This window comes from Prionailurus bengalensis, chromosome A1, assembly GCF_016509475.1.
Source record: "Prionailurus bengalensis isolate Pbe53 chromosome A1, Fcat_Pben_1.1_paternal_pri, whole genome shotgun sequence".
Lineage (NCBI taxonomy): Eukaryota > Metazoa > Chordata > Mammalia > Carnivora > Felidae > Prionailurus > Prionailurus bengalensis.
Genome location: NC_057343.1, coordinates 159521610 through 159658854, shown reverse-complemented (window position 1 = coordinate 159658854; position 137245 = coordinate 159521610). Strand labels below are relative to the sequence as shown.

General features: G+C 37.5%; 1 protein-coding gene and 2 non-coding genes across 5 annotated transcripts; 1 reads left to right on the top strand and 2 right to left on the bottom strand.

The window, feature by feature from the left end:
- Positions 1 to 22713: 22713 nt before the first annotated feature.
- LOC122496336 lies at positions 22714 to 22820 on the top strand. The gene has a single exon (XR_006300773.1). It is a non-coding gene; the product is annotated as a U6 spliceosomal RNA (small nuclear RNA).
- A 2087-nt stretch (positions 22821 to 24907) lies between these two features.
- LOC122491501 (leucyl and cystinyl aminopeptidase) lies at positions 24908 to 124600 on the bottom strand. 3 transcript variants are annotated; one of them, XR_006299369.1, is made up of 19 exons: positions 123624 to 124600; positions 88375 to 89215; positions 83160 to 83298; positions 81257 to 81388; positions 69487 to 69607; positions 68668 to 68822; positions 66555 to 66668; positions 65022 to 65156; positions 60206 to 60337; positions 58175 to 58335; positions 57840 to 57928; positions 51961 to 52144; positions 50682 to 50838; positions 44277 to 44461; positions 42683 to 42844; positions 40213 to 40353; positions 39482 to 39563; positions 38407 to 38618; positions 24908 to 24990 (listed from the first exon to the last, which is right to left on the bottom strand). XR_006299369.1 is itself a non-coding variant. In XM_043594308.1 (18 exons), exons 1-18 carry the CDS (start codon positions 123640 to 123642, stop codon positions 38487 to 38489), a joined length of 3081 nt encoding a protein of 1026 aa, XP_043450243.1. In that variant the 5' UTR covers positions 123643 to 124600; the 3' UTR covers positions 31373 to 38486. The 3 variants fall into 3 exon arrangements, 2 of the variants coding, with proteins under 2 accessions (XP_043450243.1, XP_043450254.1); XM_043594308.1 differs by lacking the exon at positions 24908 to 24990 and having other exon boundaries at positions 31373 to 38618; XM_043594319.1 differs by lacking the exons at positions 24908 to 24990; positions 123624 to 124600 and adding an exon at positions 122742 to 122932 and having other exon boundaries at positions 31373 to 38618.
- Positions 98562 to 98696, bottom strand: LOC122496764. Its single transcript, XR_006300930.1, has one exon. It is a non-coding gene; the product is annotated as a small nucleolar RNA SNORA13 (small nucleolar RNA).
- Positions 124601 to 137245: the final 12645 nt, after the last annotated feature.

The window sequence follows — 137245 nt, the reverse complement described above, 5'->3', positions numbered from 1 at the left end:
CAAGAACTTAGGGGACTTAGAAGCCAGTGTAAAAATATGTTTCTCTCCTCTGGGAGACATTTTAGCTCAAGAGCTACTGATACAGCCTCAAATCCTCAAGACAATTTCCAAGGAACTGCTGTTGGCTAACAATTGTGCTTTTGAAGTCTGCACACAAGAGAAAGAATTAATTTGCACAAATACAAAAGCTTTATGAGCCTATGGTAAGACGTAAGGAGATAGAATCATCTTTTTAAAATAAATATTCATTGAGCTAGTAAGCATTTTGCTACATGATTTCAAATTGAATCTCATATTTTAATTCTTGCAATATCTCTCTTTTTTAGATTTAAAAAAATGAGGTTTGAGATTTCCATGATTTACCTAAGGTCTCATAGATAATATAAAATAGATCTGGGATTTGGCTTCAAGCCCAGTGTATTCTTCCCATTATAGAACTTTGACATTGTATCAGTCTACACAGGATCTAGACAGTGTGAAGGACCTGGATTTATATCCCAGGCCTTGCACATACTGGCTACATAACTGTGGGTAGTTTGCTTACTCTTTCTAAGGCTCAATTTTTTTAAATATGCAAACTGGAGAGAGGGTCATTATTTTAGGTGTTTGTTTTGTTTTGTTTTGTTTGTTTTTTTTGCAAACCAAATGGGATTCATTTAATGAGATTAATTTTAGGGCAATGAGAATTATGTATGGCATATAATAAGTGCTGGATAAATCATAGCACTTTAAAAAAGTCTTACAGGATCAGCAAGATTATCAGAGCCAAGAAGACTTAACTAACACTGCAGTATAGACCAAGATGTCACATTCCCTTTCCTAGTATCCTTATTTCAGAGTTCCCTATACTTATGTCTTATTACAGATGATGTTATATTAAAATGACCTATTTATGGGGCACCTGGGTAGCTCAGTTGGTCAAGCGTCTACTCCTTGATTTTGGTTCAGGGCAGTCTCATAGTTCATGAGATCAAACCTCGTGTCCATCTCTGCACTGACAGTATGGAGCCTGCTTGGGATTCTCCCTCTCCCTCTCTCTCTCTGCCCCTCCCCAGCTAGTGCATTCCTGCTCTCTCTCTCTCTCACTCTCTCAAAATAAATAAACAAACAACACAAAATAAAATAGCCTATGCATGTGTTTTCCCCTCCAGACTATAGACTCCATCATGTCTTATTCATGTTTGTACCCAGTGGTAACACAGCTTCTAGACCATGGCAGGCACATAGTGCATGTGCATTAACAAATTATAGCACAAAAGAAGAGAATTTTAATGTGAGCAGCACATTGTCCAACAGTGCTGATTAGTAAAAGAACTAGCTCAAGAAAGTCAACCTGTTCCTCTGGGGTCTGGCTGAGAGGGTAGGACCAATGTTATGTTTAATAATCCTTTTTATTCCATGAATAGTTATTGAATAATACAGTACCAGGAACAAAGACAAATCTTATGCTCATGGAGCTCAAAACACTGTGGGAAGCCAAACCTGTACATAGTGACAGTATAGAGGATCATGCTGTGGTGGAGATATAGGGAGGATTCTGTGGGAAAGCAGCAGAGTCAGGTCTAGGAAGAATTAGAGAAGCAAGTTGAGCTGGTGCTGAGTTGAGTCTTGAAGGTTGAGCAGAAACTTTAAGATAGAGTATAGGATGGGGCAGGTTAAGAAAATGTATCACTGGGGGTGCCTGGCTGACTCAGTCAGGAGAGCATGTGACTCTAGATATCAGGGTTGTGAGTTCCAGCCCCATGTTGGGTATAAAGATTACTTAAATAAACTTAAAAAATCAATGGAAACAATGGGCAAAGACATAGAGATAGAGCCTTAGGGAATAACAGATAGACAGATAAACTGGAGCCTTAGGGAATAACAGATATTTCAAGGTTAGGAATCTCTCCTCTACAAAATGTGAGCTCCAAAAGAACAACAATCTTGATCTCCTGTCTATTTCATTGTAAGTATTTAATAGCACATGGTAGATATTCCACAAATAATGATTGAATGGGATAAATAAGTGAATAGAACAGTGAAAATATTTAATATGCCCTGCTAAGCTACAGGAGGATCACTGCTCATATATTGGCTCATGATTTGCTATGGTACTTTTAGTACCACCTATTGACACAAAGAGAATACATACATAAATGTTCTAAGTCAAGCAGAAGCCTACACTCAACACCCAAGTCCTCTGGAGAATATACTTACGTTTGCATAAATCACTTAGTCATCTGGGCCTCCGCTGGGGCTACTATAACAAAATATCACAGACTGCATGGCTTAAACAACAGAAACTTATTTTTTTACAGTTCCGGAGGCTAGGAAGTCCAAGATCAAGGGCCAGTAGATTTGGTTCCTAGTGACAGATCTCTTCTTGGCTTGCAGTTGGCTACCTTCTTGCTGTAGCTTCACATGGCCCCGAGAGGAAGTTCTTGTGTCTCCTTCTCTTCCTTGAGGGGCACTGATCCCATCCTGGGGGTCCATTCCCCATGACCTCATCCAAACCTGATTGCCTCCCCAAAGGTCTCTCCTCATAATACCATCACACTGAAGGTTAGGGTTTCAACATATGGATTTTGAGGAGCTGATAACGGGGCCTTAATCTTCTTGCCTAATGGAGATACTTTATTCCCTTCTTTTTGTAAGTATGGACTAAATTCTATATTTCATATCTCATTTCAGATAGCACATCTTAGGGATAAAAATAACACCACAGTAGCCATCACAATATCATTCTATGACTCTGTCCTTTTCACTTCCCATTTCTTTAAGGAGTTTCCTCAAATTCCTCCCCTATTTAAGATGCCCCCATGGACTATCTCACATGTGCTTGCAGACTTTTTCTTTCTATACCACATGATATTTGCCATTATCATCTTCTCTTGATCATTTGTGCTGTTTGATGTCTTCTGTAGCTGCTGTTATCAAAAGCACTGATGGTCCCACCAAAAACAGTTATGCCATCAGGGTGGCCATGCCTGCCAAAGGCACAACTCTTCGGGCCAGTCGTGGGGAAGTAAGAGCCTGAAGGAGAGAGGCCTGTTCTTGCATCTTCTCAGGTCACAGTGAGGGTGACTTCTTGGCTCCTCATGCCTTCTGGACCCCTTCCTCGTTCACACAATAACCCCAGAGCTGCATTCCACCACTCAGGCTGCAAAGTTGTGCTGACTTGAGCTCTGGCTGCCATAGCAGACATCCAGGAAACAGCTCATCTAATTTTCCCTCAAATTTTATTGAAGTCTTTCTCCAAGAGACAGGCATGAGTCCACTGGTGCCGAGTACTAAGCACCTTTCTCTGCAATACTGGTCTGTTGAGTTTGGACCAAAGTTATGTTCCTAACCCATCTTTCCCACTGGGGAAGACTAAGTTTCCCTCCTGAGTCAGCCAGATTGTGCCTGAATCCTGGGGCAAACCCAGCTTAGGCTCACATAGGGATTCCTGCTACAAGCAGCAGCTCCCTGCAAGCTATGTACATACTTCGTTTGTGCTCTTTCTCTACTCCATTATCCTGGACAAGTAGTTAATACTTGATCACACTTCTTAAATTAAAAACTGGTGGCAGACAGATGCATGGTGTTTATGTGCTGCAGGAAAAAAAAAATGTCTCCTAACAACACTAAATGTTTCACTACAAGCAGCCTGGTTCCCTACTCCTACTTCACGGCTGTGTCTGGATGTTCTCAGTCCTGTATAAAGACATGTTGAATAAGCAGTCATTTTAAGGCTTCCCGTGAAACAAAAAAATAAACCTTACCTGTGGAGGGTGCATGCCCCAGGACATCATAGCAGGCCATGATCTCAAAAGAATGATTGTGAAGACCTTCAGTACATAAAAAATTGAATCTTAAAGACAATGGTGCTCTCTTTCCCATTAGGATCCTTAACAAAGGAACAAGACATGGCATGAGAAATAGTAGAGAAAAAAGAAACTGAGATGATTTTCAACGACCCTTCCCCTTATTCTAGCCCTGCTACTCTCCTGGCTATTTCTTAAACATTCCAGGAATGTTCCCTTCTCAGGGTCTTTGCAATTGCCATTCCTATACCTAGAGTACATTGATGGAAGATACTCCACAAGGCTTCAGTCTTCGTTGCACTGTTTGGCATTCCCTGGCCACCTTTTAAAACAAGAGCTCCCTCCCTGTTCTCTGTTCCCTTACCCTGCTTTATGTTTCTTCACAGCATTTAGTTACCACTTGGCATTATTTGCTTATTTCTCTTATATTGGAGTGTTGGTTGAACAAAGGCAGGAGCTGTGTTTGTTTTATTTACTGCCCTGTCCCTAATATCTGACATGTAGTAGGTGATTAAGAAGTAATGTTTAAGTGAATTATTATCTGAATATAGATTGGGGCACAAGATATTGTTAACCATGAATATGATTAAGTAATATATTTTAAAAGAAATCAGACTTCTACTTCTGGGTATAATGAAGTAGTCTGTGGAAGATTGATGCTCATTCAGAACAACTAGAAAATTAGGTTTTCAAAACCACATATAAACATATTTGAGGGGCATCAGGGAGTTGATGAAGCTAGAAAGGCTGAGATTCCATGAGGGTGGGGGCAGCAGATTATGGAGAGGTGGACAGATACTCTGCTTTTTCCTTTCTGGGGACATACACTGATTTGGGGAATAGACACAAGGCTGAAAACATGGATTTCGTTTGTGTGAAGAGAAGCTTCTGGGGTAAAGAAACCAGCAGAACTCTTTCTAGTTCAGGGGATTGATGCAATGTTAAGAGACTTGGAGGCCACAATCCTGATCAAAAGGGAAGGGTGGAGAGTTGAATCTGAAATATGACCTGCTTTTCCCTCCAAACATCTGCTGAAATCTGAAGATGCTTGAGACAGGCACGGCTGAAGAAATAAAGCAGAATGTCTTCAAGAGTTGAATGGGGTTGGTGATAGTTTTTCCCGAATGAGACAACATGGTTGAGGATTCAGTCTTAAGAGCTGAGGAGACAAGGACTAGGGCAAAGTCCTTGGTGAACATACCAGGCTGTAACAGTGGTTCCCCAACTTTGTTGCATATTAGAATCACCTGGGAATCCTTAAAAAGTACAGATGCTCTGGCCTCCAAACATTTTTATTTAATGGGTATGAGGTGTTACTTGGGTAATCAGTTCTTATTCTATCCACTTGGAAAAAGAACATCAGCTGAAGCATCTAAGATTTTTTTATGCACGTGTCCTGGCTTTAATCTTAAAAAATCACTAGAAATTCCAAGAGACAGGGCTATAGGAGACATGGCCATTGGTATGTGAAGTTTTTACTGTTGTGTGTACCAGAGAGTTTGAATGAAGTATTAAATCCACTGAGGAGTTCAGAGTTCTAAAATTGGTCAAGGTTAATGAGAATGTCACTATCTTAGGCTACCTTACATACACATTACTGTCCAATGAGTATTCCAAAAGATTTTTGCTAATCTTATTAGTAGAAAAGAGGCATGGGTCATAGCAGTGCTTGTTCAGGAGTCCTCAGGTGATATTATTTGCCACTTCCTATTCTTGTCAACCCAGTCCATGAACATGCCATGTCTTGTCCATGTCTTATCAAGACAACTCCAAGTCCTCCAATCTGACTTTATTTATTTATTTATTCATTTAGAGAGACAGTGTGGGCAGGGGAGGGGCAGAGAGAGGGAGACACAGAATCCCAAGCAGGGTCCACACTGTCAGCACAGAGCCCGATGCAGGGCTCAAACCCACAAACCATGAGTTCATGACCTGAGCCAAAATCAAGAGTCAGATGCTTAACTGACTGAGCCATCCAGCCACCCGGCAATGTAATTTTAAAAGACTATTTCTCAGAGGAGAGCTTTAAGATGCTCCGACTGGATAATATAATGAAAGAGAGATTCTTGTTTTCAAGACTTCTAAATCAATGCAATAAGAAATAAGAGATAATGTGGAGAAATTCCAATTATAACGTAATTATTATAGGTGTGACGCTTTATAGCACCATCTCCTTAAAAGCTGAAAGTATGTTTTCCCATTGTGGTTTTTTAATAATAAACACACTGATGTGTAAAGAGAGGAGCACAATATCTCTGGTATGTAAATGATTTCCAGTAACTTGGGCTTATTGGGCAAGTCTCCTGAGATTTCATTCATAAGCAGCGCCCGGAAAGTGACTGACATAGAACAGTTGTTGTTACTGGTAGATTAAGATATAGACTAGTTTCAAAGGAAAAGAACGAGTTTTTCTCACACCCGTCTCTCAAAATAAAGTAACTGAATAGCTTTAAAAATAACAGCAACAAATAATATATCACCAAAAACCAGGCATCAACTGAAACAATAAACTCTACTCTCTCAGTGGGTGGGAGTCAAAACCAACTGTCAGACCCACATATCTGCTTCTTGTCCATTTTTAATTCAATTTTCCCTTCAAATGAATTGTAGTATGGTCTTAGTTGCTCTGAGTAGTGGAGAAGAAAGCCAGAAAAAGCGGCTGCTCCATTCAGATATCAGTACCAAACAACACCCTTGGACAATCTGCCTCTTTTCCTGACTTCACAGTCCTCTTTTCTCAGTTTGCCTCTAAGTCTTACTTCTCAGAAAATATGCTCCTTTTTAGCCACAGGAACCATTCAGCCAAACAAAATATGGGATAAAATACATTCTGGGCTGAATTAAAACCATTAGTCCCTTGAAAAATCACTCAGAGTGAGTGAAAATGAACAGGCATTTAAAAGGTGCAAAAGAGAGATGGTGGTTACCTGGGAACTCGGTTCAACTTTGAAGACTTTTCAATTAAATTACTTAATGAGTTGAAAGAATAGAAGGAACATAGATGAGAAAATGAGTTTGCTTGTTTTTAGTCAGGAACAATTAGAGTAAATGAACCATGGTTTTCAGGGTTGTTATTTTTCATGGGTTCTACTTCAAAATTCCTTCTGGAAATCTAAAAAGTAAAGACTTTCAAGAGCTGTTTTTTCCAAGTGAAGGGCAGCTGAGATATGGAAGAGGGGAAAAAGCATTAGGGAGAGTGAATCCATAAGGTTCTTTGAAGTTGGGTGGGTGAGGAGTATAGAAAATGACCTAACAATGAAAAACAAATATTGTGTTTCCAAATAAGGTTACCATGGAAAGAATACAGCCTAACTCTTATTTTTAATGTGCCTTAGAGTACATTAACATTCTGTTTTGATAAATAATAATAACAATAGTATGATGCAACCTTTAGTTTACAAATTTAATGGGGAAAACTTGGAAGAAGCAATGGATAAAAATGAAAAACACATTCTCCTATTTCTCCTGTTTGTTTTCTTTTTTCTTAAAGGTGGTCTTTCTCCATCCAAAGTGTCATTGTATGAGAAACTCCATCATTTCCCTTTCTGCCTTTCCAACCCAAAGGATGTCAGTCACTATTGTCACCATCATGCCATTCATCTGAAGTCTTTCGCTAACTAGCACAATTTAGTAGGTGTTTGGTATTCCTGAAGGTAGTATGTTTCAATAAAGACACATTCAAGCTACTTCTCCATACTCATTTGAAGCGAAGGCTTGGTAATGAATCTATTATTTAAATTAAGAAACAGTTCTGGGACATTGTTTTAAAACATTGATCTTATTTTAGAAAAAGTGACACATAGCTTGGTTTGTTTTTCTCAGGAAAAATGCTTTCTTTATTTTACAACATGGATATTTGCGTTTATCTTCATCCACAGTTCACTATACTGAAAAAAATAACAGGATGTGTAAAAATGAAAGAGAAAAATAAATAATAACATGTCAAGGTGTTTGCATTTCTTTCCTTTTTTCTTTCTGGAACTTACCAAAACAAACAAACAAACAAACAAAAACAAAAAAAAAAACGCTGCCAGGTCTGATTAGTTCAACATTTGGAGCAAAGAGACATTGTGTGTAATGTCAGCAAAGCCACATCAGCAAGAGACCCCAGGATATAGCTGAAGGGAATGTTTATCAGACAAATGTGTCTCAAAGACTCTTGGTTCTTGGAGGCACCTTTCCCACCCCTTCCTGTTTGCATTCCTCAGAGTCAGGTTTCAGCTAGGGGATGGAAATTAAATAAAGGTGCACTGGGGAAAACATAATTAGTCCTTAAATCGTAGAATCTCAAATTCGTGAAATTTCATTGAAAGTTCAGCTAGAAGTCTTAAAAAAATGCCTCTGGGGCAATCTTTCCAAGTTTTCTCTCAAAAATTTAATGTTAGCATACAGAAGAAGTAATGGTTGCTTAATAATGCCCTTTTGTACCAAGCTAAGAATTTCCCTTAGCTGACGTTTCCACCTGTGGAAGAAAAGGATTCACAGGAACACCTTCACCCAGACCTGTTTCCACGTGATGTTTGCTTTAAGTTTTCCCTCAGAGCATCCAGAGCTTCTCGCAGTTGTTTTTTGCAATGGTTCACATTGGCAAACACATCACTGAACAACACGATGTCAATCTCTGAGCATCCTTGGGTGTCAGTCCCCTTTATATAAGAACCACCCTGTGAAGACGAAGGATTTAATGTGGGTCAAACCTAAACTAACCTTGAGGGAAGCACAAATTTCAAGTTGTAGCATTTTAGGGTCAATTAACATTGTGGAATAGCTTAAATATGTGCAGTTTAACCCCCTTCACCCTGGGGGGGGGGTTGCGGAACAGAAGAAGGAGAAAGCAATCTATCACGGTCTACTGAGAATTTAGGTTCAGCTATGAAAAAGAAAGCATAATTTTCCAAAAAAGCCTGAAAATCCTTACGAAGACAGAGAGCCGCTGGTTCTCAGACTCTTTCTGCCTGAAAGCCACTAGACTGTATGGAACCTACAGGGGCAGGAATCAAATTCACCACTGTGAAGCCTGAAGCTCACACCTAGCAGTTGTCAATGAACAGCTAGACAGGTGCCACCGGCATAAGTGTCCTAGCACAGACCCAACCTGTGAGAGCTAGAACCACAAGTGACTGAGGTTTCTGGGGGATGTTACTTTTCCTTGTTTCTAAATAGATCTTGAATGCTTTTTAATAAGTGTTCTGTAATTATAATTACTGAGAATTTACCTCAAATCTCTCGCTAAATATAATTTTATAAAAGTCAAACTGGAAGGAATTAACCGTACTTTATTGCCTTCTTTAGCACTCCAGGAAAACTTCAGGTTGCAAGGTCCCACAGGAATCTCTTCAGCAGCAAAGAAACCTGTTACCTATGATTTGGTAACCGTCATGTCCCAAATAAGGCAAAAGCAATCTATCAAAGGTAGACTGTGACACACAAATGACACTGTGATTTCACATGAAGTTAGAAAACATTTCAATGCTTGGCTCCAGAGTCATTCTGTATCTGCTAATCATGAAGACTAAAATAGGTGTCTCATGCCCTACCATCTCTACCCCAACTTAACTCTGTTCCTAACACGGTTCTCACTAGTGCAACTAATTTACAAAACCTATTCCCATTAGAAGTTACAGTGACAGGGGCGCCTGGGTGACTCAGTTCGTTGAGCATCCGACTCTTGAATTCGGCTCAGGTCATAATCCCAGAGTTGTGGGATCAAGCTCCATGCTGAGCATGAAGCCTGCTTGGGGATTCTCTTTCTCTCTCTCTCTTTCTCTCTCTCTCTCTGCTCCTCTGCTCCTCCTCAGCTCACATGTGTGCTCCCTCTCTCTCTTTCTCTTCAAAATAAAGAAGAGGAAATTATAGTGACAGAGGAATATGGGAAATGTAGTTTTTAGCCTCTTTAATCTGAGAGTTCTTAATACACTAATGTGTACTGTCACTATTCAAGAATGGACTAAAGGGCACAACAATTCTGCAACTTAATCAATCATTAGCTCCTGTTTTTGGCAAGCATCAGGCAGGACTAGAATAGAACGCTGACTCTTATCTCTGTAGAAGAAAATATATTGTTTCATATTCAGGCATTGCCATAGCTATCTGAAGGAAGAATTTAATCATCCTCATAAGTCATATTTGCTACTGAGTTACATTAAAAATCGTTTTTGCTTTTAAATAAGTTTATGGCTGAAAGATGATTTTATAACAAATATATGTGCATTTGTAGTTTTCTTGACATCATTTCAAAAGATTTATTTTTTTATTTTTTTAATTTTTCTAAGCAATCTTTACACCCACGGAGGGCTCAAACTCATGACCCCGAGATGGAGTCTCACGCTCCAACTAGTGAGGCAGCCAGGCACCCCATGTGTGCATTTTAAAACGAAGGAGTGGAAAAATTATCGGAATAAAATGCCCACAGAACTGCCCTGTATTTTTTTCTCTAAACACGGATGAGAGAGTATTCAGTGACAGTATTAATGGTAAAAATAATAATAACGGGGCAGGGGGGAAATCATACCATCATTGCTATTTGGATTCCTTTCCTGTGTTCAGGACATTTTTCTTCAAGGAAATTTTCTGTGCTCTCTGGACAACTGTTCCTGGACTCAGTGAGTTGTCTTTAAGTTGACAGGGAGCCCATCAGCGCAGCACCTAATTACTTCCACAGGCAGATTGCTCAAGCATGAAACAGGGCCCTGGGGGACAGGCTCACCTCCTTTGCCTGAAATTCCCTTAAGCATTTACAAATATCAGTCAAGTGTAAGCCAATTCTTTGGTCTTGCCAATGTAAAGGCACTTTCATCCCTCGGGCAAAAATTGCCAACCTTAATGGACTCCAGCTGTCGCATGGTTGAGTGCCTGCTCCACCAGCCTGAAGCCTGCCCTGGCATTTCAAAGAGCTCCTTGCGAGCTGTGTCACCCCATGCAGAAGGCAACACTGGCCTTTGAACATGTGGCCTTGCCCGGTTGACGTTCATTGCCTCCATGAGGAAGGAATGGCTTCCTTAGGGCTGTGTGGCCTGGCTCAGATTACCTGGATCACTCGGGAGGCCGGCACCGGAAAGCAATCCTGGATCAACTTGAACAGGACCCCAATTTCAGCCACACATGCAGTGCTCAGATGACCAGAGGCAGGGCGGATATTTTTATCTGCAAATCTCTGTAGCTCTTGGGGACTTTTACACTCCAACATATTATGAGGTGAAAATCCTGTAGACATTTGGGCTGCATAGAGAAATGGCCAGTATTTGATATTCACTGTACAGAAAAAGACGTGTGTGTCTAAGGCAAGAATCTAATTTTATATGTAAATTACATCTAGTCAATCACCAGGACTATCTAGTTGTAATAACAGGGAAACTGACTCTGCTGGTAGAGCATCAGGTGAACAGCAAACTTCACTCCCACCAGACTTAGCTGACGTTGAACCCCAGGTCTCTATAGAGAAATGGCTGAACAGATATTCAGACATTCTTGTATGAGGAAAAAAATCTTTGCTCCAATTTCCTCAATCATTTTAAGTTCCTAAGTGAAAAACATATATGTTAACAAGTTTCAACAAAATGACCCCAAGGTACAGAATTCCAAGTTAAACCATCTATTAAAGGTCTCAAACTGTCAGTCCAGAGGCCATATTCTGCCTACAGAATGTTTGGTTTGGTCTGCACAGTGTTTTCAAAAAGAAAAAACTGAGCCAACACCTAAAAATCAGAAGATAGTACTTTTTTTTTTTTTAAATGGGGACATCGTAGGTGTGTGTTTTGAGCCAGAAGAGATGACAAGACTAACCACATCCTTCACGAGAAGGAAGTGAATAACTGAGTTGCTAGGTTCAACAAATGGAGCATGTGAACTAAACCGAGAAAAGCAGATTAACAGGAGAAGAGGCATTCAAATTTTACTGATGCTAATATATTTTTTTAATGTGCATAGGTCTCTTTACAGAAAAGAAATGAAAATTCAAAGTAGCGGTGAGACTCGGGGGTTTGTATGCCACTTAAAATATAATATGTTGTGGAGAAGTGAGTAGACAGAAGGAAGGGAGTCCGGAGCTTTGAAGGCCAATAAATTGTGGGAAGGTGACTAGGAAATACACAGGGGGAGCTAGTAAGTTCTATTAACTATTAAGGTTTGTTTGGAAACACTCATGTGCCGGCTCTAGGTTATCAGTGATAAAGGCTACTCTCTTCATCTCAGTACAGGAGAGAGAGAGAATTTATGGCTTGCTTTTAGGCAGAAAGGGGGAGAGCAGGGAGTTCTTGTATTTACTGTTTCTCAACTGCCTTGGCTCCAAATAATCAATACACCAAATTGGCATAATTAGGGGTGGCGTATCCTGATCCCCTTCAACAGCAAAGAAATTTTCATAACTTTTGCATTGGAAGGATCAGGAAAAAAAAATCCCTAAGTTTCTGCAGTCACAAAGTGGCCCTCATTCAGGTTTATACAATAAATTCATATTATCACTGAGAATTCATTCAAATATTTTTTTAATGTTTCTTTTTTTACTTTTGAGAGAGACAGAAATAGAGACAGAGCATGAGAAGGGGAGGGGCAGAGAGAAAAAGGAGACACAGAATCTGAAGCAGGCACCAGGCTCTGAGCTGTCAGCACAGAGCCTGACATGGGGCTCAAACCCACGAGTTGAGACATCATGATCTCAGCCAAAGTCAGAGGCTTAACCGACTGACCCACCCTAGCACCCCGAGAATTCATTTTAGAGAGGCCTCTGGCTAGAAAAGGGCTCAAGTGCCTTAAAGAACTCACTAATTCTCTCTGGAATGAACTTTCAACTGGACTTTCTTTTTCAAACACATATAGAACATTCACAAGAATTGAATACACACTCAGGGCACCAGGGTGGCTCTGTTGGTTAAGCATACAACTCTTAGTTTTGGCTGAGGTCATGATCTTGCAGTTCATGAGATTGAACCCCAAGTTGGTACTGTCAGTGCAGAACCCTCTTGGAATTCTCCTCCCCACACCCCCCCCTCTCTCTCTCTCGCTATGTCTCTGTCTCAAAATAAATAAATAATGTTAACAAGAAAGAATTGAATATATACTCAGCTATAGATAAAACTCAGCACATTTCAGACAACTAATGTCCCACAGATTACATTCTCTGGCCACCATGCAACTAAATGAGAAGTCAGTAACAAAACAACTAAAAACACTCCTTGCTTTAAGAAATTTTAAGAACCACATATTTTAAATAAATCATGTATCACAGAAGAAATCATAATGGAAATCAGAACATACTCAGAAATAATCAGTAACAAGAGACTTTATATCAACACTCAAGGGATACATAGCCCCTTGTTTAAGTTTTATCAATTATGCCAAGTTAACAGATTATGTGGGGTTTTTTTTTTTGAAACTTTGATTCTTTTGCTTGAAACATAATATCCAATTTATATACTACTCTAGGGGAAGTTCATCACAAAATGATTACTTTCCAGTGACCTCTCTGTATCCAGAATCAATTATTATTTCCTGAAAAAAATTATATTGATTAAAATTCTTTCATAGACCAGCAACCACAAGTTAGTTTAGAGCACAGACCACAAACATGAGAGGAAAAGGTGTAATATCTTAGTTTTGTGGCTATTTTTGACATGGATAGACCATTACCCGACTCCCACCTGAATTCCTGATGCTGTCCCACTTTTGACTGAAAGCCCATAGAACTGCATGAACTGTGTTGTCTCTTTGAATGACACTTTGGTTTCCCAGCTTCTTCTTCAGATTTGGCTTTGCCAAATTTTACTCCGTCCCTGCCACTCCAAGAGAGGATAGTCTCAAGCCACATCTGGTTTCATCCTCTATCGTTCTCTATTACCTATTCCTGGAAACAACCCCTAAAGCCTTGCACTGAGGGAAAATCAAAATATGGTTTCTATGTTGCGTAAATATACACAGAGAGAAAGAGCCAGGCTTCTCTTTTACCTCTTTTTCTGGCTGTGAAGTGATGTTCTTGTATTTCATGCTTCTCCCGACTAAGGATGGTTCCAAAGTGCCTAGAACACATCCTGCAGGTTTTTGATATTTCTGCAGCCATATGCTTTATATTCCTTTCTTCTAGATTTTCCCAGTTGAGCTTGTGTGTCTCCATGGCTGACCTGTCATGTAAAGACTGAGAAAAGGTCAACACATAACATAGGAATTATAAGAGCTCTTTGAAAGATCTGCTGGACTTGATTTGGCTTCTCACTAAATGCTCCCATTCATGAGCACAGAGATTCTCATTCTGTGTTTTCAAAACATAGCAAAGCCCATTAGTTCTTTTGATATAGATAGAAAACTACTGTAGATTAATGGATTAACCATGAGAACTACAGTGCTGGGAAAAAAAGATATATCTATCTGCTATATAGATAGATAGATAGATAGATAGATAGATAGATAGATATAGATATAGATATAGATATATAGATATATATATCACCAGGTTTTGTTTTATGAAATCTGAAGAATAAAATCCCGGCTCTTTTTATTCTCTCTGGAGGGTTTAGAAAAATCATTTAACCTAATCGGGGCTTTGTTCCCTCATTTGTAAAATGAGGTGGAGGAAGGAGGGAAAGTATATTTATCTACTTCTAAGCTTCCATTAAAAGTAAAAATTCTAGGGGTGCCTGGGTGGCTCAGTCAGTTAAGCAGGCAACTCTTGGTTTCAGCTCAGGTCATGATCTCACAGTTTGTGAGGTATCTCTCTCCCTCTCTCTCTGCCCCTCCCCTGCTTGTGCTCTCTCTCTCTCTCTCAAAAGAAAGAAACTTAAAAAAAAAAAAAAGTAAAAAGTCTAGGATTGTGAGAATCCTGTCACCACATAAGCATTTTGGAAAAATAATTCCAGTAGTAGCAGCTGCCCTGGATACAACACTCATGTCCAGTGAACTCTGCTGAGTGTCCCTAACAGCAGCCCTACGAGACAGATCCTTTATAGCAGGACTGAGACATGCCGCTTTAACTACTTCATCCCACCAGGTGGCCTAGGACCTGGAGTTTTGTTTTAATTTCTACTTTCTTGTTAATTAATCTCCATGAAGAGAATTAATACCCAAAAACAACAAATAAAAAGCAGTGGGTTTTTTTTTTAGAAAAAGTGGGGGGAAACCCCAAGTTTTCCCCTACTTTTTCCCACTTGTACCTTACTGTGATCTTGGAGCTTCTCCCTCAGGACTTCTTGGCCAAATTTTTCATAGTGAACTTTTCCAAAATGCTTCTGTTGAAAGTGATACTTCAGAGCCTTGCAGCTGACAAAATCACTCCCACAGCACTCACAGTTGTAGTATTTGAGAGTCCACATCCTTTCTCAATGAAGTATTAGATCTGGAACCTACTGACCACAAAAACAAAAAGCCTTTGAAAAAAATCTAGTCTCTCATAGTTAACTAGAATACAGGTATTACTTCTAATGTGCTAATGTGTGCTCAATCACATGCATGTTTCCTAAGAAATGTATCCCTCACTAAAATCAAATGCAATATCATGAAAATACCTACTTAGACAAGCTGTTTGTGAGCTTGGGCTTATAAAGATTAAGATGGCTGTAACATCAGTAAAACAAATGCAAAATGTGTATAGGTATATATGCACATTTTTCTAAAAAGAAATTTCAAGTGAATCTGTGACCCAAAAGACATTAGTAACTGCTGGTTTAGATATAAATCTGCTGATTTAGAGTACTCAAGAATTCCCCAGGAGCCATTGTTTCTTCAATTTTTACCACCCCATTAATTCCCATATTTGAAAAAATTATCATGATCTGTACATGTCTTTTGAATCGCTCCCTGGATTTTTAAAAGTAGTTAAAAGCAGATAAAAAGCAGAAGTTTGTACCAAGAGACACAGTCAGGAAGACGTTGGCGATTCCAATCTCCTGTGGGTTTCTCCTGAAACTGTTTATTTTTCTTGTTGCCAAGCAGCTCTGCTTGAATTTGTAAAACTTATCTGAAGCTTAGAGCTCCTTCCTCAGAGGTTAGAATTATGGGATTTGTAGTTACCAGTTTCTTAGCAATCGAATAGATCCAGCTTTTCTAACTGTACTCATAAATTATTTTGCATCTGCTGCTGTAACACATTGCCACAAGTTTTAGTGGCTTAAACACACAAAACTATTGTCTTACAGTTCTGTAAGCCAGAAGTTTGATTTGGTTTCACCAGCTAAAATCAAAGCATTGGTAAGGCTGAATTCCTTTCTTTAGGCTCTAGGTAAGATTCATGTCCTTGTTTGTTGTTGTTGTTGTTTGTTTGTTTGTTTTGTTTTTTTCCCCCAGCTTCTAGAGTCAACCCACAGCCCACACTCCTTGGCTGGTGGCTCTCTTCTTCCATCTTCCAATGCAGCAAAAGCAAGTGGAGTCCTGTTCACATTGCATCTTTCTGATCTGTCTCCCTTTTCCACTGTTTAATGTTTTCTTATTTATTTTTGAGAGAGTGCAAGCAGGGGAGTGACAGAGAGAGGGGGACAGAGAATATGAAGCAGGCTCTGCACTGACATCAGTGAGCCCCAAGCCCAATGTAGTGCTTGACCTCACAAACTATGAGGTCATGACCTGAGTCAAAGTCAGGAGCCCAACTGACTGAGCCACCAGGTGCCATACCTTTTCCACTTTTAAGGACCTTTGTGACTCCATCGGGCCCAACTAGATAACACAGGATAGTCTCCCAATTTTAAAGTTGGCTATTGACAACCTTAATGCTATCTGCAAATTTAATTCTCCTCTGCCATGTAAGGTAACAAATACAAAGTTTCCTAAGATTAGGACATGGACTTCTTTGGGGGAACCATTTTTTGCCTGCAACATTGTACTTCTAAACTTCAAACAGAAATAGAAATGAATTCAAAATGTATCTGTAAAAAATGGAAACGAGGCAAACTGTTTCCTTTCTTTGCAAAAACATCTGTGCTTAAATGGTTCTGGAGCCTTTGTCAGAGAGTGTTGAGCAGTGTGCTTTTCACTGAGGTGCAGTGCAGTTCTCCAACTACAGGTCCTATCTCATTAGCAAGGTGTGAAAACAATTTAGGGGTTGTGACTAAGATTTTAAAAAATCAAAGAAGACAAAAGTAGGGAATATTGAACATAATCAAGGTAAATAATGATTTGTGAAACATCCGTTACAGCTAAACATACACATATCTGTATTGGGTTACAACATAAAATGTATTTTAAAAAATCTAAATTACACGAATTAGTTTATTTCATATCCTCTCATTGGTCAGCAGAAGCTCTATCTCTTGTTTTATTTCCCTTAATTCCCCATCCTCCACTTTCACTTACCTCCTTGTTCCCCCACAGGTAAACATTATAATGTTTTTTGTTATATACATATTTGTTATATGTATATATATATATATAATATATAAAAACATAAACATAAATGTTTTTGTTATATATATACTATATATAATATACATATTATATATAAAAACATAAATGTTTTTGTTATATATATTATATATAATATATGTATATATATAATATATTATATATATAATATATTATATATATATTATATATTATATATATACATATATATATATATATATATATATATATTATCTATACTCTGGTCCATTCCTTTTAATTGCTACAGAATAGCCCATAGTGATATCTGCTATATTTACTATATGTCTTTCTCTGGGTAGAAGTAAAAAACATTTCAAAGTCACTGGTCTAGCGTGAAAATCCACGACTCACTGGAGAAATTTTAGAACCCTGGAAGTTTTCTTCAACCAAGGCACATGTCTAAAATGTCCACTTAGCTTTCCTGTTGCCAGCCATTAAGATCTACGGGTGTCACTGTTCCCAAACTTGGTCCTGCAGGAAGACACTGGTTGGCATATACCATAAACAGGGGAGTGTACACATTGATGCAAAGTTGCGGAATTTTTAAGCTGAAACACCCTTTTCTTGCCCTCTTCCCTGTCCCTTCCATCATTTTAGCAGACAAGTATTTTAAGGATACTTTGGTTGCAAGGAATAGAGACCTACTGAACATAAAATGGAGTTTATTGAAAGGGTTTTGGATATCTTGGAAAATCCAAAAGTGGGAAGTAAACCCAGACCTCAAGGCCGTCTCTGGCCATACCAAATTGCCTAAAACAGGGTGAATGTTCAATAAACTTTGGGCCAATAAATGGATGAATAGGTGGGTAGAGGAAGGAACTGGAAAATCATCAGGAATCATGGCAGCAGTTCTCACTGATTTCACTGACTGACCCTGTACGTCTACATCTCTGCTTTCATATCTCTGCTTCCCTTGTCTATTTCTGCACAAGTGTGTATACGTGCTCTACAATGGTGCCCTTCTAGGGTGACAAACTGCCCAGTTTGCCTGAAACTGGCATATATTAAAACACAGATGTTGCTTCTACTGTGCTAATTTGTGCTTTATCACATGAATGTTTTCTAAGAAATTTATCCCTCACTAAAATAAAAAACAGTATCATGAAAATACCTGTGTTAAAACCAGGGAAGTGTTAAAACCATAGAAGTCTCAGGAAAACCAGAAGGAATTGGTCACTCTACCATTGCAGCAGAGTATGCCTTAAAAATCAGCCTCATAAATCCAGCCAGTCACTGTGAATTAATGAATTGAGTCCCTCCAAGCCCCAATGTTGTGAAGTTTGGAGAATTTGACTGGATCTACCCAAATTGTGATTTGTTTCCTCTATGCCACATGTTCATTCCTAGTCCAATCAACCTTGACTGAGCTACAGTGAAAGGGGTAGAGAGGTACATAACTCAACCATAAGCTTAAGTACCAAGTTCTCTAAGAAAGGCTGTTGAAGCAATGTTGGGCATTTGTAGTTCACAGATATGACGTAGCACATCATTCAGATTCCCAGCACAAGCTGTCCAGGATCAGAAGAGTGAAGGAAAGAAGACAATAGTCGAATTGTTAGGCCTTCTCAATGAGATTTCTCTCCTCCCACGTTTTGCTTAGTATAATGTTTCCAAGCTTTATCTATGTTGTAGCATGTATCATTACGTTTTACAGGTCAGTATTACTCTTTGAATGAATATACTGCTTTCCTTAGTAACCTATGCATTAATTAGTGGACATTTGGGTTGTTTCTGCTTGTTAGCTACTATGAATAATGTTGCTAGGAACATCCACATATTCATCTACAAATTTTTGTATAAACATTGTTTTGAATTCTGGGGCATCTGAAAGTGAAATTGCTGGGCCTTACAGTAACTCTATGTTTAACCCTTTGAGGAACAGCTAAACTGATGTCTATATTTTACATTCCCACCAGTCAATGTACGAGAGTTCCAATTTTTCTATATCCTCACCAACACTTATTATTTTCCATATTTTAGAGTATAACTATCCTCATAAATGTGAAGTGAATATGAAAGAGTTTTGATTTGCATTTAATGATGTTGAGTATCTTTTCATGTGCTTGCTGACTATTTATATATCTTTGGAGAAATGTCTATTCAGAATTTTTCTCCGTCTTTTAAATTTATTATTTTTTTAAGTTTATTTATTTATCTTGAGAGAGAATGTGTGTGTGAGCAGGAGAGAGAGAGAGAGAGAGAGAGAGAGAGAGAGAGAGAGAGAGAATCCCAAGCAGGCTCCATGCTGTTAGCATGGAGCCCCATGAGGGGCTAGAACCCACAAATCATGAGATCATGCCCTGAGCCCAAACCAAGAGTCAAGACAACCAACTGAGCCACCCAGGCACCCCCCTTTACCCACTTTTTAAGTGGGTTGTCTTTTTATTGTTATTATATGAATTCTCTATATATTCTGGATACCAAGCTCTTATCAGATAGATATATGATTTGAAAATATTTTGTGCCATTCTTTGGTGTATCTCTTTATTTTCTTGATAGTGTCCTTTGATGCACAAAAGTTTTAAATTCTGATCAACTCAGATTTATTTTCCCTTTTGTTGCCTGTGCTTCTGGTGTCATATCTTAAAAGCCATTACCTAATTCAAGGTCATGAAGATTTACAGCTGTTTTTCTTCTAAGAGTTTAATACATTTAGTCCTTACATTTAGATCCATTTTAATTAATTGTTGATTTTTGTATATGGTATGAGGTAGTGGTTCAAATTCATTCTTTTACATATGGAGTTCTAGTGGTCCCAGCACTATCTGTTGAAGAGATTATTTTTCCCCATTGAATTGTCTTGGTGCCCTTGTCAAAAACCAACTCACCATAAGTATATAGGTTTATTTCTGGACTCTCAATTCTATCCCATTGATCTATATGTCTCTCATTATGCCTGTACCACACTGTCTTAACTCTTGTCACCTTGTAGAAGGTTTTGAAATTGTGTTGTATGAGTCCTCCAACTTTTTCTTCCTTTCAAGATTGTTTTGGCTATTCTGGGTTCCTTGAGTTTTCATGAAATTTTGGGATCTGGTCATCAGCTCCTACAAAGAAGGCAGCTGGGATTCTGATAGAAATTGTGCTGAATCTCTAAATAAGTTTGAAGAGTATTGACATCACTTGAAAAAAAATTTTTTTAATATTTATTTATTTTTAAGAGACAGAGAGAGAGAGAGACAGAGCATGAGTTGGGGAGGAGAAGAGAGAGAGGGAGACACAGAATCCTAAGCAGGCTCCAGGCTCCAGACTCCAAGCTATCAGCACAGAACCCAGAACAGAGTCTGACTTGGGGCTCGAAGTCACGAACTATTAGATCATGACCTGAGTCAAAGTCAGATGCTTAACCAACTAAGCCACCCAAGTGCCCTGAAGACTATTGACATCTTAACAATTTTAAGTGTTTCAGTGATCCCACGAACATGGGATCTTTCTATTTATTAAGGTCTACTTTAATTTCTTTTAGCAATGTTTTATAGTTTTAAGTGTACAAATCTTGAACTTTTTTGGTTAAATCTATCCCTGAGTCTTTTAACGTTTGGATGCCATTGTATATGAAACTCGTGTCTTAATTTCATTTTTGGCTTATTCATTGTTATTGTTTAGAAACACAACTGACTTTTGTACATTGCTCTTGTCTTCTGTAACCTTTATGTTCATTTCTTAGCTCTAATACATTCTTTTTGGTACTTTAGCATTTTCTATGTATAAGATCATTTCATATACAAATAGAGATAGCTTTAGTTATTCCTTTTCAATCTGGATGCCTTTTATTATTGTTGTGTTTGTTTGTTTTGTTTTATTTTGTTTTTGCCTAATTTCCCCAGCTAGAACCTGCAGTATGATATTGCACAGAAGTAGTGAGAGTAGATATCATTGTCTTGTTCCTGATCGTAGGAGAAAATCTTTCAGTCTTTTACCACTAAATGTGTTATTCATTGATGCCCTTTAGCAGTTCAGGAAGTTCTCCTTTCATCTTACTTTATTGTTTTATCATGAAAGTGTGTTGGTTTTTATCAAGTGTTTCTTTCTGCATCTGGTGAGATGGTCATGTGATTTTTATTTTCTATTCTGTGTTATTGATATGATGTATCACATTAATTTTTGGACGTCAAACCAACCTTGTGTTCCTGGAATAAATTCCACTCGGTCATAATGGATAATACTTTATATATATTGTTGGATTCAGTTTGTGTATTTAGTTGATTTGTGCATCTCTATTTATAAAGGATATTGATTTGTATTTTTCTTTTCTGGTGATATCTTCTGCTTCTACTATTTTGCTAGGGCCAGAAATTATTTCTTATCCAGAGTAGGAAAGGAGAGAAGAGTTATATACGAGGATTTGGGGAACTGAGTAGCACCATCCACTTGAGATGTTATAAGATTTGATCGACCTGTCTCTCTCCACCCCATCCTCAGCCACTGGCTGGCCTGCATAAAGCAAAGGAGAGTCTACCCTGCCCCAGGAATGCTTCTTACTCTCCTAGGAGAGTCTGCACAAGTGGACTACTAGTGTGTATGGAGCATCAATAAGCTTAGGATTCTAAATCATGAAGCACCTGCCTCAAAACATCATGACCTTGAACAAACCCTTGTGAAGAGTGGAGCTACAAAAGGTTACACAGGAGTTACACAGGTCATGTTTGCCAGACTGCCTTCTCCAATAGAAGTCCAATGCCCAATACCTTCAAATACCCATCCTTCTTACTAGTCTTGTCTAAATGTGTCTTCTGTTTTTCTACCAACTATTTGCAGAACTGGTCTGGTAAGGAGTGAGAGGATATTTTCCCAGAGCAGCTGTAGGCTGAGGACCCTGAGCTGAAGTTCTCTTCTGTATACTCAGTATGATGTCCTTTGGAGCCACATTTAATGGCAAACAGTACATCAGCCTCAGTACGGATTGAGCAGGCTGATGGGCTAACCCGGGACAACCATCAGCAAGGCAACCAAGGAACACCTCTGAGGACCACACTCTTGCCTAACCCACAAGAACCTTTATTTCACAGATCCGAGAGAAGACTCCTTGCTTGTAGAGACCTGGCAGCACTTTCCCACCTGTGGGAGGGGGTAGCCTCCACCCAAGTCCATGCACTGCCTCCTCCCAGATGGAATCTGGCTGTCCTGGGAAAGCACCACCTACCAGGGCTCCTGCTGGAGCAAGTCCTACTCAGGACAGCCCAACTCATTTCTTGGCTACCGGAGATTTCTGGGCTACATAAATCAGATAACAGCTTTGGCCACCTTGAAGGCAGGTAGGAAATCCTTAGAGCTAGCTAAGCATCTCTTTCAAACAGAGAAAAGCATTTCCATTTTTGGCCAGTCCTCATGAAACATTTTTTCTTTCATGTCCTCTCACAGGAGCACATTTTCCAGGATTTGTTATGATTGACTCAAATTTCCCTAGTGTCAGTACAACTCAGATTGCTTCCACACAGGCTGCATGGATTCTAAGCCATCTCAGAGCAAACAAGTCTTCTTACCTGCTTTTGTTCATTCCTGGTGAGCACTGGGCAAGGACAGAAGCCACCAGAATTTTTCACCCACTTACTGCTGGCACTGCATCACAAGTTCTAAGACTTCTGCCGTGCTCGCTTGGGCAGCACAGACACTAAAACTGGAACGATACAGAGAAGATTAGCATGGCCCCTGAGCAAAGATAACACACAGACTCGTGAAGCATTCCGTATTTTGTGCAGTTCCTCAGTGAACTGCCACCCTTTGTGGATTAGCACAAAAAACAAGGTTTGGAAAGGTCACTTGGGAGGTCTGCTCCGAATTGAATTAAGCATTCCCTCTAGCAGCTGAGGACCCAGCACACCTGTCAGCTTCTCCTGGCCTTCACCGAATCTTCTGTCCTTGGAGGTGAGAGCTCACCTCAGTGGTCCCCCTGGTATCTCCACGGCCACCCATCACATTACTATTATTAACTAGGTAATCCTGGTAGCTGCATCCAAAAGCTTGTTCTCATTGGTTAAATAAATAAATAAATAAATAAATAAATAAATAAAAGACCTCTGGCAGACTGTTCTTAATTTAAGGTAAGGACCTCAGAGGGGTCAAAGATCAGAACTGCCGCTAGAATTCCTGAGGCTAGATGACACTAACAGAAATACAGGGGGCGCGGTGCCTGTCATCTGAAGCCAAGCAGACAAACAGCACGTCTCCTGTGTGGCGTGTTTAATTAATCATACTCTGTGACTTCACCTGTAAGTTTTCAACGTGCAGGCAGCTACAAGCCCTCTCCCTTTTATTGAACTGTGGTGTAATCGAGACTCCCTGATTTAGAAGTCTATCTTGAAACACTCTCCTTGTTCTCGCCTAGCTACCCTGAGCAACTCAGACAAGGAAGCATTCTCACAACTTAGGCTGAGGTGAGCCAAGCTCATTTATTGCTAATTAGAACTTAAGGGAAACCTGGAGTGAAACTGAAACAGGCAATTAACTTCCAGCCTCTTGTCATTCACTTGGAACACCCTCAGGAATGAATACCTGTGTGGTTCCTCAGTGCGACTCAAGTGTCTTTGGTTCCCAATCAGTGACATGAGGCGGGACGTGTGGGCACTCACGCAGCATCTGGGGACAGGCCTCCATTTTTCACATTGCACCACACACCCACAGGAGCGGAGGGGGAATTCTGGCTGGGGAGCCAGTGTCCCCACCCCCATCCCCACCCCCTTCCACTCCAGGCGCTTGCTGTTTCTGAGGTGGCTGCAGAACTACCTACCTCGTAGCTTAAAACCTCCCAGGGGACACCCTTCACTTCTGTTCCTCATGAACCCAACTGCCCTCAACTATTTACCACCCACCACGCAGCCAGTGTTTATAAAGTCCAGGTGGCATTCTCCCAGCTGCAGCCAGCTGCTCACATTAGAGTCAGGCATCATGTACCCACCTAGCACAAGTCCTGGTGCATAGTGGATGATTACAAATATTTATTGAGTGAATGGGCCATATAAAACATTTGAGAAACATGGCTTGGCTTCCTTCTTCTACCGGTTCAACTTATGGCTGCTTTCTCTCACCCAAAGTCAGGACGTGCTCAGATATTATAAGCCAATTTTCATATCAGCTTAGAAAAACAGGAAGAAATTGGTTGCCAGTCAAAAGAGGGAGATAAAGTTTCTTTTTATGAGAACAATGTGCTTGTTTGAAATAAAGAGTTGATAAGCTGCTTTGAGTAAGGGATAAGATTCCAAGGAGTATGTCCAAATAGCAAAAAGCCACAGACGGGTCCACTAAATCAAGGGACCAGCTGCTAACTGCAGGCCATTAGTTTCCTGGAGCTCCTGACGCACTTGGCCATGTGCATCTGGGTGAGGCAGCCAAAGTGCAATGCCACAGAGGAGAGACATTTCAAGTTCAAGGAGATGTCTAGGAGTAAGAGTGAGCAGTCAGCAAGGTGCACGTGTGTGTATCTGTGTGGCTGTGTGCATGCATGTTTTGGATGATTACAGGAAGTGAAAAGATCCCACAGAAACAACAGGGTAAAGGAGAGGCTCTGGAGAAGAGAAATATCAAGTGATGATGAAGCTGTTCGTTGTGGCATGTGAGAGATTCTCCCCTATAGAATCCTAGGGAAAATCTGCATTGCTCAGTAATGCTTTGGCTATAGTGAGTTTGTGGGAAGGAATCTTAAAGAGGTATTAGGTTCTAAGCCCAGGTTTGCTCAAGGCAGAAAAGAGACCATGGGCATGGATGCAGGGCAGAGGAAGGTCAACTGACATCCAGGTTATTTCCCCCTACCCAATTCCCAATAAAGACTAAATATGTCAAGTGGATGGTTTTAAAACTGTGTTTTAATATTGTCTCTTCCCATGACTGTAAACTTCCTTAAGTTCCTGACCTTCTGGCAACAGGGAGTCTGTAGAAACATAAGAAAGACAGCAGTCAGCACCCACAGTCTAGGATTCTACAGCCCACTCAAGGACAAAAGACCCATCTCAGGCTGACTTCAAAGTACTTTAGGAAAATGGTTCATCCTCATCTTCTACCTGTAGTTGGTGAAGCTATCAACCATTACAGCACTTGGCACCTCACCATTGTTTCAACCACCCCTTCCTCTTCCCTGATAGTTCCCTTGGTGGGGAGAGAAGTCTTTCTGAACCTCCCTGACATTAGCATCTTCCACCTGAGAGAGGTTACTTCCTTGTGCCCACTTAGTTCAAACATACAAAAAAGGGCATATGATAATATACCATATATCTACTCTTTCGAAATCATGGTAGATTGTTCACATTATTGAGTTTAAAGTTAAAATATTAGGATAGGTTTAGCTCCACACTCTATGTTAAAATGAAACACCTCTTTCAACAGAAAATTCTAATATTCTTATTTCCAAGGAAATAGTATCCTGTAGGCATTTGCACATCCTTTGTCTCAAAAGTGACACAAACTTTTTCTAATACAAACACATATACAAATTTAACATATAATGTTATATTTGGGGGTCATAGCTAAGGCAGAGCTTCTGAGTTCCTTTACATTATCAGTAAAATTAGGGAATTAGACTGTATCATATGGAAGTTCTTTCTAGCACTAACAAAGATCTTAACACATTTGGCCAATTTCTCTGCCATGCCCAAAGTTGTACACAATATTTTCTAGGTAGAATGGACACTCGTACATGCTTGTTTTGCATACTGAAGGCAAATACATTATTGAAAGGAAAAAAAGGAGTATTTACAAGCATATATGAAGTACCAGATATATTTCCTATATACCTGTGCCTGATGTTATTACTGCAAAATAGGTGTTATTACCACCATTGCATTTAGTCAATAATCAAGATTTTATTTCATACTTATTTATAATTAACCAAATTCAGTGAGATCTATATAACTTCATGCTTTTTCTAATGTACTACAATAACTCTCAAATTAAATCTGCATATTTAAGGCTTAAATTTACAAAGAGGATTAGACTGAAAGCATTTCCCTAATTTCCTAACTGGCAAGTTATATAACCGTATTCAATTAAAAAACTCATTTCCATCTGTAACTGATGGTGTTAACATCCATACACCCCAGAAAACAGCAGGCAGTTTTAACAATGGCAGTGGTATTTACCATGTCACTGTGATATTTACAGGCATTGTACTAGGTAATTCATAGATATTTTATTTATTTATTTATTTTTTTAAGTTTATTTATTTATTTATTTTGAGAGAGAGAGAGAAATCACAAGCAGGGAAGGGGCAGAGAGAGAGAGAGAGAGAGAGAGAGAGAGAATCTCTCAGCACGGAGCGTGACACAGGGCTCGAACTCCAGAACTGTAAGGTCATGACCTGAGCCGAAACCAAGAGTTGGACCTTAACCCACTGAGCCACCAAGACACCCTATAGATATTTAATGCTAACAACCTCACAAGGTAGTTAGTATCTCTGTTTTATTAATGGAGACAACTGAGGCTAATAGGAATTAAGAGACAAGTGGAAAATCACTGTACCAGGAACCAGTTCCAGTCCTGATTGATGCCAGTCTATGTTCCACAGCATTTCAAATATTTAAATTTCTAGAAATCATTGCCTTTTGCTACCATGTAAAAATACTAACATTCCAAGAATTTTGCTCAAGTTAAAAATCACAAAAGGCTAGGAGGCAAAGTAAATGAAGATATACTCAGCCATAAATACCAGGGCAGCCAATGTACAATCCTGATGAAGAAACCAAGGATCACATGGGCTATGTTCACATAGATGAGCAGCATGAGAAAACATGGAACAAAAGGGCTTCTTGTTTCCCACACTTGGCTTCTATACAAATGGCATGTGAATAAGCAACACGCCGAGTCCCCTTTATAAATAAGCCTTTCCTAAGCTGACATGGCTTCTTGTCTGTCGCTGACTTCTTTGAATCTATTGCCTCCTGGTGCGGCCTGCTCAACAGTTCAACTATGGCAATGTCATCTACTTTAACCACTCTATTTTGTTATTTTACTATGTTACATTACGTTCTTCCTTCAAAAAAAATAAGTGGCATAGTAAGAATAAAAATTTTTAGACGTATAAGCAAAAGTCCTGATTATAATTCAGCTCAGCCAACAATAGAAATCACAATCACATAATCAATTGGATGGCCATCCATAAGAAAAGTAGTAAAAATGAAGAACAAGCAGAAAGCATTGGAAACATATCACTAATTATTGACTATAGAAGGTAGGCTGTGATGATGATTTTAAAGTATGTTTTTGCTCTCTGGTAATAACACTCCTGTATAGCATGTAAGTCAATTGTTCAACTCACAAGTTTTAGGAAGCACTAGATGCTTGAGTGTGTGTGTGTGTGTGTGTGTGTGTGTGTGTTGCAGGAGGTGTGTAGGGCTTTATGGTATGAATTGAAGTAAAGCAAAAAGAAAATATAACCAAATCAAACTCTCCTGTGCATGGATTCTAAAAATGATTTTGAAACATAAAGTTTTTTTAATGTGTATTTATTTTTGAGAGAGAAAGAGAGTGAGTGGGCGAGGGGCAGAGAGAGAGGGAGACAGAGAATCCGAAGCAGTCTCCAGGCTCTGAGTTCTTAGCACAGAGCCCAACACAGGGCCCAATTCCACAAACAGCAAGATCATGATCTGAACCAAAGTCAGACGCTCAACCAACTGAGCCACCCAGTCGCCCCTCTTCTCTACATTTATAATGGGTTTTAGTTCAATTGTTTACTGCAGATATCCATGAATAAAAAAGTATAAAAAATGTAACCAGAAGATTTTGATCAAAATCAAAATTCCTAAGAACATTACCCCAGTACATTACTATTACCTATTGAAGTTTAGTTGACAACACAATACTACATTAGTTTCTGGTGTACAACATAGTGATTGAACAGCTCCATACATATGCTATGCTCACAAGTTTAGCTACCACCTGTCACCCTACATTATTACAATACCATTTACTGTATTCCTTATGCTATATCGCTCATCCCCATGACTTATTCATTCTGTAACTGAAAACCTGTACCTCCCACTCCTCTTCACCCATTTTGCCCATACCCCTACCTCTCTCCCCTCTGGCAACCACCAACCAGTTTGTTCTCTGTGTTTATGGGTGTGTTTTTGCTGTTTTCTAGACTCCACCTATAAGCAAAATCACATGGTATTTCTCAGTCTTATTTCACTTAGCACAATAACCTCTAGGTTATTGTGTGTTACAAATGGCAAGATCTCATTCTTTTTTTATGCCTGAATAACGTTCATACCACAGCTTTATCCATTCATCTATCAATGGGATACTTTGGTTCCTTCCATGTCTTGGCTGTTGCAAATAATGCTGCAATAGAGATAGGGATGGGTATATCTTTTCAAATTAGTGTTTTCATTGTCTTTGGATAAATATCCAGTAGTGGAATTGCTGCATCATATGGTAATTCTATTTTTCATTTTGTGAGGAACCTCCATACTGTTTTCCATAGTGGCTGTATTAATTTACATCCCCAACAGTGCATGAGGGTTCCTTTTTCTCCACATCCTTGTCAACGCTTGGTATTTCCTGGTTTTTTTGATATTAGCCATTCTGACAGGTGAAAGGTGATATCTCACTGTGGTTTTTATTTGCATTTCTCTGATGTTGAGTGACGTTGATCATCTTTTCATGTATCTGTTGGCTAGCTATCGGGTCTTCTTTAGAAAAACGTCTATTCAGGTCTCCTGCCCATTTTAATCAGATTATTTGGTTTTCTAGTGTAGAGTTGTAGAAGTTATTCATATTAACCTCTAAACAGATCACTTGCAAATATCTTCTCCATTCAGTGGGTTGCCTTCACTTTGTTGATTCTCCATTAATGATCACCATAGGAGACTGTAAGAAGGTATGGCTTCAAGGTTTCTTTGTGTCCCCAGAAACAGGTTTTTGGGTAAGGGGATTAAGAGACACTGTATTTGCTCTAAAATGCCCACCTTTAAGCCCTAACAATTACTGGAAGAGAATATTGGTTCTAGTTCTCATATCTGGAAGCCTAAGAAATTCTCAATTCTCAAGATTACTCATGGGGTTAGAACAGAGAAACTCCTTTTGTAGACATGACCAGGAACATAACTATCGCAGTGTCCCTTGATAACAGCTGTGCACTCCCACTCCAATTACATGTGAATCAAAGCAAGGGGTGTCCTTTGAAAACATTTAGTGTCCTTTCACCTTCAGATAGTAAGTGTTCCTTGGTTTCACTGGCATAAGTAGTTACATGTCTCATTCTGATTTAGGTACTGAATTATTACTGTATCAACTGGTACTGGGTGTTTATAGGAAGCAATTCAGTCTAAAAAGTAAATAATTGCCCTACAGTTCATATAACTATTACTGAGCCCCCTGCTCCATGCATCCACTGAAAGTTTTAATCCCCACCCCACCCCATCACAGGAGAAATTTGGCAATGTCTTAAGACATTTTTCGTTGTCACACTGGGGGTGGGGGAAGTTCCATTAGCCCATATTTGCTACTTGCATTAGAGGCCAAGGATGCTGCTAGTCATCATAGAATGCACGGGAGAGCCCCAGATATCAAATAGTGTGAGCCTGAGAAACTTTGAGTTACAGGCAGTAGAGATACTGGGGTACTAGTGGGGTAAAAAACAAACAATGCAATACAGTGAATACAGTCATTACCCTTGTAGAGTATATAATCTGAGAAGATGTACTACTTTATATATGCAATTTATTTATCCAAATAGTCCACACAGTATTTATATTTAAATACTTTATTTTCATTTCACAAAAAAGAAAAAGCAACAGTGTTTGCAATTACACATGCCTTTCAGTCAGTGCTGGTCATATGCAAAACAAGTTATCAGAAGTATAAAGAAAAATAAGCCTTTTCCCTTTACAAGTGACACAACACAATTTGCATATATATTATATTACACATACTGTTTTCAAAATTTTCCACAAAAGACAGGTTATGATACAAATTTAGAATTCCACCCACAAGCTCAGATTCAAAGAAGTGAAGATCTGTATAGGTGTCTAAATACAAAAACGTAATAGTTTTACAAGTTTCCAAATAATTACTTTTCAAAGTGTTTGAAAGAGACTACTACTCTTCATAGCAACGTGAAACACTTGGGTTTAATCAAGACGGCTAGGAGACTAAGTTTGTCTCAGCGTGAGTTTGCTCATTAATGCAAATGCTCCAATTATGCTGTAATTCTCATTTCATATATATATATATATATATATATATATATATATATACACACACACACACACACACACACACACACACGCACACATACATACACAAGTGTATTATTGTACTGATGGTTTATACAGTGCAACTTCTGGAGCATTTCATTCAGCTAATCCATGACCTTTACTTCTTTGAAGTATTTCAAATTAAGAAATGCTCAGAGATATCACTAATGACTACTATGACTAATTTCAAAAAGGTGTCCCTTTCTCTCTTATTTATGATCATAATTACATGTGTCACGAACAAACTTTTATTTTTTTCTACAGCAGCAGGTATAAATAAGCAAAGTACAGGCTAATATTTCAACACTAGGACCTGAGAGTTTGATATGGTAAATGACATCTCTTCGCAAATGTTCTAGGAGTCCTATCTAGCAACGTTTCTAAAAAATATATGTAATAGAACAAAATAATATAGCAAACCTTCAGCATTAGAAACAAAGATTGCTCAGAAGCTTGAAGGAAAAAAAGCAAGAAGGAAAGAAAGGGAGGCAGGGAGGGAATGAGGGATTTTACACATGCATTTTCTTTGATACAGACAAATGTGGAGTCCTAACATTTACCATGTGGTGGATGAAGAGTCAATATGATTCAAGAAAGCGAACACACACGTCTGGATATATGAAATGCATGCAAAAACATAGAGCTGATGAGGCAACACCGGCTTACATGTTTAAGTGTACTTGAGTATAACATCTAATACTGCAGGCACAGGAGAAGGAGAAGGAGGAGGGAGGAGAAGGAGGAGGAGGAGGAGGAGGAGGAGGAGGAGGAGAAGAAGAAGAAGAAGAAGAAGAAGAAGAAGAAGAAGAAGAAGAAGAAGAAAGAACAAGAAGAAAGAACAAGAAGAAAGAACAAGAAGAAAGAACAAGAATGGTCCAGCTAATGGAGAATGGAAGGGAGAGATGCAGCCACACAGAAGAGCTCTGGGTAAGAAAGGACCAACTTGCCTTCCCATAGATGGGTGTTGAAAGACAGGAGGGCTAGCTCCCCAATTCTTAAGGGAATGATTTTTGGGCCCATGTTGTTATTCACTAGAACCATGGCAATAACTCAAAAAGTTCATTCCAAAAGTCAAAATAATTTTTATTGGCTACACAAGAATATGCTATCTATAGAACTGCAAGAGACTTCTGCAGATAAATCAGAATTCCAGCCCCCCAAAGAAGCTACTCTCAAGGGTCTTCAAATGAGTTCTAGGCAGCACTTTTACTGGCTTACCAGTTACTAAAAGATTAATCAGCAATGAACGTTAGACACACTTTTTACTTAGTATGATCCTCTTGCCTTTCTGGAATTTCCACAGTACAGGTCCCGTCTCACCCTTTCCTTCAGTTTGAATCAATGTAAGAAATGCTGACCCTGATTAGCTTTCACAACTCAACCATGTCCAAGTGTCTGCTCCCATCTTATTTGCTGTACATTTGTTAGCCATTAGTTACACCACCCCAATGCCTCTCAAGTCACAGGACAGGGATCTGGTGGGACTTTATTTTTGTTAGATCCATGCACAGCCCTGCAAGGGACTAAGTATTAACGAAAAATAATGAAAAAAAAGAGGGAAGCAGATTAGATATGCGCATAAATATATTTATACTTTTAAAGGCATATTTCCTAGAGAATAAAACAAAATAAGCACAGAACAACAACTATACTAGCCACTGATAAATGAGGAAATATGTGGGGAAGGAAGAAGTGAACTGTCAATTTATGAAACTCAATTTCCTTTAGGTCCCTACATAGATAGCCATGCGAAGAACTAAATACAAAATGAAAGGAAATATATTCATATGTATTAAGAATATTCCCCTGCCGAAAATAGAAACCCCTCCAAAAAGAAAAAAGCCAAGTAAATAAACAATACACAACTATTCTACTCACTATTGCCAACACAGGCAATAAGGGAAAGGGGAGAAGGGGAGATTTGTCATACAGTGATCCTCGATTTTCATTCAGTACCTATACATCCATGCTAAGAGTAGGTACAAAATCAATTAATACGAAAACATTTATATACATTTTTTAAAAGTTTGTACACTATCCTTATCCTTTCCCCACTACCCACCCAAATTATCTCTCCCCCTAAAAAAAACACCCCAAATTATAAAACTATTGCCAATGCAGGCAGTGAGGGAAGGGAAGCAGAGGAGATTTATCATACGTATGGACCTCCGTGTTTCATTATGTACTTACAAGTCCCAGCAAAGGACTGGTTACTAGGTGAAATAACACACAAAATGTAGCAAACATTTATATACATTAAAAAAATTCACACACACACACACACACACACAGACTCCCCCCACCCCCCACCCCTCCAAAAAAAGAAACAAAACATCTATTCTTCTACCACTGCCCAGCAGGCAATGAGGGAAGGGGAGTAGGGGAGATTGTTCATAGAATCAATCGCAACTTTCATGAAGTACCTAAATAGTCATGAGAAGGACGAGATTCAAAACGAAGTGAACACCAAAAAGAGGCAGAAACATTTATATACATTTAAAAAACCACCTATCTTAGCTAATAAGCCCATTCCCCATTAATAACCTCTAAAACAAAAAACAGAAACCAAGTCCTACAATTGTGCACAGGCTATAAGGGAAGGGAGAAAAGGTTTATCATGTCTCCGGATCTGGGCCTCTGCACTACATTTGAGATCTACAAATCCAAACAAACAAACAAACAAACAAACAAACCTGGTTGAATTAAAAGAGCAAGCCACAAAAACAAAAAAAGCAAACAAAAAACATGCAGCAGACATTTATATACACTTTTAAAACCGTAAACCCAGAAATCCCCCACCACCCTGCCAAAAAAAACCCATCTAAACAACTACACCACTAGTCATTGCCCAGATAGGCAACAAGGGAAGGGGCCAAGAGGAGATTTTCTTCATAGAATGAACCTTAATTTTCATCATGTACCTAAATATCCATGGAGACCTAGGTACAAAATGAACTAACAGAAAAAAGGAACAAAACATTCATATACATTGAAAAGAGTATATATCCGCACCCTCTCAAGGGAGGGAGCGGTAGAGTAAAAAATTAATCTAAAACTACTCTAAACTATTGCCCACAGAGGCAATAAGGAAAGGGGACAAGAGGAGATTTTCATACAACCGGACCTCCACGTCTCATTAGGTACCTACACGTCCAAGTAAGGGACGCGGTACAAAATGGAATAACACAATATAGTAACAAACACTGTATATACAGTTTTCAAAAGTATATATCCTGCCCTTTGTCCCTTCCCACACACCAAAACTTCAAAAAAACCGAACTACTTTAAAATTATTGCCTATGTAGATAAAAAGGGAAAGGGAGAAGAGGAGATTGCTATCCATCTAGAACTCCACGGTTCATTAGGAACCTACGGGACCAAGTGAAGGACTGGGTACCCAGTGAAATACTGTAATAAGGAAGTAAAAATGTGTGTGTGTGCGCACACACACACATATATATATACATGTATATATATATTTAAAAGTGTTTACCCCCGAGCCCACAAAAGAACCTCTGAAACTAATTAACTACTCTACTAGCCATTGCCCATGCAGGCAATAAGGGAAGGGGAGAAGAGGAGATTGTTATACATCCGGACCTCCATGGTTCATTGGGTACCTTCCAGTGTGGGCACCCAATGAAATAATACAACTTGGTAGTAAAAACAGGTATATACAACATGTACACATCCCTGTCCCCACCCCCACCCTCCCCCCAAACCCCACTCCAACAACTATTCTACTAGCTATTGCCCACACGGGCAATAAGGGAAGGGTACAAGAGGAGATTGTCATACATCCGGACCTCCACGTCTCATTAGGTACTTTAATGTCCTCTGAGAAGGACAACGTACGAAATGAATTAAGTAATACAAAGTAGTAGCAAACTTATTTATATACATTAAGTACATACCCTACTTCCCATCCCCCCTCAAAAACAAAACAAAACAAAGTATTAGCTACTGCCCAAGGAGGCAATAAGGAAAAGAGAAAAGAGGAAATCTGTCATACTCTGAACTTCAATTTTCATTAAGTATATATGCATACATGCAAAGGGACATATAAAAATGAAATGTAAAAAAGTAGCATAACATATACACACACACACACACACACCTGAAAGAATGATATACAAGCCCGAGCCCCCAAGACTAGATCAAGGCAAGAGCACCCACAGCTACTCTATTAGCTACTGTCCATGCAGGCAATATGGAGAGGGGTAAGTGGGACATGTGTCCTACTTCTGGACCTCCACAGTTCATTAGATATTTACATATCCATGGGAAAGATGAATTAAGTGCAAAATGAAATGACACCCACAAGATAGCAGCAAAAACATCTTGTACACATTTTTAAAAAGAACATACTCTGCTCTCCCCTCAATATCACTATCAACTTCCAAAAAAGAAACATCACATAACTACTCTGTACCTATTGCCCACACAGGCAATTATGGGCAGGTGGAAGAGATTTTTCACAGGACAGAATTTCACTATCAGAAAAAGTTTACCAAGTGAAAGAAAATAAAAACATATCAAAACCACATATGCACATTAAAAAAAAAAGTATATACCCCCAAAAAGGCACTCAAAGAAATCAATTAACTATTTTATTAGCTATTGAACATGTAGGCAATAAGGAAAGGGAGAAGAGGAAATTTATCATACTTTTGGACTGCCACTTTTAATTTAGTACTTACTAATGCAGAGAATGAAGTGCAAAATAAAAGAATGCAAAAAAAAATACAAAGAACCCCAAAAATAAAAAACAAAACAGTACAAATGGGAGTGTCAGAGGGGGGAGAGAAGAAGCTCTTTACAAAAGAGTTAATTCCAATAAAAACGAAATGACAAAGGCAAAGGGGAGAAAAAGAGCTGCATCTTATGTATGAAATTCAGATTTGCAGAGAATTTGAAATTCTCGTTTTGCAGAATCAGCTGAGAAAATGCTGTCCTCGGTGATGGTATGTGTCCTGAGCTGCACAATCCCATGAAACCAACTGGGGTTACGTGAATTCAGCAGTCCAACTGCAGATTATGGGTCCAGGTGCTTTAGTTGCATAGACTCTTAAAATCCAACTCAGTAACAGGCTACCAATAATCCAACAAACTCAGCACGTAACTTTCATTCCTTACTTTGCTATGCTCAGAACGGACTCTGCTCTGTACCCAGTGAGACTGATGCAGCACAATATCCTCTAAGTACCCAGAACTCTGCTGACAGCTCTTGTTCAATGAAATGAAAACATGAATGGCAAAGAGTATTAACATTTAAGTGGAACATGTGCTGGTAAGAAGTTCACAAATAACAGCAACACTTAACTTAAAGAGATCTCTATGTAAAACAAGAAGATGCAGGAAGGCACAAGCCTGGGGTGGAAGCTGACCCCACCTGTAGTTTAATGTATCCAATCTCTTGCTATTAAGGGAACAAACTAGACTCCTTGGATTTCTATTTCCAGATCTCCAAAGCATACGTTTTTCTTCTACAATTCCAGATTTCCAATTTTACCTTTCCTAATAACCTAGTATGATGTGCCCCTTCTATTACATTCATGTAGATTGTCTCTCTGCAATGAACATAATACTTGAAAACCAGCACTTAACTGTCATGGATCTATGTGCTTACATAAACAAGCGTGCTGTGACTGCTGTGCGTCCATCTGTTCGAGCTCTACAAGATGCAGGGGCAAAGATAAGGTTTGGGGTGATATAATCTTCAAAAGCTAGTTATACTTACTATGTAACATGTTCTACTGGTTACTTAACCTTATATTCCTGACTTAGAGATAGTTTTTAGAAGTGCCATAGAGAGATGGGTTAGCTTAACATTACAAATTATGGAATCCTGTGGGAAAATGTGAGGGGAGGGCTGCTAAAACTACAAACAACTGAGGTGAGGCCTATAAATAACACTACAACCAGTATAGATCCAGTATCATGGGAATGAACAGCTTTTGAATACAAAGATAGCAATGGATTACAAGTTACCTCTTTTTTAGCTCATGTTTTGATAAGTATTTAAACATCACCCTCTTCCTACATACTATAAGCGCGCACACACACACACACACACACGCACGCACGCACTCAGGAAAGATGATATAATTCGGTACAGGATTTGCCATATGCAGAGTTAACATACATTACAGTAGCTATGTAAAGATGGGCAGGTAAAACTGAAAAGTCTTAACTGATTTTGAGAAGTAGCAAAATTTAAATTCTGTATCAAAGTGGAATTTAGTAATATAACATATGGTAAAAAACCAGCAACCAAAAAACCCCTCAAAGTTTAGTATGTTTCCCCACTCTAAAAATATAAAAACACACTAACTTCCAATATCAACTAAACTATCATTCATTTCCGGAAGCACAAGACAAATAAAAACCTACAATCACCCCAGTTTCAATAAGACATCTTTTGAGGATTCTGTGATTCTCAGGATATAAGATTTTGTATTCTAAACCAGAGGTAAATGTTTAGAAAAGACTAAATTGGGGGAAAACACACTAGGATTAAAGAAAGCTAGCTTTTGGCTTGCTAGCATTTTAAATCTTGTTATATAAAAATATTTTCATAAAGTAAAATATAATTTTATACACAATCCCACATATTTTTTGCTTTATACCTGCTAAAATAAAAAAAAAAAAGGTGTCCTTTCCCATTGATTCTGTGGAGTGTTTTAAGTGCTTGAAAATGGGTATCTACTCTTTTTACGTACATACAAGATGTTTTCAAACAAAATATAAAGTACTCAAAAATTATTAGGAAGAAAGTCTTTCCCGTAAGAATCAAAGAAACTCCACAATCTAAGTATGAAGTCTGCATAGCTCAAAAAATTCAAGTACAGTATTTCTCCTTTGCAAGGAGTGAAAATGCCACACAGCTGTGGACATCTTCCCTTTTCTTTCTTTCTTTTCTCAGCCGTTCCTTTTAATCAGTTAGTTTGGCCATGATAAAGACAAAACAAAACAAAACCACTGATTTTTCAACTAAAAAAAGGTACTGTTTTTGACAGTAGAAAAAATTCAAAGCCCACCATATTAAATCTGAATCAAATTACTCCTATCCCACATTCTCTTTATTCCTTTAAGGTACTATGGTGAACTTCAAATAAAAATGCTCAATTTTTCAAAGGCCCTATTTTAAAATACGCTTCTACTATGCTTCTAATATACCCTACCATATAACATGAAAATCTACATGAGTATGATTCACAGAGAAAGTGTCTATGATCAGGTAATGTCAAAGGTAACTTAAACAAATTATTTTTAGTAATAGTGATAAAGTCAGGATAAAAGACACCAGTATTAACAAAATGCTTGCCATGTATGTAGACATACTTATTTATAACATAAGGTATATCTATGGCAGGGAGTGGTAAAGGTGTACAGATTTGGAGAATTCATAAATAAAATAATTATAATTAAAGCTAACTCAGTTTGAAACATTCTCCTAAAAGATGAAAAAATAATTATTAAATATTTGGAAATTTTAATCTTTTGTCCTTATTACTTAGTTTTTCAATACAACAAAAATTTAAAAATTCTGTAGCACCTGGCTGTTCTGCAGAAAAAAATATAAGTTATAGATCTTATTTAAACTTTTTTTCAGAAAATAAAGAGTTAATCAAAACCTCAAATCAAAGTAGATCTGCACACCTGAGATCAGTTTTCTAACAGTTATATGATTCATCGACTTCATTACCATAGTATTTGAAGCCAAGTGTTGTACCACATTCAAGTAACATCTATCAATAAGAAGCAACAAATGGCTGACAAACCAGCAGCCTGCAAAGATGATGGCTCCCATGGTAGATCTTTGCTTGTTTCACCATGTCAGTATTTTCCAGATACTGAGAAACAGAACAGAAGGCCAAAACAGATTTTTCCTCCCTATTTCTTTATCTTAAAAGTAGAAAAATTACTTACTGTTTTTGTAGATGTTGGTGCATGTAGGCGAATATAATTTTATAATAAATAACTACATACTTCCCAAAGACAATTCGAAAAAGACAGATGAAAAGTACAGACGGGCCCTGAGCTAACTAGAACTCCTAAGAGTGCAAACAACTCGGCAGCAGTTCTGGCTTCACCTTGGCTTTTTGCAAAAGCAGCGGAGCCCAAGTTAACAAGCTCTCTGAATGGGCGACAAGATGAGGTGCAGGTGTGCATGCTACAGCCACCACGTCAGAGTTTTAAGGTTCTTCTCCATCCATCGGATATTCAACTGAATGACTTCCAAGGCCTCCTGGACGCAACGAAGCCGAAAGGTTGCCTCTGACTGATTTTCAAAGAACGCCTGGACCTGTAAGTTGCATGCAGAAGTATTTCAAAAGAAGAAAAGAAGAGTAAATCAGAGGTAACTCTGAATATCCTTTTCAAATAAGCTTTAACTTAGTCATGGCTATACTGATGTCTTGAAAGGAGTAGAAACAAAAAGTACTTTAATAGTCAAAGTATTTACACCAAGTTTCTGATCAAGTATGGTGAAATCTGAAGTAATGTTAGAAATGAATTCCTCTTACTCCCACAAGGATGGATTTTTCCAATTTAAAATAGGAAAAAAAAAGCCAAGTAATAGTAAATTAAGTAGTCTAAAGTTGGAATTAATGTCCAGTTTTACCCTTGTAATGAAATTTTTTAAAACAATTTTATTACCACTTAAAAAGAAACTTTGTATATGCTGGTTAATTAAAAAAAATTATTTGTGGGGTGCCTGAGTAGCTCAGTCAGTTAAGCGTCTAACTCTTGGTTTTGGCTCAGGTCATGACCTCATGGTTGGTGAGACTGAGCCCTGCTTCGGGCTGGGTGCTGACAATGTGGACCCTGCTTGGTATTCTCTCTCTCCTCTCTCTGCTCCTCCCTTGCTCGTGCACTCTCTCTTTCTCTCAAAATAAATAAAAAAAACTTTATAAAAATTATAAACAATTATTTGTATCAGGAAGGGAATATTGTTGAGAATGGAATCCAAATTCTTTCTCATCAGAATTTTTCCTCATTGTTGAATATTCACCTTTTGAAAGTAATCCCAATGCAGAATCATTAGCGCTGACCACAGTAGACAGAGAGGAGGGACAGGAATTGGCATGAGAAGGTACCACCTAACTTAAACCAAGCAGCCTAAGAGGAAAGGATTACCCGATCTCCCTAACATTTTATACAACCAACCTCAGACAAATGTGCCTTTGTTGAAAACAGGTGTGTTGACCCGGCAACAATACTTTGTATGGTATAGGACCCCAGATGAAACCTGAAGAAACACAAATACAAGAGCAAAAAGAGAGGAAAAAAATGAGGCAGCTGTTGGGAAACAAAGTTCTTGAGTGCAAAGGAAATACTTTACTATAAATTACACAGGCCAAAGGCAAAGTGAAATCCTGCTCCAGGGTAATGAAGCTCAGTGTATTAGGAGTAATCCTACATACACTCACTGTCAGTAGGACGAAAAGCTGGGCAGAAAAAGGCAGGAGTTAAGGATACCCAGATAAATTATTAATCCATTTAATCTATTATTACTTTAAAAGAAATTAAATGCTCCATGTGCTACTGAGGTGGGTGTGAATTCTTAACTGATTCTTTGGCAATGAAGAGGTACTTTTCAAAACACATAACCCAAGAGCTATTCTCAAATAGTCCGCGGCCATGTGAAGCTAAGTGAGGTAAGTGTCAAGCTTGGTTGGGCTTAATTAGCATTCGAATGGAGCACCACCGTTAATGCCTCACGTTATGGAATGACATTTACAAGGGTGGAAATTTCTGGGTGCTTCAGTTCAACTGTCAGTGAAGCATTTTTCCTCTCACAGCAAATCTTAAATCCTGTGAATCAATACAACACTGAGAACATTTTTAAATGCAGAACTGGAGAATACTAAAAATTAGTAGTTATCTGAGACACTTACTTCTGTACAAGCTTATTCCAGTTCTCTTTGACAAAATCCCATGCCAGCAAGTGCCCAGGAAAATGTCGGCCAGCTGTTCTAATGATAAATGACAGCTTCTGTGTTCGGATGATATCTCCACTGAGGCTCTTTTTCATTAACCTGGAGAGCAAAGCAGATTTGGTTCCCAAAATAATTATTCATCATGAAGTGATCACTGAACTTAAAATTAGTACCGGTCTCCTAATGAAGGTTCTGAAGCAGTTTAAAGGATGCAAGTTTTGGGTCAGTCTAAGGTTGATCAATAGACTGAAAATTTGTCATTTTTTTTTAAATAAAGGGAGAACTCACCAATGAGGTAAGGACTTAAATACACTGTCACATAATAATAAACAGTTCTTGATGTAGTAAGCTCATTTATGAAATAAATTCAAGTAGAATTTATTACAACTCTGAAGATTGGATTTTTTTTCTGTTAAAAACCTTATTTGATATGAGTAGATAGGTATATTACTACTTTTTTAAAGTTTATTTTTTGAGAGAGAGAGAGATTGAGAGCACAAGTGGGGAAGGGGCAGAAAGAGAGTGAAAGTATCTCAAGTAGGCTCCACACTGTCAGTGCAGAGCCTAATGTGGGACTCAGACTCATGAACCATAAGATCATGACATGAGCCAAAATCAAGAGTTGGGTGCTTAACCAACTAAGCCACCCAGGCACCTACTCTTAAAAAATTGGGCTGTTTGATGTAAAAAGCAAGATACATTGCAGAATACACTCTTAATATTAATAGCTAACATTTATTGATACTCTGTAAGTACTATATTATGTTCTAAATACTTGACACAAGGCTTGAAATAGGTAATTATTACCTGTCTCCATTTTATAGTAAGAAACTGAGGTTATGTAAAATTGTCATAGTACCGTAGCTGATAAATTCTAAAGCTTGGTACTCAAATGAATGCAGTTCTCATGTATCATGCTATAATACCTGCCTATAGTGGGAAAACACATACTCCCAAGAGAATGCATAATAATTACTTTTTGATTTTTTTTAAATGTTTATTTATTTTTGAGAGAGAGAGAGAGAGAGAGAGACAGAGTGCGAGCTGGGGAGGGGCAGAGAGAGAGGAAGACAAAGAATCTGAAGCAGGCTCCAGGCTCTGAGCTGTCAGAAAAGAGCCCGACATGGGGCTCGAACTCACGAACTGTGAGATCATGACCTGAGCCAAAGTCGGACGCTTAACTGACTAAGCTACCCAGGTGCCCCTGCAGAATTATTTTTAATAGGAGGAAAAACCCAAATGCCCCTCAACATGTGATGGATTAAATAAATTATGACAGAGCCATACTACTGAATACTGTGTAGCCATAAAAACAAATGAAATAAACTTTATGAACTCACAAGGCAAACCTCAAAGACTGTCAAAGAACTAAAAAGAATGTTACAGAGCACTGGGTATAGTATAAACCTATGTTTAAATATGTAAATACCCAGACCAGGACTGACACTGTTAACAGAGAAGAGAGAATAAGGATGTAAGCGAAGGGTCAGATGAGAGACACTTTCACATTTTATTCCATGTTCTTAAGTATTGTTTAAATACTTTATAATGGAAATTTATTAGTAAAACACTACTATTTTAAAACAAAATTACTAATTTATACACAACTTTTCTCTGCTTTCTTGAGTCAGAGGCTGGCTACTACTTTAAAGAAAATGATTATTTACAGTGTATCCTATGGAAAGTGGATCTGGGCAGCTGCTAACTAAGAATATCTCTGGAACACTATTAGGATTTCTCTGAGCAAAGTTATACAAGAGAAGCAATGAGACCCACATGCTTTTCCTTTCCTTCCCGCTGATGACTTTCAAGATACCTTCCTGTTTCTCTCAGTTATTTACAGTGCCTCTACCCTGACACTGATTGCTCTTCCTCCCAGGAAGCCCTACTTATTGCCCTTCTTTCCCCCATGTGAAACAACCATCGCTAGCTTTTCGTCAGCTGAATGTTAAAAAGGAAAGGTCTGACAAATCCACATGAATGTATAACCTGTAAGCTTTCACATGTCACCTTTTACTGAAGTGTCTGCATTTTCAAAATGATGGCCTGGACAGAGCAATGCCTTGACAAAAAATAATAATAATAATAATAATAAAATAAATAAATAAAAAGAAGCACTAATTGTGGAATCAAAGACAACATGCCAGGCAGATCAAAAAGTTTTTAAGCAGAAAGCAGAAGGGGACTGTGATTTCTGGCATCTCCCAATCTCTTTCAGGCGAAGCACTTTCTATCCATCTGTACAGTCCAATCCCTGAGATGAAGCCCAACACATGTGGGCTCCTCCCCACACCTTCCAAGTCAGGTCTGGCCCACAAGTAAAGGTAGAAAACGGGAGATCCCAGAGAAAATGAGCTCCTCAACCTAGAAGCACAATGCTTTTATGCCTTTAGTTTCTATATATCATATTCCTTGGGTGGTTTCATACCAGTAAAGTTTCCGTACATCCTCGGAGCTGGCAAGAGCCTCAAGTATTTTATTCTTTTCTGCTTCAGAGCCTATAGAGACATACTTGCTTAGTAGGAATGACCAGCCTTTCTCAGTTTGTGCTCCGACCTTGAACACAGTAGTCATGACATCAGTAGGTAGGCTGTAAGAGAGGTACATAAATATGAAAAAAAACAAGAAAAAAAAATCCTGAATACAAAGGCAAGGAATTGACTAGTGGTGCTTTTGGAGTCAGAGCAAGTAAGAGTCTTTACAACTAACAGTCAAGAAAATATTTAATTCAGTTGGCTGCTACTTTCCTGGCAGTGTGATTATAGGGAATATCAATCTAATTTAATGCAATAATTATTCACTAAGCATCCACAAAAACCAGGCAGGCAACTGGCTGGATACTGGGGACGGGAAGAAGAATGAGACCCACTCTCTGCCCTGCAGGAACACAGGGACTATTGCAACGTACAGAATGAATAAATGTATTGCCATATAGTGTGGTAAGTTCCATGGTGGAAATACAGCAGCAAGTGTGGGAAGAGTGGTGAGAAGAGGGGAAGAAACACAGTCTTCTGCCTTTATTAAAATCTCAGAGCTGGAAAGGTCATCCAAATCCCCCACCCCAACTTTCATCTGATGCTTGAATCTATTTCCATAGTGCAAAATAAGGAACATGGAGAAAACCAGTCATCATCAAAAACGTTTCTTCTGTTATGTTATATTCCTAAATTAAAACAGACTTGTTTGACAGCTCACACCTATTTGGATGGGTGCTATCAAAAAACAGAAAACAAGTGTTGGTGAGGTTGTGAAGAAATTGGAACTCTTATGCCCTATTTGTGGGAATGTAAACTGGAGTAACCACTATGGAAAACAATACAGCAGTACCTCAAAAAACTAAAAATAGAACTACCATATGATGTAGCAACATCACTTCTAGGTATACATCTCAAAGGACTAAAAGAGTCTTAAAGAGGTATTTACATACCTATGATCATAGCAGCATTATTTGTAAAAGCCAAAAGGTGGAAGCAACTCATGTGTCTATCAATGGAGGAAACAAAATGTGGTATATACACAGAAAGGATTACTCAGCCTTAAAAAAGAAGGAAATTCTAACACGTGCTACAACATAGATGAACCTTGAGGGCACCATGTTAAGTGAAGCAAGCCAGTCACAAAAAGACAAATACTGTACATTTCACTTACATAAGGTATTTAGAAGAGAAAATAGAATGGTGGCTGCCAGGGATTGGGGGTTGGAGAAAATGGAGATTTGTTTTGGTAAAGAGTTCTATTTTGCAAGATGAAAAGTTCTGGAGATTCACTGCTCAGCAATGTGAATATACTTACGCTATGGAACTGCACACTTAGAATATGTTGATAGTAAATGGTATGTTTTATGTATTTTAATACAATTTGAAAAAAAAATTTTGTTTGACAATACAAGTGCATAGAAATCACCTACATTAACACTCGGTTTTATAACATTTATACTCCAGGATGAAAAGATCCTGGTTTCAGTATATGATATTAACTTAAGAAAGAGTAAGAGAGTTCATCGGAGTAGAAGCACATGTCACCTTTGAGTTCCATTAGATGCCACCCAATCATCAAAGAGCTTCATGGCAACAGTGCTGCAGTTCTCTAGGCCGTGGGTGCAAGCAAATTCTAACAGGACTGACCGAAGCTCTCGAGTAGATGGGGTGCCTTCATCAGTCCAAGTTTGCTGTTGGATTTGACTTTGAAGTAACTTAAATACCCTGGCCTAGAGAGAAAAAATGTTAATAGTAATTAGGACAACCAGAAAAAATCAGGACTGCAAGATCTTTTTTCCCCAACATTTACCCAAGGAGAAAAAAGGGGGCATAGTTATTACCCAATAAATATCAAATGACACATGAAGCCTAAGTACAACTGGGGCAAAACCATTCAATAAGAAAGGCTATTCATAGGCTGCTATAGCCAATGGGGACTCTTAATTATATAACATAAAAAAAAAAAGAATTACTTCTATGCGGTAAGGAGAATTTCTTCTGTGTATACTCAGCGAGATTTTTCCTGCCAAAAAGTATCACCTATAGCCACTGCTAGAAGCCAGTTGAAACTTTCTGACCTCGTGACTTTAAATCCATAAACCCATAAAGCAATGTGAGAAAAATGTGCTTCTTTACTGATAAGTACATGTCTAAATGCTTCTGAATCCAATATTAAAGGAATACTTAAAATATCAACTAGCTTGATGATCTAACAAATTAATGTAAACAAAGAGGCAAGAAAATGAGGCCTGCAGGAAAGAAGAGCTGTTTATAGTTATTTCCCCAACCCCCCTCAACTTTTTATTTAAAAAAAATTTTCAGAGCTATAGTAAAGCAACAAGAATAGTATGGTGAACACCTGTATGTTAGATTCATTGGTTTTTAACACTCTTACACCCCAGAAAATAAGTTCAAGTTCTTCACAGAGCATCATATTCTTCCAGAGTACCAGTGTTAATACCTAAAATGAATCCTACTTGGGGAGTTTTAAACTGCTGAGGCCATTTTCTTAGCAGATCTTCCATAAGTAAGTCTCTTGTGGAGCTATGAGAATGAAAAGAAGAATCTGTGCAAGGAGAAGGACTCCACATTTGTGATAACATGTCAACTTACTTTTGCTTGCTTCAAAAGAAATGAAATAGAGAACAGACACCTTGTGGAATGTGTGAGTAACAAAGCCTGTGAGTCATTGCGAGGACATGAAGTGGAAAAATACTTGCCATGCTGACTGATAATCCAAGGAACATAAAAGCAATGCAGGAGATCCTATTGTATACACATGGCTGCATTGGACATGCTGTCTCCCAGTGGCCTTTCTCAATGGCGTGATAGCAAACCATCCCAAATGAATAAAGAATACAAGAAAATTAAAAACTGCTCCTAACTGTCAAGTAGATACAAAGGAAGAATCAGAGGGGGGAAAAAAAGTTACATGCTTGAAATACTATTAAAAAAACTCAGTGGAGAAAAATGTCAATGTTAATAAGAGTTTACTAAAACATAAAGAAACCAGTAGGGAAAAAAAGGTACTTTAAAGCACTGGAAGCAAGGGAACCCTGACTCTAGAAGATGCTAAGGCCAGTTCCTAAGCAGTTACTCCACTGGAATTATAGGGTACAATTTTACTAATTATTTCTGATACCAAATAGTTAAGATGAATTTCTCAAATAGTTGACTTTACATATATTTCAAATGATAACATAATAGAGCAAAAGATTTTATTTTAGAAATAATTCTGTGTTCAGAAAATTCCTGCTGTTTTAGTTTTATAAGTAATCCAGGTTATATTTTTAATATTAATAAACCATATCGCAAGTACTTCAAACCTAGAATCTGTTTTTCCATGGTTCTAAATTATTTTTTTAATTTAAACTCATAAAACAATAGAATCCAATCCCCTGATTTCATAAAATGAAAATGGCAAGTGGGAAGAGAACAAACCAGATGGGTTAGACAAGCTACAAACACAGAGTATGCAATAAAATGCAAGAACAGTAACACAAAATGATTTTAAAAATAAAAAAGACAGGAAAGATGGCGGCGGCATTTATACTATGTACTACATTGTGATTTACTGCTTTAATTTTATACTGATATGCCCAGGGAGTTCTTTCTTGGGTCAAGTGAGCTTCTTAAATGTGAAGTGTCAGCTTTTATTGCAAAAGGTTTATCCCAACAATCCCTCATATGTAAAAGAATGACAGACTTGTAAGTGATGAAACAGGAATATGGCTGGGATCAGATGTTAACATCAGATGTGAACAATTTGACACAATTGAAAAGTGCCTCCAGACTCTATGCACCACCATACCACAGCATACATCACTAAATGTGATTCAGAGGTGTGCGTTATGTAGGCATGTTCAGGCTAAATAACAAAATGACCAATATATTTATACAATGCTCTGGTGACAACATAAAAAATTAGACACCAGTATTAATTACAAATACTGAGGATTGGATCCAAGAACTCAGAAATGTCCGCCATTCTCATCTCCAACTATAGTGTCAGATTTCATATTTTGAGAGTGTTGATGGCATCAGAATGTCCTAAGAATGGAATAACAATTTCAGAGACAGTTTCTCCCTCTTGATGACCTAAAGCTAACCTGACCTTTAACTAACAGTCAAGTGTACGAGATCTACAGCAGTAAAAGGGCCCACAGGCTCACACATATACACTAAGGCTGCGTTTGCCCTCTAAGCATCAGTCCTCTGGACCCCACCCTGAAGTATGTTCTTCATAAACACACGCCTGCCCAGCAAACTGGAAACTATCATCTAGGATGAAGACGCAGAGTTACTCAAGCATGACAGTAAGAAAATATTCAAAATGTCTAACTTCTTAGATTGAGTTTAGCACCTGTGTTCACAGCATAGAGATAGCTTGAGGTAAGTATCAAGTGCTTTCTGACACTAGGCTCTCAGCAGAGTGACTGGAGAGAGGCAGGCGTAAGAATGGCTTCTGCCAACATGAAATTTAACTAGCTGGGCAGCTTCAAGAATATTCTGCTAACTCTTATGGCATATTCACTACCAAACACTATCCTTTAATAGTAAAAAAAAAAAACAAAACAAAAAACAAAAAAAAACCGAGTGGTATGTAGTTATTTATTGCTACCTATAGTGGGTTGAATAGTGTGCCCTCCCCCGACCCCAAAATTCAGGTCTGCCTAGAATCTTTGAATGTAAACTTATCTGGGAATAGGTTTTTGCAGATTTAACCAATTTAAGGTAAGGTCATGCTGAATTATGGTAGGCTCTAATCTAATGACTGGTGCCCTTATAAGAACAGGGAAATTTGGACCCAGAAACAAAGGGAGAATGCCATGTAAAGACAGAGGCGGAAATTACAGTGATGCATCTATAAGCTAAAGAGTGCCAAGGATTGCTGGCAACCACCTGAAGCTAGGAGACAGGCATGGAAGAGATTCTCCCTCAGAAGGAACCAATCTGCTCTCGCAACACCTCAATTTTAGCCTTCTAGCTTCCAGAACTGTGGGAGAATATGTTTTTATTGTTTTAAGACAACAGGTTTTACTAATTTATTATGGCAGCCCGAGGAAACTAAAAAAAACTATCCCAAATGGTGTTGATTTGATATGGCACTAATAACCTCAAAAGTAGTTATAAAAACTCAATAAGAGAAAAATCTTTGTATACAATGAAGCACACTGGTGCTGGACCAACTGGATAGCTGTATCAAAAACATGAATCTTTGTGTCTCACTCACAGCATACACGGAAATCAATTCCAGATGGATCATAGATCTAAACGTGTAAGGTAAAATAATAAAGTCTCCAGAAGAGAACAAAGGAGAATATCCTTGGGTTGGCAGATTTCATACACTAAAATTAAGAATTTATGCTAATCAAAAAGCATAATTAAGAGATTGAAAAAGCAAGCCAGAGGGGGAGAAGATACTTGTAAATGTACAAGAGCAACAAAGGACTCATCTCTTGAATATATAAAGAGCTGTACAAATGAATCAGAAAAAGACAGAATATCCAATGGAAAAAACATCAGAGACTTGGGCATTTAACAAAAGTGTACCTCCAATGGTCATTAAACAAATCAAAAGGAATTCATCTTCACTAGTCATTAGGGAAATACAAACTAAAGCCAAAATTGCAATACCACTATGCTCCCAACCAAATGGCTAAAGGGAGTAAGATTTACTATTAATACGAAGTGTTGGCAAGGATATAGACCCAGAACAGAACTCAAATTCTCATGCATTGCTGACGGAGCACAAAGTGCTATAATGTCGAACAACGATTTGATAGTACAGTATTAACTACGAATATGTTATGACTCAGCAATTTCACTTCCAGACACAGCCCATAGAAGTGCATACAGATATTCACAACAGATATGTATAAGAATATTCATAGTATTGTGATTCATAATAGCTGCAAACTGCGAACAATGCACATGTCCAGCTATGGTTGCTGAAGTGGCTAACAAATGGCCAATTTCTTTGATATACTAACAGGAGAAAGTCGGTGTTGGAGCCCTAAAGAGATCAATATGTTATTTGCATACTTCTTGAAAATTCGTACAAATACTATTAAAAAAGTCATTAACATTTTGCATATAAAAGAAATCTCAAATAGTAAGTTGACAACTTTATTTTCAAGGAACTAGATGTAAGTCCGTCATTTTAAACCTTAAACACATGGTCTACAAGTTTTTCAAACTGTTTTAATTTAAAATCTCAATTAAAAAAAATGATAGGAAAGAAACAGCCTTGATCTTTCCAACAAAAAGGTATCTTTTGAAAGATGACATTGCTAAAATACAAATTAATTTAAAATACAGCAATATAATACAAATGGTGGGCTTGAGAGTGGAACTAATCTGGGTTTGAAGCTCAACTTTAAAATTTACTTGGTAAATGACTTTGGGGAAGTTAAGTAGTCTCCTCATCCCTATAATGGGGGTAGAAATATCTATCTGGCAGGGTGCCTGGGTGGTTCAGTCAGTTAAGCGTCCAACTTCAGCTCAGGTCATGATCTCATGGCTCATGAGTTCGAGCCCAGCGTCAGGCTCTGTGCTGACAGCTTGGACCCTGGAGCCTGCTTGGGAATCTGTGTCTCCTTCTCTCTCTCTGCCCCTCCCCCATTCATGCTGTCTCTCTCAAAAATAAACATTAAAAAATAAAAGAAGTATCTATCTGGCATTGTGTGAAGATTATACAAGGTTATCTACATTAAGCACTAAGCATGGTGTGCAGAATAAAACAAGCACTGAAATGTACCAGTTTCTGGTGTATTTCACTCATTTGCTCAATATTTATTGAGCTGAGTCACATTCTGAAGACTCTGGTTTTTATTAAGGATGGTGATAGATAGCCTTATGATATAGAAGAATGATAAAAATCCTAACAGTTTGAAAAAACCTCAGAAATCATCTAACTTACATATTACAGTTATGGGTAAGGATAGGCATGGCTCTTTTAGGGTCAGATCAGAGACTTGGGAAGAAGGGTACTTTTCAAGCTCCATATGGCCCACCAGCCATGTACTGCCTCCCGTCACTGTGATGAGAGAACTCATAACAGGGGACGTGCAGAACAGTAAGAGGCAGAAAGGAGGTTGTTTCTTTTTTAATAATAAAAAAAAGAGAGAGAGAGAAAAAGAGAAAGAGACAGAGACAGAGACAGAGAGAGAGATGTAATCTAACCCATTCCTTTGACCAGTAAGAACATCAAAACCCTAAAAGAAATTCTCATTTCTATTCTAATACTTTCTTCCTTTTTCTGAGAGATTCCTTTTGTCTGGGCCCTGGCAAACCTGACTGATTCATAAAACAAACCTTATTGTCAGAATGTGCTGATTCAGAGAGCAAGATGAAACAAAGAATTCATCTCTCCTTCCCAAGCTTTTAAAGACTCTGTCAACAGTTTAATATTGAAAGTGTCTAAACTAACAACTGTTAAGATCAAGAAACTGGTTTTAAAAAAGTAAAGCAGTCACCACTACCAAGATTCCTTTAGTGCTCTGCAGATAAATCTATCCACCAGCATCATCATCCATAAGACAGTTATCAGTAAGGACTCCTAAAACAGAATATTCTTCAATACAAACATAACTGTCATTTCATAATGACCACTAGGAAATCAGTGGGGAACACCACATTGCAAAAGGACCCATTTTGAGCATTTATTATATAGAAATAAACTGAGATTTGAAGAGAGTTTTCTTTTCATGTGATCTCATTTTGGCAGCAGTGTCAGAAGGCTGTATTTTGATATTCAAACAATACCATGTCACGCTAAGCCTTTATCAATTCTTCCTGGTAAGCAATGCCATTTTGATTCAAAGTAAAGATTTCACCACTAGTAGAGTGAAGAAAAGGGAACGTGACCGGCTGCCTTTACAGCCTAGAACTGTGAATGACACATTAAAGGCAAGCAACAAAGACAAGTTGGCAATAAGGTAGACTCACCACTACTCTTGAGGCCAGATCCATGTGTCCCAGCTTTTCAAGGAGGTTATAGATGAGGCCTGTCTGGAAGAGGGCTTCAGTGATGGGGGCGGTATAGGTCTCATTTCCAAGGTAATCAATCAAATCAAAGGCCCTTTGAAGAGACACCTTGCCTAGGCTAAAGGGTAAAAGAACAGAAAAGTCAATATGCTGAGAGAAGCAGATGAACTCTATACACATGCTGAGAAACTTCAGGAATAGATGGTGAGTCTTCAAGAACTAAAATGTAAGCTTAAAGTGGCATTCTGTAAAGTTAGACTAAATATTATTATCTTTGATTAAGTTCATGTGTGTGACCCAAGGTTAAAGACACATTTCATGAGAAAGATAAACAATAGCTCAGGTTTTATTCCCTAAGTTACCTATAAATTGCTACTGAGTCATGCTACTGAGACATAAGTCAGTGTCTTAGATGAGAAAAGATGAAGAGTACTAATTTTAATTAATTAATTAATTTATTTATTTATTTCATATATTTACCAGGTGAGAACAAGTGGCATAAAGAGGATCTGAATCAAAAAGAAAATATTTTGTTATTTGTATGGGAATTTGTCAAACTCGTTAAGTCAAGGTCCACTGTGAATTTATGGTGAGTGCATTTTAAAAATTAACCACATAAGAGAAATCATAACAATGATGGCTGAGATGATCAATAGTTACTTCATTAAAAATGAACCAAAAGAAGGTCAAGAGCAGTCCAAAATAATACTTTTGAATATTCTGTGTGTCTCTAGACCCATTAACCGCCTAAGCTGGTACTCTTATTATTTGGAGGATATCTAACACACACGGTCACGACCACACTTGGTTTTGGGATTCTGTAATGCACAGAGTGGTTGGGAGGCAAGCTGTAACCAAATAAGAAGGCCCCAACTCTCAGAGACATCACTCAAACCAGTGGGTAAGAACTAACCAAGCTGCTTGAAAAGAATTCTCTCATGAAATAAAGCAAAGCCTGAACTCCTAGATCAATATATTCAGCAAACATGTGTCCTGGTTGTTAATATTGTAATCTTAACTGTTACTTAACTGTTCAATATGTTGGTAGCTGATGTTTCTATACAGATTGTAACACCAATGAAGGCAAGGATTGTATTTTATATCTTCCCAATCATCCAAAATGAATTATACCTAACAGGCAATATATGCCAGTTCTTTTGAACTGTTTTTCTAAAGTTTTTTTTTCCCCCACAATAACACTTGTTTAAAAATAAACAAACCCAAACCAAGCACACTCTACCCTGCAAGTTCAAAGATGTTGTTGATGAGGTTGGCTCGGTCTTTGTCACTCAGGACATAAGGATTCGTTTTCAACTGTTTGATTAGTGCTTCCCAGTCATCATCTGCATAGTGTACAATATAATAGCCATTCATGTTTGTATTGACTTTGATCCACTGCACTTCTTCTGTAAGATTGATGACACCTAATACAGACCAAAGAATGAGAGAGAGAGAGAAGATAACAGGGGAAGAAAAAGTATTAAATGGACATTTTGTTTGTTTCAAAGTTAATATAGGATGTTTTTACATTTAATTATTCTACTAAGAAACTAAATGTCTGCCTCCCAGTGCAGTTATTTTAATGTTAGCAAAGATCACCATTCATTAACAATTATTTATTTAATGGTGAACTGGACAGATATATCCCTTCTGTCAAAAATCTTACAATTTAATATAGTCAGGCAAGTAGAATATCATATAAATGTTACTGCTAGAAAAAGAAAATATGGTGATATGCACTTTTGGGGCCCCTACCATTACATATATAAATGTTGAGAGAATTCATAGAAATTTATATAGAATGATTTCAATTAATAAGGAGCTATAAAATACAAGATGACAAAAATATATTACTATAAAACCTGACTACAAAATCTATGTAGGAATTTTTAACATCCTTTAAGTTACTAATCAAGAAATGTCCTTTAAAGTTGGCAACAAGGCTTGGATTTAATATAATAGTTAAGGGTATGCTTCTAAGCATCTTAAGATTTACTATTTATTAGAATATAGGTCCATGAACTTACCATTCTGTTTAATGCTAATCCCTCAGTGCCCAGAACACTGCTCTTAGCAGGTACTCAAAAAATACTTGGTGAGTTACTAAATAAGTGAACAAGATAACTATGCCATGGCAAATGTTTTCAAAAGAAATCTACATAGGGTTTGAAAGATGTTTATAAGTTTTCCTCCCAATTTTTTTTTAATTTTATTTAAAGCCAAATTAGTTAACATGTAGGCTAATAATGGTTTCAGGAGTAGTCCTCTTAAAGTAAAGAGTATTAGGGGTGCCTGGGTGGCTCAGCTGGTTGAGTGTCTGACTCTTGATTTCAGTTTAGGTCATGATCCCAGGGGTTGTAGATTCGAGCCCTACATGAGACTCTGTGCTGAGCTCATAGCCTGCTTAAGATTCTCTCTCTGTCCCTCTGCTCCTCCCCACCACCTGCATGGTCTCTCTCAAATAAATAAATAAAGGAGTACTAATTTTAAAAAATTATATAAGAGGAGTAGAGATAAGGAAAATAATCTACAGTCAGCCAGTCTGCCAGGGATAGCATTGTGGGGTATATTTCCTGCCAAGACCTTTCCTATACACATCTTAAATGATGTAATATTTCATACAGTGGATAGATGTGCATTTATTTTTGTACTGCTTTTTTACCTAACAGACTTCAACCACAGCCATTTTTCCATTATCTTCATAAGCAATATTCAAATAACTTCATAAAATTCCATTTAAAAAACCTACCACAGTTTAACCAACCTCCTCTTCGGAAATATTTAGGCTGTCTTAAAATTTTTACTGTCAAAACTGTCATCAACTCTGTATGATGGTTTTTGCACATGAAATGCTTTAGAAATACATTTAAACCCTTTGGTACCTGAAGTCTCAGGGTCTATCAACTTCAAAAGCAAGAATTATTAAAATTTATCAAATTCTCTTAATATTTTAGTACTCCAATTCTGCTGAAACTACAAAGGATTTTTATGATGGGAAAGACTTACATTCTGATCATGTCTTAATATGAAATATCAGATAATCAGTCTTGTTCACTAAAAAATTTCCCATATTGCTGATACAGCAGCAGATGGGAAAGATCAATTACGTTAATAGGATTTATTTCTTTTTGTAGAGCAGAAGGAAGTTCTAAGGAATAATTGTGATGACAAAGTAGCTGCTCCAGGTTGGAGCTATTTTAACAAAATGATGACTAATGAAATTAATTTTATCATTAAGTATGGCAAAAATATTGACATTCTCCAGGTTACAAACACAATTTCCTGTTGAGCTTTTATCAAGAAAGGCCCTTGGGAAGAAGGACTAAAGAGCTCTAAATCTCCCTTTCCCCAAAAATGGAGGCAAGAAATGATAAGTATGGCAATTCTTCCACTGGATGGATGTAGGAAAATACTGAAATACAGTGTATTTTGGCTGATAAGCAATTTGCCATGTTATAAACTTAGCCAATTTGAGACAGTATAGAGGAGAGGGGCAGCTGGGAGTGTACTTGAAATTGTTACTGTCATCTCGATGACAGAATATAAAGCAGTGCAGCCAACAGCATGGAGAGAAGAGCTATCATTTAAAGAATCAACATACTAGTCTCTTTCAGGTCTTCTGAATGATCCAGAATGAAGGACCTTAAAACCACAGGTATCAAAAAATAATAGCTTTGCACACAAGGGAGGTAACTACATCCTGCAGCTCAAAAGTGGATGAGGCTACCCTCATATGTTTTTGATTCATTATAATCATTAACAGATTAAGAGTTCAATTTTCACAGTCCATTGAGTATTAAAAAAGAGTAACTCCAATCTTATATGGCAGAAGCAGATGAAGTAATTTAGTAGTGATTTTAAAAACCATTTGTCAATGAGTTTTGAAAATCAACTACTGTTTTAAACAGAAACACTGAAGCACAGAAACAAAAAACAAGCTTTTACAACAAAGTTGAAAATTTTCCTGTGTAGCTTGCTCCAGAGGGTTAGCATGATACATGCATTTAAACTGCATCCCCTCTTGTTCAAAAGCATTCCTTTCTCCAATACCCTTTTATTCTCCTTTATTTTACTAGGGGGAAACAGGCAAGCTCAAAGGATGGCACATGATAAATACCTTAATTATATGCCCTTCCTTATTATTTTTTTTTCCAAATGCCTTTTATTCAAAGACAATGACATGTCTTTTAGTTTCAGATAAATATTTCTGGCACAGTGATATCATGTTTCAAGTTAGATGTAATATAAAGATTTCCTATAGTTAAAGAGCTTAGGTCTGAGTAAGATATGGATGAGGGAGGGGATAGAGAGGGAAAAGGGGAGAGAGAAAAAGGAAGGGAAGGGAGAGAAAGACACTATTTTAGTGTAATTTCCTCAATATGTGGCCTGAAAAAATGGCCCCTTTCAGACTTTCTTACGCACAACTGTTAATCATTCCAAATTCATGTATGTGGGGAAGAGTGACAAAAATCTTGATTAAATATAAATACCTATATTTGACTGAATGCTATGTACTAAGCCAGCAACCCTGGCCTTACAACACATGGAAATATACTACAGATTTAACAAACTACCACCTTAACACAATGTACTAAAGTCAAAAAATTAGCCTCTAGAGTCACTGTCTCTGCTACATTTCTTTTGAGAATAGAAAACAATTAAGATGCAATTAAAATAAGAGTGCTTGTCACTTGAGCATTAAGAACCAAGAAGACTCAACTGTCCTCAGGGTCAACACAATTTTTTGTGAGGACAGAACATTTTCAGTGTGGGCACTCAGAACTGGAACTGCCAGGAATTAAAACAGCAGCAGCAAGGGAAGTAACAGTTGAGAAGAGAAAGTAACAGACACTGCTTTCATCATCTATTGGCTCAGTTCCAGCTCCAGATTAAACCAATTATATTATAGTACATTTTGTATATTCCCCTTTAGCAAGAATATTTCCAAATGAAGGGAAAAGAAGATATCATTTCATCAGGCTCTAAATGTTCTTTTCCTAAAACTTTTTACAGTGAGATTTGATATTGAGTGACTTCATTACAAACTAAAATTTATTCATTCAAAAAAATTTTGTGTGCCTACTGGGTGCTAAAGTCACAAAAGTGATTCATATAGCCATGATCTCTGCCTTTCTGGAGCTTCCTGGAGCAAGCAATGGGCACATTGAGACCTGAAGGATGAATAGCAATAAATCGAGGAGGTGGAAAGGCAAGAGTGTTCTTCCAGTCAAGAAAACAGATCTGCAAAGGCCCAGAGACAAGAGGCAGTATAGCACGTTTGACTTGCCGAAACCACTTTGGGACAGCAGAAGCACGGAGTGCCAGGTACAGGCTTAGGGAGAAAAGGCTATAGCATGAAAACATGAGCTAGGCTTTGGGGTGTGAATCTCAAAAAGAGTTTAAGAAACACACACAAACTGAGCTAAAAATTATGGGCACATAAAAGCAGATTTCTCATTGTCCTATTATTTCTAATACTACCAAAAAACTTATATACTACTGGGAGGTTTGAAAATTTTCCTTATCGGTCCAAAAATGGAGATGGGATTATTTGTTGTCTCTTAAGTCAGGGTCTATCCTTCCAAGGCCACTTGGAAGTTTTGTTTTCATCAAAGAAGCCTGCCCTTCCTTACACCTCTGGCTGTGATATTAATCAAAGATACAACATTATGAAATGTTCTTAGCATTTCAAATAATGAGACTGGTTTAACACTCCACTCTAGTGAAACTGCAATTCAACTGGCACGCACCTGTATTTCAACTGGCATTACAAATTATTACCACATAACTGAAGGGCAATTTAGAAATGTGTACTAAATCACAAAAGATAACAGTCTTCATTTCTGAGAAGCATTCTTATGAAGAAGTTCATACAATAACAAAACATTTAAGACCCTAAATTTCTACTGAGACATTTTTTTTAAGAGACAAATGGTGAGTCAAGTGTCTAGCAGTAAAGATGAAGTCAAATATATGTGTTAAGTTTTTTGTTTTAAAAAAAGGCAAGATATAAAAATCACTTATACACAATGGTATCAACTAAGTAAAAAATATTTTAAAAATGACTCAAAAGAAGTAATCATGATAATAGTTGTGGCAAGGTGATTTGTTCTCCATTTTCTAGATTTCATGTAATATGGATAATACTGTGTGTGAGGATTTTTTTTTCAATAATAACATTAATAACAAAATGCCGGACATTATTCTAGGTACTTCACATAAATTAACCCCATCCTCACGATAACACTATAAGTACGATCACTGTCTCCACTCAGTAGCTGAGGGAATGAGGCTCAGGGAGTCACATGACCACCTAAAATAATACCAGTGCACCAGATAACCTGGCTCCAAAGTATAGCCCGTTTACTACTAGGCTACACTCCTCCCTCAAAAACAGAGGCTTGACCACCAGATACAAATTCAAACAAGAAATTTTCCCTTTCCATAAATCTAGAGTATCACCAATGGTTCCTGCCCAAGGTCTTCCTATTGTTTCAGGACATGGATTAAGAGGATACATGGTGTGGCATTCATAGTGGTATTTAACAAATGGTCAGACACTATATTTCAATTGTTTTTTATAGGCTCCTTGTGGGTCAACATATATCATCTTTACATTTTCCTATCTGCTTCCTTACAAACATAATTTCTTACCCATTTTCTTACTACCAAAAATGTACATTATGTTCACAGGACATTTTGTAATGCTTACTTACTATAAATCTGGATCATGATCAACCTTTATTATGTGCAAGAATCATCTACGATGGTTGTGGAATGCAGTTGCCCAAGCTCACCCCGAGAGAGTGAACAGCAGAGCATATACCTCAAGAGACTGCTCTACCTGTACTACTTCTTTGTAACAACAAATATTTACCTAGGACATAAAAACACAGTGCAACTTTTTGTACTTTATTTCACATGAATAAGAATGACTGACTTGATACGTGAGACATGGAATCAGTGTCACTTTAGTCACATCTTGTATAGATGACTCATAAAACCAGTTCAAAGAGTATGCACTTTGCAAAGTAAAATCTCCTTCTGCTGCTTTGTCAGATTTCTAAAAAATATATTGTTTTCAATTTCTTCTCAGAAAAGAGTTAATTATAGTCAAACCTGATTTCTTGTCCAGTAAAAATACCAATGGATATTTTGAGTAATTTCTTCCCTCAGTGACATAGGATAGTGGAATATGCCAGAGATAGCTGTAAAAAGAAAATATTGGAAGATTACTCTTTCCAGTATTTCAGTCAGTGCTCAGTCATTTACACATAATTTGTTGGGTCTTTCCCCCCCCCCCCCCGCCCCTTTTTGGCAGGAAGGAGAATTTTTCAAGCTATTTCCAGAAAAAAGATAATCTTCTTAGGTTTCTTAAGAGATTGTGATTACAAAATACTTTAACCCAAGGATACAAAAGAGATAGGTAACAGGAAGAAAAAGCAGGAACACACCTTGCATCTGAAGGCTGAATTTCAGGCTTCACATTTAAAAAGTATCTTTCTTGTTGTACATGAAGCTCCTTTCCTTTTCTTTGGACAGTCACTAAAGGAAATCCTTTTTGCAGGGTCCAGGTTTTCATCATTTTCTTTACATCTAGTGTTTTGTTTGTGACCTATATGTATATATATATATACATAAGAATTATTTTTGCTTAAAAACAAAACCTTTTCCTCTCTGCCTACCACATTCTATGAAGACTACATGTAATGTTAACATTAAAACAGAAGCATGAATATGGAGTTAAATTTTTGTAAATGTTGACCTTCACCTTTGGAAGAACTAATTCTGTGCAAGTGCCAGAAAGCAGCAGCAGAATAAGATATAAACACGTCAGCTGCCTCAACTTTAAGTTTCTCCAGAGAACAGTGGTTAACTGTTTTGACAGTCACAGACCCTTTCTCCCAGAAATTACATCAACTTATCTGCAAAATCTAGAATCCAGTGTCAGGTTCATAGACCCTCTAAAGCCCACCATCCCCTAAAGACATCTGGTATCAATGATTAAGAAGACATTGTAGAAAAACTATCTCTTTAAAGCAGGTGAGGTAACCTTATCATTCAAATCATTCTTCTAGACTACATATGGATGTGAATTGCAAGCAACTAAAATCATTAAGTACTTTGTTTGGTAACAGTACCACTCTACTATGGCAGCCTTAACCTCAGTCTCCATATGCCCATTTATTTAAAGCAGAAAAGGATGGATCAAATATTGCAAACTCATTGCAATATTAATATGACATTTCTCATGGCTCTAATCTATTCATTTCTGGATAAGGGACTGGGAAGAAAACAAGCTTTCCCAAAAGCAAGGCACCTTTGGGTCTTCAAAACAGAACAGAAATGAAGAGGCCAGTGCATATGATGTGGAGGCTGACAAACCTGAGGATAATGTTAAGAACGAGGTTGGGATAGGAAAACACTATGGATGCAGAAGCTGAAGTCAGTCAGAAAGGAAGAAATATATTCTAAATGTCAGGAGATAATATGGGTATAAAGTAAATAATGTGGCTTTCAACTGAAATGTTACCATACGATAAGAGAAAAAAATCAACAGTGATTTGGAAGCAACTCTTAAGTGTCAAGGACTAATCCACCTTTTCAAAGAGAGAAGGAAAGGTGTATCTTCTGAGCACCAGGGTTAGCAGCTAGAAAACACAAGGTTTGAGATAAGACAAGAAAGGAGAAAGGGTATATGGAAAAGATTTAGAGTAGGAGTTCTTAATTTCAGAGCCCCTAAAACTTTGAAACTTTGTGTGATACTGTGAATATGTGGTTTTACTGGGGAATATGTCCAGAATTTTTATCACGGTTTCAAATATGTCTGTGATCTTCCAAAACATTAAGAACCATTGATCTGGATCAGGGAAACAACAAACCTAAACGCTTGTAAGGACTATGCCGTCGGCATACATGCACCATGGAGGATGGGTTCACGTACTGCTCTAAAGCCTAACTGGCACCTAATTACACTGCTTGTTAGAACATTTGCAGGCACAACAAAATCCAAACAGCAAAACGATCCAAGGGCAATATTCAGCTCATGGCAGCCAGCTTGTGATAGATTCTCTACAAAGATGGGCTTCTAGGAAAGAGTATGGCCACAAACGAGAGGAGGATTTATAGGGCAGAGTGTAGGAAAAACATCATGAATGGGAGGAAAATGCAAAAGCCTGAGAAAAGGAAAATAGATTTTTGAAAAAAATCAAATAATGAATATAGTAATATATATTAATTCAGAAAAGACAACTTTCCTACTAAATAGGAATGGAGACTAAGGTATAGAACAAAAATGGTTATACAAGGCTACACACAATAATTTCAAGACTAGTATATCCGTTTCTTGACCTTTAATTCTGTGTTCCATCCGCCTCTGTCTTAAATATCCTTGGTACTATAGCTTATTTATATACTTGATAAGAATGTAAGTAGAAGAACTCTTCTCTTTCTTAAGAACTAAATAAAATATCCGGGTCACTTACCTCATTAAAACTATCCCACAGATCATCACTTTTAATGGATGCATAGCTATGACTATGCAGGTAAAAGACAACAGCATTTTGGAATACATCCTCACTAAGATAAGTTTTCAGCATCAACAAGAGAGAAGCTCCCTGTTTAATTAAAAAAAAATAGTGAGAAGGGGGTGGAAAATAATGGACTACAATCGGTTTATAGAATTGACAATCTAAAATTCAAAATACAATCATGCTAAGTATAAACTTGCACTATAGAACCTAGTTATAATACACTGTTATTTAGTGTCATATAATCTGATGTAAACTATGTTCAAATTGTCTTTAAAAATTATTTTAAAGGATTTGACAAAAGAATAATGGAACAGATTCCCATGTGCACTAATTCTACTATGAGCCATTTTTATGTGGTTTATCAGTTACTGTTTCAGTGTTATGTTAAAAAGCTAAGTGTTTGTGAATATATCTTTAATAGAAAAACATGCCAAATTTTCTGTTGAATCCCTATCCCTGTCCCCAATGCTTAAAGTACCAGTCGAAGGGAATTAAAAGCAAAAATGAATTACTGGGACCTTATGAAGATAAAAAGCTTCTGCACAGCAAAGGAAACAACCAACAAAACTAAAAGGCAACCAACGGAATGGGAAAAGATATTTGCAAATGACATATCGGACAAAGGGCTAGTATCCAAAATCTATAAAGAGCTCACCAAACTCCACACCCGAAAAACAAACAACCCAGTGAAGAAATGGGCAGAAAACATGAATAGACACTTCTCTAAAGAAGACATCCGGATGGCCAACAGGCACATGAAAAGATGCTCAACGTCGCTCCTTATCAGGGAAATACAAATCAAAACCACACTCAGGTATCACCTCACGCCAGTCAGAGTGGCCAAAATGAACAAATCAGGAGACTATAGATGCTGGCGAGGATGTGGAGAAACGGGAACCCTCTTGCACTGTTGGTGGGAATGCAAATTGGTGCAGCCACTCTGGAAAACAGTGTGGAGGTTCCTCAGAAAATTAAAAATAGACCTACCCTATGACCCAGCAATAGCACTGCTAGGAATTTACCCAAGGGATACAGGAGTACTGATGCATAGGGGCACTTGTACCCCAATGTTTATAGCAGCACTCTCAACAATAGCCAAATTATGGAAAGAGCCTAAATGTCCATCAACTGATGAATGGATAAAGAAATTGTGGTTTATATACACAATGGAGTACTACAGGGCAATGAGAAAGAACGAAATATGGCCTTTTGTAGCAACGTGGATGGAACTGGAGAGTGTGATGCTAAGTGAAATAAGCCATACAGAGAAAGACAGATACCATATGTTTTCACTCTTACGTGATCCTGAGAAACTTAACAGGAACCCATGGGGGAGGGGAAGGAAAAAAAAAAAAGAGGTTAGAGTGGGAGAGAGCCAAAGCATAAGAGACTTAAAAACTGAGAACAAAATGAGGGTTGATGGGGGGTGGGAGGGAGGGGAGGGTGGGTGATGGGTATTGAGGAGGGCACCTTTTGGGATGAGCACTGGGTGTTGTATGGAAACCAATTTGACAATAAACTTCATATATTGAAAAAAAAAAAGTACCAGTTGAATTCATGGGTTCACTGCAGGAGACAATAAACAAGCAGAACTCTCAAAAGCCTCTCTACTTGGGAGTGCATCAATTTCCAATTTTAATATATCATGTTGCTAAAATAACCAAGATCTCTCTTCTTCCTGCAGAGTTACTTCAAATATGTTTGGAACTAATGAATGTATAGGGCAATAAGCATACACTAATAATTCAGAATCCAGCATACAACTATTAAGGCCACGCTATATAGTCATTGAAGTGCATGCCATCATTTCCAAAAACACCTTTGTGAAGCCTTTCCTGATTTAAGATAGAAATATTTCTCCATCTTCAAGGGCAATTTGTATCACTTCCTTCATCTGCTACAGATATATATTTAATATATATTTAGATAGATATATCTTTATTTCCTCTTCTAGACTGTATGATAATTGAGGGCAACACTGCAAAGCTCAATTTCAGTGACTAAAACAACACCTCGTACACAAAAGGAATTCAAATAGTCTTTGAATTTCACTTCTGGTAAAAATGTAGCAATATTAGGTCAAGATTATCAGATACACATAACTGAATTTAATAGCTATTACTCTCTTATTTCTGTACCATGCTTCATGGTGTTACTTGTTCTATAAATTTAAGTACTCATTCTTGTTCCCAACAGATCCCTTTCACCCCTGCATGACTAACTTTCCCTACTATTACATTCCCATTAACAAAATTATGCAACATTCATTCCTCCTTTAAAACAAATAAAAGATGTCCTTCCTTTTTTTAACTCCATGTTTCTTCTAGTTATCACCCTATTTCTTATTTCCCTCTGTAGTGAACTCCTCAAAGAGCTGTCTGTAGTTGCCATCTCCATTTTCTCTAAGGCAATCTTCCAACCATCACTCTGCTAGAAGTGTTTTTTTTTTTAATTTTTTAATGTTTTATTTTATTTTTGAGACAGAGAGAGACAGAGCATGAACGGGGGAGGGTCAGAGAGAGAGGGAGACACAGAATCTGAAACAGGCTCCAGGCTCTGAGCTGTCAGCACAGAGCCCGATGCAGGGCTGGAACTCACGGACCGCGAGATCATGACCTGAGCCGAAGTCGGCCGCTTAACCAACTGAGCCACCCAGGTGCCCCCAGAAGTGGTTTTATCAAGGTCACTGATGAACTTCATGCTGTCTTGAAACCAACATCAATTCCCAGGCTCATCTTAACCTGCTAGTGGCATTTGAATGACTGATCACTCACTCATCCTTTGAAGTCTTTCTGCATTGAGCTTTGGGGGGCACTCTTCATCCTCCCCCTATTCACTGGCCATCACTCTCACTCTCTCCCTGGATCCTCATCTTGCATGGAACCACCTCATTTTGGTGGCCCCTGGCATTTACTTTTCAGAACTTTTTTTTTTTTTCTTTTCTTTCTAAGTTTACTTCCTAGTTGATCTCCTCAAGGGACAATCTACATAAGAATTAGGCTTGGAGATTAAAAAAACCCAAATAGAATATATCTGTCAAACACATTTCCCTAGTGACACTTACTTGTTCTTGTACATAACATTGGTAAAATATCCTACTTTTCTCAATTATGTGGGGCATTTGCCAGATTTCCAATCATGAAATAAGTAGTTACCATATTGACAGGGGTTAGGTATGCTGTGGAGACCACATGATAAGACAATGAATTTGGGGTTTAGGGGATGGTGGTCAGAGGATGACAGAGCTCTGTAAGAACAAATCTCAAATCGACAGTTCTGTATAAGAACAGAACCACAAGTTTTAAAATTTTATCGACGGATCCCATATAGGCTTTAAAAATCATGGCAGTATCTCCAACTGGAATATATTTAATATAGCTAATTAAACTCCTTATTTCTTATTTGTTAACAGTACTACCATTTTCCATGTCAGTCAGGTGTGAACCTGGAAAACATGTCTCCCTTTCTTTACCTGTCTTACTCTATCACTAAATCCTTCAAGAACTTCCCTCCATCCCATGTTTTTTTTACACTCATCATTTTTCTTCCATTTTCACTACCACTCCTAATTTCATCCTTTACCATGTCATGCTTGGACTTTAGCAGCAATTTCCTGACTTTAGTTCTCTCTCCACTTAAATCTATAAGCTGGAACAAATTAGTTTTCATAAATAGTAACTTTAATCAAGTAATTCCTCTGAAAAATATTCTAAAGCTTCCCAATGCTTACAGAAAAAGTCCAGATTCCTGATGGCGTTTAGAACCTTCTACAACTGCCCCAAGCTCCTTTTCTATCTTTCCCCTACTCTATTTATGGCTTCCGCCACAATCAAGCATTTATTCCCTAAACAAAAATTTCCTGCCCATCAGTATTCCTGAACTGTCTCTTTGTAGACCTTATTGTCCCATTCCTGCCATACTCAACACTTACCATTCCTCTTTATCCATATCTTTTTATTATTTAATTCCCTTCCATTTCCATTTTCCTACAAAAAAGTTCTCTTCATAAACCTAGGTAAAAAAAAGTCTGTACCATTCATTCAGCACATATCATCTCTTAGTGCTTCACAAGTACCTACCACCTAAACTTTGAGTTTCTTGAAGATATGGTTTGTATCTCAGGTGTTTTGTGTGTTTTCTCTGTCCAGTGGAGGAATTCATTTATTAATCAATTAATTTGGCAGCCAGAGTAAGGAGGTAAGTAAGTCCTAACATTCACACCTCCCACCACAACTGTGAGAGGCATTGTTCTGTTCTCTGACCTATGGCAATCCTAATCAGGTTTCCAGTTTTCTGTTTTTGCTTCACTCCCAAACCTGCAGTCTGTGCTTCTGATCCTGCAATCTAGTTCTCAATTCTTAAATACTCTTTTTGTTTTTGAGTTTTGGCAACTGTGACTTTGAACATCTTTCAATCCTCAATAACACAGCTAAGGGCTTGCTTAGGACCTTCCCTGGACATATTCTACCTGTAGATCCAGAGACTGAACCAACTTTAAAAGATATGTTGCTATATTATCTGATTACCCACTGTACCAGTCAGAAGAACTTAAATCAGAGAAAGAAAGACCCAGAAAAAGTTAAAACCAAGATTTAAATAGAAGCAAACATCTTACAGTTTAAACGTATACCTGAAAATAATCTTAAAGTAATCTCTAATCTTTAAAATAATCTAGTTTTAATGCTTAAAATAATTTAAATCATGAAGCTTGCTCACATATGAAATTAATTTGAAACCCACTCCAGGTAGTTGATGTGTAGAGCGGTACCTTAAAATAGGAAAGAGAATCAAACATTTCTTCGATCTGTTCTGAAGACTGAACAGATGATGATGATATTGGATGAGATGAATTCAAGGAATCTTTCTTCATGGTTTTAAATCGAGCATCTAAGAAATCTTCATACTAGCAAAAACATCAAACAAATTATGAAACCATCAACATTATCAAAGGCAAAGGAAAATATAGTAATTATTTATATGAATTAGATTAATTACCTGTTTAAGGTCATTATTAAAAAATACCCATCTTTACTAAACTTCAGAAAATAGGCTTTTGAAAGTGTAAGAATAGAGAGACTTTCATTCATATTCCTTAAATTTAAAAATAAAATGATAACGTCCTGACCATATGAAAAACATTATTATTTCCTAACCCACAGCATAAGGATTAATTAAGAATCTACTATTAAAGCGACCAAATGTGCCAAATCCAGGTATTCAAAGTAAATATTCTAAGATGGTTAGTGTGTACTTTTAAAATAACATTTACAATTAAAAAGCAAAAATAAAAACTGGTCCTTAAGCTCATTTCTCATATGTAGTCCAGGTTTCTATTAAGATAATATACATTTCCCTTCACTGAGGTTCATTTGAAGTAAAATATAATACTTAAATAGAATTCTTTGATAGCTCAGCAGATGAGCTCCCCCAGAATATACATTAGAAGGTTTTAAACATTCTGGGCACCACCCAGTGGTGAAACTGTGTATCTGGTTGCTTAATTAAGTCACATACATAGATTTAGAATACTTTGCTTAGTATTCTGGCTAAAAATAAGTTCCTTCTACTTACCTGAAGTTTTTGAACTGGACTTACACAAAAATTTCAAATTGAAAGCTCTTAAGAGTATCCCTGTTTTGAAGCAGTCTTGGATTGTATATTCAGGAAGTTTAATAGAACGTCACAGAATTTTAAGGGTGAATGGGATCTTTATACTTTCCCACCTATTGCTTGGATTATTTGGCAATACCTGTCATACCATTCCCTTTCCCCAGGAAATCTAGGAACACAGTAACAACAATATTACACTCCCTATGACAGAACAATGTCCCAAGTCATTGAAAAGGGCACACAGGGCAAATTACTTGTCTGTATGAACCTATGTTATCACTGTTACAAGAATGATCACAGTGGTAACAGGGAGAGAGTATTGCTACAAAATGTCTTATTTTTTTTCTCTCTTTATACAAAGGATAAAAAGTTTTGTTTTGCTAAAAAGGCTTTTCAACTTAATTTAAACTCCTTCAAGAAGAGCCACATCTATTGGAAATAAAATGTAGTAAAGCGGTTTTAAATGTTCATCTTAACAAAGTGTGAAATAATTGCACATAATTTCAGCTTTCAATGAAATATATCAATAAGTAAAAGCTTAATTTTCACTGTCAAATCTCAAGAGGTATAAACTATCAGTAACAAGTGTCAATTTTATTGTATCTTTCTAGGAACATTTTTAGCACTCCAAATGACTATAAAATACGGGGCAAATATGATTTATAGCATGTCTAATAAACGGTATACTTACACTAGAAAGCTCTTTGAATATTTTTTCCAAGGAGAAATACTCCATGAAAGTAGCAAACCCTTCATTTAGCCATAGATCATTCCACCACTCCATTGTTACTAGATTACCAAACCACTGTGGGGAAAACAAAACAAAAAATCCTACTAACCAACACAATATTTATACTGTCAAGAATTTTCTAATAATTAAATTGTCAGCTTCATCCCCTTTAGCCAGATTATAATTACTTAAAAATGCAGTTATTAGGTAAAACAAACTATATTCAAATTAAAGACTTACAAAAAATTTGTATAAATTAACTCTAAAATGAAAATGAAAAGTTTAACATTTTACCTTGTTGAATGGGAAAACAAGCAAAAACCACAGTTAGTTAGCATATTTATCAAATTAACATACAAACCCTGTTTACTAGGTAAACAAAAACAGTTTTTCGCTACTTCATTAAAAGTGGTATTTCCTAGATAATGAAATTCTTCTACCTACTACTATCAAGTTAGTAAGATTATTTCTATTCTATATCTTCAGCCATCCATTACAACTTAAAAATAAATTTCTGAGAGATTTTCCTACAGAGAGCCTATATTTCATGTTTCTCCTCAGTTACCCAAGTTGAGGACAGTATTTACATGATTGAAAAGAGAATTCAAACAATATTCTTTAAGAAAGCTGGCATGCATATAAATAAATGAAATAAGAAATATCATTAAATGTCTTCATCTATAAAATAATAATAAGAAGGAAAACAATGAAAGGAGACTCTTCAAAAAAAAATGTATCTCAAAAATCTCTGCAATGGAGAGTGGTAGGTTATAGGGTGTGCGATTTAGTGACATCTGGGGCTCATCTCAAATCAGCAGCAAAATAATAAGGTTACTGGGTATGGAAACAAAACACTTTTGAGAATTACAATAACATGTTTTTCAAAGATATTATTTTAAAACCTGCTTCCGAGGAATATATGTCTTAAAGAAGAAGTAACTGAGAAGTGGTGATGGGGAGGCCTCAGAAATAACAGACCTAGAGAAGATCCCCTAAAGGATAACTTGTCTACATGCCTAAAATCATAATTATCACTAAGTATGTGCTTCATATGCAAGCCCATTACGAAGTCTTCACAAAAGCTCTAGAATCTCACACATATAGGAGTTTGAGACAGGGACCAAACTGACCAGAGTGCATGCTACTCTTCTTCCACGTTGTCCCTCAATCATGATGCCCCCAAACTACACCCAACACTGCTATGCACCTCATCAAGGGACAAAAGAAAGACAAGGTGTTGAGAAAGAAAGAGGGGGGTTCACGTACCCATATAATTTTCTTTCTTCTTCTCCTTGTCATACAAAGAGTACCCTCCCTCTCTCAAATTAACAAAGAACCCATTTTGAGCAAGAGAAGAAAATATAAATCTAGTCTTGACAACTACAGTCCAAGAGATGTCAGAAGAGAATGCAATTTAGGGGACGGGTTTCTCTGCCACAAAGTTATACTGAGGGGCTGGCAATTGTCAGAGGTGAAACAGCTGTGTATTATTGGGGGCAAAAAAGGAGAAACACCTTGAGGAGACAGTGGTTCTTCAAGGGCCAGTGCTGCCAATTATTAGCTCTGTGACTTTGGGTAAGTCATTTACTTACATTCTCAATTTCCACATCTATAAAATGGGATCATCACCTACCTCACAGCTGTTATTAAAAGTAAATGACATATGGATGTGAAAATGCTTTATAAACTGTAAAATCCTATACAAACATTAGATAGCAATTTCTTTTAAGTATGTATGCATGTATGTATTTACGTATTTGAGTAATCTCTGCACACCATGTGGAGCTCGAACTCATGACCCTGAGATCAAGAATTGCGTACTCCTCCAAATGAGCCAGCCAGGCACCCCTAGATAGCATTTTCATTTGATGATCATGTTTGTGTTAAAAAAAACAAAGAACAAAAACAAACAAAAACAAACAAAAAAACCCACCATTTTATTATGAAAGGCAATACTACAATAAAAGGCCGAATTTCTATTAGCTTATTCCAATTTCTTATCCTAAAATTGTTACTTATTTTCTTATTCTAAAATACTATAAGTATTAAATATAATAGTCATGGCTATTAATACCTGATGGGAGAGCTCATGAGCAATGATTTTAGTAACCAGTTTTCTATCCGCCACTGAAGAAGTATTATTGTCATACAGAAGTGTCTCTTCACGGAAAGTGAGCAAACCCCAATTTTCCATTGCTCCTGCTTCAAAGTCAGGAATAGCCACCAAATCTGAACATGTGAAGAAAGAAGTGATCAAATTTCGCTCATCTAAGGCACTCCCCCCAAAAAATATTTTACCCATTGGTTTATCACTGTGAATCAAAAGACAGGGAGTTCATTTTATACTCTTGGCAAATCGAACCTTACTCTAGTCTTGTATGTTCCCCACCTATCGGTCAGTTGAGAAAGACCTGACCAATTCCTGTGGAGTCACCATTGCTCTGTCCCTTCACAAAGAAAGAGATATATAATTCTTTCACAATGAATCAACTTCCTAGAGCAAGAAAGACAAAGTACAGGCCCAACGTTCTTCTATCCAGGACCAGCTCTTGCTTTCCTCAGCATCTATTACTCAGTTTTCCTCCCGTGAAACAGAATTTCTTAGGAAGTTAGAGTCTGACTGCAGACAAAGCCCTAAGCAAATTGCCGCTTACACAGAACCTGTATAAGCCCTTGGAACAGCTCCATAAACTTCTAAATGTTTTAAGCTCCACATTCAGCTACTTTTAGGGAATGTAAATAATCTTAACAAATGTAAACAATTTTTAAAGCTTTAGGTGTTTATTAGTTTTCTCTTTAAATAATTTTAGAAAAAGTGCTTTCTACAAAACATTTGCCAAATGAATCTAGGTTATAATGCTAATGAAAACCAGAGGCACTGTTTGATTCTTACCCAATTTCTTAAGTGGGTATTGAATTTCAAAGTAGTTTTGATAGAATTCAAGAAGCTTCACAGTTGTTTCCAAGGCATGGTGAACTTGACCAATCTTTTCTGGTACAGCATATATAGAAACCTAAAAGAAAACATACATAAATGTATATATATCATATAACATAAAGACAGGTAGAACTAAAATGGTATGATATTCAGATAAATACCATGACACATATATGAGAATTGCAAAGAGCTTTATGAGATTTTACAGGACAGGAACTCTTGCTTCTAATTCTTTTCTCCCCTGGAGAATTTAGCTAGTTACTTCCACACATAGAACAATGTTCAAAAACTTACTGGTTTTGTTTTTTATTTGTTTAGGTTAACAGAACATTCTCAACAGAACAGTCTCAAACTATTAATTTTATACTTATCTTCTCCATTACCTCAAGTTGTCCTTCCTTACCTATGAGCCATCAGACCAAATTATTTGAAGGACAAAACAAATTCTCATCTTTCTAGAACCTATTACAGAACCTGGCATCAAACAGACACCCATACAAAGGAGTCACATAAAGGAGTTAGTTCTAAAGTAAACACACAAGGCAGAAATTGCGCATTTGTTGAAATTATCCTGGAAAAACCCATTACAGACCAATGCATTCTCTTTTAGTAAGTATGACACAGCCAGATTTTCTTCCAACCTTGGGACTGCTTCCTTTTTTCCAGTTGTTGGCTTGTTTTCATGGATCATGTTGTATAAAAAAAATAATCATAGCCACAGAATCATTCAGTGAGTTGTACACAGTAACTAAAACCAACTTAGGGATAATAGATTCATATTCACATTGCCCATTCATTCCAGGATACATGCTCACTAAAGGGGAAGGCAGAGACAATCCCCAACATTATTTAAATTTTTATTCTTGCTTTCCTTTTCTGACTAAATGCATGTTAAACACATAAGCTGCAACTAACTGTAAACATCTTGTTCAGTAAGTATCAAAAGGCAAAATTTAAGCAATTATGTTAAAAGCAATGGGTTTTAAAAAGCAATATATATTGTTTTTCAATTGATTGAAAAAATCTCCATACTCACCTGGGAATATGATATATGGACAAGACATAGCAGAAAATAAAAATTTCAAAAAAAAATCTGAAAAGGTGGGAAATGGAGACTTACTGAACAATTCATCACTTGGACAAAAATGCACTGATGAACTCTAACTCCAAATTAAATTTACTTCTTTCATTAAAGGACTGAAAAACTGTCAATAATTTCTAAAAGGTGAACTAGTTATCAATCATAATTGTCTTAATGTAGGGCTTTAGTCTATAGAACATAGTATTAATCACAAAAACATGGAGGTAACATGGCATAAAAATTAAATGTAACACAAAAAATTTTTAGGTAAACAAAAAACAAAATTAAGGGTAAAGGCTCTGTAGTTAGAGTGCTGGGTTCAAATCTCTGCTAGTTGTGTGACCTTGAGCAGGTTGGTTAACCTCAATTTCCTTATCTGTAAAAAGGTGATAAAAGTAGCTCCTTACCCTCCCTGGGTTCCTGTGAAAATTAAATGAGCTAAATAATATAAAGAACTTAGACTAGTGCATGGCATGATATAAATGTTCAGTACATGCTAATTACTATCAGTCCTGGGGTGCCTGGGTATCTCAGTTGATCAAGCGTCTGCCTCTTGATTTCAGCTCAGGTCATAATCTCACAGATCATGAGTTCGAGCCCCACATTGGGCTCTGTACTGACAGTGCAGAGCCTGCTTGGGACTCTCTCTCTTTCCCTCTCTCTCTGCATTTCTCCTGCACATGCTCTCTCTCTCTCAAGAATAAATAAATTAAAAATATATATATATATATATATATATACACACACAGTCCCAAAAGAAATAGGGCAAAATATGTGTGAGTAGAGGAGCATTTGTGGCAATAGTTACTAGAAGATAAAGCATCTAGGACTGGAGTTAGTAAATTAAAACTATGTTGCTTTCTAAGTAATTATGAAGAAATTTAATTCTCCCATATCATGAGGCCACCATACCACCTGCATCCCTTGGCCTGCCAAAGGAACTACCAGCTTCTCTTGGTGAGGTGGGTACTTCCTGCATCTTTCCCCCTCTGAAGTCAATGTTACGGGGCGGCGGGGGTGGGGGGAAGCCTGACATATTCTTTTTATACTCTCTACCACTGTAAGTAACTATACCAAGATCACTAGGAATTTGAGACAAATCCTTATTATCTCTGCCATTCTTTCCAAACATATGTATTTTTATGTTATAGTTAATTCAAACACCTAGGAGATGCTATCCCAATGGAAACACCACCCATAAACCCCCAGATTCCCTCCTTCAACATCTTTCTGCCATATATACCATTTGGCCACTCCCAAATGTGTGTGAAAGCACCTTCCCTTAGAGGAAAAGTAAAGGAAGAGCAAAAGTTCACATGAAAATGGAACCTGACCTACGGATTCCATTTCTGGAATACAATGACTAGGAAAAAAGTCATTATATTTGCTCTTTCCTTCTACTTCTTCTTCTTCCCCCCACCCCTCAAAAGAAGACATACTACGAGTTCTCACTAGAGATAAATAATCAGGTCATTATAATTATTGTCCAGCTTGTTTTAAGAGCAACAGAAGCATTAACAAACAGAGAAAACAACCTAGTTCAACAAAAAGTCAAGCGTATTGACCAGTATTCTGGGCTTGATAAGAGAACTCTAAACACTGTTAAATAGAAGTCAACTGGCACTCAGACTGTAACACTTACAAGTTAAAACTTTTCTTGCAAGATTTCTTGCTAAGACCTTGGGGAGATTTCTAAAAGACACAACTGTAAAGATTCTTGACCAAATATCAAAGAAAAGGGTTAAGACTGAAGATTTATTAAGTTTAACTTAATCTATTTCTTAATTTAGTAAAAAGAAAAACCTAGATAAAAGAAGAAAATAGAATAAAACCTCACCCCCAAAAAAGGACAACATGGCCTGCAAGATTTATAAATACAGAAAATACTAGAATTTTGATATTAAGCTTCCTGAAAAACATGAGCTTTCCTAAACAGAAAGCTTCACACACAAAAGTATAAATTCCTAAAAGAAAACAAAATGAAATAAAACAAAACAAAAACACACACCAAAAAACCCACACACACATACCAGTCTCAAGTTTATTCAGAATAAATAATGAGATGGGACTTTAGGAGAATAATGTAAATTACGTACAACGTCCTTGCCTGGTGAAGAGATACTTGAGGTAGATGTTGTTCGTGGTAACTCATAACTAGGTCATGTTCCTGACTGAATATGAATAAATCAAAATTGTAACTTCACTTGGATAATACCATTGAAGGTTCTGTTTGAATGTTAGATAGGCATGGTATCCACATCCATCTAACCACCACTACACTCTGATTCTACAGATTAGACCTGTCTGTGGTGAAAAACAACATCAGGCAATGGCAAAAACAAAACAAAAACCTCAAGATAAACAAAGCAGAGTCTTTTAAAACCAGCCTAGAAATTTTTAGGTAATTCTGGCATTACTGAACACAGAGGGTAAGGAACACTGAAGAATAGACATAAATGATAAAAACAAATGTTCCCCTTTTTTGAAAAAACTTCAACAACATAGTAGTCTTTATCACTAAAAAGGGCTTGTTTAATAATCTACAGTCAACTGTGACATTTTTAGTTGTTTGGTGAGACGGACATTAGTAAAGCCCTACTGCCTTATTCCTGAATCTTGTGAAACAGGCCTTGTGAATCTTATGAAATGTCAAATACTACAAAACAGCATCCATCCTAAAGATTACAACATTTTAGTGTGACACAAATCTTGTGTTAGATTTCAAGCCTAAATTTCTGGTCACCATGTATACAGAAGTTATTTATGTCATTTGGTGTGAGCAACAGCATATTGCAGTGGACAGTACAATCCTGACTATCACTTACTACGTAATCTTGGGCCAATTACTTAACCTCTCTGACACACTATTTCTTCATCAACAATATGGGATTAACGCATATATTAATGCATAGCTCCATGCATGTTAGATTCTTCCCTCATCCTAATAAAAAGAGAGAAAATTAATAAAATGATTGTTTATTTGTATAACATTAATTTTTCCAAAATGCATTTTGAAATACGTGGGTGTTGGGTAGCATTAAAAGTTGTATTTTAGGGGTGCCTGGGTAGCTCAGTCGGTTAAGCATCCGACTTCAGCTCAGGTCATGATCTCATGGTTTGTGAGTCCGAGCCCCGAGTTGGGCTCTGTGCTGACAGCTCGGAGCCTGGAGCCTGCTTCAGATTCTGTGTCTCCCTCTCTCTCTGCCCCTCCCCCACTCTGTGCTCTGCCTCTGTCTATCAAAAATAAATAAAATGTAAAAAAATATTTTTTTTAACTTATATTTTATATTTACAGACATGAAAGAAAGTTCACAATATGTTTGCAAATGGATAAAAAAGAGTGTAATTTGTGTGTGTGTGTGTGTGTGTGTGTGTGTGTGTGTGTGTGTGTATTACTATCTACCAGGTACTAAATGCTTTACAAAAAGTTTACAATTGAATCCTTGAGAGGGCAGGCTAATATACGCGAGACAGTACTAGATTTGTAGAAGGTAAGGTTTAGACAGGATTACAGAGTAATCTGCCCAAGAGTACATTCTAGTAAGCTGTAGAAGTGGGACTCCAGAGTCCATGTTTAACCATGCTGCTTCCTAATACATGTAAATTAAAAGAAAAAGAAAAAAAACAGCCACCCCAAATTCCTCTCTCTCAATCTCAGTCTCAATCAATCTCTTTCCCTCTCTCTCCCTTTTCCCCATCCTCCTCTCTCTATGTGAGAATAAGTTATAAACCTGAGCATTTAAGCAGTGAATAATTCAGCTTGGCTATACAGAAGAATCCATACTGGAGCAATTAGAAATACAGATGGATTTATAAGGGCATCCCGAATATCACACTGATGAACTTGAATGTAATCCTATAGGCAGGAAGAAGGAGGGAGAGCGGGAGGGACACAGGGGAAAGAAAAAGCCAAGACTGCATACATTTTGGGATACAATAAAAAGTGCTGGGGGTTTTATATCAAAGAGTGTGATAACTACAACAGAGATGTAATTCAAGTGCTATGAAAGATCACAGAAGGAATGATTAATCCCAGCTGGGGAAAGAATGAGCTGCTTCAAGGAGAGGATGGTAGTCAGCTGGGTCTTGAAGCAAATCTGACTCTCCTAGATTGAGCCTTTTAGATTTATCCAGGCTGCAACATGTGAATCAATGGCTAAATCTGTGGTGCAACACTTGAAGAAAATTAATTGAATTTTATCAGATTTAAACCACTCTCAATATCCTTTTCAATGGACTCTGAAAAATTTTTTGGTTTAGACCTGAAAAAAACCTCTTTCAAGCCAAAGATAAGTAAATTATTTGAGCACTTAGTCACTATGTAGACTACACTTACCCTTGGACATTTAAACCTCATCAATAGTTGTCCATTCTTTACTGTTGAGCATAATGGCATATAGTATTTTTGTTGGTGAAAAGCCAGATAATCCTTATCTCTGCCTTTGCCTCTAAGCATTATGGAGGAGACATGATAATCTTTTGTAACAAAATGAGTATATCCTTTTTAATTAGCAAAATCTATACTGTGATCAAAATAAAGCTCTTCAGTCTAGAAAGGTAAACCAAATCCTACTGAACCTGTTCAATGGACATAAAATATTCCCTGGGGTGATCAAAATAAGGAAGAATAAATACATAATTATATTTCTATCATGGAAGAATAATCCTTTTTAGCTTCTTGAAAAAGACTCTTTTCTCCTTCTATATTGTTTGCTATATGAAAGTATTTGCTAACTAGGTCTTTACTGTGAAACCCAAGCATAAAATCTAAACAAATAATCACTTATATACATGGACTAATGACAAAGAAAAGCAGAGGAGCATAATTAGAATAAATTTTTATGAATTACAGATACACAAGACCCTTAAACAATCTTAATAAGATGAAGAAAACTCAATCTAGACTTGCTTTTTAAAAAGGAAGACTAAATTAATTCTAAAACATGAAATTTTTCTTCTAACTATATTTTTACACTATCTCTTTAGTATTCATAATGTTTCAGATTTAGTGTGGCCCAATAAAATTTTCTGAATTGATGAGAATATTCAGTATCTGTAAAATCCAATATGGTAACCACTAGCTGTAAGAACACCAAAAATGGTTACTGGGACTGAGAAAGTGAATTTAAATTTGAATTAAATTTTTTGCAGCTTTAATAATATAATTAATATAACTGTGAAAGTTTAGGGTGTGCAATGTGTTGCTTTGATACATTTATATATTGTGAAATGATTACCACAGTAATATTAGTTAACACATCTATCATCTCACATAATTACCATTTCTTTTTTGTAGTGAGAACTTCCAAGATCCACTCTCTTAGCAGCTTTCAAACATATAATACAGTATTATTAACTACAATCACCATGCTATCCACCAGATTCCCAAACTTCTCTTAAAATTCCAAGTTTACACCCTTTGACCAACATTTCCCTATTTTCCCCAACCCTCAGATCCTGGCAACCACCATTCTAGTGTCTAAGAGTTCAGCTTTCTTAGATTCCTCATCTAAGTGAGAGAATATATATAGTCTTTGTCTTTCTCTGACTTAGTCATTTCACATAATGCCCTCATGGTCCATCCATGTTGTTGCAAGTGTCAGGATTTCCTTTTTTCTCATGGCTGAATAATAATCCACAGTAATTTATACCACACCTTCTTTATCCATTCATCTTCAGACAGACACTTAAGCTGTTTCCATATTTTGACTATTATGAATAATCCTACAACTGACATGGGAGTCAGATATCTCTTTGAGATGTGGATTACATTTCCTTCAGCTATATATCTATAAGTGGGATTGCTGGATCATACGGTAGTTCTATTTTTATTTTTTTGAGGAAACTTCATACTGTTTTCCACAGTGGCTTTATCACTTTATATCCCACCAAGAGTGCACAAGGTTCCCTTTTCTCCACATCTTCACCAACACTTGTTAACTCTAGTCTTTTTAATGACAGTCATTCTAACAGGTGTGGGATATCTCATTGAGGTTTTGATTTTTATTTCCCTTATGATTGGTGATGTTGAGTACCTTTTCACGTACTTGTATAGCCACTTGCATGTCTTCTTTGGGGAAATGTCTGTTCAGTTCCTCTATTTTTAAATCAGACTGCTTATATATCTTTTCGCTAATGAGTCATATGAGTTCCTTATATATATTGTGGATATTAATCCCTTAATAGATATATGATTTGCAAATACTTGCTCCCATTCTTTAGGTTGCCTTTGCATTTTTTGATTTTTTTCTGTGCAGAAGCTCTTTAGTTTGATGTAGTCCCAGTAACTAATTTTTGCATTTGTTGCTTGTACTTTTGGTGTCATATACAAGAAATCATTACCAAGACCAATGTCAAGGAGCTCCTTTCCTATCTTTTCTTCTTGGAGCCTTACAGTTTCAGACCTTACATTAAAGTGTTTAAAATGTTTAGTTAATTTTTGTGAGTGGTGTAAGATAAGCGTCCAATTTATTCTTATACATATGATTATCCAATTTTCCCAGCACCATTATAATGAAGATAATCCTTTCTCCACCACATATTCCTGGCTCCTTTGTCAAATATTAGTTGCCTATTCATGCATTTTTTTCCTCTGGGCTCATAATTCTGTTCCATCGTCTATGTGCCTATTTTTATTCTAGCATCATACTCTCTTAATTAGTATACATACTGTTTTGATTAGTATAGCTTTGTAGTACAGTTTGAAATTAGAAATGTCATATCTCTAGCTTTGTTGTTTCTCAAGATTGCTCTGGTTATGCAATGTCTTCTGTAGTTCCACACAAATTTTAGTATTTTTTTTTCTATTTCGGTGAAAAATACCATTGAAATTTTTATAGGAATTGCACTGAATCTACAAATGGCTTTTAGTATGGACATTTTAATAATATTAATATTTCTGATCCATGAACATCAGATACCTTTCCATTTATGTGTGTCTTCTTCAATTTTGTTCATCAAAATCTTACAGTTTTTACTATATGGATCTTTCACCTCCTTGGTTAAATTTATTCCTAAGCATTTTATTGTTTTTGATGCTATTGAGAATGGGATAACTTTATTTCTTTTTCAGATATTTCATTGTTAGTGTATAGTAATGCAACTGGCTTCTATATGCTGATTTTGTATCCTGCAACTTTACTAAATTCACTGATTAGTTTTAAAAGTTTTTTGGTGGAGTCTTTAGGATTTTGTCTACATAAGATCATATCATTTGCAAACAATTTCACTTCTTCCATTCTGATTTGGATGCCTTCTATTTCTTTTTACTTGCCTAAGTGCACAAGCTAAGATTTCAAGTACTATTTTAATTAAGAGTGGTGAAAGTAGGCCCCTTTTCTTGTTCCTGATCTTAAGAGAAAGGCTTTCAATCTTTCACTGTTGAGTATGATGTTAACTGTGGACTTGTCATATATGACTTTTATTTTGTTGAAGTATGCCCTTCTTTACCTAATTTGTTAGAGTTTTTTTTTTTTTAATGTTTATTCATTTTGGGGGGGGGAGGGAAGGAGGGAGGGAGGAAGACAGACAGAGAGAGAGAGAATGAATCCTAAACAGGCTCTGAGCTGTCAGTCAGCACAGAGCACAATGTGGGGCTCAAATTCATGACCCATGAGATCATGACCTGAGCCAAAGTCAGACGCTTAATTGACTGAGCCACCTAGGGGCCCCTGTTTACAGTTTTTATCAGGAAAGTAAGTTATACTTTGTCAAATGCTTTTTTCTGTAGCTATTGAGATGATCATGTGCTATTTATCTTTCATTCTATTAATATGATGTATCACATTTACTGATTTGCATATGTTGAACCATCTTTGTATCCCAGTGATAAAGCCCTCTTGATCATGGTGTATGATCTTTTTAATGTGCTGTTGAATTCAACTTGTTAACATTTTATTAAGGATTTTATGCAGAGACATCTACTGCATCTATATTCATCAGGGACATTGGCCTATAGTTTTCTTTTCTGGTAATGTTCTTATCTGGCTTTAATAGGAGGGGAATGTGAACCTCATAAAACAAATCTGGCAGTATTCCCTCCTTTTCAATTTTTCAGAGTGCTTGAGGATTGGAATTAATTTTTCTTTAATGTTTGGTAGAATTCACCAGAGAAATCATCTGATCCTGGGCTTTCTTTGTTGGGAGGTTTTTGATTACTGATTCAATCTCTTTACTCAATATTGATCAGATTTTTTAATGTATTCATGATTCATTCTTGCTGGGTTGTATGTTTCTAGGAATTTATCAATTTCTTCTAGGTTACCCAATTTGTTGGCCTATAATTGTTCATAGTAGTCTCTTATGTTCCTTTATATTTCTGTGGTATCAACAGAATTGTCTCTTTCATTTCTGATTTGACTCTTATTTTTTCTTAGTCCAGCTAAAGGTCTGTTATCTTTGTTTATCTTTCAAAACAAAAAAAACCCAGCTCTAGTTTCATTGATATTTTCTATTGTTTTTCCTTGTATCTTTTTTTTTTTTAATTTTTAAAGTTTATTTTGGAGAGAGAGGGGGCACGAATGAAGGCGGGGTAGAGAGGGAGAGAGAATTCCAAGCAGAATCTGAGCTGTCAGTGCAGTACCCAGCATGGGCTCAAACTCAAAAACTATGACCTCATGACTTGAAATAAAACCAAGAGTTGAAGGCTTAACTCACTGAGCCACCCAGGCGTTCCTCTCTTTTACTTATTTCTGCTCTCATCTTTGTTATTTCCTTCCTTCTGCTAACTTTGGGTTTAGTTTGTTCTTTTTCGATTTCCTTGAGGTATAAGGTTGGGTTGTTTATTTGAGATCTTTCTTTTTTCTTAATATAGGCATTTACTGCTTTAAACATCACTCTTGGAACTGCTTTTTATGCATTCTACAGGATGCACACACCACCATATTATAGTATTAAGAGTATTCTAAATTTGGCTATATACTTACCTTTACCACTGTGTTGTGTATTTTCACATATTTTCATATTACCAATTAGTCTCCTTTCATTTCACCTGGAAGCACTCCTTTCAGCATTTTTTAAGGGGGTAAAGAACTCCCTCAACTTTTGTCTAGGAAAGTCTTTATCTCTCCTTCATTTCTGTAGGAAAACTTGTCAGGCAAGAGTATTTTTTGATTGGCAGTTGTTTCTTTCAGCACTTTAATTCATCTGACTCCCTTCTGGTTGCTAAGGTTTCTGCTGAGAAATCCACTGACAGACTTATCCCTTGTAAGTTACAATCTTCTTTCCTTTTGCTGCTTTTAAGATTCTCTGATTTTTGACAGTTTTATTATAACATGTCTCAGAAGAAACCTCTTCAAGCCGTTTGTTCAGTAACTTGTGAGTTTCGTGAACTTGATTATTCAAATTTCTCCCCACATTTGGGTAGCTGTCAGCCGTTACTTCTTTGAATAAGCTTTCTGCCCCCTTTTTCCTCTGTTCTTCTTCTGGAACTCCAGTAATTCACAAATTGTTTCTTTGATGGTGTCCCATAAATCACACAGGCTTACTTCATTCTTTTCTTACATTTTTATTTGTTCTCTGGATGGATAATACCAACTTTCCTGTCTTCTAACTCACAAATTCTTCACCTGCTTGATCCATTCTGATGTTGATGTTCTTTAGTGCTCTTTTTTTTTTCATTCCATTCATTGTATTTTTCAGCCCCTGAATTTGTTTAGTTTCTTTTTATGATTTCTTTGTTAAAACTTCTCATTTTGTTCATGTATTGCTTCTTGATTCCACTGAATTGTCTTTTTGTGTTTTCTTGTAGTTCATTAAGTTTCCTTAAAACAGTTATTTTGAGTTCTTTAATGGGAAAATTGCAGATCTCCATGTCTTTGAGATTGTTTACTGGAAGATGTTTGTGATCCTTTGGTGTTGTCATATTTTCTGGACTTTTCATGTTCTTTGAAGTTTTGTGTTAATGTCTTCACATTTGACATGGCAGTCACCTCCTCCAGTCTTACCTAACTGCCCTCACCAATGCATCCAAACTTGTATTTCTTTTTTTCTCCAACAGAGTGCTGAACTTTTTGGCTAGAAATGTGGACTTCCACAAAGGCTATTTTCTCCAGCTGTTACTGTCTAAGACAGTATTTTCAGGTGCTCCCACACCATAGCCAAGAGGGCTAGAGATGTTTCACAGGGCCCACAGCCAGGACCAAGGTCTGTATGCCTAGTACCTGATGCATAGGTGCAAAAGAGGCCTCCCAGGTCATTTGGCACTCAGTGCTGGATCCCACAGCTTCCACAAAGGCATTTTTGTCCATGGCTGGATGTCAAATTATTGTTGCTGGCATGGGAGGACATGAATGAGGGATACCTTATTCAACCATGATGCTGTCATCTAATTTTAATTAATTTAAATGTTAAAAACCACATAAAGCCAATAACCACCATATTGTACAGCACAGTTATAAAATCTTTGTTATACATATATTGTCTTACTGGAATTCTCTTTTAGAAACATAATTAAAGAAAACTTGAATATTATTGACTTTTAGGTATTCAATTAACAAAACTAAATATAAGCAAAAAGTAACATTTCTGGCATAAAATGTCAGAGTTATGATCCAAAACCTTGTTTTCCATTTCCAGAAATCATCAAAGAATTCCTTTTAACCTCTTGTGAAACAGGCTTTTGAGACAATTACCAAAACAACATACCAGGGTTCCATTTACGTCCTGACTCAGGTTCTTCATCTCCCCAACAATGAATGCAACCAGGTAAGTGCTCATTTTCACACTCTCAGAAAACTCATCCTGAACAAGTCCATCTTCCATAATGATTGATGAATTCTACAAGCAATGGGAAAAGATAACAGTTCTGTAATTATGGTAATAAATGACTTAATAAACTGAAAAATTAAAAATTCAAATACGAAATGAGTAGTGAAGATGTTGACATATTTTAATTTCTCAGCATAAGAGAACATGACTCTTTCTCCAAACAGAGAATGACCCTTACTCTCATTCTGTTCTATCATCGCTTATCATGAAAATATACTGAGTAGGGGTGCCTGGGTAGTTCAGTTTGTTGAGTGTCCAACTCTTGATCTCACCTCAGGTCATGACCTTAGGGTTGTGGGATAGAGCCCTGTGTCAGGCTTGGCAGTAAGTGTGGAGCCTGCTTAAGATTCTCTCTCTCCCTCTCTCCCTCCCTCTCTCTGGCTCTCTCCCCTGCTTGCTCTCTCTCTCTCTCTAAAAGAAAAAAGAAAAAAATACACTGAATACAGTGAAAATCTTTAAGGAATTTTTAGTTTCAAAAGATGGTTTTAAATAAACATAACTTAGAGAAGGTAAATAACAGTGGTTCTGTTTCTTCCTTTTAAAATACCACCAAAACCAAAATCCTTCCTTATGACATAGGAGCATTCCACTCTACTGCTACAAACACAGAAGAAGGAGCTACAGTTAGAATATTCCTCTGAAAGATCTGAAACAGCTTTTAAAGTACCATGTTGGGGTGTCCTGGGTGGCTCAGTTGGTTGAGCGTCCAACTTTGGCTCAGGTCATGATCTCACAAACGGTTTGTGAGATCATGACCTGATTGGGATCTGTGCTGGCAGCTCAGAGACTGGAGCCTGCTTTGGATTCTGTGTCTCCCTCTCTCTCTCTGCCCCTCCCCCACTCATGCTCTGTCTCTGTCTCAAAAATAAACATTAAAAAAAAAATTAAAGTACCATGGTGATGACCCCAAGAAGGCTTAGTGGGATCAAAGGTGGTAAGTCACTATGCAGTATGTAGTAGACACAAGATTAGAGAAGCCTTCCAAGATTTTCTGACCATGAACTAAGATATGTTTGGGGATACTAGGCAGGTAGGCATCTCACCTCTTTTAGAGGAAGATTAAGGTGAAGAGTAGGGCTAGGACTGGAACTGCTGAAGTGATGTCCCTATTGAAGGACAGATCACATCCTCGCCTGCCTACAAAGGTTGACTCCACAGTCTGTTAGACGTGGCTACTCCTCTCCCCTAGCCACATGGGTTCTGAGAGGCTCCCATCAGATTCCACATGGCCACTCAGGTGTCATGAAAAAAAAAACCCTAAGTTCTGTCTAGCATAAAAACAATTCTGCTTGGTTTTGTCCCCATTGCCTCCCACACAGAATTTACATCCAAGAATTTACATCCAAGGCTCACGTTCTTGTTAAGCCTCCACGTTAGAATACTGATTTTTCAATAACCAATAAAACACCAACCATGATTCAACATTATCATGCACCACTATTTAGAACAGCAAATTCATCAAGTCTCAGAAAACATCACTGTGATTTTTAGTACTAGTTCATATAGTATTAGTATTTGCATACCTTTCATATACAGCACATCATATTTCCTGCCCACACATTGCATATCGAGCAGGCCTTACTCTTTCTTCAAGTGCTCCTTGAGCTGACTTCTCTATTAATTCTAACATATATTTTAACTTCTATTTAAGCATTTTAAGAAAGGATAAGAATATACATGATTTTACTCATTCTCAACAGTATCACAAAGAGGAATTCAAATATTTATAACAAAGAAAGAGACCCACTCAAGGATTTTACATTAAGGAACAGAACAGTACCTTAGGCATATTTGATAAAGCAGTATATTGCTCATCCCTTATGATCCTGATGATAAATGTGGCTTTAAATCCTGGTTCATCAAAACAAGGAAAAGCAGATCTTGCTGCCAGGGGTTCAAACTGAGTTGCTGCAAAGTACCTAAAACAAATGCAAATTCATCCAATAGTTATTGAGCACCTACTATTCAAGGTATCCTGCCAAGTACTAGTGATACTAAAATAAACATGGTATAATCCCAGTCATCAAAGGATCTGCAATCAACTGGGAGAGACCTAGGTTATATGATGAACAGAAACCTGCAGGCTGCAAATCATGTCAACATTGAAAACAAAGCAGTGGAAATAAAGGATAGGAAACAAATTCTGACTGGCAGTTGAGATACTATATGGAAACTGGTGACAAACTTTTGAAGAGAATTTTAAAAAATGAAGAATATTCGAAAAGGTAGAGAAGGGAAGAAAGTATACTCTAGAAAGAGTGGAAAGCACAAGGAAAGACAGTGATGGATACTCAGGGACAGGAGGTGGCTGTCCAAGATGGCTGGAGATGAAGCCACAAAGGTAGCCTACAGCTGGTCTTAAAAAGGTTTCAGATGGATGATCACTATGAAGGGTGGTCATTAATTGCCATTAATCACCTGTACAGACCCTGGCTTCACAACATTAAACCTTAAGCTTACTACTTAAACTTTCATGAAGACTAAAAAAACTAGCTACTCTGTAGTATATTTGTTTCCTTCAAGCTTTTCAGAAATGAATAAAAAAAACTTCCTCCCTCTCCTACAGAACAGCAACAACATTTGAGAATTTAACTCATATGGAAGTCTTACATTAAAAGTTGGGAGAGGATGCCTGGGTGGCTCAGTCAGGTAAGCGTCTGACTCTTCATTTAGGCTCAGGTCATAACCTCACTGTTAGTGAACTTGAGCCCTGCATCTGGCTCTGTGCTGAAAGTGCAGAATCTGCTTGGGATTCTCTCTCTCTCCCTCTCTCTCTGCCCCTACCCCACTTACACATGCTCTCTTTCTCTCTCAAAATAAATAAACAAATAAACTTTTTAAAAAACTGAGAGAAAAGCATAAAAAAAGAGGAGAAAATCAGATTTCTAGTTAAACAGAGGAATAAAACAGATCTGCATTGGGGAAATCATCCAAACATGGCCATAGAATAATCAGGGCAAGTATGGCCCTGTTGTGCATATTTCAGGTACTGGTCAATATGGCACATATACAACCACCACCCTGGACAAGATGGCCTAGCTTGCTTAGGGCTTAGTTTCCACTTTTAAAAGACAGACAGAAAAGAGTGTGGGATTTGAAGTAAGAAGACCCAAACCCTGCACTTTACCAGCCATAGGAGTTCAGGCAAATCAGTAATACACACCTCAATTTCCTTATTTAAAAAAAAATTTTTTTTTGACATTTAGTCATTTCTGAGAGACAGAGACAGAGTGTGAGTGAGGGAGGGAGGGAGAGAGAGAGGGAGACACAGAATCCAAAGCAGGCTCCAGGCTCTGAGCTGTCAGCACAGAGCCCGATGGAAGGCTCAAACTCACAGACCGGAAGATCATGATGACCTGAGCTGAAGTTGGACCCTTAACCTACTAAGCCACCCCGTGCCCTCCTTATTTATTAAATTAGGACTGAGTAGGATCCTCTGCCAAACACCTAGGGGTCTTGTTAGAATCAAATAAGACTATTCAAAATAAAAACTACTTGTATGCCACAATTGCCAACATAGATGTTTATTATAAATGCTAGACAGTCATAACTCCTCACCCACACTCAATATTGTGTTTTCCTGATAAGAATTTGCCAAAATAACTGTTTCTATCGAGTAAACTACATGAAAAATAGCAATCAACATTTATGGAACAATTTAAACATGCTATGTTGCTAATATTCAATTTCTTCACTCCATTCCCCAATTCTTACCTAGTTAATAGAAAATTGTGAAGGAGGGCCACAAGGGACCAGGGGATAAAGTTTAATGATATCTATACCATTCATATAAAAAGTCTATTTAGACGATCACTTTGGATAAAAACTGGATCATAATGTTCTGAGGCAAAGACAATCTTAAGTTATTTTTGAAAGAGATGCACTATTAACTATTTTACATAAGTCTCTTTGAGAAGGCTGCTGCTTGAGGATACTTATAATCTATCTTATCTATGCTGAATACCTTGAAGCTTATTCTTTCATTAGTGACTTCCTTTGCTTTCAGAAATATTAGCTGCAGTTTGAGCACTACCTCCAGTAGTGCTGAAGACAATCATGAATTAGCCAGGCTTCACATAAGAGAATTCTAACCACTGGGAATAACAATAGGTAAATAAATGAACAATGGGTAGTGTGAACTAGGGAGGCAGTACATCATAGTGGGGTTAAGAATGGGGTTAAAATGAGTTTGAGTTTGAGTTCCCCCCTCCTACCTGATAACCATAAGATATTATTTATGCTCTGCTTTTTTATCTGTAAAATGAATAAAATATTAATATCCACCTCTTAATGGGTTTGACAGGATAAAAGATTAAACATATAAAATGCTTCAAACAGTTTCTAGCACTTGAGTTCTCAGTAAATCACTGGAATTCAGGAAAGTGCACATGAAGCTTATTGTAGCAGGTGAGGGCTATGAGATAAAACAAGGGCCAGAGCTGGAAGAATCTTGAACTAAATCTTATCAGAAAAGAGGAAGTGTGAAGGCTCTCAAACCAAAGACCAATATGGTTAGATCTGTACTCTAGAAGTATGAGTCTAGCAGCAGTGTGGAAGATGGTGGCAAGAGGAGGGGAAAGCATTGACAAGATTAGAAGCCAGTTAAGAAGATGCTTGAAGTGTTCAAAAAAAGGCACCGAGAGACTGAAGGACAAAGAAATAAAACACATCCCTATCCTAAATTGTTTACTAGTTCTTTCAGCATCAGTTTATTATCTAGAATCTTAAGTATATCATCAACAACTTCTAGACTAAACTCCAAGGTCACTGGCCATTTCCCCTCTTAAATAACGTAGGTAAAGTTCCCTTACCACAAATACATAGTTGATATTTACATATACTCTGATTTCCCTATCAATAAGGAATATATCCCTAATTCTTTTATCTACTTATTTAATTATTCTTATTATACTTGGTGGAGAGGGTACAAAAAATTTCTCTAACAGAACTATGCAAAACTATGCAAAATTTGGAGAAAGGCAAAAAATTGTTTTGAATTAAAGTTTTCAGACACCTTGAAAGGCATAAATAATCTTCTCAAATTTATCTTCCATGAAGATATATAATTATGTAGGGCACTCATTTGGCTGAAGCAGTCAGGTTAACAGATTTATATACTTTCTGTAACAGCAGAGTTTTACAAACTAATTTGTTTTAATAGATTTAAAAACACTTGCTGGGGCACCTGGGTGGCTCTGTCAGTTAAGTATCCAACTCTTGATTTCAGCTCTGGTCATGATCTCATGGTTTGTGAAACAGAGTCCCATGTCGGGCTCTACAATGACAGTGTGGGGCATGCTTGGGATTCTCTCTCTCCCTCTCTCTGCCCCTCCCCAGCTCACACTTTCTCTCTCCTCTGTCTCAAAAATAAATAAATAAACATTTTAAAAACACTTGTTAAAAGCATTCTATTTTTTATTTTTAAGGGATTGTCTTCTCTATTTTTCTAGAATTTTCCACAACTCAATCTAGCCCATGGCAAGAGTCAACAAGTGACCATACCCCAAATCAGCTTTCTTTGCCATACATTTATTCCTTCCATTATATAGTAGTAGACTCAAGGGACTCCAAGAGCAATAATGATTCAAAGAGGTGACTACTGGATTTGTCTTAAAGGTGTGTTTGCATTGTTTTTACATATATCCTCTAATTCTTAGAGCTGATGAAGATTATAAAAGGAGAAGTAAAGCCAAGAAGCCATGGGCTGCCAGTATAATTACAAATTTGCTTTTAATGTCAGATCTCATGCAAGAGCCAGCATGCCATTTTTTAATTAAAGGCAAAGAGAAAAAAATTATTATTTTTTAAAATTTGTTTTCAATGTTTATTTTTGTTTTTTAGACACAGAGAGAGAGCATGAACAGGGGAGGGTCAGAGAGAGAGGGAGACACAGAATCTGAAGCAGGCTCCAGGCTCTGAGCTGTCAGCACAGAGCCCAATGCAGGGCTCAAACTCACGAACTGTGAGATCATGACCTGAGCTGAAGTCGGTCACTTAACCAACTGAGCCACCCAGGCACCCCAAGAAAAAAATTATTTATCTGAATAGCTGTACAGATCTTGTTTTTTCTTTCTCCATGTAAGAAGGATCAAACAAGTTCCTTTAGATTTAAAATATTCATTTCTATTTTTCTCAATACATAAACATACATTTGCCAAATGGCCAGCATCAGTAATTCACAAACTGGTATACAAAGTAATATGAGGGAATGCGCCAGCAAAATTAAGCACATCTATTAAGGACTTTGTGTACACCAGAGAAATGGTATTATTGCTACTTATGAATAACCTGTATACAGTGCGCACTGCATCCTTCCAGAAACTCAAATTCCAGAAACATTCTATGAATACTAAGATTAAAGTGTAAAATACATAAATAGCAAGAATACTTTTGTTTTAAGTCACTTTTTTTAAAAATAAATTAAGTCTGTCCTAGATTTTTTTAAATTCCATCAGAAATCCAAAATAGTGACTTTTTTTAATGAACAGCAAATATTAAAGACACTAAAAATGATATATGTAAGCATACAACAGTTCTTCCTGCCCTCTTTCTCCATCTCAATAAGCACCTCCTAAAAGTTCTGCACATTAGGAAAATAGATCTTAAAGAATTATCCATACTCTTCTTTTCTTCTTTGATTCCCATTGAGATATTGTAAGGTGACTGAAAACTACATTCATCTAAGATACGAAAAGCTCAAAATAACTTAAGTTGTGGTGATAGAGAGTGTAACTGATAAAAATCTTTATCAATTTCCTTCCATCAGTATATCCCACTCCTAACATAATATATGACATGTATGAGCATGATAGGTGCTCAAGGCTTTGACTAAAAAAGAAATAGTAGATGCTTCCAAATCACCATTCTATTTTGCACATAACCTTCTAAATTAAAAAAAAAAAATCCAGTTAACATATCTGGTATGGGCAAAGGAATCCACATTAAAGAAGTCTTCACAGAGCAAAGAAGTAGAACCATTTAAGAGGGCTACATACTTTTTCTCATTACTTTCATCTGTATAGGAGATTCCATAGAACCCACAGTAAGAAGTAGATATATTCGCCGAATACTCTATCTTCAAGGTATAATTGTGTCCTTCAAGAAGAGCTTCAGGGGCAACAATTGCAATTTGTTCATGAAATGGGTATTCCAAGACCTCAACTTGTTTTTCTTGGCTTGAAACTGCTGACATAAAGGTCACTCTTGAAATATTATGGCCTGTACTGTGAAGAACGATATTCCACGTGGCCTGAAGAGCCTGAAGTGAAATTGTCACAGAACCCCTGAATGTCATCGAGGTTAGGTTTGGGTGTAGGTTAAGTTCATAGCGTAGTGGCATAATGGCGGTGGGAAGCCTGACTTGTGCCCACGGAAACAACTTTCCATTTGTTGCAACTGGCTGAATTAGTCCCATTGATTGGTTTTTTTTATGGCAGCCTTCTTTGGTAAAAGTACATCTGGGTAGTAAATAAATCACCATGATTATAGAAACGGCAACCACAATAAGAAAAACACAGATCGCCATGGTCCTCGCAGAGGGTACCGAACAAGTCCCATCTGGGCTCGGCCTGTAGCCAGTTGCACTGTTCCGAAGGCCTGAGCTTCTGTTCATGAAGGACATGCCCAGCAGTTTTGCAGATGACTCATAATCCTCTTCGTCCTCATCCATCTCATGCTCACCAAGACCCCGCACCAGCAGTCTTGAACCCCGGGGCTCATATTCCACCTCATCAGGCTCTAGAGGATGTAAACAGGGCTCTTTGGCTAAATCCACCACATCTGGTTCTTCCTCAAACATGCTGTTTTCAATCATATTCCTGGGGAGCTGAAGCAGATCTAAACAACCAAAACACAAGGACAAGGCAGAGTTAGAAAAAAAAAAAAATCTCATAATAAAATGCCTACAAGCAAAACCACATTTAATCTAAGAATTCTTTTAACACTAAGGCTTATTTCCATCATGGAGCTACTGAATTAAATAAGATGCTTATAATTTTCTTTTATCATCCATTAGAAACTTAAGCATAAATAAAAGTATACCACAGTCATGAAATAAGAAAGCTAAATAAGCAGGCTAGTAACAAAAAAAGGCAGCTGAGACTAAATACTAATTTCCCGGGGCACCTGGGTGGGTCAGTTGGTTAAGTGCCCAACTCTTGATTTCAGCTCATGGTCCCTGAGGTCAAGTCCCATGTCCAGCTGTGTGCTGACAGTGTGGAGCCACTTGGGATTCCCGCCCCCCCTCTCTCTGCCCCTGCCCCATTCACGCCCATGCTCTATCTCTCAAAATAAATCAACTTTAAAAAAAATTTTCTTTGAATAAAACTTTTGATTACATTCTAGGTGTGGGTTTAGCAAGCTGCCATTTTTCCACCTCCTGTGAATGACCTAGAAATGGAAGAAGAGTGATTATGTAACATACCGCTTTAGGAATTTAATCTCTTAAACGTCAGATAGTGCCCCTACTTCTCATGACAAAGTTTTGTTTTGTTCTGATAGTTGTGTTTGGGCATCATCTACTTCATTATCAGAGCAAATATTGCTATAATTGAACTTAATTTTTTTTAACTCTTAATGAACTCTAAATGGTTAGAAATTTTCTGTGGTAGTTTTTAGTCCTAGCACATGCTGAAGAGTAGTTGCTTAATTTGCTTTTTCAAAATGTCTAAAAGGCTTTTACTGACTTTGGTTTTTTTTTTTAACCTCATAAGAGAAAAGTATGTTGTCTTAGCATTTGCCCATGTGTTTTGTTCTGTGTGAGATGTGATGTAGACAACAATGAGGTCTGCACAGTATGGTTTTATTTAATGAATTTCTAAACTAATTCTAGGTATAATCTCAGTTATATTTAGAGCACACCCATTCCTGAATCCATACCCTCTTAGAACTTTGTTTTTTATGTGTTTTGATTCCTCAGCAAAGCCTTGTTTAAAGCCCAGGGGTATTCTACTGTGTAACCATTTTAGCATCTCCTGTTTGCATTTCATTTACTTCAAATCTTTTGATAGGGATTGTCAGATATCTGCCAAATCCAAATAAGTTACTTTTATTATTTATCACCCATGAAGATTAATACTTGTGTAGAATTTTAATCTTTTAGAAATGGAATACATCACCTCCTCTGGTATAATTTACTGGACATTGGTGGCAGACTTTTGCATATGTGTACAGTATCAAGTTAAATACACCAAACCAGGGGAAATCACTCTTGTTAATAGGTAACCCATGAAGATTGTACTTCAAGCCCATTTAAGAAAATGTTGCTTTGGATTCTTTCGTCAGTACTTCGATCTTAACCTTAAATTGTATACAATGTAACATGATTACTCATTGCTCGAATGGGATGTTATTTGTATAGGAAGAAGGAATCCTATAGAAACAGGAAATTTTCTAAAACCTCTTAAATCCACATATACATGCTATCTATAAGCGAAAAACAAAGAATGTCCTAGTTTAAATTTTTCAGTTTTAAATAATGTAGACCCATGTGGTAATTATCTAAGAAAACTGAAGACATTTCTTTTCATTAGATACCATGAACTGGTGCTCTTCTATGTTGTCTGTGAATCAGTGTCAATCCACAAACTGTTATCTACCTGTGACAGGATACATGTGGATAACTAATATTTTAAAAGTTTTATAGCAATCTGGGGCGCCTGGGTCGTTCAGTCGGTTGAGCGTCCGACTTTGGTTCAGGTCATGATCTTGTGGTTTGTGAGTTCGAGCCCCGCGTCGGGCTCTGTGCTGACAGCTCAGAGCCTGGAGCCTACTTCGGATTTTGTGTCTTCCTCTCTCTCTGCCCCTCCCCTCCCTCTCCTCTCCTCCTCTGTCTCTCTATATCAAAAATAAATAAATGTTAAAAAAAAGTTTTATAGCAATCTGTCAATAATTTTATGTCTGCCAAATTTAATAATTTAAAACATGAAGCTTATAATTTGCATGTCTTTTTTAATGATGTCTTTCATCATTAAAAAATGATTCATTTTTTAAATGCTACAAAATTTATGCAACAGGTTAAAAATTAAAAAACAAAAAACCTTGATTCTTCGGCTCACATAACTTGGGAAGCAATGGCTTGACAATGGGAAGCAATGTAACTGTAATAGCAATCCAGGTCGATATGAAGTTCTCAATTATGACAGCAGCAGAAGTAAAAAGGAGGGAATGATTACAAGTCATGTTAAAAAAAAGAGAATACCAAGGAATTGATGCTCCCTTGGGCCAGACAGTTCTGTAAGATGGACTGACAGGAGGAAGTCAATGTCAATTCCCAAAATACATTCTGGCTTGGATAACTGGAAGAAAGAATGCCTTTCATGGAGATTGATAATATAGGTTTCCAAATTCTCTCTCTTGGTGTTCTTTTTTTGGGGGGGGGTGGTGGGGGGCGGTGTAGTGAGAACAGTTATAGGATGGCATTTGGTATGGGATACGATGTATTTAATACATCTGTCAGCCCGATGGAGATGTTTGATTAATGGCATATTATAAACACCTAATTTTAGAAAGAACTTCAAGTCCTGCCTCTTCCACTGACTGCTTGATCTCAAATGGGTTACAAATATCCCTTAGCTTCAATTTCCTCACCCATAAATGTGAAAAACATTACTATTTTCTAGGCCTGTTATGAGGACTATGTTATGGATCTGGTCGCAAAACAGGGATTTATGGGGAAGATTCAGATTTCAGAATCACCTCCGTATACATAATGAAAACCGTGCAGATGAGTGAGATACTGAGAGGGAGGAAGGTAAGAGTCAGAGAGTATGAGCATTGAAGAGGTGGGCAGAGGAAGAGGGGCAAAAGAGGAGAGTAAGAAGGAATTTACTAGAGGTAAGAAAATTAGGACAGTAGTATCCCAAAAAACAAAGGAAGTTTTCATGAAGGAAGTGGTCAGCATTAACTGTCTTTGAAACGTCAAGTAAAATGAGGCCTAGAGAGGTTATGAGATTTGGCAACTAGGGAACCAGCAACTTTCATAAAGCACCTTCAATGGAATAGTGGAAATGGAAGCCTAACAGCCCAAAGAATGGAAAATCTACATGGGAAGTTAAGGGCTGCAGACTATTCTTTCAAGGTACACAGTTGTGTATCAAGAAAAAAGACATAGGGTCAAACTAAAAGATAATATGGCACAGAGAAAAGTCCTTTTGTTTTTTTGTTTGTTCGTTTGTCTGTGTTTAAGATGGGAATAACTTAAGCATGAAGGAAAAGTAAAGAATGACAAAATGTGCAGGTGGAGGAGTAGATGAGAGGAAATGTTAGAATAACATCCCACAGGGATGGGAAGATACCACAAAAACTCCGGGAGAGAGATTAACCTGGGTGAGAACTAGGCACTTCTCCTCTGAACCTGGGAGACAGAAGGTGAAGACAGAGAAGAAGCATGTACAAGAGCATGGAAAACTGAGGATGTGAACAGCAGAGAGCCTCCATGTTCTCTGTGACAGAGGAATCAAGGCCATCTGACCGAAGGCAGTTGTGGGGAAGGATAGGTGGCTTACGGAGGAAAATAAAGTACAAAAGCTTAGGCAGAGGACCAGGGAAAGTTGACCCATGGAAAGGTTATGGCTGAGAAGGTCAGTAAGTGCAGTAGAACTTCTCATACTACCAGTCTCCATAAATGCCTTTTAGCAGTACTCACCAGCCCAAGTCTAAAAGAAAAAAACAAAACAAAACAAACAAACAAAAAACATGTATGTGTATTTTACCACAATTTAAAATGGAAAATATAAATGGAAAATATTTTTAAAGAGTAGAGACAGCAGATGGGTTAACCCAGGGTTAAATATGTAGAAAGGATGTGGTAAGAAGCTACAAGGAAAATGCATAGAAGGTGCTGGCAAGAGAGAAAATGATTAAATGAGGGGTTCAATTTAGAAAACACCAGAAAAAGTAAAGCTATGGCAAACAACATGGTGAGCAACTTGAATTAAAACAAGAAAACTTCCCACAAACTTTAATCCCTTTAAACTACCATCACATTTTCTGAGAATATGAAATGAAATGGGGTATATTTTGAAATCAACAAGCCAAAACAAATTTAAAAGAATAGGCCTAATTTCAATAAGGCTTTTTGGGAAGATGCAAGATTGCTATATTCAATTAGGTATTATAGCAACTTGCTATATTCAAATTGGGCCTTAACAATAAAGAATTATGCTTCTTCTGAGGCCTCTCAGACATATTTAAACAGAGCTGAAAGCTCCAAGCATGAGACAACATTTATATTTTCTAGATCACTTCCAAAGGGAAACGTCATTAAATTTCTGAAGTGACGACTAATTATCAAATAACATAACTATTTCCCCAATAAGCAATCCTCGACTATCAAAAAGATATTTTATTTTTTTAAAGTTTAATACTAAAAAGGCAAGAAAACAACTAGAATTCAGAACAAGAACAGTGATTTTTCTGTACAGATCTAATCTGACAAAACATTACCTAATCCCCTGACCCCCGCCACAGATGCACTCAAAGAAAACTTCTTCCTATTAATCACAATGCTCATGTTAAGTTACAAATCTAGATATATCATCTTCTCACCAGAATGTGAAGAGCAGACACTAAGAGACAAATTTTAAAGATGTTCTCAGTAGCTCCTTTCCCTGATACATCCTGTTTGCTTACACTTCAATGTATGAGCAGTGTCATAAAATATTAACACAGAAAGTCCTATATGCATTTCTACTTTTACATAGTACTGCTTCAAAACCACACTTAATTTTCCATTTGACAGGCCCAAGGTCACAACCTAGGATGCACGATCCATGTAAGGTCTTTCTTCTGTTCCCCTCTCCCTCCTTGTGTCTCTTGTGAATAGACAAGACAGCAGTGAATGGGAGACTAGGGGTGGGAGGCAGGAAGATCAGAGAGAAATGGTCAGTTCATAAGCAACATAAGCTCACTTTATTTAGTTCTAAGAGAGACTAAGATTTAATTTTCCCTTTCAAGCTATCTCTAAAGTTCATTTCAACACATATAAAAATGCTGTGGGAGATTTCCACTTCCAATATGACACAGTAATTGGTACCAGACTTTTCTTCCTCTCATAAATGACTATTAAACTGGACAAAATAATGCAACTATTTTTAGCTACTGGATAAACGAGCAATACTGTGAGGCTACATTTGCTTGGCTCTCTGCCTTGGGACAATTTTCTAATTGTAGTATAGTGAGCTGGAGTCCAAGCAGAGCAGGGCTAGTGGCAGAGACAGGACACTAGAGAGGATGGAAATGCACAGAGTGAGGACCACAGAAGTTTGTACAGGGGTTCCCTGAGAATCCTCAACCAATGCTGAGTGTAAGTAACTACATAAGGCTTACAAAAGAGTATCTGTAATGAGGTTAATATGGAATAGAAATACTAGAGGTCAAGCAGCATAGGCAAACATTGCCAGTTTAACCCAACCTGAAGAAAGAGAACTTATTAACATCCTGCACATCAATTTGAAATGCCAGAAAGGCTCCACTCTAAGGGGAAAAGCACACCATAGAATAAGACCAACTCTAGACCCACATTAAAACAGTCTAAAACCAAGCCCTAAAGCCCTAATAAAAACCATGAGGAAAAAACAATCTGGGGGAAGAGTTGTGCTAACTTAGAGGGGCCTGAGAAAAAAACTTGAAAAAAAAGCTTTCCACAGATCTTCCCTAGCAAACCTATACAAGGTGATCAGCCAGCAACTAAACTGCCACTAAAACAAACAACACTGCAGAGAAATTAAAAGAAAAAAAAATTCAGCATCTCTACAATGTATCAACCCTGTCCAATACATAATAAAAACATTTCTAGGCATTCAAGGAAACAAAAATGTGACCCATAAGAAAAAAATAAGTCATTAGAGACTGACTTTAAGTTGGCCCAAATAGTGCATTTAGTAAAAACTTCAGAGCTGTTGTTTGAAAAATCTCTTAAATAAAGGAAAATATTTTTGAACAATAACAACAACAACAACAACAACAACAACAAGGGAGAATACATGAACAGATGAGAATCTCAGCAGAGAAACTAAAACTGCAAAAAAGGATCAATCGGAGAAAAAAAGGAAATTCTAGGACTAGAAGTTTCAAAAATTAAAATGAAAAACTCACTGAATGGACTTAATAGTAGATAGGAGATAGCAGAAAAAAGAATTCATGAACTTGACAGATTACTAACAATTACCAATTTGATAAACAAAGGAAAAAAAGACAAGAAAAATGAACACAACATCAGAAATTTGTGGGACAATATCAGATTGTCTAACATATGTAATAGGAGTCCCAGAAGACTCTGAAAATAAAGCAGAAAAAACATTTGAAGACATAATAGTTAAAATTTTATTAAGTTTGGTGAAAAACACTATTTACCAGATCAGAAAAGCTCATCAAACTCCAAAGACAATAAATACAAAGAAAATCATATCTAGCTACATCATGGTCAAACTGCTGAAAAGCAAAGATCAAATCTTTAAAGAAGCCTGAAAACAATATGTTACATACAAGAGAAAAATAAGAATACTAACTTTTCACCAAAATAATAGAGGCCAGAAGATGTGAGAATGTTTTTAAGGGGCTGAAAGAAAAAAAAAAAAAAAGCTGCCAATTCAGATTTCTATATCCAGCGAAAATATCTCTCAAAAAATAAGACAAATATCTTTCAAATAAATTAAAGCTGATAAAATTAATCTCAAGCAGATGTGATTACAAGATACTATAAAGCTTTGAGGGAAGTGATACAAGACAGAAACTCAGATCTGTAGGAAGGAAAGAATACCAGAAAAGATGAGTAAGTTGTTAAAAATAAAAAATTTATATATTTTATTCTTCTTCAAATTTCCTTAAAACACTATATATTAAAACTATTTGCTTAAAGCAATAATATGTGGGAAGTTTTTAATATATATAAAAATAAAAAAATTGACAACAAGAGCACAAAGAAGAGAGGGGGTGAATAAAAGGAATTACATTAAATTATATTTGTAAATTGAGAAGGGGAAATGCTAAGTGTCCAGTGAAAAGTAGGAAGTATAAAGTAAGAAGAGAGAATGGTCAGGTGTAAAATGTTAAATGGCATAACTTTTTTTAATACTAAATTTATTGTCAAATTGGTTTCCATACAACACCCAGTGCTCATCCCAACAGCTGCCCTCCTCAATGCCCATCACCCACCATCTCCTCCCTCCCACTCCCCATCAACCCTAAGTTTTTTCTCAGTTTTTAAGAGTCTCTTATGGTTTCAACAATAGCCAAATTATGGAAAGAGCCTAAATGTGCATCAGCTGATGAATGGATAAATGGCATAATTTTTACAATAAACACACTTTAATAAGTTAAGGATGCATATTATTAGCCCTAGAATAATCAATAAAAAAGTAATTTAAAAGATGTATAGCTAAAAAGCCAATGCGGAAAATAAAATAAAATACTAAAAAATACCCAATTAACCCAAAAGGGGGCATCAAAAAAGAAACAAAAACAATAATAAAAAGGACAAATAAAAATGATGGCAAAATCATAGATTTAAACACAACCGTATAAAAAATTTCATTAACTGTAACTGGATTAAACATTTCAACTAAAGGACAGAGATTGTCACAATGGATTAAAAAAAGCAAGACTCCACTAGACACTGTCTATAAAAGACACCTTTTAAATTTAAGGATACTATTAGGTTAACAAAGCAGAATAAAATTTTATAATGATAAAAGGAGAAATTCATCAGGATAAGATACCAAGCTTAAATATGTATGTATCTAATAAGAGAGCTTTAAAATTCAAAACAGAAAATGGCAAAACTCAAGAAACAGAAATATCCACAACCATAATTGGAGATTCTGTCATGTCTCTCTTCATAATTGACAGAGCAAGTAGACAACAAGTAGGTCCATAGACTATCTAAATACTACCAACTGATTTGGCCTAAAAGACATTTGTAGAATATTACACCAAACAAGTGCAGAATACATATGTAACCTTTACCAAGGTAGACCATACACTGAGCCACAAAATAAATCTCAATAAACTTTAAAAGACTGAGTTTTTTTGAGACTGTGTCCTCTGACCACAGTAGAAATAATTCGAAAACCCAAAAATAATGAATTAGACAATGTCTAGATATTTGGAAAACAGAAAATGAACTTCTAAATAATTCAAAAATCAAAGAATAAACAATAACAGATTTAGAAAATACTTAAATAATTTTTTTAATGAGAGAAATTTACTGCTTTAAATGCCTATATTAGAAAGACGTTTAAAATCAATGATATAAGTTTTCACCCTAAGAAACTAAAAAGAAGAGTATAGTAAACCTAAGCAGAAAAAATAATAAAGAGCAGAAACCAATAAAGTAGAAAACAGAAAAGAAAGTTAATAAAGCAAAAAATGCTGGAGGGCAGAAAAATAGTATTACTGGCTGTTAATCATATTTTCCTAGAAATTGGCCTTAAAATCAACATTATATCAGGTCCTCGTAGATCTCCAAGACCCATTTTTCACTTCTCAAAAGTCTGGTTAGGTTAATGTAACAGAGGAATCAGAATTGGGTCCTGGACTACAGACAGAGATCCTCTTTCACAAGCCCCAGAACCTTATATCTGTCCCTCCTCCAAGAGTATCTGGTAAAAAAAAAATCATTTAGCCAGTGTTAATGGTAGCTCTACCCAAATTTAGAAAAATCCATGTTCTCCCCCACTTCTTTAAAATAAAAAGCTAGATTTTTTTTTGTAAATCCAAGTATTTAAAAGGAATTGGAGAGCTATTATATTTTTAAATTTTTTTTAATGTTTATTTATTTTGATACAGAGAGAAAGAGAGTGCAAATGGGAGAGTGGCAGAGAGAGAGGGAGACACAGAATCCCAAGCAGGTTCCAGGCTCTGAATTGTCTGCACAGAGGACACGGGCTCAAAGTCAGACACTTAACCAACTGAGCCACCCAGGAGCCCCAGGAGCTATTATTTAAAGGACACTTCTTAGAATCTCTTCAAAGTAGAAAGTATTCTTTTACAAAAAAAAAAAAAAAAAAAAAAATCAAAAACAAACAAGAAAAACTGTGCTTAACTCATCTATTTCTGTATTTAGATTTTTGTATATTTTTTCTTAAAAAGAAAAATCAGTCCTCTTCTAAACCCTTTAAGAGAAACTATACATTTAAAAGCAGAGTTAAGATCACATGTGTAAACACATTAATATAAAAGGATAAACTCTTACTTTATCCAGCTCCTACACCAACAATATTCAAATTAAAATTCAAGGGCAGGAAAAGGCTGCAAAGCTTCCACCGTTTTTGACACCACATTCACTAGTTTCCAAAAGTGAATTGGCAACACAAAGGCTACCAGAAAAATCTCTTTTTAAGTGTCCATTTGAAATTTAACTGAAATTAACTCAATAAGAAAAAGAAAAAGCAAAAAAAGGGGGGGGGAGGGTCTCATTTTTAAGCATTTGCTTTCAAGTGCTTACTTTATTTAGAGTAAATCACAAGTCAGGTTCATTCTGCAGAAATACAACCATCTCTACAGGGTCCTGAAACCAATCTCCATAGCCTTTGTTCTGAAACTCAGGAACCCAAGGGCCAAACCTATATTTAAACTAACTAAATCATTCCTCAGCTCTCAGCCATGCTTCAACAAATCCCTAAGCACATACAAACATGCACAGTGCCTGCTCTGTCTCAGACGAGTATGTGAGACCACACACGTGTAACATGCGTCTCAGTTTCTCTCAAACATGCGTGGCTGTTGTGGCCACTTCCCTTTTGTATTCTTAGCGCACCCTCTTCACTCTCTTCAGCTCATGGGTCTCTCTTTTCCTGCTCTTTATTACACTACTCCAATGTAATCTTTCCAAATCCCTAGTTTCTTTCACCTTTTAAAAATCAATTCAACTATTACTAGAACAAATGTCCTCCTGTGACCCATTCCCCTACTCTCCCTAAAATAGTACACCATAAAAATTAAAATGCCTAGCTGTTCTCTTAGGATGAAAAGGTTAGAAAGACTGCAATAAAGAAATGCTTCAAATGAGCTCTTAAAAAAATAACCCAGCGAGACTTTCACAGATAATACTTTTTTCCCCCTATGGTAACTCCTGAGACAATCTAGGAAAAGCAAGTTGACTTATAGTAAACTTGACATTATCTAGTCATCATTCTAAAGTAATCCTGCCAACTTGATTGTTTATCCAGGACACGCTTTCTTCTTTCGTAGCCACTGTCCACAGAGTTGTGTTTATAATTAGACTGTGCAGTGTTAATTATGCTGGCCGCCCTGCCAATGTTCTACAGCAACTACAGGGAGAGATCAAAACAATCATTCCAAATCATGAGTCACCTCACTCTTTCCATACTACAAACCCCTGGCAGTCTCTCAAACTTGGAAAATGGAAGTTGTGCACACTATACGCTTATACGGCCTTTCACATTTAGGATGAAATACTAAGTTCCAAAACCTGCTCCATACTTTTTTCTAGAATAACGTACATTTTAATCCTGTAACTTTTTGCTTATTACAGAATTACAGGTTGAAGATGAGAAGGTTTAGAAAAATTTCAAGGCTTAGTTTACCCTACAGAGAAGGGAATTTCTGCAGAAGTAAACTATAATTATAGATTTTGCTTCACATTTAAACAGTTCCTCCAAGGGAGGGGCTCTTATCTCATTCATCTTTATATCCCTGGAGCCCTGCAGGAAAAAAAGCCTGTAATAAATGTTGAAATGAAAGTACCAACACTCAACACATTAAAATTAAGTATTAATTAACGAAAATTACCTCCAAGGCCACTCATAAATTCTCTGAAGGCTGAACCGAAGCTTGGAATAAGACAGAATTAATATGTTAGCCATGAGGTTAAGAAGGTCCTCTAACACCTGCTGTGGGGCTGGATCCTAAGTCAGCAGGGCCTAGTACTACTTCAGTGATTATGGGCTCTGAGTCACCGCCTTTCTTTTCTACAAGACCCAGATTCTTCAGACTTATTACATTTCCTCCTCTTTCTTCAAAGCCAGGACATAATTTAAATCAATTATGGTGTAGGAGACATAAAGTATAGTGCTGAGGAACCTGTGGATTCTAGTTCTGGCTCCAGAACTTACTTGGGATCTCAGTGTTCTTATCTGGTAAAATGGAGATAATAACTGCCCTGTCTGCCTAGACTATCATAGGGGTTACATGAAATAAGTGGGTCATAACACTTTGCAAACTATGAAGTGCCACATTCATAGTTTGTTGCTACTATATTAAATAGTCACAGTAGGAACTTCAAAATCTCAAGCCAGTAAACACATCCTTTTTCAGCCAAACACACTAGCATTTCTCTTTAAGATGCATCAGTACAATTTCCCCCCTCACACCTTTTACTATAAAAGATGATTCTTAAATGCCACTCACAGCACATGTCATTAGATAAATTCATAAAATAAATAAAGTCCAGAAACTCCATTTTGTCTTATGTGCCATAAATACCAAATGATAACATAAGCAACAATTCTGGCCTCTTGACATCTTGTAAGATCAGCATCAGCAATATCTATAGAGGCTTTCAGCCAGTGTGAAACAGGATAACTTGAGATAATTCTGCATCACAGAGATTTTAGTACACAGGTTTTATGTTTTAAGTCATTTGACTTCTAATATACTTGCCAAATGGCTGTCTTGATTGTAAAGACACTACAACCTTTCCCAAAATATCCCTAGGGATTAAGTGCATCTAAAGGCCATGCTCATTTACTATAATTACATTTACACAATAAAACTCAGATAACCAATGACAGCTACAATTCATAAGAAGGCAATTTAAATTATATAATGGTCACATTGTGACTGAAATAACCTAAAGGGCAGAATTACATAGACATGAATTTTAATTTACCAAACTAAAACACTCAGTCAATAAATTTATCACCATCTTCAAATTGTACACATTATATTTACTCAGTCTAATCACAGCTGTTACTTTCTGTGCAGTCTCGTAGTCCTATAAGCAAAAATCAACACTTCAGTGCAAGATGGCAGCAACAAAGAAGATGAGTTTGCTAGTTTAATGTTGCAGCTATGAAGCACATTATTTTAAATATCTATCAAGTAGGGGTGCCTGGGTGGCTCAATCAGTTAAGCACCGAACTTTGGCTCAGGTCATGATCTCGCCATTCCAGAGTTTCAGTCCCCCATGTCAGGCTTTGTGCTGACAGCTCAGAACATGAAGCCTGTTTCAGATTCTGTGTCTTCTCTCTCTGCCCCTTCTCTGCTCACGCTGTATCTCTGTCTCTCTTTCTCTCTCTTGCAAAAATAAACATAAAAAAAAAAACAAACCTTTAAATATCTATCAAGGAGAACACTGAAGATGAAAAGGAGGCATTCTACTAGAGAATGCCAAAGGCCAAAAAGTATCAAATACAAACATGAGCTATAGCACATAAAGAATCCTGCCACAAAATGCTTCAGATACAGGATTCAATGTAAAGGATCAAGGAGAGGGACAAATAAACACCTGTAGTTTAATTCAAACCTTGACTGTAAAACAAGAATTAAGAAGAGTAATTTCCTTCAGTAAATAAAGAAAATTTTCTACCTCAACAAAGTAGATGTTCTTTTAACTTATGTCCACTTAAACCTCCAAATTAACAAATGCTGTTCATTCCCCCCTGAAAGACATTTTCTGATGCCAAGTGTCCACTGAATGTCTAAAGGGCTACTCTCTAGAAGATTCAAGCACTTATGTCCCCACCAGGGCAGTTGTATTCTTGCCAAGAATTAGTTGTTCTCCAATCAATTTATGCTAGTTAAAATTATACCTGTAGTTATGTAAATAAGTACTGCATTAAATGAAAAAAAGAATGAAAACTGCTTCTACGAAAGCTGAGTATGCAGCAGAAAGACACCACAAAAATGAGTCCCCAAAATAACACAGCTGCCAGATTAGGTATTAGCAAGTAAAACAAAAAGATTAGGGGAGGAGGGCCCTACAGAAGAATTTTGCTCCCAGCCTTCAAAGTGTCTTAAGTTCTCAAACCATTTGAAAAATAATGAAGACCTATAAATTACAGATGCGTCACAAACAGCACATATCATATATAAGATGAAATATTGTAGAACTCTAATCAGTGGACCTGTATGCAAAATAAAAGCTTTAGTCAAGAAGATAATATTAGTAACTAAGTTAACACATTTTGATTTGAAATGCTAAAGCAATGTTATTTTTTTATGATTGCCATTTTTTTTTTAACGTTTTTTTATTTATTTTTGGGACAGAGAGAGACAGAGCATGAACGGGGGAGGGGCAGAGAGAGAGGGAGACACAGAATCGGAAACAGGCTCCAGGCTCTGAGCCATCAGCCCAGAGCCCGACGCGGGGCTCGAACTCACGGACCGCGAGATTGTGACCTGGCTGAAGTCGGACGCTTAACCGACTGCGCCACCCAGGCGCCCCTATGATTGCCATTTTTATCTAGGTTTTCAGTTATTCATTATATTTGAGATCATGTTAAAGGGAAAGTGGTCTAAATTTAAGGTTCACCCTAACAGTTCATCCCAACAATCCCCACACACACATCTAAGTTCCCCCAAACACAAATCATAATGGGTACATCCACTTGTGAATGTCTAAAGAATAATCTTTCTATAACACCTAAGAACTTTGCTCTGCAGTTATACTTACTGGTAAGTTTAAACTATAGAATGTTTAAAATCATGTCTCATCAATACATGTCAAAACCTAAAATAAGTTACTTGACCAAGTAACTCCATAAGAGAAATGCATCCTAAGAGTAACTGCAGAAAAATATATGTATAAGAATGTTTATGGCAGTCTTGTTTACAGACCAACAGAAAGGAAATAATCGAAGTATGTGACAAAGGTATATTCATACCTAATAAAGTATTATACAGACATAAAAGTTATTTACATCATAAAATTTATTTACATCTATTTTAAACATGGAAAGGTATTCAAAATATAGTATTAAGAGGCAGGTTATGGAATTTTAAATAAATAAATATTCATCCAGTTGGAAACACTGTAAATAAAAATGTAGACACTGGTTATTTCTGGGAGTTATGAGTATGTTGGGTGTTTTTAGTATCTATATTTTCTACTTTTTAAATGTATAAAAATAGGAGAACCCCCTTGAACATGTACAGATCATGTTTTAATCTATGAAGATCTAAAGTTAATAAAATGACGAAAAATTATCAACACTGTTGAGGTGTCTTAAAAATGGCCCTGGGGGCACCTGGGTGGCTCAGTTGGTTAAGCGTCTGACTTTGGCTCAGGTCATGATCTCGTGGTTCATGGGTTCAAGCCCCACATCCGGTTCTGTACTGGTAGTGAAGAGCTTACTTGGGATTCTCTCTCTCCCTCTCTCTCTCAAAATAAGTAAATAAACTTAGAAATGGCCCTGGATGGTGAAATCAGGAAACATGGACACCAGGTAGAATGTACCATTGATCTCTGATGGAACCTCCTATTCAGAGGTGGAGTCTGTATCCACCTTGAATCTAATGGCCTTATAACTTGTTTCAATCAATGGAATGCAGAAGTGACACTGTACAATTTCCAATCCTAGTTTTTTTTTTTTTTTTTTTTTTAACGTTTATTTATTTGTGAGACAGAGAGAGACAGAGCATGAATGGGGGAGGGTCAGAGAGAGGGAGACACAGAATCTGAAACAGGCTCCAGGCTCTGAGCTGTCAGCACAGAGCCTGACACGGGGCTCGAACTCACGGACCGCGAGATCATGACCTGAGCCGAAGTCGGCTGCTTAACCGACTGAGCCACCCAGGCGCCTCTCCAATCCTAGTTTTAAAAGGCCTTGTTGCTTTCATTATTTCTCTTTTGCTGACCTGAGAGCCCCATGAGAATAAATCTGAGCTAGCGTCCTTATGGATAAAGAACCACATGGGAAGACAAGTCCAGCCAACAGACAGCACCAACTGCCAGATATGCCAATTAAGCTATTTTAAATCTTACAGTTCCAAATTAAGCTGCCAAATGATGGCTGCTACAAGTGACCCCAGGCAAGATCAGTGGAAGAAACATCCAGCTGAGCCCAGTACAAATTGTTGACGTACAAAATAGTGGGCAAATTGGTTATTATTTTAAGCCATTAAGTATTGTCATTTGTTACACAGCAACAGATGAATGATTTATCCATCCTCTACACAATATACTATTAATATTGTGGTGTACATTTCTTACACAATCCCCTAAAATCACACTACACATACTAGTTCTACGATTCTGTGACATCTTGGAAATGGGAAGAGAAGCAGGGCCTCATGGTTAGACTCCAACTCAGACACATAAGAATAGAACATCCGGTATTCAGAACACTCAGCATTCTTTATACAAAACTGTGTGCAACTGTGAGCTTTCCCTCCAAGGGCTTTGAGGAAAACTTGAAGTACACGACTTCATTGTTTCTTACTTCCTTATCAATAGATGTGGGGATGCTATGCCTGGGGCCCTAGTACAGGACCAGGGCAAACAATGAAAAAAGTAAGACCAAGTTCGTTATCAAAACCATCATCTTAACACCACCACAAACAGTGATAAAAACCAACATTCGCTAAGGGCTTTAGCATGCGCTAACAATGCACTGGGCACAGCAAAGTAGTTAGGAATGTCTCTGAAACTAGACTGCTATGTCATTCCCGTGTAACCTTGATTGAGCAAGTTAGTTCATCTTTCCAAGTTCAGTTTGCTCATTTGTAAGATGGAGATAATAATAGTACTTATCTCACTGAGTTTTGAGAATTAAATGAGATATGTATAAAACATTTAGAACAGAGCCTAGCACATAATAAAGTGCTAAATAATTATTAGCTTTCGGTATTATTAATCAGGATTTTACATATGTCAACTCATTTAATTTAATCCCCACAACATTTTATAGATGAAGAAGTGGGAATTGGAGAGTTAGATAACTTGCTAGTGAGTGACATGGCCAAATTTCAAACCCATATTTTTCTATGGTAGCTAAACCCTTCAAGACCATGTGCCATGACTTAAAATAAGCCAGGAATGTCAAACCAGGTCCCATGTACCAGAGAAATGCCTCATGTCTCAGCAGCCTCTGGATCTGGGGTGGGTGGTCACAGAGCCATCCCTACATCAGAGCTGAAGAGCTGCGAAGAGGGTTAGGATGGTGTCAGAGATCCACGAAACTACTGCCATGTGTCAAACAATGGCACTATAGTTTCTACAACTCTTTTAGCCAGGCATTTACTGGGTACTGAAAAAGTACTGCTTGATTTTGCCCAATTTACATTCCCTGTTACAACTCCATCCTGGGCAGTAAATCGAACTTGCTCCCTCTTTCATTAGGATTCTGAAATTATCCAAATACAACACAGTTACCCATTTCACTGAACTTTATTTTTTGCTAGTTCACAAAACTAGAAGCTTTTTATGAGACACTCTAAGCCCGTTATATTTTACAGATTATTAACTTTTGTTCAAAATTATTCAGCTACTTAGTTAAAACGAATGAAAACAAGATTTTTTGAATTTTTAGATTTTAATTTTTTACAAGGAAGATGGAAGTGAAACAACGAGTGAGTTTAACCCACACAACTGCACAGCTAAGTTTAGATCAACCCAAGTTCAGCTCAATGATTTTGAAAACAACCACTTTCTCAGACTTACAGGAAATGGTTAAGCAACCACAGAGAAGTCATTTGTTCTTGCACCACAGCAGACACATTTTTTTTAACGAGTCCTTTTCAGATAATAGAACTTTATAACATTGTGCAAGCACTCATCAACCTAAAGAGCAAGTCTACAAGATGCTATGGTTATTACTTTATTCTAGATACTCTATTTCCTTTGACAAGAGCAAAGAACTATGAAATGCTTTTTTTAAATGAGTTTTTACATTTCATAATAAAATGAATTCTCAAGACTTTAAGACCAAACCAGAAAAATAAAAATCATTGCAGGGGAACAGACAAGCTGACATTTCAAGACTGAGCAACATGGTTCCATGCTGTTCTCAGACAAAACAGAGACTAGATATGATAGAAAAAAATTATATTCCTAGAGAAATTTCTCATGTTTTACTATAGAACATTTTTTGAGAAAATCTATTTGCTGTCTCCTTTTACCCTATAGTACTAGTTGAATCCTGATACAGGAAAATGTGACACTTGGGATGACGGAATCTGCATAATTATAAATAAAGTAGTTTTCTGGCTAAAAGATAAAGCCTGACTAATTTTTAAAATTTGTGGGTTTTTAAGAAATTTTTTAATGTTTATTTATTTTTGAGAAAGAGAGAGAAAGACACAGCACGAGCTCAGGAGAGGGAGGCACAGAATCTGAAGTAGGCTCCAGGCTCAGAGCTGTCAGCACAGAGCCCAACATGAACTGTGAGGTCATAACCTGAGCCAAAGTCAGACACTTAACCTATTGAGCCACCTCAGTGCCCCTTAAAATTTGTTTTTTAATGCAAATATTTCTAACACATTGTATTATTTTCCTATCTTCTTACAAAGACTGATCTCAACATATAGTCATCACTGGGAAAAAATAACTGCAATGCTATTTGTTGGGACACAGAACTCACTGTCCCAATAATATAGGAAATGATGCTCTCATACCCCAAACACCAAATTGGCCAATTTGTTTAAAAATACATTTCAATTAGCAACTTAAAATTTTACAGCAAATTTGGGGCACCTGGATGGCTCAGTCGGTTAAGTGTCCCACTTTTGATTTCGGCTCTGGTCATGATCTCACCGGTTTGTGAGATTAGACCCGTGTCAGTCTCTGTGCTGACAGTATAGAGCCTGCTTGGGATTCTCTTTCCCTCCCTCTCTGTTCTCCCCTGCTTGCTCGCTCATTCTCTCAAAAATAAACTTTAAAAAAAGTTTACAGCAAATCATATTGTGTGAGATTTTTTTTTTTAATTATACTTCAGATTTATTCACTGAACCAACTTTCACTGCAGCTCTTTCTTTACTGCAGTTATTTTTCAGGGGATTTATAAGCTAAACTGAAGATCAATTTTGATTATGATTCACATACCAGACAGTAAATATTTCTTGAAGACAAATTATTCTGTTTGAAGAACCCAGAGAAAAGAAAGAGAAAAAAAAAAAATGAGCAGTGCCACAGGGATCTGTAAGAAGGTATCAAAAGGACTAACATATATGTAATTGGGAGTCCCAAAATGACAGGATAAAAACATTGAGACAGAAAAACTATTAAGAAATAATGGCCCCAAACTTTGCAAATATAGTGAAAGACACACATTTATAAATTGAAGAAGTTCAATGAACCTTAAAAATAAAAGGACCAAAGACAACCAAACAAGACACAATCAAACTTCTAAAAACCAAAAGTAAAAACAAAAAACACTTGCAACTAAATAGGAAAAGAGTGATATGTTACATATAGGGTAACACTGGTACAAATACCATGAGTTTTTTGTTTTTGTTTTTGTTTTTTTTAGGTAAACTCTACCCCAATGTGGGGCTCAAACTCACAACCCAGAGATCAAAAGTTGCATGCTCCACAGACTAAGCCAGCCAGGTACCCCTCCATGAGTTTTAACAGAAAACCATGAAAGCCAGAAAATGATAGAGCAACATCTTTATTGTTTTTACATATATGGAACTGTTATTATATATGTTTGTGTAATATACATAATACATGTTCTATATTACACAGATATATTTATACCTTTGTGTAAACATGTCTCCAGAATACATAAACAACTTCTATAACCTCTAACCAACTCTTGAACAGCCATTTCACACACACACACAAAAAAGATGAACTACTGCCAAAAAAAAAAAAATACATTCAATATCAGTAGTCATCAGGGAAATGCTATTAAAACCGCACTGTGATACACACACTGGATTGGCTAAAATTTAAAAAATTAATCATACCAAATTTTGGTAAGGATGTAGAGAATAAGCACTCTCAAACACCACTGATGGAAATGTAAAATGGTAAAACCCGTTTGGAAAACAGTTGGCAGTTTCTTAAGTTAAAACAGACAGCTCATAGGTAATCCAACCAATCAACTCCAAGGCATTTACCTAGGAGAAACTAAAACAAATGTCTACACAAAGACTTGTATTTGAGTCTTCACAACAGTTTTATTTGTAATAACTCAAAGCTGGAACCAAATGCCCATTAAGAGGTAAATGGATAAACAAAGAATGGCATATCAATACAATAGAATACTATTCAGCAATTTAAAAAGAAAAGAGAGAAAAAGGAACTACTGATAGAACATGGACATTTCAAAATAAATTATGCTAACTGTAAGAAGCCAGGCGAAAAAAGACAGTCTATGATTCCATTTATACAAAATCTATATAATTCCATTTATATAAAATTCTACAGAATTAGAAAGTAAACCAATCTATGGTAACAGAAAGCAGGTCAGTGATTGCCTAAGAATGGGAATGGAGGGAGGAATAAATTATAAAGCTTTCTGGTTTTGCTTTGACTTTAAATTTTAAAAAGGTAACACCAAGAATGAGGAATATGCAACACTTCAGTACTCTGATTTTAATTATAAAAAGTCCAATCTGAGAGGTTTATTTGAACAATAACTACTCATTGGCAGACACCAGACTTTAGACCTTTGTTCCAAAATGGCTTTTTCTCCGCTCACAAAAAAGGAAGCATAAAAAGTCTCCTGTTTAAACGTATTCCTGACACTTAAACACCAAGAGACGTAAGGCTAATTCTCTATAATATTAATAAGTATTTCAAAGTACTTCGAATGGCTGCATTAGGATGAGTGGGTATATCACCTATTTTTACAGAATTCTCACTCAGTTGGCTGAACTTATGTGTACATGGCAGGGTGTACATGTTTATACTTAATCAGTTTACCATATGTCTTAATTTGGGGGCAAGACAGTTTTAAGCAGATCAGTCCTAGTTATTAATGGCCCCAAAGAGCCCCAAGGAAAAAAAAAAAAAGACAGTTGATTCTAGTTCTCTTAAAGATCCAGATCATTCTATGGCAGGGCAAGTATGGGACAAAGGGTTTTATAACATTCTGGACAAGCAGAAAACAAAAATAACTGAACTTTGTAGACCTTTAATTCATTATAATTAAGATAAGTCTAAGACATCACTCAAGGGCTGAGAAGTTAAATGATGCATCCATATTAAGTGTTATGTTGGAGGGAGGGGGTATTGGGAAAGAGGGGCAGCTTGTTGAAATCCCTTCAAATATAAACAGAATATAGATAAAAATCCATTTTATAAAGGACAATTGAATACTTTTTTAAAATCTGTGTCCTCCCTAGAACTATCCAGGGCTGAAATGAAATGACAGTAGAGTCTTCAATTAACCAAGGTGTCTGAGGTGTGGCTTGTCAGATATCCCTGGCTAGTACATTTCCTTCTATGACCTAGATCTATCTTAAACTCGCTGCCCAATTCCATCAGCTCCACTTTCTACCCATTTTAGACTCCTAAGGTGTTCATCTCCAGCCCCTGTAAAAGGCAAGTTTAATGCTTAGAGTGACAGTTCTCAAGGTGCAGTATGGGTACCCTGGGAATCCCTCATATTTTTTTACCGGTCTTCAAGGCCAAAACTGTCTTCACGTTGAGATGTTATCTGCCATTTTTACTCCCATTCTCTCGTAGGTATAGGGGAGTTCTCCATAGGCTACACGCACGACATGAGATACAACAGACTGAATGCAAATCTGAAAATCCAGTTGTGTTCTATTAAGCCAGACATTAAAGAGACTTGCAACAATGTAAGATAATTCCTCCCCTAATTTGTTTTGGAGGATAGCTATTTTTCATTTAAAAATGTCATTTTTTTTATTGTCACTATGAAATTTACTAATTTTTATTTTTAAAAAAATTTTCAGTGCTAATTTCTAGTACAGTAAATATCTAGACATATAAACAAAATCTCCTAGAGATTCACAATAATTTGTAAGAGTATAAAAGGGGTCCTGAGACCAAAATACGTAAGAAGCATAACTCTTGCTTTTAAAGATAAATAAAAAATTCCCAAACTCTCCAGATACCATAATTCAAACACTGAAGTTTCATTATACTGTTTGAAAAAGCATATAGAGTAAATACATGAAGAAAAATAAATACAGATGGTCTGTATAACTTTATACAAGGGCACAAGGGGTTTTGAATCTTCCTGGATTCCTGGGTTCAGAAAAAAAGAACTGAACCATTTGTGTTTCTTTCAGCATCCTTAGGAAGAAGGAATGTAGACTCCAACCATTTGTTCCTATGGAAAAATATAATCTTCTTTACCTTGAGATAAACAAATGGTCCAAAATATGGCTGCCTATGTTCCCGAAAATTCACGTGCTGAAATGCATGTGTAACCCCAATGCAACTGTATTTGGAGACAGGGCCTTTAAAGAGATAATTAAGGTTAAATGAAGTCATGGGGGTGGAGCTGGTAAGACGGGTGTTCCTGTAAGAAGAGCCTCGAGAGCTCTGTGCAGAGGAAAAGCCATGTGAGGACACAGCAAGAAGGTGGCCATCTGCAAGCCAGGAAGGGGACTTTCACCAGAAACCAACCATGCTGTCACCTTTACCTTGGACTCCCAACCTCCATAACTGTAAGAAAATAACATTTCTTTGGTTTAAGCCACCCAATCCTGTAGTATTTTGTTATGGCAGCCTGAGCTAATACACTGCCTATACCATTTCTGTATTATAACTCCATAAATATACTGAGACGGGGAAGGATATTTTTAAGAGGGAAGGAGATGTTGAATAAATATCTTCACAGTTTACATATCATAATTTATGTTACTTGGCCACTAGGAGTTGTTTCAGGTTTTTTCTCAAAATGTCATTTAATTTTTATCCTTTGATTAACCTCGGGATAGAAACCCACATTTTCTTCCTCCTGGTTAGTGTCATGTCTAATATTCATACTTTCATATCTCAGCTCATGCTGTAATACACTTCGACCATTAGTTATTCTGTTGTGTCAACTAATAACCCCTGTCTCTCAATGGTTTTGCCTGATTGATAGCCATGACGTAGTTTCACCTACTCTATTCTACCCATAAGGCCACATGAATGCTTATACATGGCCAATTCATGCCTTCTTCCCAATTCTGGGATAGTAGGAAATTCCTTTTTAAAAGTCTCATTTAACTGGCTTGGGATTTGTCTTTGTGGCTCACTAATGAAGGGCAAAGTCCCCAAGAATAGGCCAGCCAGAAGGCCCCACAGGACTGCAGGAAAAGAAACTGATTTAACTGCATCACTTTGGTCTCAAATGAAAACCTGCTAACTTTCATCTTGCTTCCCCTCAAACACTACGACCATTTCTTATTTAGCACTATCTTCCCAGTACAAAGCACAGGGTCTGAAAAAGCAGGTGGTGGAAAGGCGTTTCAGTGGAAAAGAAAGCTGAATGAGCACTGATAAGAATATTCAAAAAAAACTGATTTGGAATTACTCTACTTGTCTTAGAGAAATTTAAAGAAAAAGGAAAAGAGCACTGAAATTCAACCTTACTTGGGAAAAAAAAAACTGAAAAAGTAAAAATGAAACACAACTGTTACTTAAAGTTTGTTCTGGAGTTGCATGAAGTAATATTAGTCTCAGATAACCTTTAATGAGCATCTAATATGTGTATCTAATGTGTGGAGCACTATGTTGGGTACCAACTCTATTAGGAACCAAATATAGGACAACTGTGTGCTTTCTGTCATATGTAATTGATGGTTCCTGGCTGAACAAGCATGTACATTTATACAGAACAGGAAATGTGGTTTTCACCATTCAGAAAATGGAGTCATAAACAAATGGTACCTCTGCTTTTATAATATACCATTTATGCCTCTTTGAACATTCTTGGGAAGAAACATGAACTCCAATAACTTATTCCTGTGAGAAAACACTATTTTCTGAACACTGAGGCTTCCTAGGAACAATTGTGACTCAAGGAGAGGAATGCCTCTACTATGTTCCCATGCAATCCAGCCATACGGCCATTTAAAGGATTATTTCTTACTTCCTTCACCTTGCTGTTGTTCAAAATCACTACCTTATATGATTCAGAAGTTCAGGATATTATCTTAGCAAGGAAAAAAACCCAACAACAACAACAACAGGCAACAGGCCCAGAGACTTCTGGCAGGGTGGATGGAGGTAGGGAGGTAAATTGCCATAAATCACAACAGATTCTCAGAGCCAAAGAGGGGCTGCCAAGTTACATTCCTTTAGCAAAAATAATAACAAAATACAGTGTCACAGGTACTAGCACAACTACATATTCACTAGTAAAACTAGTTACTTATTAAGCTTCTGTGAGGTCACAAACAAAACAGGTAAGAATTTAAACACATTATATTATAGACATGTTTGTTTGCATTCCCGATGTCTGAAATACAGGCCTTGTTACCAGTTAAAGAAGTACCTTTATTCTATACCTTCATGTTAACACTACCCCTTTTAGTCTTGAATTCCTAACTGTTTCAACCCCACCCAAGAGACAAAATATATTTAATACCTGATTTAACACCGAAACAAGTTCTACTTGTATGAAGTGTGTATGAAGCGAGGTGTGCTTATTCCATTTGCTTGACAGAAAAAAAACTAAACTGGATGTAGAAATGAATAGTTCCTCTACTCTTAGGCAACACTTCCCTCCAAGTGTTACAAATGCATAATTGTTAATAAATATGAAATGGAAAGAATCCTATACTGACCTAAAGCCTTTAGTAAACAAGATACAAGAAATATCATTTGTGGCCCAACTTTCAAAATCTCACTATGGCAGGAATGTGCCATATCACCATGTCTCCTAGACCTCAGTGATTTCAGAAAAAGTTTTGAGCTTCTGTGCACATTTTAGTTTTTTAACTAAACATATTAAAACATCTTGATATTATCTTTTTTTAAAATTTTTTAATGTTTATTAATTTTGAGACAGAGACAGAGTGTGAGCAGGGGAGGGGCAGAGAGAGAGAGGGAGACACAGAAACTGAAACAGGCTCCAGGCTCTGAATTGTCGGCACAGAGCCCGACGCTGGGCTCGAACCCACGAACTGGGAGATCATGACCTGAGCCAAAGTCAGACGCTTAACCGACTGAGCCACCCAGGCACACCGATATTATCTTTAAATAAGAGTCACAGAGCCAGTGAGTAAGGAGCCAGGATTTGAAGGCCGGCAGTATGAATTACTTTGCACTATTATGCTACACGATAGTAGTCTTACAAAAGGAGGCAGATTCATGGGTAGATCTCCAGATGAAAAAATAAAAGTATAAAACCAAAACTATTTAAGGAAAGCAGTGTGGGATAGGACCCGTGCTCCTCCAAACCTGACCGTTTTCAAAGAGAGTATACTAAATTGTGTGTTCATATACCTTTTTTCAAAATTTATTCTGCTGTATGTAAGCTTTCCAAGGGCAGACAGAGACAATACTGCACTCTTACTTGACTCCAGCTTTAAGAATAAAGCTTAGGGGCCACCTGGGTGGTTCAGTCGGTTAAGCATGCAACTTCGGCTCAGGTTATGTTCTCGCGGTTCATGGGTTTGATCCCCTTGTCGGCCTTGTGCTGACAGCTCAGAACCTGGAACCTGCTTCGGATTCTGTGTCTCCCTCTATCTGCCCCTTCCCCACTTGCACTCTCTTTCTCTGTCTCTCAAAAATGAATAAATGTTAAAAAAAAAATTAAAAATTAAAAAAAAAGAATAAAGCTTGGAACAAGTTAGCACATAATGAAGGTATACTTTAATATATTTATTTGAGAAAGGTATCCTTTTAAAAACTATTATTTTTTAAAACAAGAGGTAAGTAGGGACCTGTCAAAAACAAATTTAAAAAATACTTGTTAACTGATGCAGTTTAAAATGGTATGCAAGAAGAATCTGTATTAAAATATTCCCTCTGGGCTTCTTCTCTGACCCCCAGTGCTGATTCCCCAAAAGAAGAACGGACCAAGGAGACATGGAACACTAATTTTGGTTTGTAATATTTTTAGTCTTGATAAAAATAAGAAATGAAGAAAAGCATTAGCAAGATGTAAAAAGGAAGAAATTCAAAATGAAAAAAGTAAATAAAGAACAACAAAAATACATTTGAATCCCGGTATTACCTGGTTTCTATAAAATAGACTTAAGACAAAGCATTCATCTAAAACAATTTTTCTACAATAAATTCTGTGTGTGTGTGTGTGTGTGTGTGTGTATATTCATTTCTGTATTTATTTTCTCTAGTTGTTAGTTATAATGGAATAAAGAACCAAGAAAATATAAAATTTACAATAATGTACAAAGTCCTAGCAATAACCATTTAATTCTACTGAACAACCACCATTCAAAAACACTGTCAATTCCACAGAGGAAATACTCTACTTAAAATTCTGGCCAGAGGACACCTAAAACACATCAATTTAACAAGTGCAACAAGATATCCCATGGACTAAAGAATACAGAGTATTGTCATAAGGATCAGAATTCATGCCATTTTATTCACTTAAAAGTTAGCTAATATTCTTATGGGGAAAAATTAAAATTATTGTAGCTTAGTTTTCAATTTTCTTTTCTTTTCTAGGCTAAATTATTTACCATAATGTTTATATTTATATTGAACTTGTCCTCCAATCAAATTTATAATCTTTATCACATATAGTAATTTTTAAAATATTTCCTTATAACATAAGTCCCACAGTCCTTGACAATCCTCAGGGCACCTCTGAGAAAGATTTAGCCATAAAAAGTAATTGAAATTGTCAATGCATCCTAAATACTTATGCTCATCAATCTTTCAGGTAAATCTACATAACTACAAATACTTTGTAAAGATTTAAAGCTAAAAGGTTTATTTTTAATTCCATCAAATATTTGGATATAGTTCCAAAAGAATCTTAACGTATCATAATTCATTATATAAAATGAAAAATGGCATTAGGCATAAAAAATACCTGTGAGTGATTTAAAGAGAATGCCTATCACCGAATGAGATCTGCAAAGAAAATTTATGAGGACTCTTCAGTGTGTGTAGAATGCTTTTGAGCTAGAAAATACCTCAATTGGTGAATAAATTTGCTAGACCTGATGTCAGAGGGATTTGAAAAAGAACTATTTTGCTGATAATTCTGAAATACTTTTCCATCTGACTCATCAGACTGATAAAATTCAAGGTAAATGATAATCTTAAATCTTCATAGTAAAAACTTTGCCATCAATTTACAACTTGCTGAGGGTTAATTTGACTATCATTGACCCATTGAAAAATATAGTGGTGATTATCCAAAAGTCTGGGATTATAACTACATTTTTCTCCACCAATAGTCACTGTCATTTCATTATCTGGCAAGAAAAGCTTCTATGCGTGAATTCAAGTTTTTATCTCAACAATGTTTCCTGAATTGGCAGTTAATTAAACTACAACCATGTACCGAACTGCAATGAACTGCACTAGAGCAAAGTTAGCCACACTGTAGTGAACATGTGCTTATTTCTACCTACTTCAAAACACTATCATCTAATCCCCAAGTCAGACTGGACCCTCCTTCTATGTTCAAGTATTTTTCTGTGTGCTTCCTCCAAATGAAAACTTACAAGCTTCTCACAGTAACCTGTACTAAGGAAGATGGATGTGAGGCTGCTGTTGTAAACAGCAAAGCACTTCTTATTCCTACTAACACTCACTACATCCGCGCTGAGTTTTCTTAATCTAGCCAGCCAATCTAGATACTGAAAGGACAATGTCAGTGGCCCAAAGGGCTTAGGTACTTAGCACTTAGTTTAAAGGGCAGAGAAAATACTGCTAATAAGTATAAAAAGGAAGCAGCCCAAGCTCATGGACATTATTTTGATAAATCTTGGACATACTCATTCCTTCCACCAGGCTCTAAGGTCCACAGCAGCCCCTATAAATCACTGAGGGCATTCTGACAATTATGGAACACGAAGAAACCAGACAAGGATCAAACCACTTCTGCCTTCGAATCCCACTACCAATACCAAGTTAAAGAAAGATCTTTAAAACAGTTAGCTCTCTTCAATCACTCCCACTAATCACCATGCATTTTTCCTCTGAAGAAAACCCTGGAGTGGTGCAATGCTGTTGAGAGGATGACTGTTCTAACAGCTATTTTAAATCTTAGGAAATAAGTTTCAGCTGTGAGAAATACCATACCCCCCCCCCCCCCAAAGCTTCCCTGCCCACCTGAAAGTTGGTCTAGGACAGTGAATGCCTAAGACAGTTGTTTACGAAACACTACCACAGAGCCCTGGCCATTATTTGCTGCAAGATCTAGGAAGGAAAGGAGCACACCCAACCCACAAAGATACCCATTCTCTCACTGTAGTTGTCATTCTCCTTTAGCCCAGTTTATGAAATTCTCCCCAGAGAAGCATAAGGAAGCCTTTAACTCCCTTCATCCCAGATCACTGGTTTGGCCTCCCTGACAGCACCAGGGGGCTAGAGAAAACTCTGGTCTGTCCAATCCCCAATCCACAAAAGTCCAGACAACTGGCTTAAATTTTGTTTTGGTGACTGCATTCTTGAAATATGTGGAAGGAATGCCCAGGAGACCTTCATTAAGCAATAATACACACTAAAGGAAAAGACTTCAAAGAGCCTTGTACAATTGAACTTACTTCTCCATTGTTTTTTCAAACTCCCTTAGAAGCCTGAATTTTCTTTATTTGGTCAATGAACTGGTTTCCTCCAAGTTTAGATGCAAGGGTTGAAATTTTTAAAAAATAAATTGGTTCATAGGGCACCTGGGCGGCTCAGTGGGTTAAGCATCTGACTTCGGCTCAGGTCATGATCTTACAGTTCATGGGTTTGTGCCCCGGATCCAGCCCTGTGCTGACAGCTCAGTTCAGATTCTCTGTCTCCCTCTCTGCCCCTCCCCCACTAGACCTCACGTTCTCTCAAAAATAAATAAACATTAAAAAAGACTTAAAAAAAAGTAGGGGCGCCTGGGTGGCTCAGTCGTTTAAGCATCTGACTTCAGCTCAGGTCATGATCTCACAGTCTGTGAGTTCAAGTCCTGCATCGGGCTCTGTGCTGACAGCTCAGAGCCTGGAGCCTGCTTCAGATTCTAGATCTCCGTCTCTCTCTGCCCCTCCCCTGCTCATGCTCTGTCTCTCTCTGTCTCAAAAGTAAATAAAAATATTAAAAAAAAATTTAAAAATATAAATTGGTTCATTGTTCACTCATAAGCATCAGTACAAAAGTGGAGCAAAAACAGGTAATAAAAAACAGTGACTACTATCGTGATAGTCCTACAGAGTCAATGGCTCTAGGGGCACGTGGGTGGCTCAGTAGGTTAAACATCTGACTCTTGATTTCAGCTGAGGTCATGATCTCATGGTTCATGAGACTGAGCCCCACCTCAGGCTCCATGCTGATAGTGTGGAGCCTGATTGGGATTCTCTCTCCTGCCCGTCTCTCTCTTTCTCTCAAAATAAATAAATAAACTTAAAAAAAAAAAAAGTCAATGGCTCTATATTCTTCACATTCAGTAAAGAGAACAGTCTTAACTCACAAGTGACTATGCATTTTCTGACTATGATAGAGAGAAGTATGTAGCATGATTAAACTTGTGTCAAATGTTTTCCATCTCCTTCTAAGGTTTCCAAATGCCATTCTTAACTCACTCATCCCCTTACTCCTCAATTCCTTTTGTCTAATCAGTCCTTTTGTCTACTTGCCCCTTCCAAACCCAACTCCTCCATCTTTTGACCTCATACATCAGTGTCCTGCTCCCCAAATTACACTAACTTCTCAAAGATTTGCAAGACTCAAGGTATGACCATTTTGGAAATCTCTGCCTTATCAGTTTCCCCCTTTACCTTAAATCTCTACATTTCTCTCATCTTCATCACTAATTCTCTTAAGTCTCAATTTTCCCTAAATATCTTTGGTTTCAAAGTCCTACAGGTGCTACCAGGACAATCACGAAAGGATTACAACAACAAATAAGGCTGCAAGGGAATCCTGACCATCCTTCCATAGATTCAGGAGCAAGAACTATTTTGTTTCTGTCATATTTACTCCACAGAAACACCAGGGCAATGAGCAGCTTTTTTTACAAAGGCCACCAGATATACAAGGAGCTGAACCACCACAAAGGCTCCCAAATTTCCCTCCATTCTCATTCCTGGTTTCCTGTGAACATTCAGAAAAGATATATAGCTAGAGACTCAAATTAAAAAAAAAGAAAAGAAGAAAGAAAAGAAAGGAAAAGAAAAGAAAGGAAAAGAAAAGAAAAGAAAAGAAAAGAAAAGAAAAGAAAAGAAAAAAGACATTCTCTGGTTGTTCCAATAATATTATGGAAAGATCTACTGGTATTATTAGCTCCAGCTCCGACTTCCTACAGTTTTCAAGACGTGAGGTAACTACCTGACAGAACATGGCTACACTGTCCTCATCCCTACTGCCAAAAGCCATGGGCCCAATGTAGTTCCATCACAACTTCAAGGGTAACCTTGGATAAATTCCTTCATATCTCAATTTCCTAATGCTTTCACAGACAGGGTTGAAAATGTTTTCATTCCCTAACAGGAGTATTATACTGCATCATTAGAAATGTGAACTTATTGGTGGCAAATGTTATATGAACAGGTTTTAATACAATTCTGTATATTTATTTCATAGTTAGAAAACTATCTTAACGTTTTATCATTTTGTTTGTTTCTTCTATATTTCTTAGTTTTATATTAGCATGAAAGCAAAACTAGATTCTTCCATTTCATTTCTCTCATTGAGGTCAGCATTACCTGATAACAGGTTTGTGGGTTTCTTGCAACTGTGCCCAGCAGAAAATCTACTTGTAAGTGGGCGTTCAAAAAACAGTGTTTGAATGAACTCCTGAAGAGGAAATCACCCCTGGCTTATTTTCTATATGGTAATTTCCTTATAACCAATCTCTCTAGTTATATATCTTTCAATTCTCAAGGATCATCTGTAGATAAGCTTATTTTAATTGCTCCTAAAATATGCTGTTTGTCTCAAGACACTCCTTTTTTGGAAATTGTTACAAAGCAAAGGACTATGCCCCCGCCCCCCCCTGTTTTCCTTAAAAACTGGATAGTTTCTAGTTACAGCCTCAACCCTAGAATATTAAATCATGTTAATACTTGATTCCTATACAGTCCTATTTCACTTAAATGAAACAGAATATTCAAGACAGGATAAAAACATATTTTAACTTCAATCACATAGAGAAACTATGATCTTCCATTTTTTAAGGATTTTCTTTCAACATGGTTATTTATCACAAAAGAAATAGTGTGTGTGTGTATATATATATATATATATACACATACATATATATATACATATATATATATACACACATACATATGGTAAGCTCATATTTTTGACAGATGATGCTAATTTTTTTTAAAGAAATGCATAACTATAGGACAAGTGTTATTTGTAAGATAAAAAGATGGGAGTGCCGGGTGGTTCAGTCCTTTAAGTGGCCAACTTTGGCTCAGGTCATGATCCAACTTCCTTTGGCTCAGGTCATGATCTCATGGTTCATGGGTTCAAGCCCCTCATTGAGCTCTCTGATGTCAGCGTGGAACCCAGTTTAGATCCTCTGTCCCCCCTGCCCTCTCTGCCCCTCCCCATTCACACTGTCTCTCAAAAATAAACATTTAAAAAAAAGATGAAATCACAATTTTATACTACAACCTATGAATATCTAATTTGTTGTCCAACTTCTCATTTTGGAAGTTGGGTAATATTTTTGATTGGATGCCAATCTAAAAACAAAAACAAAACCAGTTTCTAAGACTGGTAAATCCCCCTTGTTTGATCATATACCAGGTTGTAGTACCAAAGTGATTCCTTGGGGCTTTGTTCATAAGAAAAAAAGACAAACTGTTTAACTTATGTTTTCAGTTCTGGGACTTCAAAATATCAATGCTTCTCCATCCTCTAGATACCACAAACTAGAAAGCAAAGGGGAAAAATATATAAATACATATACACAAAAACATATACATATATGTGTATGTTTATATATATGTTTATATATAAACGTGTGTGTGTGTGTATGTATATATATATATATATATATATATATATATATGGCAGAAAAAGAAGTCCTTTTCGATCAGTACACATCTAAATCCTGAATTTGCCTACCTAATAAAGTTCTCAAAAGCTCCCTTCTGGTGAATACTTCCAGTATCCTCAAAATTAAGTTGTACATTTCTAGGCCCAACCTCAGACCTCCTTAATCATATTCTAAGAGTGAGCCTTGGCATTTACATTCCTTAACATGAATTGAAATTATTCTGAAATACCCAAATCCTACATGTAAATGAGAATAAAGAAATAAAGAGAAATAAAGCTACACAGTCATCAAATAACCACTTGCCCTAATCTAGTACATCTATCAAAAGACCTAGAGAATTGCCAGCAATTTTTTCTTTTGTTTTTGGTAATATATAAATTACTACTTCTTAAGAGTTTCACCTCTAACTGCCTAACAGGACATAATAGCTACTGCCAAATAATCTTTAGTACTGGTCCAGTGCATCTTTCTCCCCATAAAAAGTCACCAAAAATCCAAAGCCAAACTGGATATCCAGTCTTCAATGTAATTGTCAGCAGTCCCTTCCGAGGGCAAGATCAAAAATATCTCCTGAGCCTAATGGCACTAGGATTCCTTCTTATAAGCCCTTTCTGTAGGTAAGCATATTAAATAGATTACAGCAGTATGTTAGCTGGACAGGTTAACATAGGATACTCATCAAATGAACCCATTATCAGCAGGTAGAGAGCAGTGCCCAAGAAAAATGAGCCACACACACAGCAAGTTTTGACAGAAAACTGGGAAAGCAGAGAAAGTCGTATTGGAATCGATGCGTACTGACAGTCAAAATGACAAACTAAATGTGCCTCCTTGACAAATTTCTAGGTCAGAGGGTGAAACCATTGACAAGATTTTAATTGGAAGCTATGTGGTTCTGAACTGCTGAAAATGGTTTTGTTAAGCTCTCACACCTCTCTATATATGTAGGGATATATCAAAAAGTGGTGAAGATTTTATTAAAAGAGGATGAATGTGCAATAAAAGCCAATATCAAGCGCAGTAAATCCTGTGATTATAAATTCAATGGATAATGAAATACTCTACACCAAGACACCCAGACCTAGGGGAGAAGAATTAGATGTACCTATCCTTTGTACTCAACAGGATTAAGTACAAAGATAAACATACTTTCCACTATACCAAGTCCTGTTTAAAGACACTAGAAAATTGTACACCTATCCTTCAAAAGTTCTGAAATAAATAATCAGTCCAGTGCTTAAACCTGAAAAGCACTTTAAATTGCTAGGAGCTAATTTTTTTTTTTTTTTTTTTTTTTTTTTACTTTAGATATTGTAGTTTCTATTTCTTTGTAAAGGACACTTGATAAGCTTCCAAGGAGTGATTAACATATTAAAATGATGCACTGTCAAACTGTCTCCAACAGATTCTGGAAATCTGGAAGACTGATAGGAAAAGGATTAAAAATCCAATTTCCTACATAAAAGTTAAAGCACTGCTTCCTTTTTGTTCTTCTCTCTGGGACTTTCCATTCACCTCTCAAATGTGACAATTGGCAAGTATTCACATCTAGAGGAACATGTTTTAAGCGGAGAAAAGGCCCTAGTTCAAACACTTGAGAATGTACTTTAATTCTGGAGGCACAGGTCCACCACATCAGCTAGCAATAATCTTAACCAAATGGGTGACTCAGCCTTGTTGTGGGGAATTTTTTTAAGTGAAAGTTCACATTTAAAATCCTACAAACATGAAAGCTCCAAGTATTCTAACCAGGACAAAGAAAAAGCCTTGGAATAGTCATTTGAAAGGATTTAATGATTTGCATCAAACATATTTTACACTAAAATAATAGATGGTCTCAAAGTTTACTTTTAGCTCAAATTTTCCTTAATTCTTGGTAACTTTACCCGACTATTTTTAGAGCAATAGTAATAACAAATAGAACCTGAACGAGAAAAAAAAAATTCAGAAATAAAGTTGTCATCTTTAAGCCTAATTAGTACAGACAGGAAGATGGCAGTAGAATAAAGCTTTCTGAATTAAGGACAAGGAGAAAAGAAGGAGTAATTCGAGTAATTCGCAGTCCCATGAATGAAGCACAGCATACGACAAAGTCTGGCTAGGGTTTGGGATATAGTGGACAATGTCTCTGTCTCTTGAGTGGCAAGTGACCCACCTAAACAGGAGTAGATGTTGGCTTCTATTAATGCGACAAACTGTCTACCTGAAGTAACCAACCACTCGCAAGAAAACACATGTCAACTAGGGACTAAATCGTCTAGTTTCGCTGTGAATTCTCCCTTACTGGCAGTATTCCTACTCTCTGCCCCAAAAGGGAATCCATATACTCAACGCCACAAAATGGTAACGCATCTCACCCCTATATTGTGACTCTGGCACTTCTGGTCCAAACAAAAGCCATCGGTTTTAACTAGGGTGGGATTTATTCTGTCCATTCAGTACAGAGCTGTGGCTGTTTGCAGGGCATCCTGCAGGCTCCTGCTTTGACTCTCCCCTCAAGTCACATTGTGATATCACCATGACGGACCCCTGATATTTCATGAGCCTTAGACTGAAACATTGGTATTATCAGAAACCCGTGAAGGGAAGCTTGACCGCCCTGCGGAGTGCCTCAGCAACAGAGGGGAGGGTGCCAATGCGGGCGGGCACCTATTGGGCACAGAACAGGACTATGCAAGCCTTTCCGCAAGTTTCCCTTCCTTCCACTAAATTAACCTGCAAAGCCCCCCACCCCCCACCCCGCCCCATTAGGAAAAGTCACGCCGGCAACTCGAGGAAGGACAGGGGAGACCTCTCTCCTTGCACCACAGAAGTTTGGTTTGGCAGTGACCGAGGCTTAACCCTTCCTGCCAAAGAGCCGAGGCCGACACCCGTCTTCTCCAGGGGCAAACCCTGGCGGCCAACTTTCCCCTCCTCTGCGCAAAGCAACCTAAACTTTGCTGTTCGCCCACCTGGCCGCGCAGCGGGTCTGGTGGCACCCGACGCCTCCTGAACCTCGGCAGGCGATGGCACTGACCTTCACGCCAGCCCCTAGTCCCGCGCCGGCCTCTGCCCGCCCGCCCACCCACCTCAGCCTCTAGCTGCCTTCCCCAGTCGGCTTCCACCGCCCCTAAACCCTCGTGGGAAGAAGCCCATGGTGACGAGCGACTGCAGCCCGACCGACCCCGCGTGTCACGACAGCCAATGTCCCTCTGCTCCCCAGAGAGTCCCGGCCCCGACGCCTCTGGCTGCCTACTCACCGTTAGTAAAGGGATCCATTTTCCCCCCGCCGCGGCTCCTTGCAGCCTAAGCGCCCAAGCTTCCTACTCCAAGAACTGAAGCGGCCCTGTCGACTGAGCATGCCCAGCGCGGCCGCGGAGGGCTGTCGGGGAGGTGCAGCGAGGGGCGGCGCCGCTCCGCCGCTCTGAGGTTCCGCTGCTCCGGGTTTTGCAACAGCTGCAGAAAGAGCGAGGGAGGCCAGAGGGAAAAACACCGCACCGCCCGAGGCCACCTCTCAAGAGAGGAAGGGGAGGAGCAGGTTAGAGCTGGGGGCAGCCTCGTGGGCGGGGCCCGATGAGGCCCCGCCCCTCCAGGAAGTGGGGCTGCTCGAGCTCTTCAGTGCTGGGGGACAGTAGTCAGTCATTTAGCAAATGTGACGGTCTACTGCGTGCCGGCCCGGCGAAGTCTTAGGCGCCGGAGCCGGACACTGCGCCCAAAAAACAACGACCATTGCCCCTCGTAGTGGACATTGCACAGACAGACAATAAACAGACACAGAAGGCACACAAGACTGAAAGATTTGTCCCGCTGAGCATTAAAGGGTGATGTGATGGAGAGTGAGTGGAGAACTAATTAAGACGGCGTGGTGAAAAGAGGCCTTGCTGAGAGGTGCCACTGAGACAGCGATCTGAAGGCAGAGCTCGCGCCTGCGGGCGCAGGTCGCTCCCCGGAATGCGAAGCTTCGGTTTCCCTGAAGAGACTGGTTCCAGATTGCTCACTTCGCCAAGGCCCGAGGGAGTAGGGGCTGTGGGTCATGCCCTCAACAGAGTGGTCCCCTGCGGTCGTTGGCCAGCAAACTGAAGCAAGGGCGAGGACCCCCGCAGGGTCCGAAATGCCCGGGTTCAAGTCCTCAGGCCACAGGTTCCGGGCGCGGCCTCTACATGCAGGCAGATCACAAAACCTGGCTCTGGATTCCCCCGGGCTGCGGGCGCCGCAGTTTGTGAGCAGAAGGCCTGCCGGAGCCTAGCTTTGAATCAACACCTGCGGCTCCCTTGGGTGCAGCTGCTGGGGCCCGCGGACAGGCCTGGCGGAGCAAGGTTGGAGAAACGGAAACTCTGTTAGCCTGTCCCGCCTCTCCTACTCGCGCCATTGCCTCCAATCCCGAGACAGCATTGTTTTCAATGTCAAATCCAGGCATACCCGACGAACCTTCGGAATGGAAGAACCAGGGGCCCAGTGAGCCCCGAGTTCGTGGGGACCCGCCTCCTTATCCCTTGTTCGAAATGGCATCGCCGCCACGCTCGCAGCGAAAGCCTCGGCCCTCCCAGCGCGCAGCCACAGCCTCCTTCCCCTCCTCCACTCCCGCAGCCCTGGCCCCTGCAGCGACTTGGCTCTGGCTGTGCCTCCCTGCGCCTGCCAACTGTCACACACTCCTCCGTGGCTGTCAAAAGCAGGACGTCGGGTGCAAACAAGCCGCCGACGAGCGCAAACAGCCTGGGCAAACAGGGACGCCTGGGGTGCCGTTTAACCCGCACGGAATTAGAAATTAGGTTTTAGAGAAGTGAAATATATGTGCAATATTGTATTTTTGAATGTCAGTTGTACTAAATCACCCACTTTCCACTCACGCTTTAAAACCTCCAATGGATACAATAAAAGTGAAACTCCTGGTCTAACTCTGGAACCTCATCTACACTTGCTAACGATGTTTTGGCCACAGAGGCCTTCTTTCAGTCCCTGGAAGTCCCCAAATTCTACCCGGCATTGTTAACTATTCCTCTTGCATGTTCCTTGCGCAAGAAGGATCCCTTCTGCCTGGTACTTCGCCTGCTGGTATCTTCTTGTCATTTAGGTCTCAGCTCAAATGTCACCTCTGCAGAGAGCCTTTACCTGACCACAGTGGAAAATAGCCACATAGTGTCTTCTCTAAAGACTGGGCCCTCTTCTCTTTTCTTCACAGCACTCATCACTCTCTGAAACAATGTTTCTGTTTGTTGTTTCATTATTCTCAAACTCCTTCTCAAGAATGTAAGCTCCATGACTGCAGGGTCATTACCTTTTAAGGGCTGTATCCTACCGAAGATAAGTATGCCATAAATAATTTATGAATGAATTTGTGAACAGATGCGATGGTAGTTAGAGTTCTAGTTTACTTGGAATGTTGAAAACTCTGCCAGAGAACATCTCTGTATTGAGTGCTGTCTTTGTGATCAGTCCAGAGAAGATGTCAATCTTAGGATACCTCAAAGCTGCTCTCTCCCTACTGTGTTAAAGATAATCAGAGGCCTTAGGCTGCCTCCTCCCCCAGGCACTTCAGAAGCCCAAACAGGAAGTGAACCACATGATTGGTGCCATCTGTGCTCAGATATTATATAGTATTCGCAGTGCTCAGATATTATATAGTATACGCAGGGCCGGATTTTGTGAAAAGAACTCTGCATCTTATATTGCTCAGAAAAATAGACTCATCCTTATACTTTAGGTCATGACATGTTCTTTTGGAGTTATTTTTGCAGTCAAAGCACTTAATATCAGAGATATTTAAAACTCCCCAGAGTGTCAAATCACCTCATCTCACCTTACCTGTAAGCTAGAGTCTATCATGCTTTTAAGTGTGAAACACGTTACCTTGTGTTTTGTCTTAAACACTTTAATTCTGCAGAGACTTGTGGTAAAAATGCTTCACCATTGCAGTAGCAAATATAGGTGGGTCATGTCTACCTGAGATTTCTTTGAAATAGAGATAAATAATTTCTTTGTCCTCTTTGCCAACCTCTTGCTTCCCATCCCTCCCATTCCTACACACACACACACACACACACACACACACACACACTCATACACACAGACATTAAGGACATTTAAAACTTGTGGCTTTGTAATGGAGGTAAAAGAAGTGAACAACTAAAATATTTCAGAATCCTGCCTACCCTCAAAAGAATAATAATAAATTTTGTTTTGCTGTATTCTGGGATTTCTTTGTGGGTATTTTTGTTTATTTGGATACCATTTTACATTTGACTTCATGAAGACTTTTTGAGGGAACACAATTTCACAAATTTGCTATTGATTATGTGTCAGTCTTTAACTTCCTCTTCTCCTCCTACCCAGAGTTGCTTCTTTAAGGATATAATACTTTAAATTATAATGAAGTTATTATTCATTATCGGAGGAGATAGTGTGACATTATCTTCTATACCCATTTACTATTTTCAAAATTCTTTCTGCCTACCATTTAATATTTGAAAACCAAAAATTTGGAGGACTAAATATAATATATAATAAATAACATGAAAGGAAAAAATATAAGCTCCCTGAGTAACAAATAGCATGTATTTATAAAAAGGCAGCAAATTTGCTAATCAATGGATATAGAAACATTTTTTTTTATCAAAATAAAGAATTTGGTCTGCCATGGATCAACTAATCCAACTCTCAATTTAATGGATAAGATGATTCTGGAGAGGCTGGAGGATTTATTCACAGTCCCATAGCAGACAGAGACTAGAAGTCAGGAGATGTGTGTTCTAAACCAATGCTCGGGAGTTTGTGGTTGCTTTCCAATTCTCACAGGAAACTTAGGGTCATTGGCAATAATACACAAAAGGGATATGTAGTCAACAGAAATATAGCTAGCTTCATCCTACTAGAATACTGTTCCATTAATTATTTAATTGATATTCCTATTTAATTTGCTAATATTCCATGTGACCGTTATGTTTAGCATTATTAAATATCTTTTCTAATTACTCTGAAATAAGCTAAACAATACCTTAATTTGGTGCAAAAATCTGAAAATGATATTTATTCAGCACTCTTTTTTTTAATTTTTGTTAATGTTTATTTATTTTTGACAGAGAGAGAGAGAGCATGAGCAGGGGAGGGGCAGAGGGAGAGGGAGACACAGAATCTGAGGCAGGCTCCAGGCTCTGAGCTGTCAGCACAGAGGCTGACGCAGGGCTCGAACTCACAGACAGTGTGATCGTGACCTGAGCTGAAGTCAGACACTTAACCGAGTGAGCCATCCAGGCGCCCCTATTCAGTGCTCTTGAATACACAGAGGATGATGCTTGTTTCCAGGACAAAGGTGACCACCATGAGGTTTCCAGTGACTCCAGACTCTACCCAGTCAACTTAAGGACCAGAGGAATCAGTGTCTCATTACATCCGTTAGCCTATTTGCAACACACATGTTCTGCATCATTTAGTGATGTTTGAAGCTATAACAAATTAAGAAATGTTTAGAGCACTAAGGAAAGCAGAATAATTATGCAACAGAGTTCTTGTAGAGCTTAAACATTAGGAAAAAGATTCAGTTAAATAAACTAGAAGGTTATTAGAAAGGAACAGTTATATAGTAAGTCAGATGCTTTGAACTACAAGAATCAATATGCTGAATCAAACTAGCACGGACATCAAGGAAATTTTTCATCACATGTTAAGTGCAGAGATAGAACAGTGTCTGGTCACAGCTCCCAACCTCACCGAGAACCCAGCTTCTCATTCTGTCTACTCTGTGAACAATTTTCCAAAAGACTGAGTGTCATGTGGACAAAAAGGGGGTTGCATCAGAGAAGGCAGAAGGAATATTTTCTTTGGTGTGTCTTCCTCAAGAGCAACGAAACTTTTCTCAAAAATCCCCCATTAAGATTCTCCCTAGGTTTCAATTGCCAAAACTGCATTTTGTACATTTCTAAACCAATCAATAAATAAAACCAAGAAATAAAAACAGGGTTACTATGAATGGTTCCTTACACAAAGTAGAGTTTAGGAATGCTGAGTTAGGATTACTTCCCTGTTTCATATGGGAGAGGTGGGGGGACTTGGGCAAAATCATTTTTATTATTCAGAAGGGTGAAGGGAGGGTTAAGCAACCAAAATATCAAGCAGGCAGTCTAAATGTCAACTGAAGGTTATGAACACTGATATATTTTAATAATATTTTGATAATTTCTTTAAACCCTAAGACATTTGTCACAGGAAAAGTAAAGACAGAGCCCAATTCAATGTAATTTTGCATATAATTTATCAATGTAATCAGGATTCCAAACCAAGAAATGGTATATCATTAAACTTCAAATTCTGATCTGGAAGTAACTACTAAAATAGAAAAATAAATTGGACATTTATATCTGTTTGTGAAGGCTGTTGTAAAAGTTATCACAATCTAGGTAGCTTAAGCAACAGAAATGTATTGTCTCATAGTTCTGGAGGTTAGAAACCTAAGATCAAGGAGTCAGCAGGGCCATGTTCTCTCTGAAGGCACCAGGGAAAGATACGTTCCAGGACTCTATCCTAGCTTCCTTGGCTGGTGGCAGTGTAACTTCAGTCTTCAGGTGGCATTCTCCCTGTGTGCACACCTGAGTCCATATTTTCCCTTTTAATAAGGGAAACTATTCATACTGGATCAGGCGCCCACCCTTCAACAGTATGACCTCATCTTAACTAATTAAATCTACAAAGATCTTATTTCCAAGTAAAGTCACATTCTGAGGTAATGAGGGCTATGACTTCAACATGTGAATTTGGGAGGAGGGGGCGGTGCACAATTCAACTCATTATAGTATTATCTTTCTAACAAAGTTGAAGATAAGTATCAAGAAAGATTTGACTTCAAAGAATATCATCAGGAAGTAAAAAGACAACACACAAAATGGGAGAAAATATTTGCAAATCATATACCTCACAAGAGACTTGTATCAAGAATATATAAAGAACTCTTGCAACTCAAGAATAAAAGACAAGTCAATTAAAAATGAGCAGAAGATCTGAATAGACATTTCTCCAGTGAAGACATACACATGACCAATAAACACATGAAAGGAGGGTCAATATCATTAGCCATTAAGCAAATGCAAATCAAAACCCCAATGAGATGCCACTTCACATTATGGCTAGGCACAGGCATAGGATGGCTAGAATCAAAAAGGCAGACATAATAAATGTCGGCCAAGATGTAGAGAAATTAGAACCTTTACGCGCTGCTGGTGGGAATATAAAATGGTACAGCTATGTTGGAAAATAGTCTGGCTGTTCTTCCAAAAGCTAAACATAGAGTTAACAAATGACCCAACAATTCCACTGCAGGTATAAAGCCAAAATAATTGAAAATGTGTATCTATACAAACACTTGTACATTAACGTTCATAGTGGCATTGTTCATAATAGCCAAAAAGTATAAATGACATAAATGTTCATCAAAGAAGTCAGTTACAGAAGACCATATATTACATTATTCCATTTGTATGAAAAGTTCACAGTAGGCAAACGGGTAGAGAAAGTAGGTTCGTGGTTGCCTAAGACTGTAGGGAGGGAGGAATGGGAAGTGAGTGTTCATAAATATAGGGCATGTTATTGGGTGAAAGAAACGCTCTAGAACTGACCATGTTGATATGCACTCTGAGAATGTCCTAAAAACCATTGTCCCTGTGACTGTAGCAAGTTGCTTAACCCCCTGGGCTTTATTTTCTCCTTTGTAAACTGAGGAGACAGCTACCACCGTCTTAGGGTTACTGTGGGAAAAAGATGAGTTAACACACCAAACGTGCGTTGGACAGAAACTGGTACAAAAAAGCACTAAGGATGTATTTGCAATTACTATTAGATGTGAATTGTGAAACTTTAATACCACGTGTATTGCATGCAAAAAAAAGTTTAGACCTGCAAAGTGTAATGCGAAAGCAAAAAATGTGTACAATGCTGATATATTCCAATCTGATAATTAAAAATAATGATGTCCTGAGTTTTTGATATTGGTATCTAAGTCCTGCATTAGCTGGGGCGTAGCCAGGCTAGGAAGTGTCAGAGATGGTGGGCCCTGCTCCAGGCTATGAAAACCAATCATAGATCCTCTTCTATAAAAGTCAGAAGATACAAAAGGTATTTTTAGAAATTATCTCTAGCTGGAATTTTTGACTGACCTCTTTCTAGGGAGATGTCTACACTCCTGAAGATTCTGTTTCAGTTTTCCTTCTCCTTTCTTTATTTCTAACAGCTATGCTAAAACAGAGCCTGTCTAAGTTTCATTCCCATTAAATGTGTCTTTCAGGTTTTTGTTTGTTTTTGAACATGAGAAGGTACTGTAATATTTATGCAGAAAATTACACTTTACTGTGATTCTTGGCTGACTCTGGGATGACTCAGATGCTTATTTCCTCCCTCTGGCTGAGAGCTGCCAGCACAGGCTGTCAGTTAGCAACATTTGTGGAGTGCCCATGGTGCACAGAACACCAAAGAGAACTAAAAACAGAACAGGAGCTACAGTTTCGCTTTTAAGGTGCTTACAATTCATTGAGCCAGAATATATACATAATGCACAACAGAATATATACAAGCACACAGAATATATACATAATGCATAACAAATGACACAGAAGTATACATATGTACTAGCAGGCCCAGTCTGGGGCAAAATTGATGAGTAGGTGTCTCTGAGTTCTACCAGGTTCTATTTTCTATTTTCCTTCAGCACTTCTAGGTGCTGCTTCACACAGTCAACAAATATTTATCAAATGCTATCTGTATACCACACCCTTGAGTAAGTGACAGATACTGCCTTCCAGAGCTTCCTACCAAACCAGTATTTTCTGGAGTATTGCCCTTATTCCCGAACCCACCCATGCCAATCTCTCTCCCAGGTTCAGGTTTCTCTCTCTCTCTCTCCTTAGAGCTCTTTTCTCAGCTAGCTATAAAGAACTAAGTATTAATTTAAAAAAATTAAAAAGTCACACTAAAGCATGACTAATGAGTTACAATGTAATACTTTAACTTTCATTAGCCCAAAGGAATGGATCTGTAATGGTGAAATTACAGAAGAAAACGCAACTGGGTAAGAGAAGATGTATTTTGAAAAAAAAAGTCTAAGAGGTTTCCTTTTTTAGACAGCATTTTTTAGATTTGGATTTGCAAGGCCAACACTGCAGGCGTTATTTCTACCTAGGTCCTCAGTGAGATGGAGGAGACAATAGTATATTCCCCATGGCCTTAATATCCAAACAGCTAGGCTACCCAGAGAAATAGTTATCTGAAACTAGAAGAATAATATGCTTTTCCTACCAGGTGGTGGTTTTCCTGGACTATAGAACATTATTTTTAAAACAATGCTTTGAAAAAGAAAAAAATAAAATAAAACAGTGCTTTTAATTAGTAGTGTCATAACAGTTGCCTATAGATAAGGAACAAGTTAGAATAAGAATAAAAAAAATACAAACCTTTAAATGCTATCCAGCCTCTCTCTCAACCAACAACTTTTTCATTGTTGTTTAAATAACCCTAATTTAGTCCCTGAGTGTAAGTTGAATTAATTTGCGCAGGACATAGGGTCTGACTCCTGTGGGCTCTGTCTGGTTCACATGAATTGTGCATAGTTGTTTCAGACCAGACCTTTCCTTTGATCTTTATCAGCTTGAATATCTGTACCTGTTTACCCCTTGCCAGCTTAAAAAGCTCTGTTTGTCCTTCTAAAATTCCTACCTAAGTCTTCAGGCCTACATCTGGAGCATGAATAGACAGGAAATAAAAGCATATGCTAATAGCCTTGTGCCATGAAGAGTGTTTCTCTTTTAGAAAAAGTTCCCCAAACCTCATTCCTGCCTCTTTCCATGTTTGAGGGTTACAGTGTTCTACCTGGAGCCTGCTTCAGATTTGTGTCTCCCTCTCTCTCTGCCCCTCCCCTGTGTGTGCCCTGTCTCTGTCGTCTCTGTCTCTGTCTCTTTCTCTCTCAAAAATAAACAAACAACAAAAGAATTTCTAAGCTCAGTTTGCTAGAAAACAGTTTTTAATGAGAAATACGGTTTTAAAACCAAGAAATAATATTCTTTGTATCCCTTAAGTCTTTTCATAGACAATTCACTCTGCCTACCTTAAAACCGGTTTTGGGGGCACCTGGGTGGCTTAGTCGGTTGGGCAGCTGACTTCAACTCAGGTCATTATCTCATGGTTCATGAGTTTGAACCCGGTCAGGCTCTGTTGGGACAGTTCGGAGCCTGGAGCCTGCTTTGGATTCTGTGTCTCTCTCTCTGCCCTTCCCCCGTCGTTCTGTCTCTGTCTCTGTTAAAAATAAATAAACATTAAAAAAATGTTTTTAATAAAATAAACTGGGGTTTGTAGGGGTGCCTGTGTGGCTCAGTAGGTTAAGCATTTGACTCTTGGTTTCAGCTCAGGTCATGATCTCACTGTTCATGAGTTGGAGCCCCATGTCAGGCTCAGCACTGTGGGTGCAGAGCCTGCTTGGTATTCTTTCTCTCTCCCTCTCCCTCTGCCCCTCCCCTGCTCTCTCTCTCTCTAAATAAATAAATAAACTTTGAAAAAAAATAAAATGGGGTTTGTATTGTAACTGAGGTATTGTTTGGATGACTACAGGCACATGTCAGGTGGTATTAGCATGGGAATCTCCTACACTGAAGCATGAACCTGAAGTGAGGTATTAAAAGAAAGAAATATGGTATCATTCTACAGAGGGAGGCATGAACTTTCAAGTGTGGGAAATCATATGTGTAAATACCTAAAAGTTCGAGATTAATCATGTGCCAAGAGTAGAGAACTGGCTTCCTGACTTTACCTGGGAACATGGTAGAAGATGAAAACTTTTGGATAAACAGAAAAAAGTAGCAAAAGATTTTGGAGTTATGGATGCAGAGTAAAGTTTGCATAAGTGATTGAAACATAGACACTTTTTTTTTTAACCTTGCTAGTTAAGTTTACATTTCTCAGAATTTCCCGCCATTTCTCCCTATAAATATTGGAAGATTTTTCTGATTTAAATCCTGAACAAAGTAGTTTATACTACTACCTTCCTGATACAATGTTAGGCATCCCATAATTTTATTTATGAGAAATCAATACTATGAAGTCAATATTGCAAACCAATTTCCATCCTAAGGAGCCTCTTATGTAAAAGTGTTAGGCATTTGCACATTGGAAAATAAATTATTATAGCTTCTGGGAATATGCTAGACCAGGTACCTTGTCTGACCTTCTTACTAAGAATAATTAAAAATGTAGACTAAAATGTATTTTTTAATTGTTTGTATGGATGACTTGGAAAGCCAGTGAGAAATAGTCATGGATCAAAAACTAATTGAAGGCAGGAACCCTGAGGGGTAAGCAGAAGGCTGAAGTCAGTATTCACCTCGAGGGCATCTGAAGCTTCAGTTTTTATGCCTTTGAGAGTGGAAAGGACAGATGGGAAAGCCTGAGCTTGCCCAAGATGGGAAACATAATAGGAAACAAAATTCAAGTATAGCATGTTTACAAAAGACCCATCTGAAATTAAATATAGAAAAATTCAAGGTAACAGGATACAGAAAGATGTATCAAGCAAGTAACAATCAAAGGAGACTAGTGGCATAGTTATGTAAATATCTGGTGAAGCTGTACTTTACTGGGAAAGTGTTACTAGATATAAAAGATTAACACTTGGTACTGACAAGCACAGGATACAGGGGTAAAAAGAAAGTGAATTAACATCCCCTTTCAGGAAGATAATCTGGCACTATCAAAGTATTAGATTACATAAAACATACATGTGCTTCAACCCAGCTAACCTACTTCTTTCATAATATTTTTCACCATTTCTTCCTTATGATTTGGAAACATGACTTTGATGAGATCAAGATTTCAGGAAGCAGACAATATAACAGATAAATGATTTAAAGCCTGTAAATACAAAAGCTGTAAACCATTACACGCCGAAATAAAAGACAGTGGCACATGGTTAAACGGAAGAAAGAAGGCCAGTAATGAATCTAAGTAAAGGATGTTGCCAAGTAAAAATGTAGCCGTTTTAAATGACCTTGTGTTTGGTAGACACAATGCTCAACTGGAAAACTAGCTTCCGTGTCTCTTTGGAGATCCTTCTTGTAGTTAGGATGGAATGAACTCCGTCCCCACTCAAAACAAAACAAAACAAAACAAAACAAAACAAAACAAAACAAAAACCTAGGAACTTCCTTCAGATAATCAGATCTCTGATTGCTTGCTTCTCTGGAACCTCAAATATACCCAATGACACAGCAAGGAATGAATTGCAGAACTATATACATGAGGTAGCACAAGAAATTCCTATCATGGTGGCAAGCTGGACACTTGCGGGCTGAAGTCCCTCCTACACAAAGCCTAAAAGGAAGCAAGACATTGGTTCTGGGCGCCTATGATCTGGGAGATTTCTCATTCTGAGTGGGGTTCAGACACCACAAAATTCTCCCAAGGCTCGGCTGGCATTCAGCAAGGTATGGAGTTGTATATGCTCTCTCCATCATCTATTCATGATCTTGTCTATAGTTTTTTTTTGCAACTTGTTTGTTCATTTGGGATGAAAGGAAGTAAAACTAACTTTAGCCAAGTCTTAGTTTGTGTTGGGGGTTTGTCATCTACCATAAAGGTTTTGAAATACCACACTAAGTACAATATACTTCTTTAAAAAAAAAAACTCCTTATTTGTTAAAACATTATTGGCACAGTGATTCTCATGTTCATTCTCAACAAATAATAAAACTGGTACTTCTATTGCTACACCTACTTCTGTACTCAATTGTTAAGGACCTGAGAAGTTACACATGCATATAAATAAGGAACTACAAGGAAGAGAATAAAAACTTGGAAACCTATGGTAGATAACTTACTATACAAAGGAAAGGACTTTACTTTTATGGAAATAAATACGACAGCACAAATCTACCAAAACTCATACACACTTGCTGCTTAATTTACATATTATGGGGGAGGGGAAAATAATATTCTTTACTTTTAACTTTCTTTATTTAAAAGTACACATAATTCTAGAGTGACATCACATGTTATACACGTGGTAGGACCATGACTGAGTCAAATCTAGAGTCAAAGATGCTTCAAAGATTCCAAGAAATGATTTGAAAACAAACTTAACAAAATGTATATTGGGTCATGCCCATGGACCATCCCAACTGTATCCTGTCTCTGCCTGTGGAACCAGAGAAAGATCTTAAAGCTTCAAGCTATCACTCCAAAATGGATAACACCCTCCCCACACAAGCCCAGCCTCAATAGTCCAGCTTCCCTTAATTGACCAAATTAGTCAATCATCTGTATACTGATTCAAATCTTTCCAGAATGTGTTTATATCTTCATATTGATTCATACGTGGGAACATGAATTTATTAAATGTATTGCCTGTATTTAGAGTGTTATTTCTTTTTTCATTCCAAACACCTTATTAACACAATTAAAAGAAGGATCCAGAAAAGCACTTCAGAGATCAAGAGTTTCTCTTAAAATATGAAGAAACACTAAAACTGGGTTATACAATATGATGATTCATCGAAATATTTACATTAAACCATGAGTTAACCAGAAATATACACAGTACAGTCTAATTTTGCAATTTTCCAAAGATGTATTAACAATACGTTAGTGTATGGGTTAAAGCAGTGAGGCATCATTTTTCTCTCCTGCACCTTTGTGACTGCAGATTTTATTGCCCATGGAGATGACCTCAAAAGGCTGTCTCTGTGGTTCTTTAGGAGTGTGAGGCTCAAGTCAAGCAGCCCTCCCAGCTTCACTGATAAACGCTGACATCTAGTTTCTAATAATCTGAGATCTGATGACAAATTCTCTGTGTTCCTGATCCTTAAACTTCATAATTTGATTCTGATTTTCCATGAATAGTAAAAATCAAATGAACTATTCAGTCTGAGATGAAGGAAGAAGAAGGCAACGAGATGAAGAGATGCAAATGAAAAATTTTAAAAAAAGAATTGACTATGTTTCCTTGAAGATAAAACTGAGCAAACTCCAGTTTGCATAACAAGATTAGAAAAACATCCAAGAAGCAAAGAGTGTCATGATTTAAGGCAATGTAGGTAGTCTGTGGTGCGGCTAATCTATTACAGCTATGTGTATACATCTGTATCTCCATCTCCACATATCTCCATTATTCAGGAAGTTTACATTTAAATAGCCTACTGAACCGGCCTTCCCCTACCTCAACATCATACATCTGTCAGCTAGAAACAACAGCTGAGAGCAGGCATCTGTGCTGGTTGATTTGTTGAGGCTTCTTACTGTTTTAGACAAAATATCCAGGACTTTGACCTGAGCTTTGCTGACTTCATGCCCACATCTGATGTGCTCTTCCTACTGACCATTTAAATACTAACCAGTAGCCAAGTCCTCAGAGTGGGAAGATTCTTCTTCAGCCACTTGATATTTTTGGATATGGCTTCCAAAATAATTTGCAAAGTACCTAGATATGGTCCTTGGACCTTAAGAGATTCAAAGAACAGTTTCACCTGAAAAATAAGCAAGAAAAAAATTACTGGCATAGTTCATTAAAACTTGCTCTTGTTGGGGCGCCTGGGTGGCGCAGTCGGTTAAGCGTCCGACTTCAGCCAGGTCACGATCTCGCGGTCCATGAGTTCGAGCCCCGCGTCGGGCTCTGGGCTGATGGCTCAGAGCCTGGAGCCTGTTTCCGATTCTGTGTCTCCCTCTCTCTCTGCCCCTCCCCCGTTCATGCTCTGTCTCTCTCTGTCCCCAAAATAAATAAATGTTGAAAAAAAAAATTAAAAAAAAAAGTTTTAAAACTTGCTCTTGCAAAGGGGTTCGAAACAGCTTGCAAATTATACAAACACTGGAATGATTTCTCTGCCAACCTCTAAATGGTTGTTTTATTCCTCTCTTTTTGTGTATA

What these genes read in the sequence shown, in the direction of transcription:
- LOC122491501 (XM_043594308.1), bottom strand. An exon ending in CTCATGAGCTCTCCCATCAG is followed by an intron (nt 66,669 to 68,667) that starts GTATTAATAGCC and finishes TTTTCCCCACAG; the next exon opens with TGGTTTGGTAATCTAGTAAC. An exon ending in ATTCAGCCTTCAGATGCAAG is followed by an intron (nt 57,929 to 58,174) that starts GTGTGTTCCTGC and finishes TTCTTTTTACAG; the next exon opens with CTATCTCTGGCATATTCCAC.